Consider the following 144179-nt stretch of genomic DNA (forward strand, 5'->3'; position numbering starts at 1 on the left):
TCTTTGGGGAAAACATAAATTCCTAAGAGGGCAAAAAACACAGTAACAAAACTGAATAGTCAAAAATTGCCAAAATCCTAACATTTCCTTCGGGTTCTCACCAACAATGCAGAATTTGTGTGGGTACTGGGATATGCCAAGATCTGATTTCAGAATTAAGATAGAAGGCTGTGCTTTGATGCATGTCTGTTTCAAAACATCTGTCTTTTTGGTTTTTCTTTTTATTTCCTGGTGGAAGTTTTAAATTTTTTAGAAAGCCCAGTTTTGTCTTAGCTAAATAAAGTAGAGAGAGATTCAGGGAGTTTTGTGCCTATCACCTCGCAACACTTTGGATCACATGATTCAGAAAAAGGGGTAGCACTACTACTATTAAAATGTTGGGGCCAAAATATCCAACTGAATCCCTGTGAGAGAGAATAAAGGCAAGAAAGTGCAAAAGAGAGAACAGCTCCTGTGGAGGTGGATTCTTCCTGCCTCTATAATTCCATCGTAGGTCTGCTGTCAGTCAAGGGCCTTAAAAATGAAGCACAAGTATGTTATGTGCCTGTTTAGATCCTGAATGGAGCATAATATCAACCATCGCTATATACTCTTACTGAACTGATATATTTTTGGTGGCAGCCAGTGTCATACTCCATCGTCCCCTAGACCTTCAGATTAGATGGTACACACAAGAAAAATCCATGATTAAATTTAGTTTTAAAATAGTGTTTGTTGTTTTTTGTCTAATTACAAAATTAATATATGTTCAACTCATGAAATTGGGATGCTATAAAAAAGCATAAAAGAAGAAATTAAAAATTGCCATGATCTCACCATACAGAGATAAGTATTGCTAACATTTTGAGTATATCTAATTGTTTCTTCACCTCTGTATGTGTGTGTGTCTTTTTTTTTTTTTAATTTATTTTTAATTTATTTATTTTTGGCTGTGTTGGGTCTTTGTTTCTGTGCGAGGGCTTTCACTAGTTGCGGCAAGTGGGGGCCACTCTTCATTGCAGTGCGCGGGTCTCTCACTATCGTGGCCTCTCTTGTTTCGGAGCACAGGCTCCAGACGCGCAGGCTTCAGTAGTTGTGGCACACGGGCCTAGTTGCTCCGCGGCATGTGGGATCCTCCCAGACCAGGGCTCGAACCCGTGTCCCCTGCATTAGCAGGCAGATTCTCAACCACTGCGCCACCAGGGAAGCCCGTGTGTGTGTGTGTGTGTGTGTGTGTGTGTGTGTGTGTGTGTGTGTGTGTGTGTGTCTTAAATAATGGTTTGGCTCATATTACTAACCAAAGCAAGGTCCTCTTTGCCTGGGCTGCAAATTCAAACCTCATTTTCCAACTAAAATGGTTTTCTTTGTTTAGAGCTAGACTGCAGAGTTTACTGGATTCTGTTAAAGAACTAAACTCTCCCTTCCAAGATACGCAGATTCCTCTCAGTCAACTCCCAGAAAAATCTCCTGCTTTATACTTTCAGTGGCCATTTCTAAATCTCTCTCTTAGTAGTCTAGAGTTTCCTTGAGCTTGTTGACTCAAAATTTCTCTAAGATAGTCTTTATGTTCCTGTAACTCATATCCCAGCTCTCTTTTCTCTACTCATCGATGAGTACAAGTGTGCACACATTCACACACCCCTACACACACACCATATACATTCACATCCCACATGCACATCCATAGGGTGAAACATTCCTCCAGACATGAAACTTCCCTCTTGTGGACTCAACTCTCAATATTAAAAAACTGGCATGGGAACTTAAATATTTAAAAATCGAATTCCATTTGAGTATCTGAGTAATAGCAAGATGGGCTGATTTTCAATATACTTGCCTCTTTGTAGGTTTCAAGCTCATTCTCATGTTGGAATCTTCTCATTAAGTCTGTGTTCTTTAGAAAATTAAACACTGCCATTGAAATAAAACAACCAACTCCCAAGAATTATTTACTTGTAGACTACCTAAATTATGTATGACTTAAAAATGGTTTCCATTTTTAAGCAGATAGAAAGTAAATTATCAGTAGGGTCTTTACATCTGTCTAATTGCAGTGTCGTATATCCCAAGTCTTATCATTTGTCTAGGATACCCTCATTCCATCCTATTTTCATCATATTCCAAGTGCTTCCTCATTTCATTTTATTTTCATCATATTTCAAGCACTTTAAATAATGGATGTACATTTTTGCCTCCTTTTCCATATTTTCTTCCCCTTGGCATTGCCTGCTTTATCTAGTTTCAGATAATTTAAAACTTAAAAAGAACCTTTATAGCTCATTATGGATTCTTGTCCCAATGATAGGAAATATACAATCTGGATACAAAATTGAGCTATTAAGACTGCTACTGCGGGCTTCCCTGGTGGCGCAGTGGTTAAGAATCCGCCTGCCAGTGCAGGGGACACAGGTTCGAGCCCTGGTCCGGGAAGATCCCACATGCTGCGGAGCAACAAAGCCCGTGCACCGCAACTACTGAGCCTTTGCTCTAGAGCCTGCGAGCCACAACTACTGAAGCCCATGCTCCTAGACCCCGTGCTCCGCAACAAGAGAAGCCACTGCAATGAGAAGCCGGTGCACCGCAACTAAGAGAAGCCCCCGCTCACGGCAACTAGAGAAAGCCCACTGCAGCAACGAAGACCCAACACAGCCAAAAATAAATAAATAAAACAAATAAATTTATAAAAAAATTAAAAAAAAAAGACTGCTACTGGCCTTGGATACTAAGCGTAATTGATTCCATGCTTGAGTAAATGTTATTTCCCTGGTTTGGGCTGTTAACTAGAGACTTGGGGCTCAACATTACTTTAAGTCACTTAAAACCAATGAGGTTATCAAGCAGAATAAAATGTTTTCTTGTTATAGAGTGCAGACATAACCATCAACTTTTTAAACTATCTTCCATGAAAACTAAATAAGAAAGTGTCAATGAATCAAAATAATCCATTCAAACACATTACTAATGATAATAGTAATGATAATGATTATAATTGTAAAGTTATAGTAATATCCCTTAGAGTTTTTAAAGTGTCTTCCTATATGTGATGTCTTTTCACTGCAGCAGCCCTAAGAAAAATCTGTTATTGCTTACACTTTACAGAAGAGAGAACAGAGAGAAACGTATAGGCCTTGCTCAGGATCACATAAACTAATGAAGGTTGGAGATAAGACTTGAATTCAGACCATTTGAATACAAACTGTGGATTCTTTTCATTCAGGTGTCAGCAGCAACATCTCCCTATGCAAAAGACAGCACAATTTCTCTTTCACATATCATTTATACTGATCAAGTGCTTGACGATAATTGTTATCATTACATTATTCTGTGAGAAGGAAAAATTGTCATCTTCCTACAGACCAATTTTAAATCCTGTTTTAGGTGTTAATTTTAGTGTCCTTTCCTACTAAACCTTTTATCCAAGTTTTCAAAAAATGGCAAAATTAACTGCTCTCCCTCTTTCTCTCTTGGCTCACCATGTGTCAGAGGTGCTAATGAACAATGAATTGGCCACAAATCAGGCAGAAATATCAGGAAGAACAGCAAGCAGTTTAGATAATCCACGAACTTGAAAATTAGTTCCTAAGAAATGAGTGTTGGTTTTTAGATCTTGAGGTGAAACTGAAAAAAATTTGAAATTAGAAGTTTGCTTCTTAAGACATAGAAAAGCTAGAGGTTGATTATATAAGGAATAGAATTGAGGATAACTAGTTCCTCCATATTTGAAAATTTACCAAACATAAACTTCCTGGGAAAGCAATAAAAAAATAATGTGATTTTTGAAAGATTTTCAAAGTAATATTCCAAGAAGACAATAACCAAAGGTCAGTTCAAGATGTGGGCTACGAAGTAGACAAAACAAAACAAAAGCCCCACACATACACAAAAAACAAACAAATAACAAAACCACATAGGACTAAAAAATTATTATCATCTCCCTTTCTTTTATCAAATTTCTCAACTTTTTTCAAAGCTTAAAAAAGGTAGCAAGAAAGCTTTTTGAAGGCTTATTTTGCAAAAGTGGCGAGGTTATAGGCTGGGAGTAAGGAATGAACTGGGTTGAGGCTGCGGAGGACAAGTGTAGTTTCTAAATGCTGAGCAGTCTGTCTGTCCCAGATGACTTCAGGGGAAGACATTCTGTCTGGTGTGTTTTGCTCAAGAATGGACAGACCAGTGAAAGAGGCTTCTAAATGGCTCTTGTGGGGAAAAGTTCCAGTGAGATAGAAATTGAAGCACCAAGGCTGCCACCCAAGACACCAATGCATTTTCAAGGAAGAAAGATGCTTTTGGATGAACATCAGATGAGCCCATTCTAAAGTCTTCTTAATCAAACTTGGAGAAAAGGATTCCAAGTTCCTAAAGCAAAGGGATTTCAAATACAAACAGACAAAAGACAGAAAATGAGACCACCCTTCGGGGAGCCCAATAAAATAATTTTAAGATCCACTTAGAGAAAGCCTCTCCCATCTGGGCTGGGGGCTGAGGGCGCTCAGCATCTGTGGAAGCAATCAGCAGCAACAGCATGATCAAACCCAGCCATGCCTTCCAGGTCCAATGCTGGGCAGCCTAGAGCTACCAGGCAAGAGAGTGGAGAGTAGCAGGATAATATCAGTAACTCCCAAGGAGAGGACATGAGGGGTTCCATACGCTGTGAGGGGTAGGTGGGAGGCTCAGGGGGATGAGGATTTCCATTGATCCTGCTGAGTAGAGACTCAAAACCTAAAGTCTAAAGCCTAGGCTTCAACCAGTATGTAAACATTCACTACCAATGTAAATTTTACCCATATCCCCACCTAAGTCCCTTTAAACTGCTGTGGATACTCAAGTACTCACACAAAGAATCAGAAGTGCAGTGTAGTTAAGCCCAATACTGGTAATTTTATGAAGAAAAATAATATTGGGAGAAATGAGCAAATTCAAGGAAGTACCGAGTTGCTATGTACATGAGTGGTTCCTTTATATGGTTGAAAGCCTTAAACGCCTCCCAAATGCGAGGCCTGTACAGAACGCAAAGTCAATTCAGATATTTCTGGCTTCCTGAAGTTCACATACAGTCACTGAGAATGAGTGAACTAAGAAGGTTTAGAGTAAATTTTCCCTTTTCCTCGTAGGTAATGCAGAAACGATGCTCTCACATAGACATTTATTCTTGGCTCAGATCAAGCATGTGAAAGTTGCTGGCATCGTCTTTACAGGCAAACAAAAGGCTTACTCTTCCTATGGTAATGTTATATCATTATTTTAGACAGATGCTAGCCTCCACTTTAACCAGTCTGTAAAGACATCTTGACATACTTTATATTTTTGCTCATTTGTTCTTTAAATCCTCAATGCATTGCTGTATAGAAGACAATGAATGTAATTGTCTAGGTACTTACCAGGCGGGTTTTTCTTAGCATGCATTGCACAGAATTTCTAGTTTTGAATTGACAATAATAGAAAAAACACTCACTATTTACACATAAATGACAGAAATTTAGCGACAGTATCAAATTTAGTGACAGTATCAAATCCTTGAAAATCAGTTTACAAACATTAAAATATTTTCTGGCTTGAACACTACACGAGGAAAGCCTGAAACAACAACAAATTCCTTTTATCTTAATTGTTAGCTTTAATCACTTATCAAATTCTAAAGTGATATACATTTGGGTTGAAGTTTCCCACACTTCTTTAAACCAAAACTTGACAAAATTTAGAGAAATGTAATCTGTAGGATGAAAAGTGTTTCAAAAGTTACATTTTTTCCCCTTGTCTCTCTTTTCCTTTCAGAGGATCACTGTAAAAATGTCCATTTCTTTAGGCCTTTTATAAAATTAATATTATAAAACAAACGTTTAAGATTAAGCTACTTGCCATGTGTAAAATGACTTATTAATTCCTCATGATGTGCCATTGGGTTTTAAAAAATAGAAACAAATGGTTATTTTAAATAATTCATACATTTTTCACACAAAGATTATATTAATCTAAAATTTTCTAGACTAAGGATTTATGTTAATATTTCAATGAAAAGAAGATTATAGCAATGCTGATCTTTAATTTTATTAATGAAAAAGGCAACTTAGAACTAAAATGTGTGTCTAAGCTTAGACATTTCTACATACAGTTCCTTTTAATAGACTATCACATTCACAGTTTATTTTGCAAGAAAAATAATTTCTAAACGTAAAGTCCAATAGGCCAAAAATTCAGTACTCTTTTGTGGATATGGTATTAATTGACCCAGGTTATACCCGTGTTAACTTTTTAATTATTGCTTATGTTTCTGAAATACTATATAATTTTGTATAATATATGGGATAAACCTATTAATAATAAAAACTTTGCGTTTGCACTTTATCGAGGTAAGACTAGGGACCTTATGATTGCATTTTTATTTAATAGCTGCAGGAATCCCCCCGGAAAATTGCTGTTTATGGGGAGAGGCACACGGTGCTCAAATGTAAATAGTCCAAGAACACACAGCTTTGTAATAACCTAGGACACCATGACAAATTTATGTGATAAATAATAATAATAATTGTAATAAATAATAATAAATATAATAAAAACAGCTAATGAGCTTTAAGAAGTCAACTTATGCATATTTATCACTAATCTGTGTGGTTTTTGAGCAGTCATGAGGCTTTAAAATTTTTAAATGAAGTATTTACTTAAAAGGCTGAAATAAGAAGATTAATAAGTTATCTACATTGAGTGATGTTTACTAGCATAATTGGTCATTCTTGAGCACAATAAAGTTAAGATTTATTTACCTATATAAAGAGCCTTTTAATTATTCATTACATAAAGTCTCAATATTCACAGAATTAGGGACAAAGAATAAATATCCAGCTTCATTCTTCCTTTAGCTAATATTTTGTTCCAATTACAAATACAAATATATAAAATAGAGCTTTGTGATAAGTTAAAAGAAAATCATTCTCATAGAAAGAGCAAGTAGATGCCAGATGCGTTGATATCTATGTAGTAACCCACTCTCCTTTTTCCCAACTTTCTGCTCAGATTGACATCCCAAGGAGAAGCTACAGAAACATGGGGGCCTATCTTGTTTTATTCCAGACTTCCAATACCAATGGCCCTATCCTGAGGAGAGAAGGAAAGGGAAGGGCAAAAATACAGCAGCTTTGTCTGAGAACTAAAACATCATAGGCTCAAACAAAAATTCACTAATATTTCTTCTTTGTATGTAGAAGTTGTGACTAATAAAATGTGAATTACTGCTGAAATCATAGAGCTTTGTGTCATTATTCCTTTCATTAATCAATAGGATACTAAAAATACAACTACATTTATGTAAGGAGACTTTTAAATATTTTGGTGTTTATAGAGTCCCCAGTTGTTGAGAAAAGACTGGGGACCTTTGCCTTACAATGTCCCCTCTTTTTTAGTGTTACCATTGTTCTTTGAAGGTGGAAGAGTTGTGCAGAGAGGGATAATGTACATTGATGGTAACTACTCTTCTCAAATACCATGCACAGCATTAATTCATTACACAATCACTACAGAACAGGCAGGGCCACAGGTGTATCTAGAGTCCACAGTCTTAATATCCTGCTACTACAATTTTACCAACAGGGACGTGAGAGAAATGTACACAATAGATTCCTTATGAAAATTATTGATCTGGTTTCAAAATAGCTTAATTATTATTGCTACCTTTAATGGAACTCATTAAAATGGCTGTCATGAGTCTATCGAGATGGTTCCACTATAATTCAATTTTAATTAACTTGATCATTATTTTTAACAATGTAAATAAACAAGCTATGCTACAACCTTATCTTAACCTTGGATCTTTCAGCATAGAATTTAGAGATTTAAACCTTTTTCTTTCTTTTTTTTAAATTGCTATAGTGATACTGAACAAATTTCATTATTAAAATTGACTAATTCCTGTTACCATCAATTAGTCTTACATTAGGAAATTTCAATATATTTATGTTCGAAGAAGATTTAAACTGCGCTCCTACTTGACAACTAGTTTTACATCACAGGACACAAGGGCTCTGGCATGAACAGTGCATATACTGATGTTTGCATATTATAAGTACAGAAGTTCAAACACTTTATAATATGCTTATGGACCTGTCAGGCATTTAAGATCCTTTGGAGGTAATGAACATTGTTGAAAAATGAAAGTGCTCAAATCTCATAATTCAAGGTACAATGCCACCTAGACTACTATTAATAACATGAGTCTATGAGATCTGGAAAACTATGCATACCAGAATCCGCATGGGTGTTTTACCCAATGGAATTGTAAAGGGCAGAGCCAAGAGCCTGGAATAAGATACCGCAAAAAAGTCATCAATGCTAAGTGACTTCCTAGAAACTCCCAACAGGAAGCTGACCCACCTATTCTACAAGAACCATGGATTTTCCCTGGAGATCCTTATTTTTTGTTAGTCTTTGGCACCAGTTTCTTCAGTCTATTCGTCACTTGCTGGCTGACCTCCTGCCACTATATATATAATGTTCTAGTAATGGATTCACGTCTTGTTTGGTCCTTGTTAATTGGCATTCTCCCAGAGATTTACTTGTGAGATGTCATCTCCTGTCCCCCCATTCATCCCATAGGTGTGTCCTCTTCAGCTGGAAATCATTAGTGCCATGATGGTACCTCACAGAACATAAAATGTGAACATAAAATGAATTATTACATATGAATCAAAAAGCACAGTGCCGGACGCAGGGAACACATTTAACAAATAAGGGCTCTTATTATTCCTACCCTTCAGACTTGGTCATCTTCCAGTGAGCCTCTGCTATCTTAACCCACAGAAAACATCCATCTCATTCATTCCCCCAAAGCTCTCTGAGACCTTGACCTTCATGACTTCTGAAGATGTGACATTACAGAACCAAGGCAGCCACTACATTCAGTATGAGCATTTGTGGCAAATGCTGGAAAAGACAGAGACTTCAGACACAAAAATCAGGAAGATGTTCTTTGGAAAGCTGACAAATTGAGTTAGGTATCATTTATATCTAATCTAAAAAAAAAACATGATGCTGTCCAACTTTCCAATTAGGTAGTTCCTTATATATATATACAACCAACTTATGCAGAACTTTTTAATTTAAATAGCTGTCTAGCCAAATGGCTAATTGAATTTCCCGTTCTATCCTTGGAATTCCTTTACTTTCTTTTTTTATCTTTTCTCCACCACTTATCTCTGTTTTACACACCAGTCCAAAATAACCCAGAGTAGGTTTACAGAGCCAGGGGAAGGATTGCTGAGGATAAAGAGGAAACAAGATGGTAGTTCTGTGTCCTATCTCTTCTCCTTCTTGAGCATCTCTCAAAGCCTTCCCAGCTTCACTTTGGAATGCCCATCCTAACTTCCGAGATAAAACGTTTAGGATGGCTTTCCTCATAAAAACTGATTCTATCTTCTCTCTTAAGTGAAGGTAAGTCTTAATTCAGCCTGTCATGTGCCTAAATGTTGGTGTGAGTGATGAGAGAGGATACAATCCCAAACCAATTGTCTAACTTCAGAGGTGGGTCCCACTGATGTAGGACTTGAGCACAGGTTCTTTCCTGAGAGCAAGAGTGAGAGGGCCAGAACTAGACCTGAAAAGGTGATTTTTCCTTGCCTTTTTTCCATTTTTGCTCAAAAACAGAAACAACAACTTATCTACTAACTTCAGAGACAGAGGATAAAGGCTAACGTTGCAGAGACTTTGTTGTGTCACAGTCCACAGGGAAGAAGAGAAATCCTTGCTGAAAGGAAAGTCTTCTGGTAGCTACAGAGAAAAAGAAAAGATCAAGAGAGTGCAGGAAAGAAGGTAGGAAGCAAGCCCGAAATGGAGCAGTATCCTGGGTGATTTTGACATGGCTCCAAGTTGCTCCAAATCCTCCTCTGCCCAGCTCACAGCTGGAAGAGGCCTCAGTTCAACTACTTAATAGTGAGAGGAATAGGATTATGGCAAGCAATCTACCCTGGTGCCCTCTTACAGCAGCAGGTAATGCATTCCTAATAACTTTGATTGAACTTATGCTATATTTTTTCTTATAAATATTATTCACATGATGGATAGGTCCTAGAACACTTCTGTGGGTTGGAATTACACTTATATGATGATATACTACCTCTGAAATACTAACCAATGCATTTTTATTTCTAGTATTCCCTTCTTCCCTTTGCCTTCAATCTATCCGTTCATTTGTCTCAGGCAAGGGATAGCACAGGGAAAGCAAATGAAAACAGCAGTAACCAAAAAAATAGATTAAAATCCTATGACTTAGGGTCACGGTAAGACTAGTATAAATAGGCAGCAGACCTGGTGAGAATACATTTTGATTTAGAGATCGCTTATTAAGTCTTGTCTAGAAGTAGTTCTGATGAGAGGGTGAGAGACAAAGGAATGAGACATAGAGCAACCCACAGACTTGGGCAAAGACATTCTCCTACTCCCATCTGGGAGTTGCATGGGAACTGAGGCCATAGATGGTCCAGTTTCCACCCCAGTGAACAAAGTATATTGTGCATTCAGAGAAGCTATGTTAATCTCTCCCTTTGATAGCCCATCAGCCTCTATCCTTTCAGCAGAAAAACTGACCACCTGTTCATGATTTTGCTCAGTTCTTATATAGCCTTATGTTACTTTCCACAAGGATAACCTCCTTTCAACCCTACACTTGTCAATAGGCAATAAGGGCAACACTAAAAGGCAAAAGTGTTCTGGAAAACTAAAGAGGGGTGGTGGGTAAGAGGGAATGCCCTCCCAAACACGTGCACCATTATGTTTAGGTAACTTAATGGGTAAAGTCAGATACTGTGGCCATGTTAATAAGTTTTATCTTCATTCTATGAGCTATTACTTCGTCCTAAGATATTGAAGCTTCTAAGCAAGAAATCAACATGATCAAATTTGTGTACAGAGCAGCGGCCATGTAAAGAACGGAAGGTCTGATGAGAGAGGATGTGGGTTACTAAAGTTTATTAAGGACCTATTTCAGTCTAAGAATTATGCTAGACCTTTTGTGTGTATTGTCTCACTTGATTCTTTAACCAAAGGTATGCAATTGAGAGATGTAAGTGACATGTCTAAAGTTACCTAGGGAATAAACAAACAGTTCTGGACTGAGAACCTAAGTCTGTCTAACAACATCTAGCGTTTTTTCCTTTAGTCCGTGTTCCCTTCCAACTTCCTCAAACTTGATTTAGAAACAGGTGTTCACATCACAAAATTGGGATTTGGCTGTCATGTATACCAACCATACCATGCTTTCTTTCCAGTTCCGCATGAAACCCCTTAAACCCTATTCCTTGTTACCTACAATGACCCAATCAATAGTGAGTTCTTAAATGGTAATGTCTTCTTATATGTACATCCAGCAGTCATTTCAAGATTTTGAAACAGATACACGAAATACTAAAATTCACGTGATGAAGCTCCATAGAGAAAACTGAAGCAAGGCAGCTATAACCACAAGGAAAGACCGGGTTTTACAACGATCCTCTTGGAGAGAATACAAAAATTGCAGACAGACAGTTCTGACATTTAATTGCCTGAAAAGCAACTTGCTCTCTATATTCATGAGTGGCAACAGATCAAGGATGAAGGCTTCGAGACCAGGAAGCAGTCTCCGTGTGAACTGTGAACAAGAAAAGCAGGCAGCAGGTGAGTCCAAATTCAGGTAGGCAAACATCCAAGAGCAGAAGGTGGTAAGAAGCTCAAAGTGCACGCAAACAATAAGCACCCAGGAGATCCTTACGAGCTGACTGAGCAGCTAGATGCACGAAGTCAAAGGGCCAGGAAAGGAAAGGGTATGTGGCACATTGTTGGAGGCAGGAATGAGCAGGTGGAAAAGATGCCCCGCTCCTGACACGGGGAAAATGCTTCGAGAGAGGGACGGGTGGCCCTCTCCCCTTCACGCTGAAATTCTCCACGTAAGCCGAGAAACAGGCGTCGGCAGATGGAGTCCTTGAGCGTAGAAGGCCACTGTGGCCGAGATATTTTCACATCGGGAAGGAGACAGCAATCACACAGCATACAAGGGAAGACGGTTTAGTAGCCACTGATCTTGGAATGGCCAATAAAACGTCAGTGAAGGCTAGACTACCTGTCACAATATTCCAGGATTATTATCTGCATATGAAAAGTTCAATAAACAGACATTAACACTGTATATTGCATTTTTTTGTGGCTGATTCTAGACCCATCCCTGACCCTTCTCTTTTTTCTAAGTTATTTGGAGAGGCAGGACTGGAAACCTAATCCAGGAAAAGATAAAGTGTAATTTCATGCTCACTGCCTATAAATCAGTTGTGAAGTAGGCAAGAGCTTCTGAGGAGAAATTTGAAGTGAATTTCCCTTTGTGTCTGGGACATACTGGGGGGCTTAAAATAAGAAGAGGCTTGATTTTATCAGTGGTTGTCTGTTCTTCAATGGAGGATGTTGTTCACGTTGATAGGTTCCAGAGTGCCGGGAAAAAAAGATGATCTCCAATAACCACATGGCCAAAAGACAGCTAAGGAGTGAGAGGGAGAGAACAGTACAGGTGTCTGCACACGTGTTCCAGCCTAAAGAAGGTTCTGTGGTCAATGCTGCTCTAAGCTATGGAAGATTTTAACTTAGGTTATGTCTTCTTTCCTTTTGCTGGTATCCTTAGAACCGGAAAACTTTACTTTCCTGCTGGACCCCTAAGAGCAAAGGGAGGAATTGGCCTTGAACTATAATGTGTTATTCATGACTTACAACACCCTTGACATGCACTTATTCTGCAAAACTCTCCGCCCTCTCCTCCTATCACAGACAGCACCACCACTGGTAAACCATTCAACAAGATGTTAGGATTTATTGTTGTTGTTTATTAACATTTTATTTTACCTGCTATTTAATAATACATTTTGAGAGTGAAAATCTATGTATTCCCAACTGTGCTAAATAAAGTGGACATGAGAAGGGATTTTTGTTGTATGAGTGGCCTAGAGAAAGTGGGGGCGTGACACAGAATAAAGTGGTAGAAGTGGCAATACACAAGAAGACAACAACATCAACTAGGAAAATGCCAGAATCTGACAGAACTGTAGTCCCCTCTGTCAGAGCTTCTCCTCCGGGGAGCTTTTCTCTATCCCTGTGCTGGAGTGGAGGAATATATGTTTTGTACAAAAGGCTCAGTCCATTCACACAAACTTAACATTTGTCTTAAGACTAAAATAAGCTCCTTAAAGGCAACAACATTAACATATTGGTCCTGTTAAGCCCCCACCTGCCTATCACAATTATGAGTACATAGTTGGATCCCTAATGTAAATTTGTTAGGTGATGGATGTCACGCATGAGTGTACTAAAACCTGGGAATGGCAGAGAGGGGTATAAAATTCTTTCGACCTTCCATGAAATTTATGGGACCTTAAAAGTTAATGCATGCCATAGTGGGCAGTGTGACCAAAGAATGGCAGCACAGAAATGCAGGTAAGAGTAAATCACTGAGTTAAGCTGGTGACACTTAGGAGGGAAGAAACCAGGAAGGGAGGATCAGAGCTGATCACTTATTTTCTTCTGGGGAATTAAGAGGGTTCTATTTCTCTTAGGGAGGGAGGCCATTTGGAATAGCACAAGGTTCCAAGTTCAAGAGCACTGGGTCAAGAAGTTAGATGGTGGGCAAGTCAGGGGTGAACCAACATCCCAGAATCACACAGGAGAGCCAGGGCCAACCTGTGATCACACTGGACCATGTCAGGCTGCCGGAAATTTGACAAAGCCAGAACACCAAGTGGAGCAATGAAAAGCAAGGACAGCACAGGAAGCCAATAGTGAGTAACAACACCAATGTGGCTGACGGAAATCATTGTTTTTGTGAGATCTTAGCTATGAATACAAAGTTGTTGGGGACTAATATGTTTTGAAACAACAATCTAGACATTTTCCTATTTTCTAAAGTGGCCATAGTTTCCCAGAGACTAGCCCCAGGTTAGGTTTTGACAGTTCCCTAAGAACTTTTCTAGTTAACAATAGAAAAACTTTTATTTGCCTCCTAACCAGCCCCCCACCCCTACCCCGCCTCCCTTGTGTTTCTTCCCAAGGCGCCTCAGCTCTTACTTCTAAGAACAATGCTACTCTCAGTGAGCCCAGCCTTAGGGGGAAAGCGTGCAGAGCATACAACTCTTTTGGATTCTTTGTCAGAAACATAGAATCTGAATCTCTTGAAGGTTTTAAGGTCATTTTTTCCTAAAATGATATCCTAAAATGAAATTCTGTTATTAGTTTATTCCATGGCTGGGGATCCAAATAACTGGAAGACTTAAAAGATCATTATTTGAAATGCACAGTATGTGTTTTAAATCTTTAAAATTTTTAATTACAAGGTTGATTATCATGAAAAATACAGAACCTTAGTTTCATCTCTTATTACAGTTCAAACCATAGTTATTTACTTTCCCTTTGTCTATTTCTTCTTTTTATATGTCACTTTCTGTTCAAGTATTTTTCCTTTATTTTGAGAAACATACACTACTCTCTCTCTCTCTTTCTCTCTTATACTATTTGCATACTCTGAACAAAGAATGTTGATGAATAAGGGGAAAAAAGATGAAAAACATTTATTAAAACATTTAAAAACCTGGATAGAAAAGGTCATTCTCATTCTAAAATAAAATCTATGGGGAAACAAAAAATAATACACAAAGTAGGATGATAAAAGATCATGGTTTATAATATATTCTTAAATAATCAAGCAGCAGATACTATTTATAATATAGGAAGAAAATATCACATGAACTCACTCTCTTCCCTATCAGTAATACTGATAATCATGTAAAGCTATGAAGAGCAGTGTCTAAATGCAGGTTCTAGGTCCAGCTTTTCAGGGCCTCAAAGACCAAAATTTATCACATTAAAACAAATCAGAACCACATTTCTAAGTATATTATTGACAAAATATACCAGAGCAGATAAACAAGATCTAATAAATTCAATGCTAAACAGATAAAAATACCACATAAATTAATCAAAAGAGGAATTCTAGGTAAGCCTGAACTTCATAAAATTCAGTGTCAGTTGACAACATAAAAACATAAAACATAAATATTGCTATATAAGGAAGAAAGAATATTAAAAACAATGATTCTCTTTTAGAAAAGCTAATATCAAAACAATATGACACTCTACTTTGAAATTATTGTTTTAGTATCTGCGTATACAGAGGAGTGGAACACACTGACTGATAGACAGAAATTAGAGGTTTCCTAGAATCAATTCTCTGTGATGGTTAGAATTCACGGAGTCAGCATGGCTCTGACTCTGAAATTGAGTTAGGATTATTGCCGTTTATTTCCACTCACCCCTGTTAATAAGAAAAAATAGTGAGACAGCACAGTTGCTATTTTGAACTTTTGGAATTGCTGATACTAGTAGTCAATCACGCCTGGATCCACTGCAGTTCACATCTTCCTCCTTTTGACTTTGCTTTACAATCACTATCTGGAAATGTGAGTATATATATAGTGAGAAGCCAGTATGTGAAAGAGATCACTGAAAGCATTTGCTCTGATGGAGTACCCTGACATTTAGAAAGAATAGTGCTTCATTACTCACAAAGAAAGATCTGCCTAGTGGCGTTCCTGTTCTGTCAACCATTCTCTAACATTTTCATTTACCTGCTCAGCAAAAGGAAAGCCTGGGAAGCCAGCATTCCTGACAAAGGGCTTCTTTCATCTCTTAGATCAAGGGCACAGGACTTCAGAACACATCTCACACTATGGCTCTTAAACGAGTGTACCCTGTTCATTTCCTTCTAAATGGAGCAGTTTATTGGTCTAAGGAAAATCGTAGAACATAAGAAGCAATCCAGAATTATAAATTAAAATATGTTTGAAAGAGTCGAATTTTAGTTTTCTCTCAGGCTTGTAAGTTGGAACACTAGCATTTGGGGGATTTATTCAAAATGCATGGATAGGAAACCCTCTTCAACAACGTGTTACGGGTGAATACTCATGCCCTCTCAGTAGGTTTGGGTGAGAGAAATGCCCTCTTCTCCACTTCTGTGGAGATTCCAAGATCATCACCCAGATTTCAGAAATAAACAGAAAAGTGGCGACTCCAGCATGAAAGCCTATCTTATGTCCATGATCACTCATTGAGAGGCTCAGTAAATATTACTTAACATATAATATTGACCTGAATGTTTCTCAACCTACAGGAGATTAGAAGTGGCAAGCTAGAAGGTGCAATCAAAGCAGAAGGAAGGAGGGATAAGTGCATTCAGGAAAGGTTAAGAAAAGTTATTTGAGGAAGACAGAAAAAGAAACAACAACTCTGGGTCTTATTTTATTGCTATAATTAGACAAATAAAATTATACTAAGCAGTATTACCGCACCAGATTATAATTTATGTTTGTGATGTTACAAACATAGACATCAAAAAAATCCAGTATTTTCCTTTAAGAAGTCAGAAAGCTTTCTTCGTAATGCATAAAATGGGCAAGGAGTGGGAGAGAAATAAGCCCCAAGTATTTGGAACATGATCTGATGTTAAGTATCTGAACACTGGATGAATGTCACTAAATCTCACAGGGCACTATTCCCTCTGCTACGCCCTGCTTGCTATTTGTAAGCCTGGACAAGCAACCCCTCTGCACCTTGGCTTCCTCACCCTAAAATTAGGGAGTTAGAATACTCAGGTTCCTCTTAGTTCTAAAACTTTTCAGTGGCATGATTTTATTTCTGATAAGCAATTGAGTTATAGAATTACTTCTTAATGCATTGCCAGTTTGAGTAGAACAGATCAGACACAGTCTAGAAAAAAAACCCCATCTGAGCCCTGGTCTAACACCACAGCTCTATGGAAGAATCCTGACTAATAGTTTCAGCTGAAGTCTCTGGTCAAATAGTTCTTTATCTGCCACGAAATATATGTAAACCGCCTAAAAACAGCTCACAGGACAGATGTAACATTATCAATGAAAAGGAAAATTAAAAGACAGCTTTTATACAAGCCTGGAAAACATTGAAATGGTGAGCTAGCAGAAAGCAAAAGCCATTTAAAGAGGGAAAGAGAGAGATGAAGACTTACAGTGGTAAGTTATTTCTTGGAATCCCATTGGTTCTTCTTTCTCAGGGGAAGGGAGAAGGACTGGCTTTATTTTTCTGATAAATAAAGTTGATGTGGGTAGTTATGTAGTTCTTAGCAAAAATAAAGTTCTGTGGCAGAGCCGGCTGCCCTTGCATGTTACTGTGACCCGGAAATATTAGTAAAGATTCTTCTTAAGAATGAGGGTTTGCCCCCATCTAGCAGGCTAGGGCTCAGAACTTTAAAACAGTGAGGAAAAAACTGCCCAAGAAAAATGCCAGTAGAGAAATTAAAAACAAGGTGAGTAAACTGAGACCAGTTCAGTGAAGTAAGAATAACTTTACAAACATGAATGACGAGCAAATATTTTCTCTAAAAGTCAGTGAAGAGTTGGAACTTGTATAATAAAGGGAACTTTACTTGACAAGGAAAATCGAAACAAAGCCAAGGAATTTTAAAACACATTCAAATGATGAGGTTATGTAGACAGGCAAGAAAGTAGAAGGAAAGTTACACAATTGAGGGGACCCAGAAACCCAATGTACCATTGGAGAATTGATGCAGGTATCAAGTATTAACAAAGATATTTTGGATAGGTGAATCTGAAGACAGAAGAGATATAAGAAGAAAATGTGATCTGAGAATCTAAAATTATCATAAATGGAAGAGCAGGGCCGATATAGGAAAATTTGAGTCAAGACAATTGATAGAGAGAGCTCACTTTCAAAAATATTAAGATGGGGCTCTTGCTTGAGAAGCCAAGTATGAAGAGATATTATTAAAAGAAGTCAGGCTCTAAAGGGGAACTGGAAAACAGGAGAAAAGCCCTCTGTCTGAATATAATACTGAGTGTCTGTTATGATTGCCTGAATAACAAAAAGTTGGTCTGGAAGATATTATGGTTTTACAGCTCTGTTCCCAACTCCTTCTGAAAACAATTTTCTGTCTATACAGCTATTAACCCATCTCCTCTCTTTAGGAATAGAAATGAGACGGAATACAGCTATACAAGGTATTAGGTCCTTCCAAGAACGTGTGGGAGAGGAAGACTGGGATCTCTTCTCTAACAGAGGACGATCAGAGCATCACAAGATCACCCACCTGGAGGTGTGTGATTTCCTATAAAACCAAGATACACACCCCTGTGATGTTTATGGCAAAAATCTGTTCCTACTGAGACCAGGAAAACCCTCACAATTGACTGCCATTGCACTGTGTTTGTTATATGTCCCTTTTCTGAATGCTGACCGTCACAGCCCCCAGCCTACTGCAGCTTAGAATTTTACTCAATGGGATAGGTGTGTTACCATAAGAAATACTAATCCAAAGATAGTAAACAGTCAAGATCCAGGTTATGCCAGTTTTTATCATGATGGATGATGAAATAAAAACAGTCATCTTGAGAAATAGAAATATATTTGAGAAGGAGAAAAACTGCAACCTGGGGTGATTTTCACTGTGGGAATAAACATTTCAGGCATGATAAAAATTTAATATGATAATGTTGACAGATAAAAGAATGTTAGAGAACTCAAGATAATCAAGTTTTAAGAATTTCATCTGCTCCGTATTTCAGAATTCCCAGGCCCTTTGCTCAGCTCTCTGCAGCCACCGTCCAAAGGGCAGTTGTTCAACTATCTGTCAGGGCTCATCCTAAAAAGCCACTGGGAAAAATGAAAACATGAGCAGAGGGTTTTGTGTAGCACTTTTTTTTTTTTTTTTTTTTAGGTAGATTAGTGAGGGAAAGGGTTTGCTGATTTAGCATTCTCTAGGATTCTAAGGATATCCCCTCGATTCTGGAGACCACATTAGCTGGTTTTGGAATTTACCTAACAAGAAGGCAAATTTTCTTTTCTAAAAGAGGCCCAACCAGCAGGCCCGTATAGTCATCGATCCATGAACATTGTCACTCCAGGGAACCTCCTTAGATCCTTGTTAAATTTCCATATATGACTCCCTGTTCTTCTCTAAAGCCAGCTCTGACCACCCCTCCTTGAATCTTGGTCAGTAGGACATTCCACTTATTTGTCCAAAGTATAATAAACACATCTCAAAATCAACTTTCTCCTGTAAACCTGCCTGTTGTTTTTTATTCAGACTGGACTGTCTGCACTTTATTCCCTTAGGTGTTTTCTCAGAAGAACCCTCAGTCCCTCGGGCAAATAGATGCATCAGAGGTAGCCTTTACTAGTCTCTTGGACATGCTGAGACATAACCTAAATCCCAGGGCAAACAACACAGTTTAGTCTCCAGCTGGAGCTTCTGCTGCACTTGCATTTTAGTAACTTTTATGTTTTAATTACATAGCATCAAGTACATCACTACTTGAAGTCTTGGCCTCAATAAAAATAGGCTATAGTCCAGCTTTGATTGGGCTATATCTCCCAGTGACTACAATTATCTTCCGGAATGATGGTAATCTTGCAAAAAAATTAAAAGTTAATTTTAGCTTAATTGACTTTTAAAATAAATTATACGGGGCCTCCCTGGTAGTACAGTGGTTGAGAATCCGCCTGCCAATGCAGGGGACACGGGTTCGAGCCCTGGTCTGGGAAGATCCCACATGCCGCGGAGCAACTGGGCCCGTGAGCCACAACTACTGAGCCTGCGCATCTGGAGCCTGTGCTCCGCAACAAGAGAGGCCGCCATAGTGAGAGGCCCGCGCACCGCGATGAAGAGTGGCCCTCGCTCGCCGCAACTAAAGAAAGCCCTCGCACAGAAACGAAGACCCAACACAGCCAAAAATAAATAAATAAATTTATAAATTTATAAATAAATAAATAAACTATATGTTAGACACCAATTTAAGAAAAAACAGAACTCATTTTAAAACAAAGTTTTCTTTTTCTCTCAGTGACTAACAAATATTTAGTGCATACAATGGGCCAGGCGCTAGCTTGAGCATTTTACAAGATTTTGTCATATGACCCAGACAATAACCCCTATGAGACAAGTACCATGATTATCCCCATTTTGCAGTTGAGCAAACTGAGGCTCAACATAGTTAAGCAACAAGGTCATGTTTATTCATTGTAGAAAATTTAGAAACTCTCACAGGGAAAAAGAAAAACTAGAATTCACCCCAAATTCTACCTCCCAAACTCAACTTCTATGAACATTTTGATGTATTTATATATCTAAAAAATACATTTATAGGATCAACTTGTTACATTATGTCTTTCCCTCAACAATATATTTGAATGGGTCACGTCATTTTTACTTACTGGCATTGCATTCTGTAGCTATGCTATAATGTATTTACAGTATCCTCTTGTTGGACATTTAGGATAGTCATAGAATTTTAAAAGCCCCAAAGAGGAGGAGACAGTATTTTAGTTCTAGATGTAGCAAAACCTGTGGTATACTTGAAAATACATGGCTTCAACAGAAGGGTTCTCTGTATAACTTGACGCGATAGCTTGGTCAAGTCTTTTAACCATTAGAAATCTGTCTCCTCACCTGTAAAAGGAGATTATTACTTACTGTTCTTAATTACTGAAAAGATTAGAGATAATGCCTGACCAAGTGTATGATGGAGCCTGTGTTCACCATGCTGCCCTCATCACTAACACTATGTGCGTTTCCACTGACCTCACCTCTCCAGGTCTACAAGAGGGTTTTATTAACTGATCTCTAGGGACTAATTACCTGATTTTTGGAGAAATAAGGCTCTCTGATTTTAAGTTTCTGTTCAGAGACTTTAGAAATCATCTAATCCAGTCCTATAACATTGAAGTAAAACTTGGAAAGATTTATCCACGGTGCACAGGTAATCAGGTCTTCTAACCCCTCCCTACTCGTGCCCCTGCTGCTATCACCCTGCCCCTAGTGGCTGTACGTAGCAATCAGGGGTGAACTGTTGACCTCTTTTGTGAGTGGCCTGTTGATGTACTGGTTTGAGCATCTGCAGTGCGGTAATGCATTGCTGTATATGTCACAGGTCATGTGGTACTCATAATAGTTAAAGGAACAACATTTTCAAAGGAATCATGAATAGTAAGTAATACAGTGGATTCAAAGTATCCATCTTATTATGATTTCCAATCTTCTTCTATTCCATTGCGATATGCTACTTTCAGGAGAAAGAGGTGGAGTTAAACTGGGCCCTGGAATTATAGCTGCTCTGCCAGGACTCTGCTTCACCTAGATATCCCACCTGTGGGATTCTCTTTGGCATATTAAATCCTTCACTCACATGGGTCAGGGAAGAGAAAAGGTAGAGAATTAGGAGGTGAGAGTACTGGATGGAGGCAAACCTTGTGTTTAATACCAAATAGCTTTATTTTGTTCCCTGACCAGAGGCCGGGCTAATCCAAGCAGTTCTGGCTCTGTCAGGAGAGCACCACAGTGATTATGGAGAGGCTATAAACAAATTAGTGTAAATCTATTACCCATAAAAGAGGAATTCCAAGGAGCCTATGGCTTATCACAGTACTTTGTTCTTAGATGAAGGCCAGCATATTTATATCTGTATTTCTGACCCTAAAATATCTTTAGCTGGTTGCCATTTTACTAATTTTAAATAAAACACTTGCTTATATGTTGATGTTTTGAATGGAAAATACTGCAAACTTCAAATGGTTGGGTAGGCCCACAGGAGAAGATCATGGTTTTCAGACAGCTGCAAGATGATAGAAATGAGGAAGTGAATACATGACTGCTTATTTTTGCAAATTTTGATCTTTCTGGTACTGACGTTTAAGGATAAAAAATGATCAAAAACCTGTATTCTCAGGATACAAATCAGCCATTTTTATTGGTAAAGGGACTTGTTGATGACAGGAAAAAGGTGAATCTTCTGAAGCCTCCTTTGATTAGACAGCAGACTGGAGTTTATAAGGATGGCAGTACAGTGTAGGGGAGTGAAAAAAAAAACCCAACCCACACCTGCAGTTTGTTTCGTGTAACCCCGGAAGAAAGTTCCAGCACAATTTAATGAAAACATGTTCCATACCAGAAGAATGTGTTTGCAAAGTTGATGAAAATCTGATGGGCATTCTGCCTGGAAGATTGTAAGGAAATGAACAAATGTTTTCCACTGTGATTATCAAATCAACAAAGCTCTAACCATGGTTCACAAAGGAGGAATCTACAGAATATTGACACAATTGGTAATTTGTAGGGTATTGCATTAAATCAAGCATCTTTTAGGATAAATACCTCAGAATAATACTAGACTTTCAATTTAAAAAAATCATGGAAGAGAAATTCTGTCTTTATGCAGCACCAGTGCCATTTTCATATAGGTTTCTGTGTTTTGTTAAGTCTAAATCTAATCCCTATCTTTTGGGTTTCTTTTTTTCCCCTAACTCTGGGGAAAATTGTGAGCAGACAAAATTCTGCTAGTAGATTTTCTCCGTCATCATTCTGTTTCCTAGTGCCATTTATTTATTGATGTGTTTAGCATAGATTTCCTGAATAATTTTTATGTTGCACTGGAAATACACAAAGATACTAACATTTGGTGCATGTCCTCAAAGAGTTTAGTCTTATCTCCCTTGAAATTACTCCTTTTCTTTAAATATCTTTCTTAGGCATCTTTTGATCTCAGACCATCAAGCACTTCTCACTGAAGTATCCCTTAAATTATGTAAGAAAATATTTGTGAATGATGATAGCATGTCACAGTGACTAAAAACCTAGTAGATGCTCAATAAATATCTGTCTCTTCTCCCTTGACAGCTAAGGTATCAACCTAAGGTATGACCAATACAAAGGATATTTTCATCTTACCAAAGACTCTTAAATACTCAAGAGAATAAAACTATTAACATGAAATGGCACATGGGAGGATAATATTTGGAGCAGGGGATAAAATGCTGTGGGTATTCTTTCCAGGCCTCATTTATCAGCCAATATACACATTCCAGCTGTAGTGAGTCTGACTGCTTTGGTGCACAGCTGCCTCTCTTCTCCAGAGAATTGTCTTCATCCAAAATCTGTCACTGGGGTACAAAAGGCTGTCCCCCTTGCCCCAGGTGGGACAAATTCTGTGGTGCTATGGATGCTCTCGAGCTCCCTATGGAGCTGACTGAAGTCAGAGTTCTCCTGAGAGCACATCATTGTTTAGCTGCTTCTTTTGCCCAAGCTGACTTACCTCACTCCCTTTCTCCTGGGAGCACTCCCTCACTGAATCATACGTAACCAAATCCCTAGCTCAGGCTCTGCTGCTGGGGAACCTGACCCAAAGCACCTCCTCAAATGATCCTATGTAGCCAGTAACCTACAGGGTATATTCTTCTTGTTCTAATATCAACAAAAACAATAATCAAAAATAATAATGCATGAGTCTTGAGCAAGATTATCAAATTGCTTAAGAAATCCAAGTCATTCATTATAAAAATGTTTACATGATGACCAAAATGTCAACCTCCTAATAATGTTAAAGTTGTTTCTGACTTTTTAAATGGTCTAATAAATAATAAAAATAATCTTTCTTATGTTAGCAATATTATAAAATTATGCTCATCATTTATTCTATGAGAAATCATAAATAAGCTGGGAATTTACGAACAGGTAAAGGAACAAAACCGTAATACTGATAACAGTAAACCTTTGCTCTATAATGATAACAATAAACATTTGCTCTTTAGATATTTTGAAGTGGCTTTCCTCATTGAAACACAGGCAATGCTGACCAAGGGGTACAGAAATCTTCTGTCATGTTGCCTCATCATCATTAATTTTATAGTGTTTTATGTTTTAAATGTTAAAATACATTATTTCCATCGATTTTCATAATAACCTCAGGATATAAAATATTTAAGTACTTTTCTGTTTAACCACATGGAGGTATTGAAACCCAAATAATCTATCAACTCTGATAGCCCACTAGAATCATCAAAGGGAGCTTTCAAAACATATGGAGGCCTACAAGACATGGAAGCAATTGAAATGTCCACCAACAGATAAATGGATAAAGAAGATGCAGTATATATATGTGTGTGTGTGTGTGTGTGTGTGTGTGTGTACACAATGGAATATTACTCAGCCCTAAAAAAAGAAATGTTGTCATTTGCGGTGGCATAGATGGACCTAGAAATCATCATACAAGTGAAGTCAGACAGAGCAAGACAAATATTATATGATATCACTTATATGTGAAATCTAAAAAAGTAATACAAATAAACATATTTACAAAACAGAAACAGACTCACAGACATAGAAGACAAACTTGTGGTTACCAAAGCGGGAAGGGGAGAGGGAGGGATAAATTAGGAGTAATGGATTAACAGATACACACCACTATATGTAAAATATGTGGACAACAAGGATTTACTGTATAGCACAGGGAACTATATTCAGTATGTTGTAATAACCTATAATGGAAAGGAATCTGAAGCTATATACCTGAAACTAACACATTATAAATCAACTATAGCTAAATAATTTTTCAAAGACATAAAAAATATGGAGGCCTAGACTCCATGCCAAACTATTTAAACCCAAATCTGGGGTAATGATATTTTATGGGGACCTGGGTAATCATATTTTAAAGCTTTTGGGTGTTTATAATTTGTCTCCAAGTTGAGAAACACCAGGTGAAGGAAGGTAGCCAAATCTCTCCAATACACAGCTGGTGAGTTCTAGAATTGTATCTGAACCCAGGTTTCCTCAGCCCCATAGGACTTCCTTCTGGTGATTCCACTTCACTGGAAATTCTGAATTTTACTGGAATTAAAGAATGTGAAGTAGGACTGTTTTCAATCTACTGGAAGGCAAAAGATATAAAAAAAAAAATCAAAACAGCCTTGACTTTGAATGGATTTTTACTAACCAGTCTTAGATGGGTAAACCATTTAGAGATGTATAAATTAAATTTCCTTTTCAAACATAAATGGATTTATAAATGACAGAAACTGCTCAGCAAAGCATAAACAAAGTTTGGTTGTTCCCCAAGTGTTTATAAAACACAGTAGTTGAGTTTCTTTTGCCTAAAATATGTCCCCATCAACACAATCCATGACGATAGTATTAAATTCTCAGAAGACAACAGGACAGTCGAGAAGAATGTCGAAAACTGACAAAGAACTATCTCACTGGTAGCATCACCAATTAGACATTTGACCATTTTTCCTATAAAATAATGTTGAATCTGTATTTATATCAAGCTTAGCTTATAGAGACATTATGTTGACCACTTAGCAGTCAATGGTGAGAAATTCAGTGTGTAAAACAAGGTTTTTAAAGCTGTTTGTGGAGTTGAGTGTATTCAACTAGCCACAGTGAATGTGCATGTTGATCTGGGAGACAGGGAATGAAAGGGTGTTAAATTGAACTCTGGGGACCTGAGAACATACTGAATTCCAGGGTCCTATTTGACTCTTACAGGGCTGGTTTCCTGATAGACGTAGAATCCAGCTCTCATCTCAAGCCTGGTTGAACGGAGTGCTGAGCCCCAGCCAATACCTACTAGTCCCCAACACTCTAGATCAGGGTTTCTCAGACATTTTGTGCTCTGGATTCCTTGGCAGTCTGGTAAAGCCTGTGGACTCCTCAGATCTCTAAGGATTGTAAAGGAAACCAATTATATTGAAAAACTTTCCAACGCAAGGTTCACACCATGAAAAATCACCTCTAAAAATATAACCATGGTGTTCATTTGGCCTTGAAAACCACTACATTCTAGAAGTCCTTTCTTTGATGTATGATGCTTTGAACTCTTAATTTGAACTGCTGGAGCTACAAAGACGGAAGGCAGCCTTCTGTTCGGCTCAGATATTTCCTGCTCCCAGCCTCCAGAGAACTGCAAATTCTGAGCATATTCCCAGAGCTGAGGCCACGGAGATTATGATGCAGCTGACCATCAGAGGCTGGGTTGGGTCATACTGTGATCTGCACTACAAAAAATTGATCAAGTTAGAGATTTGTTTACTTCGAAGGTGCTGCCTATGTGATGAAGAGGAATTAATTTAATTAAGTTTTTAATTTTTTAATTTTTTAAAATTACATTTAAGAACTTGATATTTCATATTTCTTTTCTCTTATGGATATAGATATCACTGTTTTAGTGGCTTCCATCACCATGAAAAAAAATCACACAACTGATTTTGGTCCCCATTATTTAAATCTATATTTGGGATCATTAATTTATATTAATAGACTATGTACTATTTTTTTCATTATGTACCTTCCCCAGAAGTTACTCTAAACTAGTGTTGCAAACTGTGAAGCAGATTTCTTAAATCATTTTGGGAAAGAGTGGCAAAAGAGAAAGCGTTTTTAAATTTTTTTAGTGTAGAAAGTATGATTTTTCTCTTCTCACTGATATTCACTGAATATTTAACAATCATCTATTGCATTGATAACATTTCTTCATCATTTATTCAAACACTCTTTTGTAAAACATTTATTGAGCAAACACTTTTTGGCCAGGAGCAGAAATAGCCATAATTTTATAGAAAGAGAAGGTACAAGTCTGTAAAAAATTTAAGGAAGCAACTTCTCAAATTACTTGCCTATTAGTCACTGCCTGTAAGTTCTCCCCAGCCAACACAAGGCCGAAATCACCAGAATTATGCTGCGAAAACCCACCTTGGACCAACTGAGATAAGATAAAGATAACATTTTCAATAATGGAAAGGCTATGTGCTTTGGAACCACAGTTTATTGTTTATGGCATGTTTTAGATCTTCAAGTTTTGGGGAAGAAAATTTAGTCTGTCAAATAATTCAATAAGAACCTTCATTTCACCTTTGTTAACTGTAAATTAACCTTAACCTTAATGCTTTTTTCCATTATAATTGCTACTGCTTTGTAAGTTTCTCTTGGATAGGAGTCATGCCTCTCAGAGAAAGACAAAGAACAAGAGAAAGCCTGGTCATCCATGTTCTGACTTTAATTATGTACTAGTTATGGCAAAGTTGGAGTTCCTATAACAAATAGACCCCAGTTCCAAGCCTTAAATCAGAGTGATGTTAAGTCTCTTCCATGAAACAGTCCAGGAATGTGGGGCAGCTCCACTCCAGAAGGCTTTCCAGAAACCCAAAATGAAGAAGCAACCTTGCTATCTTAACACGTAGCTTCCAGATATGGTTCTGTGGTCACCATGCTTCAGAGGGAAGGGGGAGGGAGCCAGAAGGAGTGCAGGTGTGGTGCTTTGAGTACAAGACTTGAAAGGGGCACACTCACTTCTGCTCATATTCCATTGGTAGGAACATTGTCATATGGCCATGCCAAGCTACAAGGGACAATGGGGAATGAAAATTCTAGCTGGGCAGCTGAGTATCCAGCCCAAACTCTGTAAATAAGGCAAACGGAGAGAATGAATTTGTGAAACATTGTCAGTCTACCACCAGCTGGATCTACATTTCTGCTTATATTTTCTGTTTTCAATTTACAAAAAAATGCACAATTAGTCTTTATCAAATATGGTAACTCATCCTGGCAATAGGTTGCACAACCTTTCCATTTGCAGGGTTTAAGTGAAGTGGGCATTGTATATAAATTATTTATTTAAGTGTTTAGACCCTTTGAAAAATCTAATATGACAATTTATATACAAAATATAGGGAGAATTTTAGATTTAGATTTTTGCCATGTGTTCAGAAATGTCTCACATTTTCAAATTTACATTTTCAATAATTACAGAGTTATGGGTAGATTGAGCCCCCTAGAACATGTATAAAATGTTTTAAATTATAAAAAAATATATTAACCACAACCATCTATGAAGGTCTAGTGTTTGAGTTAGGTTCATTACATACATTATTACACCTCAAAAACTATACCTTAAAAAGCAGTCACAATTCACCCAATTTTTGCTGATCAGAACACTTAGGTGCAGAGAGTGGAGATAACTAGGCCAAGTTCCTAAGCAGTAAAGCAGGGATTTGAAAACAGAGCTGTCTGATTCTGATGTATTTTCTACTCATCATCTCACTGAATCCTCATAACAATTCTTTGAAGTAGTCAGTTGGTCTTTGCCTCATTTAATACAGTAGAAAGTAAAGATCAAAAAGGTTAAATGATTTGCCAAATAGACAGAGTTAGTAACTAACAAGCTGAAAGTTTTTGAATCAAGAAATCTATGCTCTTTGAATAACTGTTGTTGAATTAGTCGCACTGTATTTACAATCAACAAGCCCATTCAATCAACAGGTATCATCTTCTATTTGGGTGATGTTGGGCAAGCTACTTAATTTCCCAGTATTCCAAGAATAATAATAGGTATCTCAAAGTGCCATCATAGGAGTTAAATACATTTCTATAAAGTGCATACAAGGAACTTGATGACAGTATGTGCTCACTCTATAATTTTCAGAACTTTCTCTCTGAATCTGAATTAGGTGTGGCTTTAGAGAGACTGTATAGCCACATTTAGAAACAGAAATATGTAATACAAAATGGAGCTCTCCAAAGTAATATTAACTGATAGACCTTAGGATTCTGTTAAGTATAAAGATTAAGAGTATTGAAAGGGTCTATTTGAAGCCAATACAGGAAAGCATCTTTTTTACACACTTTTAGTAGGTACAAAATAAAACTGTCATTTACTTGTACCTCAAGAAAATTGGGGACAAATTAAGTGTTCTTGTCTTTCCCAATGAGTCACATACCATCATTTTCTCACCTAATTGATCTTTTGACCCCTTTATGATTAAACCTTATATTTAATAAAACTCAGAGATTTAGGAAATTTCCTCTCTACATCCTCCTTATTCAGTAGTGTTCTTAATATACTAGATTTCCTTCTGTTTGTTTCTGAATTTATTTTCTTTATGCTGTTGAGTCTTTATGCTGTTGAGATTTCAGGGGAAGAGTCACTCTTATGTCATACAACATGAGTGATAAAGCTAATAATAATGATTAGTAGTCACAGTAGTAACTATTACTTATTTAATAGTTTTCTAGGTGCATTTTGTCTAATAACTATTTTAATGTATAAGAACCCTATTAGGTATGTACCATTGTTATCTCTGTTTTGCATCGGAAAAAATGAAGCACAGAGAGATTAAGAAGCTTATCCATGGTCCTATGACTGGTAAGAAACGAGGTGAGGTTTTAGACCCTGAAATCCAGCACCAATCTATCCCGCTAACCGCCACACAATCCTGCCTCTCCATGAGCTAAAGTGGTCTTGTTTGTTAAGGAGAAATAAACTTCAATGGCTTCTAGTACTCTTTTTAAAGTATCCCCTTCTGGTAGAGAATTAATATCACTATATTCTTTTTAAAAATTCTTTTATTGAAGAGTCAAATTAATTTATTTGTAAACTTCTTCAAGATGTAAAAAATTCTGATATAACTATTTTCAAGACTGTGTACATTTAACTCTCTTTTTTTATAATGCAACACAGTTAAAATAAAACTTCATTTTTCTTTGCTATTGCCAAATTATGACCATTAAGAATGGGATCTCCCATTTGTTATAATAAGTGGGCCTGGCCTGACAATGCCGAGTCTATGAATTCTGACAGTTTTAGAAAGCAAACGCTAATTACTATACAAATAGTTCCCTGTAACTGATCCACTACAGAATAATTTCATTTTAATAATGCGTAAACACAGAGAGTGAAAACACAAAGAAAAGAAAACTTCAACTCAAAGTGTTGTTCTTACTCCACCTCCTGTTCTATCAAAGACTTGATGGTAGAAACCATCTCAGAATCACTCATTTAGTTGTTGGTTGACTTGCCTCAGTCCTTATGGCCATCCCATCATGTCTCAGCTGGGCAGCACATCTAAATCTCAGCCCATAAGTGATGGGAAAGACTAATGTAGGATCGTGCTTGGTATACTGAGATGGCCTTCCAGGCTGGACTTGGCTCCCCAGTGGAGATGAAAGTGCCCTTTCTCTCCCCGCTAGTCTGCCAAGCTTGGTAACTACCACTTTCTCTCTTGTAACCCAAGACCTTTAAAAGCCCCTGCAGCTTAGCTCCTAAATCCAGATAAACAACTCTGCTCTGAGTTGCGCCCAAGTTGTTTCATCCAAAGTCATTTTCACTTTTATATAAAAGATAATGGGAAGACTAGATTAAAAAACTTCACCTGGGGCTTTCCTGGTGGCGCAGTGGTTGAGAATCTGCCTGCCAATGCAGGGGACACGGGTTCGAGCCCTGGTCTGGGAAGATCCCACATGCTGCGGAGCAACTGGGCCCGTGAGCCACAACTACTGAGCCTGCGCGTGTGGAGCCTGCGCGTGTGGAGCCTGCGCGTGTGGAGCCTGCGCGTGTGGAGCCTGTGCTCTGCAACAAGAGAGGCCGCGATAATGAGAGGCCCGCGCACCGCGATGAAGAGTGTCTCCCGCTTGCCACAATTAGAGAAAGCCCTCGCACAGAAACGAAGACCCAACACACCAAAAATAAATAAATAAATAATTCTTTTAAAAAAAAAAAAAAAAAAAAAAAAAAAAACTTCACCTGTACTCTAACACATTTTTGGTCCTTCTGTCACTTGGATTTCGAAAATGGTATCTTAGAAAATATGATTACATGTTTTCCCATAATTTCTCAAATGTTGGTCTGAGGCAAGTTTTAAAGTTTTTTCTTGCTATGAGACTATACCTTGTCAGGGTCTAATGCCTTCACTGATTGCAGCTGCATAAGAAGTTTCTTTAATTAATACTATAGAGTTTGATATATATATTGGTGTGAGAGTCAAGAGAAGGCCAAAATAGTTGTTTTAGGGTACCAATGTACTTATCTCCCACCTTAGTTTGCTTTATTTTTCTTCACAGCACGATCACCTGAAATTATGGCAAGTAGTAAGTTATTTGTATTATTGTCTACCTCACCTACTGGAAGGTAAGTTCCATGAGGGCAAGGACTTCATCTGCTTTGCTCACTTCTGTGTTCCCAGGGCCTATGTTTATGCTTGGTAGATTCCTGGTTAAAATAAATGAATGCACGTGTTATGCATTTGTGAGTGTGCACAGAATCTGCCACAGAAACGGTTATTCAAAACTCAGGCTTAATAGGCATGAGTTGCAAAAACAAAGCAAGAGTAGTTAAAAGAGGTAGAGTCCATAAAGCCACCTGGGACATTGAAAGTTGCAACAGCAACAGTGAATGGTGAGAGCTTTGGTTGTGATGGCAGCACCTTCAGTGTCCTCAATATTAAACATCAGGGAATTAGGTAGAAATGTTGGCTTCCTTGACCTCGGGCATTGGCAGCTCCAGAAGAACAGTAATGCCTTCAGTCAGCATCAATGTTATACCTGCCACTTTTGGCATCAGTAGTAAGTGGGCATTACCATAAAGACCCAGAGCAAGTGAAGTGGAAAAGGAAAGGCATTGATTCTAGACTCCCAACTCTGACTATCCTAAATTTCTCCTAGGCCAATCTGGAAGGAATATGAGAGAACACAGAATTCCTTCAGAATGTGGGGACCAGAGTTATAGAAATACTATTTGCTTTTTTATAATTATAATTGTAACTCTATTCTTATAAACAGATTACCTGAGATCACAATAATAGTATGTTTTTTAAGTGGGGTGAAGAGAGAGATATTAAAGGGCCGAGTAGGCAGAAATTACTCTGGGGGAAAAAGGACCACATGGGACCAAGGAATAATTTTTCTTTGGAGAGACAGGCAGTGCAACCCAACAAAAGTGAGAAAGATAAGAGGGAAGATGGGAACCTTCAGGAAATTGGCACCAGGAGACACAGCCTGGGCGTCTGTGAGGTTGAGCACAACTCATGGGAATGGGAATGACCTGTGATATATTCTCAGGAGGGCATCCAAGTGCAAAATCTAGCTGCTGCCTCAGAGACCACCAAAATCAGGAGGAGAAGGAGTTTCCTGCTAGAATAAAGAAAATAGAAAATAGTAGATGAGATCAGAGAGAGGTTTGAGTTAGGGATGCAGATCACATAAGGCCAGGGATCTGAGGGCAATAATAAAAATCGGGGATTTTATTGTGTGTGAGTGGGAAGCTCTGGGGAATTTCAAAGAGAGGAGTGACTGTTAAAAGAATCACTAACATTTTAAAAGAATCACTCAGGGGGCTTCCCTGGTGGCACAGTGGTTGAGAGTCTGCCTGCCGGTTGGGGGGACACGGGTTCGAGCCCTGGTCTGGGAGGATCCCACATGCCGCGGAGCGGCTGGGCCCGTGAGCCACAACTGCTGAGCCTGCGCATCTGGAGCCTGTGCTCTGCAGAAGGAGAGGCCACGACAGTGAGAGGTCCGCGCACCACCATGAAGAGTGGCCCCCGCTCACCGCAACTGGAGAAAGCCCTCGCACAGAAACGAAGACCCAACACAGCCAAAAAAATAATAATAATAATAAATCAATTAAAAAAAAATCACTCAGACTGCCAAGGAGGGGCAAGGGTGTAAGCAGAGAGCCTGCAATAATTAGGCAAGCAATAATCTTTGACTAGAGTACTGTAGTAGCAGTCAGGAGTGAAAAGGAATTAGATTTCTGGAAGCCTTTTGAAGACAGAGAAAACAAAACTTGCTGATGGTTTAGATGCATAGTGAAAAAGAAATAGTAGAGAGGATGACACCAAAGTGGGTTTTTTTTGGCCTGAGTAACTGAAAGGATGGAGCTGCCATTTGCTGTGATGGGAAAGGGACAATAAGAGAAAATTGGGGCATAAAAATGATCAGTTCCCTTTTGGCATGCCTACTTGACATCCAAGCAGAAATGCCAACCAGTACTGGGATATATGTGTCTGAAATTCAAGGTGGTTTAACCTAGAGTAATCACTGTATAGGTGGGATTTAAAGCCATGAGACGAGATGAAACCACCATGGAAGTGAGCATAGATGAAGATGTCTGATGACTGAGTCAGGAGAACACTAATATCTAGAGTCAAAAAGATGAGGAAGATCCAGAAGAGAAGACTAAAAAGAAACAGGCAGAGTGTAAATATGTGCAAATAAGAAGATAGAAGATGTAAGAGAGGAAGGAAGGAAGAAGGAAAGAAAGAGAAGGGAAGGAAAGAAGGCAGGCAAAGGAGGAAAGAAGAAGAAATGAAGAAAATTAAGAAGGCAACAGCAGTTCTCTAGGTAGTAGGACTGTAGGCATTTCATTTTCTTCTCTGTGCTCTTCTGATTTAATTTTCTTTTTGTTTTGTTTTTCAAACTTCCCATGGAGAGTGTTTTTTGGAAATAAGAATTTGTATTATTATTTAAAATGCTATAACAGATGAAAATTGGGACTTCTGATGACTAGATGGTGACTGTCTTAAACATGTTGAAGTATATATTACATTCCTGAAAAGAACATAAGTGAAGATACTGTGGGCCCCGCTACTGGGGGCGGGACCCTTAAACTGGGCTGTAAGAGCTGAGAAGGCTATGAAGAGCTTCACCAGCATCTTAGAAAGAAAGGCAGGTGGGAAGCCAGAAAGAAAAAATAAAAAGAGAGAGAATATAAAGTGATCTGTAGAGTAGAAGACGCTGAGAGAAACGCCATTAAAAGGATTTAGACTCAAAGAGAATAGGGAGGGTTTACAGAGTGAAAAAGGAAGAGGTAAGGGTAACAATACTGATTGAGCACCTACTGCATTGCCACTACATTTGAGACAAGAAATAAGAGCCTGAAACCCCCAGGGAGCTTAGAAGAAAGCCTACACAGCACAATACAAATTCCCAAGAAAAAACACATTCTGACAGCATCATTAGAGCTCCAGGATCAAGCCATGACTGAGGTTGTCCCTGGATTTTTCAGCTATCAGCTAATAAGCTTCCTTTTTGAGTTTAGAAAGTCTGAATTGGGTTTTCTATCATTTGCTAACACAAAAATCCTGACTGACAGAATAATGACATTAAAATCTAAGCTGATATCTTCTAGCAATAAACTTAAAGAAACCTTAAGTTTTGAAGTAAGACACAAAGGTGAAGTTATAATGTAGATAAAGCTAATTTACATTTATTTGACACTATATGACAGACTTGGTTCCAAGTACTTTACAGATTTTATCTCATTTAATCTTCCTAACAATCCCATAAGGAAGGTGCTATTATTATTATTAATTTCACTCCGCAAGTGAGAAACTTGAGAGAGGTGAAGAAACTTGCTCAGCTCCACACCAAGTAAATGACTGATGACCAACAACAGAAATTCTCTGCAAGTTCAAAGAAGAGTTTATTCTTGAGTGGCAGTTTTTAACTTCTCGGTCTTTGGTTTATCCTCAGGATAATAATGCCTCTAGGTCATGTGACATTATATTTGAGACAATAAATATTAATCTCCAGGCAACTTAGCTGTCTTCCTAAAACATTACATTTTATTTAGATTTTAGTAAAATGGGAAGAAAAAAGAACCTCTCACGTTTCATCCATTCCAGCCAGGCCCTGCAGTAAAAGTTCAAATTATGACATAAAGGAATTTTCCTTTTTGATTTCTCAAAACCATTTGCTTTGAAGCTGACACCAAAAATGGGATGTTTTCTTCGAGTTTATAATGGGAAATTCATAGAAGCCATGACTCTTTCTTTCACAAATGGTTTTGTGAAAGCAGGAAGGCAGAAATCATTCTCTGTGGAAGCACCAAAAGAACTTTCCAAATGGACAAGGTGTGATTTTCACTCCTTCCATTTAAATCCATTTTCTCTTCTCAGCTTTCTTATAAACCTGAACTAAACTTCAGCTTTCAACAAAATTGTGGTAAAACTTTGCTTGGCTCTTACTTTATGTTTCACCAGAGACTCTACAAGGTCAACATGATGAGGTGCCAGCCTGAACTATGGATCAGAGTTAATTAAAGTCTGTGTGTTTTTATTAGCCTGGCTGAAAATGGCTTTTGTGTTTATGAATTTATTTGCAAAGGCTCGGAAACTGTGCCCTTTGCTGTAAGTTGCCTCAGGGCAGAGATACACATAAAACTTCAGTAATTAAAATAGTAAACCACCAAGGTCACAAATAAAGAGCTGGTAGTTATACTGATTATTAAATATAGGCAGCTAAGAAATCAGGGTCTCCAAGCTGAGTTGGTCAGGAGGGAAGTACAAATTTTTTTAATGTTTTACTGTAGCTTCCCAAAGAAAATGTTGGAAATGTTTGAAAAGGTAGAGAGAGATAGGATTGTATTGTATATAACCAGAGTTTCAAGCCATTTCCAGACTGAAACCTGTAGATTAACATGGACTCTGTAGACGACAGATGCAGTCAGGGTTTTTCTGAGGCTGCAAATCTCTGAATTGCTGCAGCCTCTGGATAATATGGGATATAAGTCTGGGGTTTGGTTGAGCATGTGGACTGTACATAGAAATTTGAGAGTTATTAGCATATAGATAGCATGTGGAACTGGATATTACCTATAAAGTCAGTAAGAGAGAAAAGGAGCCTAGAAGAGAGGAGAGGGGAAGGGAAAAGTTAGGAGAGAAGAGTGGAGAGGGCAAAGGGAAAAACCTTGGAGTTAGACAACCAATGGAATTATCACAGCAGAGATTCAGATCCTGTCTGTTCATATTAAATGGACTCCAAAAAAAATTATTCAGATTCTCTAAAGCAACCTCTTTATTTCCAAAATGGTGGTACTGAGTATAATGGTTTTTAAAAATAATTTGCAGCTTAACTAAATTTCACTATTCTTTAAATCAGTTTTAATGCATTGATGACCAAGCTAATGTTCACAGCAGGCAAAAGCTTTGAAACGTTCAAGAAATATCTTCTGTTCAATTCCGAGTAAACAACACTAATTGCTGAATTTATTTGCCTCACAAACTGGTCCTGGAATACAGCAGAGTTGGTGTTAATTATATATATTTTTTCCATTTAGCAAATAAGCTTGAATCCCATCAGCCCTATTTTTCACACCAGAGATCCAAACTCAGTCACTGTTCCCATCTGAGGTTAATAACTGACATTTAATCCTTTGAATTAAAGCACAAAGAGGAGAATGAGAAATAAATTCTTAATGTTTTTCATTTTTACTATTTCATAAGTCATCAGTCAAAACTTTGTGTCTTAGTTTTACAGTGTTGATAAAACTGAAATCTGCATCTAATAAACCATACTGGTTGATTTTGTTTTCTTAATGCTATTTGGAAATTTATTTCCATGTCTATTTCTCTCTCTTTTTTCTTCCACTGTCATTCAATGGCTTACAAATTATTGTCAATTTTAGATTCAAAATAGCTCTTGATCCTTTGCCTTTTTATTCCCACTACTACTTCTATATTTTTCAATATACTTTAATCTTAATTGATGTATAATTCATAAACAATAAAATATTCAGCTCCTAAGTGTACAGTTTGGTGAATTGATCTATGTAAACTGAGTAATCTCCACCCCCAATCAAGGTACAGAATATTCCCATCATCCAGATGTGGGGGGTGATGGGATGAATTGGGAGATTGGGATTGACATATACACACTAATTTGTATAAAATATATAACTAATAAGAACCTGCTGTATAAAAAATTAAATTAAGTTAAATTAACAAAAAATTTTAAAAAAGAATATTCCCATCATCCCATGTAGTTCCTTCATACCCATTTCCAGATAATCTCATTCTTGGCGTCATTCTTGAGGCAACCACTGTTCTGATCTTCCTCACCATAGATTAGCTTCCAAATTATTCTAGAACTTCAAACAAGTCAAATCATATAGTATTATTTCTTTCTGTCTGATTTCTTTCATTTGGCGTATTGTTTTGAAATTCATTCATGCTCCGCTAGTATTATAACTTTGTTCCTTTGTATTGCTAAACAGTGCTCCGTTATGAATATACCACAGATTGTTTATCCAACCTCCTATTGGTGGACACTTAGATTGTTTTTAGTTTAGAGCTGATAAATAAGCTGCCAAAAGTACTTTCGTAGACGTGTGTTTTTACTTCTCTTGGGTGAATATCTAGGAGTGAGGTTGCTTGGTCATGACCTCATTTTAAGTCCTCATCATCACTAACCTGGATTAGAGAAACAGTCACCTAAATGATGTTTCTATTTCATTCTTCTCCTCCCACCCTGGGATAGACAATAAGGCCCCTTAAATATGTCCATGCCCAAATCTCGGGAACCTATGAATGTGTTACCTTATATAGCAAAAAGGACTTTGCAGATTTAATATAGTGAAGGCTCTTGAAATGGGGAGATTATCCTGGAGTATCCAGGTGGACTCAATGTGCTCACAAGGGTCCTTAAAAAAAGGGAAGGGTGCGTGTGGGGGGGGGGGGGAGAGAGAGAGAGATTGAGATTTGACGACACTATGAAGATGCTACACTGCTGGCTTTGAACAAAGATGGAGGAAGGGGCCACGAGTCAAGGAATGCAGGCAGCCTCTAGAAGCTGGCAAAGTCAAAGAAACCAATTCTCCCATTAAGCCTCCAGAAGGAGCACAGTCCAGCTAACATTTTGATTTTAGGGCCTCTGACCTTCAGAACTGTAAGGCAATGTGTTTGTGATGTTTTAAACCACAAAAGTTTGTGGCAATCTCTTACAGCAGCAATAGGAAATAGGAAATTCATACTCCCCAGACCCTTCCTATTCATTCTCTCTGCCAGCAGAAAGATCATTTTGATTTGAAAATTGGATTTTCTTATTATCTTGCTTAATTTTTTTCTCCAGGATTAAATAAAAACACTGGCATATTACATAAAGTTCCATAATCTCAGCCCCTACCTGTCTATCCAGACTTATCAGCCACCACTCTGCCTAAGAGGATTCTACTCCTTATTTGGCATGCCTTTCTTGATTCCCCGACATTCCATACTCTTTCTAAAATCTGTGACTTCTGCCTCAAGGGTTCTTCCCCTAATTATTTAGCAAGCAAATGTCTATTCATTTTTAATGCTTAAAATGTTCTGCAAAGCCCTTCCTTACTTTTTCAGCCAGGGTACAGACCCTCTCTCTTTGAAGATCATAAAACCTGTATTGTGACATTTGTCATATTACAATTGCTCCTTTGTTCCTTTGTAGTTGGATCTGCCTGCCACTAGTGTATGAGCTTCTTGAAGGCAAGGATCATATCTTTCCATGACTCCCACTACCTAGTATAGTAGGTATATGCTCAGAGTTATTGAATGAATGAGTATATATAACATTTGTATAATCATAATGCAAATAGAATTTTCTAGGTAACACATATACATTTTTATATCTTAAATCTTGTCAATATTCTCATTTATCATTTTGTGCTTCTTTAATGTATCCTTACATGTTTAAAAGCAATTATTATTGTTTTAATAATCAATAAATGCCAACAAAAGAGATTTCTCTCTTTATGAAAAAAGTATGCTTTGCAACATAAGTCTAAAAGCAAAAGAGCTCTCTTAAATGAAAACTACACCAATATATAATTGTTTTCATAGTACTCTTACACACATTTTGTGCCATGGTGTACAAGCTTCTGAAGTTTGCTCTATAATCATGAATATTCATTTAACATCTTTTGGGAGGTTGCATTGGGTGAAAGGGACTCTAACAATAATTTTGATTCCATGAATGATTCTTTGCTTGGTCAGTAAAATCCATACAGTTCCAAATTTGACATAATGCAACTCTTCTGTCTCGGAAGAAGTTCAGAGCCAAGCCCCCTCCTGGAGGTTGGATTAAGTGCCATCTCTGAGGGGTGGGGCCCTGTATCTCTTGTTGATTGTACACACAGCAGCAAAACACAGTGCCTGAAACTCAAATATTTGTCGATTTAATAAGTGAAAGAATTCTATATGATGCCTTGGAGCTAGGTTGGGGAGAGAGAATTCTAAGGTTATTATCTGAACTAAAATTCACAGTGGGTACAATAACTAAAATGATCACTTTTAGGTCTTTACTACCTCATAAACCTTCCTAAGCGGGGTTTTCTCTCTGGCAGTCACCACCAACTTTCTATTATTTCTCTATTTCCTTCACTATACGAAAATCCCAAGGAAGTTCATTATTTTCATCCACAGTGGGTAGCCTCTTTCCATTTTTGCCTGCAAGCACTACAGAGCTGGTAACTTTCTGCTTATTTTAAAGTAAGGATTACAGAAAAATATTGAAAGAAAGGAAAATGGATCGAGGAGAGTAAAAAAGGAAAATAGGTGTTCATCTTTTGCCAATCCCAGTTCCGTGCCATTTGAGCCAGAAAAAGGCTTATTCTATCTCTAGTTGCATGCTCTCATCTCCCATGGACCGAGGCAGCATAAAGAGGCTCCAGTTGTTCCTAAGTTCTCTCCCCTCCATCCGCAGATCCCAATTGTGTGCTACATAAATGCTCTCTACAATTTCTCCCAGAGTAATTCCTACTCACTACTGTGGGCATCGCCTGCTGATGCCAATGGTTTTCTCTCTCCCTCGTGGCAGTCCTGATATTTCTCTATCCACAGTTGGGCTTCCTCCAAGAATGCTGAGTGACTGGAGAGAAGCTGGGAGGACACCAGGAAATTAGACCCCATAACTCCTCTGTCACAGAAAGCAGAATCCTCCCAGTGGCACTTGAAGACAGAGACCTACAGAGAGTGTGTAGAACTACAGGCTCCTACACTGGCATGCCATTTGACCCTCTCAACACCAAATATCTGAAATGCCCACACATGGAGTTTGTTTGTTTGTTTTTTAATAATCCCATGCTAAATATCTCAATGCAGATTTCCTTATATTCTGCTCTCTTTTTGGCACATACAAAACAATACATTCCTTTTAAAACAGTAAATTCTTTTAAAATAGTTTTAATTGGTTATTAAGTGATACACTTGGAAGGTATTTAAGAAATAACTTACCAAAGTGTGTAACCAAAAAAAATACACGGTTTATAAATTTTAATTAGCATCCAAATGAACATCTGCTTGCGGCTGAGACTCTGCCAAGTCACCGGTTCCAGGCCACGCCTGGCCTGCTAAGCAGGTTCAGATATCTTAATAGCAGAAGGTACTGGTGGTATCAGTTTACCCTCAGTTTCCGCAGTGCAGTAATACCTGAATATCACAACACAGTGCAGAGTACCATGTGTACTCCCTCACTGGTAAACTGCTTTACCTGCAGGCATTTTAATAAACCATACAGGATGAAGATGGTGATGATTAAAGCTTATTAAACAAATACAGATGCCATCCAGAGCTCCAGCATTGACTGAATATCCCCACGGGCCTGGGGCTGCACTGGGCACCTCAGAACACACAGGAGATACCACTCCCAGTCCTCCAAGATTGCTGCCTAGAATGAGGAAACATAAAGCGTTCTCTATACCTTTTTCATGGGGCCAGGGTTTTGTGGATATTAACAAAGCAAGACAAAATGTGCTTCCTCCTTTCTGTGTTACAAAAAATAGTTCTTAAAATAAATTTCCTAGGCCCACTTTCTTATTTAAACTCTCCCAGTCCATAAAACTTTTGAGTAAGAGACTCCAAAAATTATGTGCCTCCTCATTTGGCTACCTCTAGGTGGCCACAAGTTTATCAGCTGCTCAGATCCTGGAATCTTCTTCACTTGCATGACCCAATTCCTCATTTACCCTCTTTGGAATTTAGGCCAAAATCAGACACAGAGCCAGATCTTGCTATAAAGACTTACCTTGTCTAAAAATCTGGAAAAGACTCACCAGTGAAGAACATGTTCACAGAGAAAACAACTGCCCCCTGCTCAGGCCCCTTCCATCCCCCCACCTGCCCACCTCACTCCAAGCCTTCTCTCCTGACCAAGTCTGCAACCAACCAGGGGGAATGAGCCCCAGACCACCCCAAGCAGATTCCTCAGCCCCCAAGTCCATAACCTACCCAGCTGGCCTCCCTCATAAATCCAACCATCACACTTCTAGCTTTCTGAAGTTAAAAAATACATGCTTTTTGGGGATGGATCCATCCCTTTTCTTACAACTTCTCCCAGAAATGACCCTCTTAAAATATAAATCAGATCTTTTTTTTTTTTTTTTTTGCTTAAAACCAATAGCTTTTAAGTGTACCTAGAATAAAATTCAAATTCTTTCTCAAAGACTGTATGAAAAGGCTCTCTCCCCTCTCTACCTCTCCAGCCTCTGCCTCCCTACTAGCTTATGTGCATATAGACAGACAGACAGACAGACAGACACACACACACACACACACACCCCTTACATGCCTGACTTCTTTCATCTTCCAGGTCTTAGTTCCTCAACATCACTACTCAGAGAAAACTGTGGTAGACAGAATAATGACCCTCCAAAGATGCCTACATCTTAGTCCCTGGAACCTGTAAGCATGTTAGGTTACATGGCAAAGGAGAATTGTGACTGCAGATGGATTAAGGTTGTTAATCAGCTGACTTAAAATAAGGAGATTTTCCTGGATTATCCTGGTGTTCCCAACGTAATCACAAGAGTCTGTAAAAGTGGAAAATGAAGATAGGACTATGGAAGAGAGAACCCAAGAGATGGAATGTGAGAAGGGCTCAGCATCTTTGAAGATGGAAGAAAAGGGCTGTGAGCCAGTGAATGGAGTTTCCTGGAAGCTAAAAAAGGGCAAGGAAACTGATTCTCCCCTGAAGTCTCCAGAAGGGATGCAGCCTCCTGACACCTTGATTTTAGCTGAGTGAGACCCATTTTGTACTTCTGAACAATCAAACTGTAAGATAATAAGTTTGTGTTTTTAATTAAGCCATTAGATTTATAGTAGTTTGTTACAGCAGCAATAAGAAACTGATGCATGCATCTTCTCTGATTACCCCACTAATACAACCCCCTCCTGTTATTTGCCAGATTTATTCAACCAAGATTTTATTGTTGTAGGCTCTGGGTGTCAAATGCTGTTTTTGTTCCTGAAGGTAGTGAACAAAATAGATGGGAATCCCTTCCCTCATTTTGCTTACAATCTAATACATGAGCCCCATATTTGTTTGTTTGTTTGTTTTTCATCACAACCTGGGCTTTTTAAAAATGTACTATTTTGCATTCTGTTTGGGTTTTTGTTTGGGGATTTTTTTTTTACTCGACTCTCCCATGAGAGATACTATTTCTACCTAGTTTATCACTATGCAAACCCAATAGTGTCTGACACGTAACATGTTCAATAAGTATTTAATTAATCAATGACTCAGATAATGAAAAATCTTCTGATAATGCATATTCCCCAGAAATTCCTCTTCTCATTATTTATTTTCTTGGGTTCCTTTTGCTCCTGTACGTTATTAATCAAATACCCATGGATCAGCTACATGTAAGGGACCTATGGTCCAAAGGAATACTAGCAGTAAGGCTGTTTTAGACAGTTAGGGCTGCTATATCAAGAATATCATAGACTGGGTGACTTAAACAATAGAAGTTTATTTCTCACAGTTCTGCAGGTAAGAAAGTCCAAGATCAAGACACCAGCAGATTCAGTATCTGGCGAGAGCCCTCTTTCTGGTTTGCAGATGGCCATTTTCTCACTGCATTCTCATATAGTAGAGAAAGAGAGAGATGATTTCTGCCCTGTCTCTTCTTATAAGGGCACTATGCCATTCATGAGGGCTTCACCCTCATGACTCAATTAACTGCCCAAACTCCCCACCTCCAAATACCATCACATGGGGGATTTAGGCTTCAGAATATGAATTGTGAAGGAGATATACACATTCAGTCCAAAGTTCATAAGCAATTTGGTGTGTTTAATCCCAAATGGCTGTGATAGATGCTATTTCTTTCCTTGATCAAGTCTGTTGTTTCCCCAGACTAATGTCTCCCAGATGGAAGAAACCATATCTTATTGCTTAATTGTCTTATAATCCCACCACTTGTTGTTGTACCTGGAACACTCAATGTCTGATTGTTGAATTAAGCAATAAACAATGCAATACATTGGTACTTCAGTTTGAGATAGGCTGGGATCTGGGACCCGGGACCCTTTGCTGCAGTGCTTGCACCTGGACAAACGTCTCCTCAAGCAACAAAATACAAAGAAACTATAAAGGACTAAAAATAACTGCATGCTTGCGCAGTTGGAGCAAATTATGGACAACAAGATACAAAAAGACCAAAAAAAAAAACCCAACTGCCAATTCTGAAAAGCCAGGAACAAAAACAGGCTGTCAGGAGCAAGAGCAGGGTACTGCACATGCCCCCTGCACTCAACACCACCAAAGGGTGGGCAAACCACCTAAGCCAGCGGTCCCCAACCTTTTTGGCACCAGGGACTGGTTTTGTGGAAGACAATTTTTCCATGGACCGGGGAGAGAGGATGTTTTCGGGATGATTCAAGTGCATTACATTTATTGTGCACTTTATTTCTATTATTCATAATAGAAATATAATAATATTTATAATGTAATATATTATAAGTATACAACTCACCATAATGCAGAATCAGTGGGAGCCCTGAGCTTGTTTTCACTTGCCACTCACTGATAGGGTTTTGATATGAGTCTGCAAGCAATTGATTTATTATGGTCTCTGTGCAGTCAAACCTCTCTGCTAATGATAATCTGTATTTGCAGCCGCTCCCCAGCACTGACATCACCGCCTCACCTCCACCTCAGATCATCAGGCATTAGATTCTCATAAGGAGCGCGCAACCTAGATCCCTCACATGTGCAGTTCACAGTAGGGTTCGCGCTCTCATGAGAATCTAATGCCGCCGCTGATCTGACAGGAGGCGGAGCTCAGGCGGTAATGCGAGCGATGGGGAGCAGCTATAAATACAGATGAAGCTTCCCTCGCTCGCCCTCCACTCACTTCCTGCTCTGCAGCCCGGTTGGGGACCCCTGACTTAAGCCATCCCTCCGGCCTGACCCCTACACACACCCCTACTCTCACCCATATAAGGAACCAGCTCGCCCCGCCTTGGGGAGCAAGCAAGAGAATCTGTTACCCTTTTACTTGTTTTCACTCCCCCTAGCTGCAGGGTTCTTGGTCTTCCCCAATAAAGCCTTGCCTGAATTTCTTGTCTGGCCTCTAGTCAATTTCTATTGATTGGGGAAGGCCAGGAAGCCTGGTCACTATCAAGATTACAAATGTTTATAAATTGGGACTTCATATGAAAATCATTTTGGTTTCTCTCCACTCAGAGGATGAACAGCAAAATATTGACTTGCTACTATGAGCAGCATTATCCAAGAAAGTAAATCGACTCTTGCCCAGTGGTGTTTGGCTTTTATTTGGGAGACAGGAGGTGGTGAGTGCATGGAGAGCCTTTCCATCTTTATGTAAGGGAACAGTAATTTGAATCAAGTATTAACTGAGCAGTTAATTAATGTCTCACCATCTTCAGGTGGAAATATCCTGCTGTCTATGGAAATGCTCTTTATTAAGTTGATATCCTAGGAAAATTTTCAATCTGGCCTATAGAATATCCCAACCCCGGTGCCAAGGACACTTAGGTAGAAACAGGGACTGAAGGACAGTCATGGTGGAAGATGGGGGTAGGGGATCATGATCAAAGGCATAGAGAAGACATTAACAAAAGAAAGAGATGAGACAAAGATTATAATGTCTCTTAGTTTAAAAATCCCCCAAAGTGATCAAAAATGGATTCCTTCTTATAAATGCATGTCATATAAGGATATATTCAAGAATGATTTCTTTAAAATGAAAATCAGTTGTTTTCACATATAGGAAATATATTTTTAGTCTTTCCAAACCTATAAAATATTTACTTTTCATTTTAAAGACTGGAATAATATAAACATAATTGTAAAGGAAACAGTATTTAGTGGGCTATTGTTTCCTTTTATGAAACTTCCTCAGTTCATTCCTATTTTTAGAATACTATTCTTTTAACTTCTCCATTCATCTGGGTTCAAGAAAACCTTCAATTTTTAATAATTTTTCTGTTCTCTTTTAGAAAATAAACTGTCTCAAACATTAACACAGGCATACTAATTATAATAAAAATCTCAAATTTGAAAGTTTTTCAGACTCACCCTAGAACTTGAATTTTCATACTACAATCTGATGATTACATTAGAATTGCAATGTCTCTGTTAGGTTAAAGGTACACTTCAAAATCCTTAACCAAAGCAAATAAAAATTAAGATGCAAAGGAAATTTAATTTACTAAGAATCAAGATTATTCTTAATCTTGTGAGATCATGAATTATATACTGGATTCAAGAAGCATGGCTTTTATTTAGCAGAATTAGTGGTGCTTTGTGTCAATGCTGTTTAAGAGATACTGCTTAATGTCTAAAGACACTTATTTCCCAAGATGCTGAACCATAAGAACACCCATTTTTCTCTTACATCGTACCACCTCATTGGAGCTCTTGATTTTCAACACACTTTGAGCAATAGTTTGGGGATAAATGTAGCTTCAGGATTCTCTATTAAGAAAAATGTCAGGGCTTCCCTGGTGGTGCAGTGGCAGAGAATCTGCCTGCCAATGCAGGGCACACGGGTTCGAGCCCTGGTCTGGGAGGATCCCACATGCCACGGAGCAACTAAGCCCGTGAGCGACAGCTACTGAGCCTGTGCGTCTGGAGCCTGTGCTCCGCAACGACAGAGGCCGCGATAGTGAGAGGCCCGCGCACCGCGATGAAGAGTGGCCCCCACTTGCCGCAACTAGAGAAAGCCCTCGCACAGTAACGAAGACCAAAGCACAGCGAAAAATAAATAATAAATAAATAATAAAAATTAAAAAAAAAAAAAAAGAAAAATGTCATTGCTAAATAGTGTGGCAGTGAATAGTGGTGATTGCAGAGAACAAAGGGAATGACTACTCAGTACAACGGGTCCTGTCAGTGCTCACATCTTTGAGTGGTAAAGAAGTATTTTGACAAAGGAGAATGATAAAGATCCTGTGTAATCTGGTCATGAATGCCTCAGGTTCATGCTTCCTATAGAATGAATTGATCCAAAGCCCTTCCTGTGTAAGAAAGCCCCTCTCCTCAGCTGCAAGATACATTTCTAAATTATTATTGCTTTTCTAACTAGATGTGCTTTTACAGGAGCATATGCTATTAAAATATTACATTTACATATGTGTAAAAATATTAAATATACAGCTTTAATACTTATTTTAAGAATATTAAAGCTATATGATTTTTGGTATTTGGGTTTTCAGAGTCTAATTATTAGTAGGAAGGAATACTAGAATCTGGAAGCTGATGACTGTACAAATCAAAGAGATAATGTGGGAAATAATGAGTTTATAGTGTACTAGAGCTCAGTTGACTAAAGCTTGGCATTACTGATGCCAGGGTCACTGGCCCTACCCCCAAACAGGAAGAGGTTGCTAATTAAGGACCCATTGGCCCTTATATTGAAATGTCTGCTGTTGGTCACAAATGGGACAGTGTGAACATTTTAATGAGCCCCATAATCCCACTGGAAAAACAATTCAAGCACATTATTGAAAATAAATAGCATTATTTTTTCCAATAGTATACAAAGGAAAGGGAGCTGCTTTAAACAGAAAATATAAACAGGCTAACCAAGCTCACCATACGAGCCAGTAATGGATTTAAACACAAAATTCTTAAGACTGTGGCTTTGAATCTGTTATGACACTTATTAGCTAGGTATCATTGGACAAGGTATTTAAATGTTCTGTCTTAATTTTAACCATATAGTACCCTCTCCCCACAACACACACACACACACACACACACACACAGAGGTGTTGTTAGGTCTAAAGATGCTCTGTGTGAAAGTACTTAGCATATAGCAGTACTCAATTAAAAGGAGCATGTTGCCTTCATGTGTTGTTTACTTTCCACTGGGCAGAGGTCCATGAGCGCAGGGACCTTTTAATCACTCTTATCTGCAACCCAATTCAGTTTAAATCATCACATGTTTATTGTGTCCTTACTCTAAGGCAAGTGTAGTATTATATGCTAAGGATACAAAGGCATACAAAAAAAAACAGGGGTCAGGCCTCAGGGAGTTCAAACTACTAAAAGATTCACAGACAATTCACAGTAAACACTCTGTAAACACTGGCTGAATTAATAGATGAATAATGGTAAATGGACAATGAATGACTGCTGTTACATCATTTCTGCCTGTCTAACGTTTCTACCTTTCTATATTGAAACACAAAGCCACAACATATTTACGTTCTTTGTCATGGATACTGCTAGCCATTACTGCTAAATTAATCAGCTGGTGAATGCTACTAGTGATTTAAGATGCATATAAGTTATTTTCATGTGTTTCAGTCACTCCAAAATGACTGTAATGACAAATTTGTAAACTTGGTTTTTGCAGGAAAACCAAGGCAGGTATTTACAATGAAGGGAGTTAAATTTGCCCAAAGAATATTGAATAGTCTTTCTTACCCTCTGTTCCCAGCAGCAAGCTAAAGAAAGAGTCAACATGTACTCTAAATTATTGATCTCAAAAACACACTGAGTAAAGTTATTTTCTGCGATAGATACTATTTTAATACCTGGATGTGGATCTAATTTTTAATACATCGCTTCATGATAAAAATAAACAGCAAAAGAGTTTTGTAAAATCTAGAAAAGTAAAAATAAAACATAATCACTGAAATATTTTGTTAATTTTTATCTTTGTACGTTTTTCCATTCAGATATATTTTCTATAGTTTAAATACTGTTGTATTTAAAACATGGATTCTGCTTTTTTTAAACTTCACAATTGTTTTAGATGCACTGCTTTCTTCTGACCACATACTATATGTGATCAATCCTACCCCAATTAACCCTTCCACATGGTCATTGCAAAAACAGTGGTCTTCTCTTGACCCTGCTTCAAAGGCATGATTGATTGATCCAGAAGAGGGCACCAGAGTTGGAGCAATGAGGGTCTTCATAGGAATCTGAATTTGATACCAAAAGTGAAAATCAGACTAGCTTCTTTCCATTGGCTAGAGCTATACACTGTTAAAAACCAATCTGGAAAGAATTGTGTGTGTGTGTGTGTGTGTGTGTGTGTGTGTGTGTGTGTATAGATTGATATATACACACATGTATAATCTGCTTTCACAATCAAGATGAGGTATCCTCAGACAAGTTTCACTTGTTTCCCAGGCTCATTCTTGTTCCTGTCTTTGGGCTCCATGTATTATCACTGTACCCTTAAGGTAAATTAAGTTACTTGCTTAAATTGATTCAGTTTGGGTTTCTGTCACTTCCAATCAAACAAATTCTAATACAACATTATATAAGTGCTTTTCCAGTTAAAACATAGACAGATCAAATTTAAGTTAAAAAATATAAAGATTCAGTCTTAGAACAGAAGAAAGACTAAATTAAAAAATAAATGTCAAAGCAATGAAGATGTCCTTCAACAGGTGAATGGATAAACAAAATGTGTTACATCCATACAATAGAATATTATTCAGCAATAAAAAGAAATGAGCTATCAAACCATGAAAAGACTTGGAGAAAACTTAAATGCATATTACTAAGTGAAAGAAGCTAATTTGAAAAGTCTATACATTGTATGATTCCAACTATATGACTTTGTAGAAAAGGCAAAACTATGGAGACAGTAAAAAGATCAGTGGTTGCCAGGGGATGGGGGAAGGAGAGATGAATAGGCAGAGCACAGAGAATTTTTAGGGCAGGGAAACTACTCTGTATGATAGTATAATGGTGGATACTTGCCATTATACATTTGTCAAAACCCATAGAATGTGTCAAACATAAAGTGAACCTTAAGGGACTCTATAGTTCATTATAATGTAACAACACTGGCTCATCAATTGTAACAAATACACCGCACTAATGCAAGAAGTTAATAATAGGAGAGGGACTTCCCTGGTGGCGCAGTGGTTAAGAATTCTCCTGCCAATGCAGGGGACACAGGTTCGAGCCCTGGTCCGGGAGGATCTCACATGCCGTGGAGCAACTAAGCCCGTGCGCCTAGAGCCCATGCTCCGCAACAAGAGAAGCCCCCCGCTCGCCGCAACTAGAGAAAGCCCACGGGCAGCAATGAAGATCTAACGCAGCCAAAACTAAAATTTAAAATAATAATAATAAATAAATAATTCTTTTAAAAAATAATAATAGGGGAAATTGGGGGATTAAGTGAGGGGATTTATGGGAACTCTAGGTACTTTCACTCAATTTTTCTGTAAATTGCTCAAAAAATAATTTTCTCTTTCTAATCTATCTCTGCCCCTCTGGAAGCAAATTCTCAAAGACCACTTAATATGTTTCCAATAACAAAAAATTTTATATTTATATTTTTCTATTATACATTGTCAGCCACTTGAGGACAGGATTAGTGTCTTGCAAAGCTTCATAATTTGCTTGTAATTTAAGGCAGAGTGATTATGTGTGGGAGGTACACAGTAAATATTTGATAAATAGCAGAAGTACAAATATTCTGTCAACAAGCTGATGTGTAACCTTCAATGATTAAATATCGAAATAACATTTTTGATTAACTCTTGGTTTCTTTTTTCTTCATCTATAAACCATACATGTGGCAAGTATAATATTTCTCATGTGTCTAAAAATATAACTCAGTTTAAATTGACTTTCAAGTTACAATTTTGTTTAAGAATAAAAAAGCAAACAAACATAATGTTTCCAATTTGAGAGAACTCCGTTTCCCTTTAATTTAGAATTCAGTCTCCTAGGGCAAATACTCACTAAATTCAGAGTTCCCCTTTTATTCCCTTGTTTCTTAAGATAATTTAAATTACTAAAAGGCTTACATGTCATCCTCTGAAGAAAACCGTGGTCTGGGCGCTGACCTTTCCCTTCCCTGGACCACAATGAGGCTTAGCTACCCTCACCTCCAACCATGGCTGCAAGACTCTGTCCCCTCTGACTCTGCACCACTATCCTCGGCAGGACCTCTAATTGGTAGGCATATACCTCTATGGTCTCTTATTTTCAACCTCTAGCTCTCTTCTGGCCCACCAGCCCACTGCCAGCTTACCTTGCCTTTTGGGGATATGTGGGCACTTCAGATGATTTTCTGTGATACTTGCAGGTGCCCTGGACCCTGTGATGCTGTCTGTAGTTTTATTTTCCAACCACTGAAAGCCTTAGACCTAAGACATTTGCACTGGCTCTTCTCTCTGTCTGGAGTACACCCCTCCAAGATATCCATGTGGCTCACCTGGTCCTTTGTTAAAATGTTGCCTTCTTAATGAGCCAATTCCAATCACCTTTTATATTTTAACATACTCCTGCACTCTTGATTCCCCTTGTTATTTTTTCATACTAATTTTCCCATAGTAATTATCACCTTTTAAGCTGTTTTCACTTTTTTATTATGTTAATTGTTTATGGTCTGTTCCCATCCCCCATCCCCAATGTAAACTTTTTAATAACACACACTTTTTACCTCTTTTTTTGCTGAAAAATCCCAAGTGCATAGAACAGAGCCTGGAATATAGTAAATGCTTAATAAATATATTTTGAATCAATATATCTCTGGCCTTTTAAATAAAACTTGTCCTCCATGCAATACAGAACAAGTTTACCCATACAAACCATATGGAACAATGTTTATCCCTGTTGTTCACACACATTCTACACCCTTCCACCCCATCCTACTTCCCTGCTTGCCTGTTCTCTCCCTTCTTATTTATCCCTACCTCTCTGATCTCAGGCTCTATTCTCATATGTTCAAGATATTTCTTTGGTCTTCCTCTTTCACTGGGTGACCCTTTTAGCTTATCCACCTTGCTTCCCCCTTAAATTATGGCTCTGTAAACTGTCTTAGGTAAGGCATAATTTTTCGACCAGTCCTCATAATGCAACTAGAACTTGTACTCTACCCCACTCTGCTTCGGACAGTACAGCTGGCAACTAACACCATGGGAGTGAACACAACTGTTTAGAGAGAGGATGGAATGAGACAAGTTCTGAGTATAGACTCCTCGGAAGAACTAGTATGTAAGGGATGAGAAAAGTAGAAAAAGTGAGAGGAAACTAAAAAAAAATAAAAATTAAAGAAGTAAAGAACTCTTGGAAGCCAATGGGGAAGAAATTATTTCACAAAGACAGTGGCCATCATTAGTACCAATGCTGAAGGACAGTCAAGTAAGATTAGACCTGAAATCCTCCATCGGTTTGAGTAATTAAGCAGGTCGTTATGTTCTTAGTAGGATCAGTTTCTGTGGAACTGGGGAAAGGTGGAGCCCAGACACCAGACAATAGTGAGTTGAGCCTTAAGTGATGTCGTTTCCCCAGCCCATCACCAGGCAGGGAGCTCATCTAAGACCAGAGAACTGCTCAGCCAAACCCAACCTAGATCACCTACCTACAGGCTCATGTGCTAAATAAATGGTGCTGTTTTTAAGTCACTGAATTATGTGTGGGTTTTTTTGTGTAGCGAAATTGATATATGAGCAAACCAGCATCATGTAAAAAAATGGATGAGAAGTTGCTTAGGAAGAGAAAGAGTCTGAGAATTTGGAAAAGAGATAATAAAGCAAATCACATAAGGGGGTGCGAAAGAGTGGAATTCCAGGCAAATGTGGAGGAAGAGTTGTAGATAGAATGAGCTTATAGGTGAGGAGATAGGAGACTGAGGGAGAGAACTCACAGCCTGAAGACTCAGATTCACCATGTAGAGATGAGTCGGAGGCTTGAGGAGAGTGGCAAAACTCTCTCACACCTCTTTCACCACTACACTCTTCCCTCTCCAGCCATTTCTGAATCACCTAGCAATAAATATCACACATAATTTACATCACTGGTTCCTCGGTAATTTTGCTATGCAATGATAATCCAGTTGTAATAATTCTGGAAATTCTTCAAAATAAGTAAGCAGGAGACTACATCCATCATTGAAAATTCAAATGATTAGCATCTCCTTATCAGTATCCTGAAGAATTAAAGATAAAACTATGTCACATGACCATTATTTGAAGTTGAAGCAAAACGCTTCAAAATAAACCTGATTTAACCAAATACCAAAAAATAAAAATTATTTTTATTTGGAAAATGGGTGTATGGGCTGAATTGTGCTTCTCACAATTCATATGTTGAAGCCCTAACCCCTGTACCTCAGAATGTGACTGTTTGGTGATAGGACCTTTAAAGAGGCAATTAAGTTAAAACAAAGTCAATAGGGTAGGTCCTAATTTAATATGAGTATAAGTGTCCTTATAAGAATGGGAAATGAGAACACAGACAACACAGATAGAGGGACAAATGTGTGAGGACACAGCAAGAAGGGGGCCATCTGCAAACAAGGAAGAGAGACCTCAGAAGAAACCAACCATACCAACACCTTGATCTTGAACTTCTAACCTCCAGAACTGTGAGAAAATAAGTTTCTACTGTTTAAGTCTCTCCATTTGTGTTATTTTGTTATGGTAGTCCTAGCAAAGTAATACATGAGGGGATTTTTTTATTAAAAGTAGATCAAGGAAACTAAAGTCATATTTTATAAACATGCATCAAGAGGAATGCCAGCAATATGCATTGGTGAGTGAGAGGATGAAGCTGGAACCTAGAGGAAACAGACTAGGTGTGGTACTAGTAATAACCAAGCCTGGTGAAGGACTGACATCTCACCATAGCAATCAGTAATCCACATAGGATATCTAATGTGTGACCAAGAGACTCGCTTCAAGAATGAAGAGGTCCAGTCTGAAATGCAGGGAACCTCAGCATACGCACAGGCACAATCACAGGGTGCCGCTAAGAGTCAGGCGCGTGGGATCCTATTTATGTTGCTAGATCCAGAGTGGACTTTGTCGATCTGTAGGTATGGAGAAAAGTCCAGTTCCCAGGCAGAAGAGGATTTGAAAAGCCAGGGAGGATAACAAAGTTCCAACCAAGCTGACCAGTGTCACAGTAGGTGGTCAAATCCCATACGGAAACCATATGGGATTTGCCACACAAACAGCTTGAGCACTGTGCCAGCAGAGTTGAGCCAGCTGAATGGTGGTTGTGGGAAAACAGTCATTTGGTAGCAAATGCAGGCTGATTGACCTTGCTGGGACAGGACTAACTCTATAGCCCCGCCTGCTGGTCAAAGCATGAGGTTGTAAACGTATGGCCTGTATTGCCAGGGCTGTCCCAGGAGCTGCAATGAGCCAAGTCGGCCAGCGGCGGGAAGTGTCAATGTCCTTGGCTAAAGAGATTAGCAGTGTCTATTGGAGGGATACAGACATGGCATAGAAGCAGCAAGGTATTCTAAAATGAGAAATCTCATTATACTGTTCAAATTGTCCTTTTTACATCCTGAAAAAGAATTTAAAATGTTAATGCCACATTTCTGCATTTTTTAGTGCTCCCGTATCTAAAGTAACAAATCTTAGACTGGATTTCTAAGTCAATATATCAGGCACTACCTTGATACTGAAAATACTATTAAAAAATGTTGCATGTGTGAGGACGAAGAAAAATCGTTCAAATAAGCTCTCTTGCTTTTTCTGTAAAGTACATCTCAATACAGGGACACTTCCAAGAAAGCACAAACCCTACCTCCAAAAACCTTTATTAAGATCTTGCATGGGCTTCCCTGGTGGTGCAGTGGTTGAGAATCTGCCTGCTAATGCATGGGACACGGGTTCGAGCCCTGGTCTGGGAAAATCCCACGTGCCGCGGAGCAACTAGGCGCGTGAGCCACAACTACTGAGCCTGCGCGTCTGGAGCCTGTGCTCCGCAACAAGAGAGGCCACGATAGTGAGAGGCCGGCGCACTGCGATGAAGAGTGGCCCCCGCTTGCCGCAACTAGAGAAAGCCCTAGCACAGAAACGAAGACCCAACATAGCAATCAATCAATCAATAAAAAAAAAAGAAGACTCCTCATTTCCTCCTCTTCCCCTTTAAAAAAAAAAAAAAAAAAGATCTTGCAGAGGTAATCTCACCACATATCTTTAGATATGTCCATTATTATTTATAAACCTCATAGAAAAATTAGTTCAGAAAGGAAAATGATGTTCTAGATATATTAGCCATGGTTCTGCTATGAAAATGTTAACTGTTCAGCAGTACAGTCAGTACTGTACTGCTGAACTGAATGAATAAGCATTTTCAGAACTCTAATGAAAAACTGATGAACTCATAAAAGTGCTAACAAAAGATCAAGATGAAAAAAAAATTAATTACATGGGACTGAGTGAACTGATGAGGATGATTATAATTTTTGTGACTTTCTGTTTGAATTTAAAAAAAAAAAGTCCCACAAGGACTCAGAGGCAAAGAATATACAAATCAATTTTCACTGCAAAGTAAAGGAGCTGTTACAGAGGAGGATTACTGGACTGAATGTCAATATTATGACATAGTATGAGTGTTTCATGTTTGGTAATTGCAATCATTGTTGCTTTTGTTGTGGTCATCCATGTACAATGCTTGGTGTCAGTCTATTTACCTCTTGTAAAAATAAAATACAGCGTGTGTGTGTGAAAAAAAAATAATAAAATGCACCTCATTTTTCAAAAAAAAAAAAAAGAAAATGTTAACTAAATCATAACCCCAAAAACCTCAGTGGCTAACAACAAAGGACATTTATTTCTCTCTTGTTCGTCGTCAAATTGGCCAGGATGGGTCTGCTTCAAGCTGTGGTTCAAGTTCAGTTTCAGGTCTGCTCCACATGCCTCTCGTCCTGGGACCATCTAGATGGCAGAAGGACAAGACACCACACCTAACCATGCAAACACATTTGGAACTTCAGTTCATGTAACATCTGCTAACATTTCATCAGCCAAAAAGTCACATCACCAAACCTGAAGTCAGTGGGGTGGGGATGTGCACCCCTCCTACTCTAAGGGGAGGTACTGCAAAGGCTGTGAATAATCCGATCCATCAGAATAGTTTGTCAGTAGTTGTAGCTACAGAATCTTCAAGAGTACTGGAGATTAGTGGTGAATTTCCTGCCTTGTCGCTCCAGTTTCTAGGAACATGCAGCAATACGTGACTTCTACAAATATGGATTTGTACCTGCTGGCCAATTCTGTCTTTGTAACAAGGAGTATGAGTCATCAAAGGCAACATGTCTACATCCTTTGTCTTTTAGGGGGTTGAACTATAATATAAAATGATTCCTTTGACTTTTATTCAGAGTTTTTATTGAGTTAATAAAAATAATCACGTATGTCAGCAGGACAGTTAAAATATGACCAACTGGCCAATGTAACGTAACAGAAATTCACAAAACTATCTTTGGGGGCCATTACCATGTATTAGGTCACAGTTTAATTTGCTTTGACCAGTGATCTGTAAGAAAGAGGCCTCAGATATAGAATTAATGGCATAGCAAAGAATCTAAGGCTTAGACAGGAAAAACAAGCCTTCAAGTACTGATACAGTGTTGTGCCCTGCTTAGTTTTTAAACCAGGCTCTGAGCTCCATCAAAATGAACATGTCCCACTAGTTTAAGCAGAAGTGACCACTGAAACTTGCAGTCTTTTGTGAAGAAGTAGAAGACAGAACACTGTGTCTCCTCACTTATCTTCTCTGGTCGATATTCTTTGCTTAACTAGTCGCCTAGTCTAGTGGTTTTCTGATGTGTTAGCAACCTTGACCCATCTCTGGACTCAGTCATTTTCACTGTCAGTCTTCACACCTGGACCAATTCCCTAACCCATGTCATTTGAAAGAAGGAGGGCTTTCATCAAGAGATTAATGAAAATTAATGTATCAGAATATATTAGAAAACATAAGAAAAATAAAAACTAAAAACTACCAGAAGCTACTTAAGACTCTAGAAATTGGGAGTTTGCAATTTGCACACTTGGATTATGAACATCAGTATCAGTAACGGGGCAAGAATAGAGACACCTGCACATTACAGGAACATGGGTTCTTCAGTAACTCACTTTCTGATATTGTATAAATGTCAGCTCAGTATTACTGATCTTATTTCTTCTGAGAACCTGTTACCATTTTTATTTCTTTGTAGTTCTTACAGTTGTATAATGCAGAGACTCTGATTGGGATATTCCGTGGAGTTTTGGGACAATAAAATCCTTGCCTCATTGAAGGCCCCTTAATTAACAGACTTGTCCTTCACCATGCACATTCAGACAAAAATAAGGAATTCGAAATACTTGTCTTTCCTATGATCCCTGAGAGTCCTGACTTAAAAACAGCCTAGGCAAATGGGAGTTGAAATGTGAACATCGTTAGGATGCCTGGAGAGTGACTTCTGGGAATACCAGACTCCATCATGATGGATAAAATTCTGTAGACTTACTACATTTACAGAGTCAGAGACAGAGAAAAGAACCTCCGTTTTTCACTCTGTATAAATACAGCAGGAACCACCTAGCAGAAGGAGGGAACTCTTGGCACAGAGGGGCCCCAGTGCAGGGTCTGGGTGAGCCAATGGTGCGGGACAAGGGAACGCCTCTTCCTCCCCTTTGATTATTTTCTCCTTTCCCTTGGTATCACTCCCTCCACCCTCAACTTCCCTCTGTCCTTCCTTAAGCAATCTCCAATTATCTACTTAAACCTTCTTGTTTCTTCCGCTTTTCCTCTAACAGCAAGTGTCTGACTTGCTAACTGAGATTGTGCAAAATGAAGGAATGTAATCCACCATGAGATTCTTTCCTCCTCAGATCGACACCTCCACTGACCAATAGAAGAGCTACAGTGCTTATTCACCACCTCTCCTCCCACTGTTGGCTTGTTTTATCTTGTATTTTCCTTCCTCTCATTGATCTGCTCTTGCCTTTGCTTTCTTTCTTCTCTCTCTGATCTCCATACTTCCCTTTGCTTTCAGATTCTCTCATTCCCTTTCTTTTCTTTATTTCCATTCTACTTTCCCATGTGCCTGGATAGGATTACTTCTATTCAAATCATCAAATTATGGTTGTGAAGGAACCTTAGAGACCACGCAGTTGGAAGCATTCATTCTACACATGAGGAAGCTGAGGTCCAGAAGACTGCAACCCTCTCAACATCACCTTGCTTGTATCTGAACTCAGTTTAGGAAGGCAGAAGCACTGACACCAGCTCATATTCTTTTCCCGCAATGGCTAGCAGAATTGTCAGCACCTGAGTGACAGCTTTCGTCCATTATTCTCACAACAGCACCTATTTATTGACAGCCAACAATGTGATATTGGTCATCTTTGAACATGATGCAAGTCCAGATTTCTGCCGGCTCCAAATCAGAATCAAACAACATCTTAAGTCACCAAAAATTCATCTCACTGATGCCCTTCTCCCACCAGTCCCATATGTTTCAGTGTCTAATCTCAGAGACATTGTTCATTTTCTTTCCTAGGTGACAGGACTACCCCTTCCCACGCTCTGAATACAGGGAATAGAATCATGGTGTGAAAACGGGCAAGGCAGACATAGTGACAAACCTCGAACCATATATTTCAGAAGTACAGGATGTCCTGCAGTGGGCAAAGCCTTCCACTATTAGAGATCCTAGCTCCCAGGGGGATGGGCTGTGGTCTGCCTAGCCTTTAAGCTTTTAAATAACCTGTTGTTTCTGCTGCTGCTTTTTGTTTGTTTGCTTACTTGCCTGCTTGCTTACTTGGTCGTTTCTTTAATCTCAGAGACTGATGAGGGCAAATTTTCTAAAATAAAATTAGAACTAAAAATATTTCCCAAGTTTCCTTCCATTGCATGAGCTGCACTTTCATATTTTCTAATTCTAATAATTAAAAGCAAGAACAGTGATGACTAACATTTACTGAGGGCTTATTCTGAGGCACTGTGCTTATTCTTTACATGGGCTACCTCATCCCATCCTCACAGAAGTTCCATAAATCAGATGCTATTATTAGTCTGCACTGCAGATAAGTTAGCAATTAGAGGTAGCCAGCATTGGAATCCAGGCAGCAGACTTGGGAGCTGGCACTCTGGAGGTATTTCCATAAGGAAGGGGCTACAGCCACTGCAGCTGTTTCCGGTTCAACTCACCCTTTGCCACAAGGAATTCGTCTGCTGAAGCACTTTGAGTCTGAGTCCTTGGGCTGCAGCAAAGCAGTGGATCTCTTTTCTGACATCCAGCACCGACTACCAAGCTACACTTGAACCCTAGTAATGCCTTATAAATTATGATTAACAACAACAAAGGACAACAAAGGATTGTCCTTTCTGCCATTAGCATTATTAATCTGATCCTGAATTGGCCCAGCAAGTGAACTCAAAATCTGCTTAGCCATTTCTTCTACTGGCAAAGAACAGAGGACTTACCCCTGCACTCATCATGTCCTCATTTGCATTTCATCTCATACAGATGATCTATTAAACAAGTCATTTGTAACTTATCCTTGTCAAACAGATTAAATGTAGCTGGTCTCACACAAATGCATAAATTGCTTTCAAAATTTTCCGAATTTCAACAACCAACAAAGAGCTAACGTTTTGGCAATGCAGCATGTCCTCATCTAATACAGAAACCAGGAGCCTTTCCATAGAGGTTTTATTGTCATGCACAGAATTTAAAAACTGAAACATAAATTCACAAGCCAGATTTTGTTTTGTAGATGGTACAGCATCTCCTTCTGCAGATTAGGGCTGTGTCCTTTCTAAAAGGAAATCTGTAATTTAGAAATAGAACCTTTGAAAATAGTGCCAGCCTAAAAACCAAAGACAAATAGCAGGTGTTGATGGCTGATGCTGAATTGTCCCTAATTGCAAGTGGCACGTGCAGGAGAATGAATCAATTTAACTCAAGCCATTCCAAGCTTAAAACACATAAATAAAATGGAGGAATTTACGCACTACACTTCTGCTAGAATTTTCATTTACTTTCAAAAGACTTTGCTTTCTCCCATTGATAATTTTTATTCAGAAAAGGAAAGGAAAAGGTCACCTCAAAAATTCCTTTGCAAAGATAATCCTCCTAACTGGGAACTTTATCACGTTCCTCTGAGACCGGACTCCTTCAAGTAAGTATTTCATTATCTTCTATAATATCTCTCTCTCTACTAGCTCCCATTTTTTTCAACTAATTTGAACATATCCAGATTTCCTCTTTTGTGTAAAAAAATAAAACCACTTTTAACAATGCTTTCTTTCATATTTATTAGAAAAACAGTCTATTCTTGGGACCTTCACTTCTCCTATTCATTCTTTAATCTATTCATGCATTCATCCATCTGTTCATTAATTCAACAAATTCTTATTAAGCATCTACTATACATAAAGCATTGTATTAAGTGCTGTTGGGAAAAATACATAAATAATCATGTTCTGTGTTTATCCCATCATCTATTTGCCACAAAGGTATATACATTAAAACGAAATCATTAAAATTTTCAGTAATCAATAGCATGCATTTTGTTTCCAGAAATTTTCATGTTTAAAGTTTGCTCAAAGCTATGCTTTAACTTCTAATGGTGGAATTTTAGGCACCAGGAAAGAATGTGTTTTGAAAGGGACTCCCGCTTCTGTCTGTGTTAGGGGTTAAATGGGAGGCTAGCTGAGAGGCTAAACAATAGGAGGAAATTAGATGGAGGTGATTGAAAAGGGGGAGACAGAAAGAGATATAACAGATTAAAGCAGGATTTCAACCAGGGGTGATTTCGCTTCTCAGGAGACATTTGGCAATGTCTGGAGACATTTCTGGTTATCAAACAGAGTGGCATCTAGCAGGTAGAGGGCAAGGATGTTGTTAAACATTCTTCGATGCATGGGATGGTCTGCATAACAAAGAATTATCCAGCTTCATATGTCAATACTGCCAAGATTGAGAAACCGATACCACAGCAGTGATGACCAGATAGCAACTTGTAATTGACTGGGGTGGGCCAACTTAAGTGTATAAGACAAGTCTTGAAAACATTTTGTTAATGTTCAGGAAACAGTGCAATTATTTCCATACAAGGGAGGTGGCATTAGAACTAGCAGGAAGGGGACCAAACAGCTGTGCTGCTAGGGAAAGAGCCCTGGGCTGCTCCTCAGAATTCCTACATTTGAATCCAGGCTCATGTATACAAGAGTCTGTGACTTGGCCAAGTCACTAAAACATCACTAAGTTAGTTTCCTCGTCTGTGAAAACAATGTGACAGGGTGGTTAAAGGACTAGAAGAGATAATGCCCAAGAATGTACTTAACACATACTAACAATTACTCAGCTTATATTTCAGGAGCTCTTATTATCTGTCTGGTGTTCTAAGCACTTTTTGTATTAACTCAGTTAATCCTCATAGCCAAATTCCAGGTAGGTAGTAGTGTCATCTCTATTTTATCAGATAAGGATTTTTAGTCTAAGAAAGGTTAAGCAACTTGCTCAAGGTTGAACAACTGGTAAATGGTGGAAGCAGACAGCCTCCAGAACCTACATGCTGTCGCACTAAGCTTTTCTGAAATGTTGATGAGTCAGTTGCCTCAGACATTGGAGATAATGAAGTATGAGGTAGGATATTCAGTTAACAAATAATTCTTGTGTCTATAGTGCCATTTAATAGAGATGGACTGGTGAGTAAAACAGAAATCACGCCTGCCAACATGGAACTCATATCAGCCAGTGTGCGCAAAAGAAAAGCCTGTCAAAGATATGGATTCCCAGGTTCATCCCTGAGAGTCCAGCTTGGTTGATCTGAGGCAGGGTTCAGAATTCTGCATTTCCAATAAACATACCAAGTACCTGATACTAATGGTCTGGCGACAACCCTTTGCAGAATACTTGGTCAGCCATTGGTTTTATAATGTGTGCCACTGGGTTGAAATGGGAGCACATGAGTTCATTACAATTCAATACCACCTATTGCGAAAGCAATTCAAAATGTATGCCACATGCTAGATACAAAGTCAACTCACTGAGGGCAGAAAGAGTGTCAGGGCAGCATTTAAGGAAGAGAGGTTGTCTGATGGGCACTAACTCTTAACAAGAGACCAGTTAGAAGTCAAGAATGTTCAAAGCCTCTTTCCAAAGGGCAGGCCTTTTGCTATTCACAAAAAAGGTATCCTCTAGTTAATTCCTCTCAAGGCCATGCAAGGCAGTGACTCACTGTAAAGTAGGCTGAGAATCAAGGAAGTCTGACTACAGTGATAAACAAAGAAGCCAAAATTCTAGTTCTCAAGAGCAGCTCCCCAACTCATTCCTCTTATTGAGCCTCTGCCTGTTCCTTCTTTGCATGCATACTAAGAGTGAATGATTTTCCATATATAATTATCTAAACAATGCAATTTTAATATATTCAAAACTGTTATATAGTTACAGTTATAATCCTTAAGCAGCCCAACATGTAACTGTCTAACAGAAACATTAAAAATTAATGCCCTACACTACTAATTATATACTGGTTTTGAGAATAGATCACATCCGGAAGAATCAAAAGACCTGGATTCTAGACCTAGACCTACCTAGCCATAGAGATTGTGAGATCCACTTAGTAGCTAGGGCTATCTAATTCTTCTATAAAATGAAAGGCAGGTCAAGATGATCTATAATAATACTTTACAATTTCTGTTCATAACCACATATGGAATATAAAACTAATTTAGTGAGTCAAAGATAGAATAGGAAATAAGTGTTTCCCTATGGTAAATGTAACTATTATTATTTCTCTGTCTGTGTATGTGTAGGTGCATGAAATTTTTGTTTCAGACATACCTATGTAGATACTGAGTCATGATGTAAAATGTATTTCTTATTGCAGGTTTTAGTCAACACAGCTGGAAAGCCACTGATTTAAAAAAATCCCTTCTAGCTCCAAAGTTCTCTAAGATTTCACCTCACCTGTTATTGACCTTGAAAATTACCACATGATGCTAACTAATTCAAATTTGTTCCTGCTTTACTAAAGCTTCAAGCACAAAATGTGTTCATTATCAGCATATTCTGAAGAATATTTATGCTTCTAGAAGGTCACTGCCTAATCTCCTGTGGCCTCTTCTTTTGTGAGATGATTCTGGTATTTTCCACCGACCAGTTTAGCTAAGGTAACACTGGATTACATATATAGCTACAGCTATATTCTCTAAAATATTAGAAGAAAAATTTAAGAGGTTAAAAAATCATCACACCAACTACTCCTACAGAGTGAGAAAAATATAAAAGCCCACCTGAGACATGATCTCAGAAAATTGACAGGTGTATAATTAAAGCATGATGTTTGGAGGGGTCAGAATAGAGAACACAATAAAACTAGGATAAACTAAAACCCTGGAGAAACTATAAGCAGAGGTTTCCCAGCCTCTTACTTCTCAAATCTCTCACACCCATTCTGAGAATTCCATTGTACCAACTCTAACCCCAGTCTGAGTAATTAAGTTAGGCACATTACTTCATAAATTACTTTAAACTTGAGATTTATAATATATCCTTTTAGTGACAGTGATTTTTTTGGCATAGATACAGGGGAGACACGCTTCCCCCAAAACCCACACATCCCCTTTATTTCCACTCTCTCTGACTTCACAGAAAAGTGTATCAGAATCACATGAGGAATCTTTTCAATTATACCTGTCCACCCACAGATTCGAACAATCAAAGAGTATAAATGCTCACTTTTTCACATATAAAGGCCATTCCAGCTGAATTGTGTAAACTGGAATTTTTGAGTTATATGACACCTTTGCATCATTTCTCCCCGACCCCATATCTAGTTGTGTCAGCTGATTTACACAAATGCTGAGGAGCCCCCAAACTATGATTGTATATAAACATATCTAGAAAACTGAGGATTAGGCAAACAGAAGTCAAATTTCAAGCAGGGTCAGTAGGGGTTTGAGAGAGAATTTATCACAAAGAAAAGATATGAAAAGGTTGAGGAGAATTTGCACAGAGTTTGAGGGTCAGAGAGGAGGTTTGGTTTCAGATACACAGCTAATACTGGAACCTCTCCCCAACAGATTCTGGGTTGGTTTGTATACACCTGGAAGAGAAATGGGCCAATTTTGCTAACTAAAGGAAGTTTTTCACTAAACTCTTAACATCTTGAGGTCCTTACTAAGGAATCTCTACTATCAATTATATTCTAGAGGAAGGATGCCATTCCCATGTTCACTCTGTGGAGGAAGAACTGGGACTGGAACGGATGAGAGCACTGGTGATCTGAGCCATTAGCCTGGCTGCTCACACTGGCAATGGGTTCTGTTCAGTGGAGATGAGGGTTACAGCACTGCCCAGCAACCTCAGCAGTGGATGTACACCTCCAGTTCAGATAGTACCAGTGATTGCAGATCCCTGGCCTTGGCAATAGAAGCAAGGGCTTTATTTATTAAATCCTAAATCAGTGGCATGGACGGCGTGTGTCTGTGTCTACAGACCAGCCACAGAAAGCCGTCAGCAGCAAGCCATCAACAAGCGGGACTAATTTTGGTGGACATGGAAAAGGTCTTTGAAAAGTCTTGGGTATATTTGGGAAGAACTTGGCAGGCTTGGAGTGCCTGGTACACAGTGTAAACTTTTAGTCAGTAAAATTTGAATTCAACTGCTATCAAGACATTATCACAAACTAGTGATGGTTATAGGTGTTTGCATTGAGTATGAAAGGGAGTAACTTCATCTTAAACAACCCTGAAAGGAAACACAAGAGCATTAAACATTTATGGTCTTCTTTGTAGGCAGAATAATTACAAAGAAACATTACCCTTAGTTACAGGACCAATAATTAAGAATGATAACAATGGGGTGCCCCACCAGTTAGGTGATATTTATCCATCACTTACAGGGTACACTGCACCATGCGAAGTATGGGAGGGGAGCAGAAATTCATCCATTAGGCTTTATGTGCTCATTAATATCTCCTGGTCTATCTGACTTAAATTCCTCTATGAGTAAAAAGCATAGTTGTTCATAGTGAATTCAGTAAGGATCAGAATTTTCTCTAAACTTAAGAGAGGTGCAAATAATCAATTATCTCAACAAGCTTTTCGAAGTGCTTTTTAAAATAAGTACAATTAGCATTGATTAATCTTGAAACACATTTACTCTGTGAACCTCAAAATGAATTTAATTTCTCAGTTTTTGTAAAATATCAACTCCAGACTTAGTCCTTCATTTAATGAGAATATATTGAATCTGGTACTGCCTCAGGCTTTGGGGCACTGCATTAAGCATTGCTCTGGATAATACAGGGCTGAAAAGGCACCACCTAGTTCTTTGAGAATCTCAAGTCTTGCTGAGAAGGTAAATTATACAAAAATGAAACAAATCAATATTATAATTTCCAGAATATTCCTTTGCTTTTTCTGTGGAAGCTCTATGAAATCCCATAAATACTTCATTCCCACACAATATTATGTGAGTGTTCTTGAAAGAATTATTTGATATACCCAGGAACATAGAAAAGATGAATAGATGATTGATATAAACAGTGTCTCTGATTGAGGGAGACTACTTTTTGGATAAATAACTTCAGAGTTGGTTGATTTTTGTAGTTCAAAATCAATAATCTGCTCATGATCTTGTTGAAGACCGCATATGATAAAAAAATAAAGATAGTAAAACTTATTCATAGAAAAGACAGTTAGAGAAAGGAAGTGGGAAATTAGGTAACAATTATTAAAATAAGCCCAAACAAGTCTGTTATCTTTTGGGTAACAAAGAACTGGTGAATAACATCAGCTTTATATAGAGAGTTATAGGCAAGATATTATAAAACACAATCAGTTGTTAAATTTAAAAAATAAAACTCCTTTTTCCAAGTAATTAGTTTGCATCTCAAGAAATCATAAATTAATAAAACCTCTGGATTAGGAGAACAATCTATCTGATAAAGAGTTCAAAGTGATGGTAATAAAGATGCTCACTAAACATGGGAGAATGAATGACACAGTGAGAGATTTCACAAAGAGATAGAAAATATAAGAAAATACAAAACAGAAGTTATAATTGAACTGAAAAATACACTGGCTTGGGTGAACAGACTGAGTGAGATAGAAAAATTAATCAGCAGGATGGAAGATAAAGGAAGGGAACTCAGAGAGAAAAGCAAAATGAAAAAAAAAATTTTTTTAATTGAAGATAGCTTAAGGAACTTTTAAGAATCATCAAGCAGAATAACATTCACATAATAAGGGTCCCAGAAGGAGAAGAGAGAGGGAAATGGCCAGAAAAATTACGTGAAGAAATAGTGACTGAAAACATCTCTAATCTGGGGAAAGAAACAGATATCCAGGTCCAGAAAGTCCAGAGAGTTCCAAGTAAGAAGAACTCAAAGGGACACACTTGAAGACATTATAATTAACATGGTAAAGGTTAAGGATAAAGAGAGAATTCTAAAGGCAGCAATAGAAAAACAATTTGTTACGTACAAGGGAAACTTCATAAGGCATCAGCAGATTTTCAGCAGAAACTTTATCAGTCAAAAGGGAGTGGTATGACATATTTAAAATGCTGAAAGAAAAAACCTTCCAAACAAGAATTCTTTAACCAGTAAGGTTATCATTCAGATTGTAGAAAAGATAAAGAGTTTCCTAGATAAGCAAAAGCTAAACGAGTTAATCACCACTAAACCAACCTGACAAGAAATGTTAAAGTGACTTCTTTAACTGAAATGGTTGAATTAATAATAAGAAAACATATGAAAGTAAAAATTACACTGGAAAAGGTAAATATATAATAAAGGTAGTGCATCAATCACATAAAGCAAGCATGAAGGTTAAAAGACAAAAGTAGTAAAATTACCTAAAATTGCAATAATTAGTTAAGGGATGCATAAAATAAAAAGATGCAACATGTATCATCAAAAGTATAAAACATGTATGGGGTAGGATTAAAAAGTTAAAGATTTAAAATGTGTTCAAGTTTAAATTGCTTCTAACTTAAAACAGGCTACTCTTTACATAGGATGTTATATGTGAACCTCATGGTAACCACAAGGAAAAAACTTATAGTGAACACACAAAAGAAAATAAGAAAGGAATCTAAACATCACACTAAAGAAAACCACCAAAATACAAGAAGAAAGAAAAGAAGAAAGGAACAGAGAGGAACTGCAAAAACAGCCTGAAACTTTAAAAATGGCAATGTGTATATACCTATCAATAATTTCTTTAAATGTAAATGGACTAAATTTGCCAATCAAAAGACATAGAGTGACTAGATGGATATAAAAACAAGACCCATCTATATGCTGCTTATAAGAAAGTCACTTCAGAAGAAAGGACACACACAGACTAAAAGTGAAAGGATGGAAAAGATATTCCATGAAAATGGAAATAAGAAAGCTGAAGTAGCTATACTCATATCAGACAAAATAGACTTTAAAACAAAGATTATAATAAAAGACAAAAAGGGCATTACATACTGATAAAGGGGTCAAGCCAGCAGGAAAATATAACATTTATAAATGTATATGCACCCAACATAGCTGCAACAAGATATATAAAGCACGTATTAATTTGCTTTATAAATGGAGAAATTGACAGGAATACAATAATAGTAAGGGACTTTAATACCCCATTTACATCAGCGGATAGATAATCCAGACAGAAGATCAATAAGGAAATAGTGGACTTAAATGACACATTAGACCAGATGGATTAATGGATATATAAGAACATTCCTCCAAAAGCAGCAGAATACACATTCTTCTCAAGTGCATATGGAACATTCTCTAGGATAACTCATATATTAGATCACAAAACAAATCTAAATAAGTTCAAGAAGATAAAAATTGTATCAAACATCTTCTCTAACCACAATGGTATGAAACTAGAAGTCAATCACAAAAGGGGGGGAAAAACACAAAAACATGGAGGTTAAACAACATGTGACTGAACAACCAATGGATCATGTAAGAATTTAAAGGAGAAATCAAAAAATGCCTACAGACAAATGAAAATAGAAACACCACATACCAAAATCTATGGGATGCAGCAAAAGTATTTGTAAGAGCAATACAGGCGAACTTCAAGAAACAAGAAAAATCCCAAATAAACAATCTAACTACAAAAAGAAGAACAAACAAACCCAAAATTAATAGAAGGAAGGAATTAAAGATCAGAGTGGAAATAAATGAAAGAGACTAAAAAAAGTTTTTAGAGACTAAGAAACAATAGAAAAGATCAATGAAACTAAGAGCTGGTTCTTTGAAAAGAAAAACAAAACTGGCAAACCTTTAACTAGACTAACCAAGAAAAAGAGAGAACTCAAATAAATAAAATAAGAAATGAAAGAAGAGAAATTACAAATGATACCACAGAAATACAAAGGATCATAGGATGCTACTATGAGCAATTATACACCAACAGATTGGACAACCTAGAAGAAATGGATAAATTCCTAGATTTTACATACAATCTTCCAAGACTGAATCATGAAGAAATAGAAATAAAACTCACCAACAAAAAAACAAACAGCTTGATTGAAAAATGGGCAAATAAACTAAATAGACAGTTTCCCAACAGAGACATATAGGTGGCCAACAGGCACATGAAAAGATGTTTAACATCACTAATTTATTAGGGAAATGTAAATCAAAACCACAATGAGAAATTACCTTATATTTGTTAGAATGGTTAATATCAAAAAGGCAAGAAATAACAAATGTTGGTGAGAACAGGGAGAAAAGTGAATCTTTGTACACTGTTGGTGGGACTCTAAGTTGGCACAGCTATTATGGAAAACAATATGGAGATTCTCAAAATATTAAGACCAGAACTACCATATGATCTATGAAGCTATTCCACTTCTTGGTGTGTATCCAAAGAACACAAAAACACTAATTTGAAAAGATATATTCACCCCTGTGTTCCTTGCAGCATTATTTACAATAGCCAAGATATGGAAACAACCTAAGTGTCCATCTATGGATGAATGGACAAAGAAGATGTGGTGTATATATATATATATATATATATATATATATATATATATACACACACATACACAATGGAATACTACCTGGTATTCCATTGAAAATAATGAAATCCTGCCGTTTGAGACATGTATGGATGTTGCAGGTATTACACTAGGTGAAATAAGTCAGAGAGAGAAAGACAAATATCATACGGTTCATTCATATGTTGAATCTAAAAAAACAAAACCAACCAACAAACAAAATAAAACAAAAACAAACTCATAGATACAGAGAACAGATTAATGGGGAAAGAGGGTTGGAGTGAGCAAAACAGGTGAAGGAGGTCAACTGTATGGTGATGAATGGTAACTAGCCTAGAGGTGGTGATCACTTTGTAGTTTATAAAGATGTCAAATTATAATACTGTACACCTGAAACTTATATAATAAAAAATATTTTTAAAAAATAAGTATTGCCCATTATTCCAGTGACATTTAATTTATGATAGTGTTTACTATCATTAAAGCCTATATTCCTCTTCATCCAACAGCATCACTAAAAGATACTCCTTATAAACATAGACAGGCTGGTTTTTCCCTATGTCATCCTTAATATTTGACTTTTAAAAGATTTCTAGGCATAAAGAATATTGTTTAAAATTCAAACTAAGTACTACTGTGAAATTAAAAGTATTACAACATTTTTAGATTTGACCAGGGTCTCAGACCCCAGGTACAGTAGGGGACAGCAGAGTTACTTCAGGGACTCATGTCCAGATGAGCTAGAGTAGCACAAGGGCACCAATCTCTGGGATACAGGATTGCAGCCAGATGCTGGGAACCCAGAAACATTGGCCCATGACTTACTGCTTTGATAGAAGAACAAACTAGTATCAGGATGGCTGAGGTCAGCCTGAGGAGTAGAAAGCTAGAATGAAAGCACAGATTGGGTATGTAAGCAGAAATAAAAGCCCTGTTTTAAACAGAGCGTAAGATAAGAAGAAAGCTCCTCCAGCTGTAATGTAAGCTCCATGAGTGCAAGGACTATGCCTATATATACATAATCATTAGCATCCATCAGAGTGGTTATTCAATTAGTGCTTGACAAAGAATGAATGATTTGCACTAATGGTATACTTGAGAAAGCATACCTCAACCTCCAGTGTTCTTCCACTTGATTTTATTTTTACTCTATTTTAATTTTACATTTTTAAATTGAGACATACTTCACATATAGATCTTAAGGGTTCAGTTCAATGACTTGACAAATGCATACACCTGTATAACTAGAGCCAGACTCTTAGGTGTGTGACCTGTGCAGTCACACAGGGACCCGTGATAGAAGAGCTCTGTGCTTAGCTTAATGCTCTGCTTTGTCCAAAAGTATTAATAACTTTTCAACAAGGAGCCCCATGTTTTCTTTTTGCACTGGGCCCTGCAAATTATGTAGCAAACCTGTGTGTAACCCACACCTCTATTTAGACAGAGATCATTTTAATCACCCCAGAAGGCTCCCTCATGCCCTTTCACCATAGATTACTTTCACCTACTCTAGAACTTCTAGAACAAATCCTGCATTCTCTTTTTTTAAGGGGCTTCACCTACAAAGAATCCAGCAGCAAAGGAAGTCTTAACATATGGTTTCTATATAATAGATCAATGACCAATCTTTGGTAACATATTATCATAATCTCTGGTCTCCCTGGCATATAATGGGAGCTTAGTAACTTTGTGTGACTAAGTAAATGAATAAATGATCTTTAGTGTTTTTCCAGACTCTAAACCTACATCTTCAAGGTCAGTGTTTTTTTCTGGAATCTGGTTGGTTCTGAAACATTCCTCTTTTAAGGATATAAACTCTAGGGAACAAATCAGAAAAATATATATAACTTGTCCCTTCATGTATTAAATTACTCTAAATAAGTAAATGTGTGACATCTTTGAAAATTTCAGAATAATTACAGTTTTAAAAGAACAATTACCATACGTTTTACTTTAATGGGGGCCTGTAATATCATCACATATATAAAATCAAATTAGCCACATTTGCTGTATTCCAAAGGCACTTTATTTGCCTGTTATTCTTAGGGTAAAAGTTAACAAGTAATATTAACAATAATACTAATAACAAATACTTTCAGCATCTAGCATTTATCAAGCACTTATTATCAAGCAGTATACCTAGGGTTTACATGTGTTAGTGTAACCTTGAGCAATTGATTCAACTTCTGTATTTGAAAATTAGAATAATAAATGTATCTTCCCTAGGTTTATTATAAGAATTATTGAGATAATGCACAATCTAATGCCTGGCATAAAATTAGCTTCAATTTATAATTTAACTAAAATAATGCCTACAAAGACTGATGAATTTGCCAGGCAGGTACGCCATGTAAGTGAGGAAAACAGGACTCTAACACAAGTTTCTCTGACTCTAAATTCTCAAGCTTATTCGGAAATACTGCTTACCCGCCCGGAATAGCAAATAAGTATTTTACTGTTCGAAACAGAAACTCCATGCATAATACCTCTAAATAGATGAATGAATTGTTCTTTACCAAAATATTTGCCTGCAACTTCAAGCTTGCTCATTGTATTTTGTCTTCTAATGCCGTGATTTACTCTGAAGTCTAGTCAAGCAGCTTTTTTCATACTTTTCAGCAATCACTGAACCAAAGATAGCAATATTTTCTGATCTTTTTGCTGAGAAGTACTCGCGTGAAACAGAACTTGACACTAATTTTGCTGCATGCATTAGCCAAGTTGGTCAACAGCTTTATTTGATTCAAAATCTACCAGAAGCCATCCTTACTATATTACATGGCAATGCAGAGCTGTATTACATGGCTATACAGAGCTGTATTACATGGCAATAAAGAGCTGTATTACATGGCTATACAGAGCTGTATTACGTGGCAATAAAGAGCTGTATTACATGGCTATACAGAGCTGTATTATGTGGCAATACAGAGCTGTATTACATGGCAAGGATGAGCAACACTGCACTGATCCATCCAAATATTTCTGTTCTTTAAGTTCTGGAGAGATCTCTTTGCTTGTCTACTTATTACACAAATTTCACAGATTATTTGCCTTTAACTTAGGAAGTTTCTACTTGATAGTAGGGAAGGTGATGTTGAGAGTCTTCTCTTTTCCTTCACAGCCATCCCCCCTCCCCTTCTCCATCCTGGGCCACTGACCTGCACATTTTGCCCTGGGAGCTATCTTGCCCTCCAGCTTACAGTGAGGCAGCCACTGGCATACAGAAGAGGCGACAGCAGATGCAAAGGAAGGGAAGATAGGAAGGTCAGGTGTTTACGTCTCAGGTTGGCTGCATATTTCTCCCAGAGGCCACCTCTTGCCTTACAGCTGTCTGTCTCTACAGTTTCAGCATCCGGGGAACAGTAATGGCTCTCTGCTGTCACTGCCCAGGTTCCAGGTTTATTAAACTCTCCTTATATTACCTAATTCTGATTGATACAGGTGACTCCAGAATGCACCTGTGTCTGGTCTAGAGTGACTATAGCAGCATTTCCCAAAGGTTGTTCTTGAAACAGAAATAAAAAGGTTTCAATGTTAAATTAGTTTGACAGACTGGATTTATCAAAATTAAATGGCATTCTTACTTTAGACTCTCACATGTTTTGGGGGTGTAAATAAATGTTCACTCAGAATCACTAAGAGGGGAAAATTATGATCAGCATTTCCTACATTTCCTTTCCCCCCTGGAGCAGCTTCTAAGACTACAAGGACAGAATCAAGACAAGGCTGTAGTAGAGTAATAAAGGAGGTGGTGATGCAGAAGGCTTTGCTGGGCATTGAAGCAGTTTAGGTGATCACAGGCTCCTGTCCTGTGCCTGGAATGGAATACTGTGACAGTGCCAGGAGAGGCTGAGCTATGCTCGCCAGCACAGTGAGTGATCTCTGGCTACTGGATTCAGCAAATTGGTATTTCTTCTGCCTCCCCTAGTGAGGATTTCTGATACTGGCTGTCACTTCTCATCACAGTTCCTCACGACTGTTCATTGTTTTCTTCTCTCTTCTGGCCACATGGCATTTGCAAAGAGACTAGCCAGTTGTCTCTCTGAGACAACTTGTATGTGGATATTTCCAAATCCTCTTTCATCAGCCTTTTCACTGTTTACTCTGTTATTTCTCCAGGGCTTCTGGGCTTTGGTGCCAATGAGAAATGAGTTTTATTCTAATTATTAGTCGAAGAAATAATGCTTTTCCTTTTAGCCATTCAATGTTCTGAAATATGTTATGGGCTATTTTTATTGTTTCGGATTATTAGCCTTTTTGCTTATTTTCATGTTCATGGTTGTTTTGGAAAGTTAATAGTGCCAGACATCTGAAAGTCAGATGGTCACTCAACTGTACATGCTGTTTTTATTTTATTCATTCTGTTTGACTAAGTTCAATTCATTTTATTAATATATAGCTCTCTTTTGAAATATTTTGACATTCAAGTTGGTTTTGAATGGCACTAACTGCTGTCTGCATTCAGTAGTATATTTTATCAATACCATTTTTACATGGATATATCTATTTACAAAGGACATAGATCTTTACAGCTTGAAACCTAGACATGGCAATGACCCCCCGCCCCCGTCCTTGACTTCTTGTCCCTATAGCCCTTCATCCCTCCCACAGCTAGGGAGTCTTAACCTCAAAACACTGGATTCGGTCTAGGCCTATGATGCAGGACCAGTCCTAGACTAAAGCACCAGTTATTCAGCAGCAGGACAGCTTGCTCCTGATCCCACACTAATCCTGAAAAACAGTTGTTATCATTTTACTCTTGCTTTATGCCTCCTTAGAGGTCACCTGCCTCCTCCTCAGATTATGATGACTAAGCCTCTGCCCTGGAGAGGAGCATATGGCAGTGTCTGACCTTGGCCATGTGACTTGTAGTGTGTAGTGTTACCAGTGAGGGCTTTAGAGTCCAACTGCTTGGGTTTAAGTCTCTGTTCCCCCAATTGCTAGATTTCTGTGCCCCAGTTTCTTTATTTGTCTAGTGGAGCTACTAATAGTTTCCACCTCCTAGGTTTGCTGTGAGGTTTAAACCAATGCACAGAAATGGCTTAATAAATGCTGATTATTATCTTAGGTCTTTTGAGACTAGGGTCCCATTTTTTTTCTCTAGTTTTACCAGTCAGAGTCTCAGTAGGAAACAGAAACCAACTCAAAATATTTAAGAGACCTGAATGAAGTTCAACTTACAGAGGGGTGGGCACAAGTTAAGAGAATTGCTAAGGGATTTTGAGGTACCTTAAGACAAACAGCAGTGGGAAGCCAATGGGAAGCCTAGTCCTGAAACACTGGAATCCAGTGAGAACCGGAGCTGTGGAAGAAGGGCTGCCTGAAAGGAGCTGGAGCTGTACTTATGGGAGGTCTGAGTCACTTCTAGAAACATGGCCCAAGAAGGGCCTAGGGAAAAAAATCCCCTACCTTTCCCTCTTCCCCACCTTCAGTCACACTACTGGTGCCTCCCAGTGGAAGCCAGTTGGCAAGGGATTCTGGGTAATGCAGTGCCTAGGCACAGGCCTCTTACAGCAGACAGAATGGTCACAAGGATGGAAAATGGGTGAAGGAGCAAAGCCAAGCAGAAGATAACTAGGAAGCCAGTTCTTAAGACATTTTTCTTCTAATCCAGTTCCCTAGATTAGTTATAGCTGCCACACTTGCCAATCCTCAGCTAACTCTTTTGACTCAGTGTTTGTTCTAGAACTAGGCCCTGAGGTCTCAGATCCTGACTATCCTAGTCAGGCTTTACCCTAGTGAGGTTTTACTCTTCACCCTCAAGCCTTGGTTCTGAGGGAAAACACTTTCTAGTAGAAGTTTCTTATGACAGTTATTTTTGACCAATGTCTGTACAAATGATCAGATCAGCTATAAAATGGATTCAAATTGACTATTCAACTAACACATTGAACATTTACCTCTCTGTTGGTTTTGGTCATAAATTCAAGGTGATAGTATGGCATGGGTATTGGAAAGGAAAAAAATAGATACCAAGAAAAGGAAAGCAGAGAAATAAACTGTTGAGAGATAATCCTGCATGAGTCTCTTGCATTTCTGCATGTCTTAAAAGCAAAGGCACTGATTGTCCTTTGTGGCAGACTATATTTTCAAGGATAATTGTATATTAAGCAACCTTGGAAGATAGAGATAGTGTTTTCCTCCAAAGCAGAGGACAGGTTTGCTTTCTGCTCATTATAAGTGGTTCCTGGTTCCTAAATTCTGCATTCTTCTTCTGTAACTCACCGCACTGTGTGTGTGGGTATTGGTGGCCTCTCTACATCATCTTGTGGGAATTGGAGCTCAGGAAACAGCACAAAAATGCTGATTATCTGGCTGCAGGTATTGGTTGTGAGTTATAAACTGTGCTATGTCTCTAACCCAGGATGCTTGTACCCCTACCATCTATGAAACTGGGGGGATTAATGTGTTATTTTGCAACTAAGGTAAAGTCTCAAACCTTTCACAGTTTTTGACAAGCCCTTATACTTAGGTTAACAATATAGACTCTTTTAGATAATGACTTGTGTGGGTACCATGCCAAGTGAGGGTTCTGTCTCTTTTAGAAATTTTGTTGGCTATTTCCAAATTTTTGTCAGTTCTCACTCTAAGACATAAATTCAAACTTTTAAAAAGATACAAAATATTTCTACTTAAATGGTATAGAAGCCCATAGAAAGTCTAGAGATTGTTTCACCATTGAGAAATAATACGTCAGTTTTACACACTGCAACATTTCTGTTAAGCTAAGGAAGAGTCATGCCCATTCCTGAAACACACACACACATGCACATAGGTGCATATACACAGACATATACTCAGATGTATGCACCACATAAACACATGTAGTCTATAGGACTAGAATACGTTCTGGGTTTAGTTATCCAAAGATATACAATCTGTTTAAAAAACAAGGTAGCCTCAAATGGTAGCAACAGATGTGGCATATCACAGCAAAATTCCCCCACTGTAAGAAATCATAATAGGAAACACAAGCCAAAAGTCATATTCATGCAAAAAATGGTCCCATTGCATCCAGAAGACTTAATTCTTACTCTGTTATAACTCTTATTTTTCTAACTCACATCACCATTACAGAAGCACTTGCAGCATAAACTAATGCTGCAACTATGAAGGGAATATTCACAAGCACAGGGCTTTCTGGATCTTGAACCACAGTGGGATTCAGCAAAGCTTCATCCTGACCTGGGGGCAGTGGGTTGTGCGGGTGTGGCAAGGAAGGAGACCTGCCTAGCTTCAACTTTCCAAATAAGCCCATTCCTCCACAGTCAACCTTGTGTGGAGGAAATTAGACAAAAGACAACACTTAGAGGGTTTCAGGAAAGTCCCCAGTTCTCCTAAAACCTGAACCAACAGTGGAAATTCTGTAATTTATGATTCATTCATTTATAGTAAGTATTGCCTGCTGCCTATATACTTTTTATAAAATTGTCATAAATGTTTCCATCTCCAAGAAAAACAGCCAAATAACTTTAAACATGGGAAGGTCTAGAGCAGCATGAGAGAACTGGATACCTGTGGTAGAAGGGAGGGAGATTAAAAAGATATAAATGTAAAATGAAGAAAAGAAACCACAGTGTACTGAAGACATTATCTATGAAATCAAAATGGTTCATGCCTCCCCATTGTTCCTAGGGAGATCCTAGTCAAGAGAGCAGCATGATGTAATGAAAACAGCAAAGGCTTTGGATCTGGAGTTAGGCAACACAGGCTTCCAATCCTAGTTTCCTTCTATTATCTATGTGACCTTAAGAAAGATACTTAATCTATCTAGGCTCTAGTTTCCCAATCCATAAAAAAATAGTTGTTAAAAAATATGTGCTATACCACCAAATCAGCTTTACAACAAATGCTAAAGGAACTTCTCTAGGGAGGAAAGACAAGAGAAGGAAAAGACCTACAATAACAAACCAAAAACAATTAAGAAAATGGTAATAGGAACATACATATCCATAATTATCTTAAATGTAAATGGATTAAATGCTCCAACCAAAAGACATAGACTGGCCGAATGGATACAAAAACAAGACCCATATATATGCGGTCTGCAAGAGACCCACTTCAGACCTAGGGACACATACAGACTGAAAGTGAGGGGATGGAAAAAGATATTCCATGCAAATGGAAATCAAAAGAAAGCTGGAGTAGCAATACTCATACCAGATAAAATAGACTTTAAAATAAAGAATGTTACAAGAGACAAGGAAGGACACTACATAATGATCAAGGGATCAATCCAAGAAGAAGATATAACAATTGTAAATATTTATGCACCCAACATAGGAGCACCTCAATACATAAGGCAAATACTAACAGCTATAAAAGAGGAAATCGACAGTAACTCAATAATATTGCGGGACTTTAACACCCCACTTTCACCAATGGACAGATCATCCAAACAGAAAATTAATAAGGAAACAGAAACTTTAAATGACACAATAGACCAGATAGATTTAATTGATATTTATAGGACATTCCATCCAAAAACAGCAGATTACACTTTCTTCTCAAGTGCGCATGGGACATTGTCCAGGAGAGATCACATCTTGGGTCACAAATCAAGCCTCAGGAAACTTAAGAAAATTGAAATCATATCAAACATCTTTTCTGACCACAACATTATGAGATTAGAAATCAATTACAGGGAAAAAAATGTAAAAAATACAAACACATGGAGACTAAACAATACGTTACTAAATAACCAAGAGATCACTGAAGAAATCAAAGAGGAAATCAAAAAATACCTATAGACAAATGACAACGAAAAAATGATGATCCAAAACCTATGGGATGCAGCAAAAGCAGTTCTAAGAGGGAAATTTAAAGCAATACAAGCCTATTTCAAGAAACAAGAAAAATCTCAAATAAACAATTTAACCTTACACCTAAAGGAACTAGAGGAAGAAGAACAAACACAACCCAAAGTTAGCAGAAGGAAAGAAATCATAAATATCAGTGCAGAAATAAATGAAATAGAAAAAAGTAAACAATAGCAAAGATCAAGAAAACTAAAAGCTGGTTCTTTGAGAAGATAAACAAAACTGATAAACCATTGGTCAGACTCATCAAGAAAAAAAGGGAGAAGACTCAAATCAGTAGAATTAGAAGTGAAAAAGGAGAAGTTACAACAGACACGGCGGAAATACAAAGCATCCTAAGAGACTACTACAAGCAACTCTATGCCAATAAAAAGGACAACCTGGAAGAAATGGACAAATTCTTAGAAAGGTATAACCTTCAAAGACTGAACCAGGAAGAAATAGAAAATATGAACAGACCAATCACAAGTAATGAAACTGAAACTGTGATTAAAAATTTTCCAACAAACCAAAGCCCAGGACCAGATGGCTTCACTGGCGAATTCTATCAAACATTTAGAGAACAGCTAACACCTAACCTTCTCAAACTCTTCCAAAAAATAGCAGAGGGAGGGACACTCCCAAACTCATTCTACGAGGCCACCATCACCCTGATACCATAGCCAGACAAAGATGTCACAAAGAAAGAAAACTACAGGCCATTATCAATGATGAACATAGATGCAAGAATCCTCAAAAAAATACTAGCAAACAGAATCCAACAGCACATTAAAAGGGTCATACACCATGATTAAGTGGGGTTTATCCCAGGAATGCAAGGATTATTCAATGTATGCAACTCAATCAATGTGATAAACCATATTAACAAACAGAAGAATAAAAACCATATGATCACCTCAATACATGTAGAAAAAGCTTTCAACAAAATTCAACACCCATTTATGATAAAAACCCTCCAGAACATAGGCATAGAGGGAACTTACCTCAACATAATAAAGACCATATATGACAAACCCACAGCCAACATCATCCTCAATAGTGAAAAACTGAAACCATTTCCACTAAGATCAGGAACAAGACAAGGTTGCCCACTCTCACGACTATTATTCAACATAGTTTTGGAAGTGTTAGCCACAGCAATCAGAGAAGAAAAAGAAATAAAAGGAATCCAAATCGGAAAAGAAGAAGTAAAGGTGTCACTCTTTGCAGATGACATGATACTATACATAGAGAATCCTAAAGATGCTACCAGAAAACTCCTAGAGCTAATCAATGAATTTGGTAAAGTTGCAGGATACAAAATTAATGCACAGAAATCTCTTGCATTCCTATATACTAATGATGAAAAATCTGAAAGTGAAATTAAGGAAACACTCCCATTTACCATTGCAACAAAAAGAATAAAATACCTAGGAATAAACCTACCTAGGGAGACAAAAGACCTGTATGCAGAAAACTATAAGACACTGATGAAAGAAATTAAAGATGATACAAATAGATGGAGAGATATACAATGTTCTTGGATTGGAAGAATCAACATTGTGAAAATGACTCTACTACCCAAAGCAATCTACAGATTCAAGGCAATCCCTATCAAATTACCACTGGCATTTTTCACAGAACTAGAACAAAAAATTTCACAATTTGTATGGAAACACAAAAGACCCCGAATAGCCAAAGCAATCTTGAGAAAGAAAAACGAAGCTGGAGGAATCAGGCTCCCTGATTTCAGACTATACTACAAAGCTACAGTAATCAAGACAGTATGGTACTGGCAGAAAAACAGAAATATAGATCAATGGAATAGGATAGACAGCCCAGAGATAAACCCACGCACATATGGTCACCTTAGTTTGGAGAAAGGAGGCAAGAATATACAATGGAGAAAAGACAGACTCTTCAATAAGTGGTGCTGGGAAAACTGGGTAGCTACGTGTAAAAGAATGAAATTAGAACACTCCCTAACACCAAACACAAAAATAAACTCAAAATGGATTAGAGACCTAAATGTAAGACCGGACACTATAAAACGCTTAGAGGAAAACAGAGGCAAAACATAGGCAGAACACTCTATGACATAAATTACAGCAATATCCTTTTTGACTTACCTCCTAGAGAAATGGAAATAAAAACAAAAATAAACAAATGGGACGTAATGAAACTTAAAAGCTTTTTCACAGCAAAGGAAACCATAAACAAGACGAAAAGACAGCCCTCAGAATGGGAGAAAATATTTGCAAATGAAGCAACTGACAAAGGATTAATATCCAAAATATACAAGAAGCTCATGCAGTTCAATAACAAAAAAACAAACAACCCAATCCAAAAATGGGCATAAGACCTAAGTAGACATTTCTCCAAAGAAGATACACAGGTTGCCAACAAACACATGAAAGGATGCTCAACATCACTAATCATTAGAGAAATGCAAATCAAAACTACATTGAGGTATCACCTCACACCAGTCAGAATGGCCATCACCAAAAAAGCTACAAACAATAAATGCTGGAGAGGGTGTGGAGAAAAGGGAACCCGCTTGCACTGTTGGTGGGAATGTAAATTGATACAGCTACTATGGAAAACAGTATAAAGGTTCCTTGAAACACTAAAAATAGAACTACCATATGACCCAGCATTCCCACTACTGTGCGTACCCTGAGAAATCCATAATTCAAAAAGTGTCATGTACCACAATGTTCATTGCAGCTCTATTTACAATAGCCAGGACATGGAAGCAACTTAAGTGTCCATCGACAATGAATAGATAAAGAAGATGTGGCACATATATACAATGGAATATTACTCAGCCATAAAAAGAAACGAAACTGAGTTATTTGTAGTGAGGTGGATGGACCTAGAGGCTGTCACACAGAGTGAAGTAAGTCAGAAAGAGAAAAAGAAATACCGTATGCTAACATATATATATGCAATCTAAAAAAAAAAAAAGAAAGAAATGGTTCTGAAGAAGCTAGGGGCAGGACAGGAATAAAGACGCAGACGTAGAGAATGGACATGAGGACACAGGGAGGGGGGAAGGGTAAGCTGGGACAAAGTGAGAGAGTAGCACTGACATTGACACTACCAAATGTAAAATAGATAGCTAGTGGGAAGCAGCCACATAGCACAGGGAGATCAGCTCGGTGCTTTGTGTCCCTCTAGAGGGGTGGGATTGGGAGGGTGGGAGGGAGACGCAAGAGGGAGGAGTTATGGGGATATATGTATGTGTATAGCTGATTTACTTTGTTATACAGCAGAAACTGACACCATTGTAAAGCAATTATACTCCAATAAAGATGTTAAAAAAAAAATGTGCTATAAGAGATTACTGAAAACATAGAATGACAGAATACATCAGCAACTGGAACTTGTTAGCATTCTCTAAATGTCAGCTGATATCGTTATTATTTTTTAATTATTATCACTAATCATTATACTATGTTGTCCAGAACACAATTAATAGGTGTCAGTTTACCCAAATTAAATCAGATTTAAGTGATGTGTTTGACTACATAAACAGGCAGATCCTTTACACTTGGAGGTTGATTCTCAAATAATCAGAGTGAAGCAATAGTGAAGGAAGTTCCTCAGTGTGTACATAAATATCAGAGAGGAAAGGAACATGTATGTTTTTACAAAAATATGATTACCTACTCTATTTACAACACAAACAATAGAAATTAAAATATAACAAAATTATCTTGCAGGTTGACAGTCTGAAGAAGATAAAGGCAATATAGGAATAGCATGGGCTAAAAATGGTGGCTTAGAGGACAAATACGAGCCTTACTAATAAAGATGCAATTCCCTTCTTTTTTCCTGTGCTAAATTTCCTTCTTTAACCCAAACAACTAGTTCAGGTTATCCACTCATCGAACTTAAAGGAACATACACATTTCTTAGGTCCAAGATCACGTACAATTTCCCCATGAAGAGGTCACCTCCAGGCCCAGCCCCACCAGAAAATTTTGTCTCATGTCCTCCCACATGGATCCATTCCCAGCCTACTTCACGTACATTGTCTGGACCTGACCAAAGGACTGCAATTTCTTTCTTGCCACTAATAAACTTGAGAGACTCTACAAGTTAATGAAAGACCATTGCTATAGATGTGAGAAATGGTGGTTGATTTCTAAGTCAGGCTCTTCTAGCTGATTCACAGGTTGTACGCCATTAAGTATCTCAGCAAGGGGTTTCTTGGGAGAGAAGTTTCTGTTTGCTCTTCTTTATATAGTCTAAATGTTAGTATTCATAAAACAGATGTCTTCAAAGCAGTGCCAGTTAGCTTAAACACAAATATGAAATTAGTCATTTGTAAAGCAGATTCACATATTTCTATAATGGGCTGCAAGACCCTGATTTTGAATACTAATTTATGTTTTAATACACTACTAGTTGCTCTTGAATTAGCTTTTCAGCCAAGCATCAGGGACTATTTTAGGCTCATTGGACTATTAATTCTAAGTACAAAACAAAACCCTATGGGAGACTGAATGAAAAAATTTGTCCTTTAAGTTACACAAAGAAGCAAAAATTCCCTCCAGGAAATTAATACTCTAATTATAAACTTTCTGGTTGAGAAAGTCTTGAAAAGCTTTGTCTCTTTTATGAAGTCAGAAGTCTTTGGTTTGGCTTCATTTAACTTTTCCCATTCAGAACATATGGGAATATTCCCAAAACATCAGAGCAGCTGGTCCTTTTGAAACCAGAAAAATTTTTCTTTCTAATGCTACTTACATTATAGAAAAAGGAATCCACACTGCTGGCAAAACAGCTGTTCTTATTTCTGAAGGATATAGCAATGGCTAAGGCAACATGTTTTCCTGCTTAAATTACAGTTTTGGAAAAGAGAAGGATCAATCATTGTTTAGAAATTGAGTTGTAATAATATCAGTTCCCTTCTTTCAACTTATCCCATTTAGAATGGTTCCAAATATGCGGAGAATTATCACACAGCCCAAATGTTTGCATTTTTGACTGACTTTCTCAGTTTACATTGAATAGTTGACATCTTATACTAAATACAGCTTTTCTGAAAGTTACAACACTGAACTGCATTTTCTCCTAATATTTACAGTGGTGCCTGCAAAACATCAAGAAATTAGATAAAGGAAAAAGAGGCAATCTAATAAATCAAAAACGTATGTTTAGAGTTTAAACAATAGCCTAAGTCATATATGCCCTCAGTAACAAAATATAATTTAATAATCTGGTCTGTGCTCTCTTGGTCCAGTGGACACAAGATTATATCAAACCTAAAATGTTGTCTTAATAACTCTCAGCTTTCTTGCACAAAAGAGAAAAACTTACTGTGTAAATTGTTCACAATTCAAAACTGAATCTACAGAAGTATTTGCCCACCCTTTTTTGGATAGAAATTTATACTTCTTAGCAGAAATGAGTAAAGATTGAAAGAAAAATTGTTTTCCTGGATTTAAAAAGGTGTATTAGAACAGAAGCTTGACAAATGTTTGATTAAAAAAAATTTAAATATCCAAGACCAGAGCAATCCCTTAATTGATATGATGTGTAGGGTAAAAAAATGTTTGCTACTGATCAGTAAATTCCTAGATCAGATTTCCTACTTATTGGTTTAGCAACAAAATGGAGGCTATTTTCCTTGTAGAACAACTTAATTCATGTCATCTTTCAGGGAAAATAACCAACTACTTTTAAGTTCCAAGTATATGCCAGAAATGAAGCTCAGTGCTTTACTGACATGATTTACTTTAATCCTTGCATTATGAATATGATGTTGGTAAAATTAATCTATTTTACAGAAGGGCAAGTCAACTTAGGGAGTTTTATATTATGTCTCATTTATCTTAAAATTCTTTGGATTGGACAATGTGACATATAGCTTTGATATATAGTTTTATTTTATTCCCTACAGTCATTAGTAAACATCTGAAGTACCTAACTGGGAAAACACTGCAGGGTTACTCAGCACTTTGCAAGACTGATCAAAAGCCATAATCTAAAGGCTGATACTCTCAATTCTTCATCTATCTTTGAAAAAATTAAACAGAGCTTTTGTTAATTTGCTTTATGGAGGATATAAATACATACCAAAGAATTGCAAGTAACCAAATTGGTTTAATTCAGTTCACAAGACTGATTACATAACTTGCTCAAAATGGTATAGCTAGGATTTGAACACAAGTTCTACTGACTCAAAGACCCTTGCTTTGAACCATAATGTGTAATGCCCTCTGATCTTATCTTTCCTCAACATAGAACAGTATATTAGTTTGGATGAACCCTTGATTTGTAAGTGAACAATATACAAGAAAAGTAAGGACAGAAGGGGAAAGGCAAGAGTCCTCCTCCCAAGACTCACACAAGTGACCCTACCACATAACTCTTATCTTGGTGAATCAAGGTCCTAGTCGCTTCTTCACCCTCCTATATTGGGCATCTGTTTTAGACTGATAGGGTTCCATAACAAAATATCACAGAATGGGTGGATTAAACAACAGAAATTTATTTTCTCACAGTTCTGGAAACTGAAAGTCTAAGATCAAGGGGTCAGCAGAGTTTGCTTCTCCTGAGGCACCCTCCTTGGTTTGCAGATGGCTGCCTTCTCTCTGTGTGCTCACGTGGCATTTTCTCTGTGTGCTTGCATCTTTGGTGTCTCTCATGTGTCCTAATCTCCTTTTCTTATTGGGACACCAGTCAGATTGGATTAGGACCCATCATAATTGCCCCCATTTTAACTTATCTCTTTAAAGATCCTATCTCCGTATAGAGTCACATTCTGAGGTACTGGGGGTTAGGGCTTCAACATATAAATTTTGAGAGGAACACAATTCAGTCCATAATAGTGTCTTTTTTTAATTAATTAATTTATTTATTATTGGCTATGTTGGGTACTCTTTGCTGCTCACGGTCTTTCTCTAGTTGCGGCAAGCAGGGGCTACTCTTCCTTGTGGTGCGCAGGCTTTTCACTGCAGTAGCTTCTCTTGTTGCGGAGCACGGGCTGTAGGCATGTGGGCTTCAGTAGTTGTGGCATGCGGGCTCAGTAGTTGTGGCTTGTGGGCTCTAGAGCGCAGGCTCAGTAGTTGTGGTGCATGGGCTTAGCTCCTCCACGTCATGTGGGATCTTCCCAGACCTGGGGTTGAACCCGTGTCCCCTGCATTGGCAGGTGGATTCTTAACCACTGGGCCACCAGGGAAGTCCCCATAATAATGTCAATCTCCCAGTCCAGGATATTCTGCTGTCCCTTCCTCTCCACTGGCAATTTTGCTCCCTTGGTTTAGGTCCTCAACACATTTCACCCACCCCATATAATAGTCTCCCCACATCCTGTCAAACACATCCAAGGTGTTCTTTATACCAGTGTCGTGCTAACATTTGATCAAGCCTCTCTTCTGAAAATCTATCCTTGATATATAGATATATTTATATACCTATAAAATATTTTTAGGATCTTAATCTATGTCCTAAATATTTCTACATCATAATTTAATTCTTGGTTTAACAGGGATAATAAGTGTAATTCTCTTTATTTATTCTCAGCTCCAAATGTTAAGAACCACTGCAAAAGGAAACCCATACCTAAATCACACAGAAAGTTGATAAATCACATATAAGAATGTGATGAGATAATAAAACCTATTCTTCAAGAATTAGAGATCACTCACCTCCAGCTACAGAAAGGCTGGAATTCATTTGGAGTTTGGAGAGTGTTGTGAGCTCCCCCTACCTTTCAAGGAGGTTTTTCTCTCTCTCCCAAGCAAATCAAGGGATGCTTTAAGGATATCAATCAGATAGCTAAGCAGGTATTTAGGAATTTAGAAAGATTAAGAACTACGATTATATACTGAAGTCATATCAACCCAAGACAGAAGAAGAGAGATGGAGAAAGAATGTGTGTGTGTGTGTGTGTGTGTGTGTGTGTGTGTGTGTGTGTGTGTGTGTGTGAAAGAGAGAGACAGAGACACAGAGAGATAGAGAGAAAGAGTGAGCTGGAGAGAGAGGATTGCCCTAGGGGTGACCTGCATTTTCACTTATGATGGGAATGAAAGTGAACAGACATATGAACCAGATGGGAGAAAGCTGGCCTGGAAATACCTTGAAATGGTCTCTGTCCTAAAGAGGAAAGTAACCCTGAAAAAGTGTGAATTTCTAGGAATCTGAAGGACTAAGTAAGGGTGTAGCAAGTGGCCTGCTGAAGGAAGAGACAGAAGTATTCTCATGTGGCAGGAATTGCAGACAAAGGTTCTGAGAGGATGAATCCCCAAGAAAACCTCAAGAGCACCTCATGACTTGAGTCCACATGGCCCCGGAGGGTCCCAAAGCCAGATCACAAGCATACTCGTCACACCGCCATCTTGGTCCACCCCAACCCTGGTGTATGGAGAGGCAGAGAAGAAGAAAATGAAGAACAAGGACAGAATAGAAAAGAAGCTTCTGCCCACCAGCCTCCTATCCCAAAGAAGACCCAACGTACAGGAGAAGAAAGCTTTAATTTCACATGAAGGTATCATTTTGATTATTTCAGTGACTTTTGGCATTTTACCTCCTAAAATGATACTCTACTTGTCCCTAAAAGTGATCAGAAAAGCAATGAGATTTCATCCAGTGGCAGGAAAGGAGCCAGAGTGGCTTAAAAGTTAGAGGAACTGTAAAGTTTCTTCCTAGTGCATTCCATCAAACTGAGCACAATCTAATAGTTTTATTATTTTTAAGATACATAGTAAGCGAAAACAAAAGCTTTAGTACTTCCTTCTCAATGGACCCTTCCTCCATCAGAGACCACTCTTCCACTACTAAGAGGTTGATTTTCTAGGCTGCACTGATCAAGTTACTGCCCAACTTAAAATCCTGGATGCGTTCCCGTTGCCTGTGCTTGAAATTTAACTTTACGGTAGGCACATGCAAGCTCTGCATGCTTTTCTGGCCTCCTTTGCCTATCCACTTACACTTGGGATTTACCCAGTGCGTGCAGTTCCCTGCACATGACATGAAAGACACCCTTCTAACATCTCTGCTCATGTCATTCCACTGAACATCTCTTCCTTTTCCCATTCCACACTCAGTTTTTATTTCTATTTAAAACTTTGCTCAGATGTTTCTTTCTCCAGCCTCTTGGCTTGCCCTTTGCCCATCTACCTCATTTCAACAGATTGGGATTTGCTCCCGTTACTCTCATGGTTCTCCATCATTCTTCTTTAATAGCAGTTGTCTTATAGTTATGACTCTTCATTTATCTACCTTTCCCACCAGATTGTGAGTTCCTGGCAGCAGGATTTATTCTTGTTCATTGCCATGTCCCCAGCATCATTACAGAACCCGGCTCTAGTAGGACCTTAATAGATAACTATTAACTGAATGAAAGTTACAAGGATAAAATGAGGACTATAATCATTTCTCCTTATATTACAGCTTCTACAAAATTCTTCAGCTTCTACCACAAAGATAAGTAGTATGGATTTGGGACTTGTCTGTTTGTTTTTTGTCATTTTATCACATTTTCAAGAGACTGAATAAAGTATTAATTTATTTTTGGAACTCAGTACATGCATGATGATTGCCCTGAGTCTGGGCTGACAGAATTTGATGCCTGAAATATACCAAAGAATATTTCGTATGATCTAAAAGATCCAATAAAGCTGTTCCTGAACTCCTAAATCTAGGCACGTTACGCATAAGTAACTAAAATTCACAAGGGGTTTCTTCTTTGGTCTTTGTTTTAGTTATTTTTTTAAACTCCTGAGTTAAAAAAAAATAAGGCTCCCTTTGGCACTGAATTGTCAGCACCTTTTAAGACAAATTTTTACCCAGCAAGATTGTCTTGAGAACAAAGGCTTGTTTTGAGACATACTGCCTGTGAGATTGTTTATTTTAAGCCATGATATTATGATATTAGCAGATTTTTATTCATAGAGGCATTGATTAATATGCTTTTGCTCCTGACAGCAACAAAGCACCAGCCCATTCATTTCTCCCCACCTCCTAACTCAGCCTCATTTCACATATGAGTCCTTGCCACATCGCATATTATAAAGACCTAATGTAGTGTTCTTTCAGTCTCTGTAAGGTTGTACTCAGCACAAGCCTTTTTTATTCAGTGAATGGATGACATGTCACTTTAAAATATTTGTAGATTGTTTTAGCAATTTATCTAGAATGAGGAGAAGCTCTGCAGGCTATCAGTGATAAAAATGAATTTTATTAGCAAAGAGTTGATGAAGTCCAATGTCTCATAGGGGATAAGAGCAGGTTGAAGTGAATGACTTCGAGATGCTCGACTTTTCCTCTCTAAAGAGATAGGCTCTAGTGTATTTCCCATAAGAACCACATTTCTTTTTCATCAACCAAATACTCATCACTCAACTGTTAGCATTCAAAAATTAATAAATTTTATTCAATCTTACTACCATACAAGTAACAAAAAGAAAGCAAATACAATAATTTTATGAAATGACCAATATTTTTAGTTAACTGTAATGCCTAATGGTAATCAAGATACAATGAGGGGATTCCTTTAAAACACAGCTGTTCAAAGTAGGAATTTTTAAACATATAGTATCCAGAAACTTAAGACTAACATTCTCTGACCAAGGTTTGCACATATAGTGTCTGGCCTAATGGAAAAAAATATTTATTTATAACTGTCTTCATTGCAGTTGTATTTATAATATTTTAAAGAATAGAGAATGATTAGATAAGTTAAGGTACATACGTAGAATATAATATCCAGTTACTAATCTTTTGAAGAGTAATAAATGAGAACTAAATGACTACTATATGCTGAATACCACTTTAAGGGCTTTGTATCTATGGACCTAGTCAATCCTTATAACAAACCTATTAGGTCTGAAGCATCATCGTTCCCCATATTATAGGCTAGTAAACTGAGACACTGAAAGGTTAGCATGTACAATGGCACAGCTTGTCAGAGGTAGAGCTGAGTTTAAGATCCAGACCTCCTAGCTCTATTGTCCATGTACTTCACCACCACACCATATGTATTAGTTTGCTAGAGCTGCCATAACAAACCACCACAAACTGGATGGCTTAATAGAAATTTATGGTCTCAGAGTGCTTGAGGCTACAAGTGCAAAATCATAGTGGTGGCAGAATTGGTTCCTTCTGAGGGCTGTGAGGGAGAATCTGTTCCATGCCTCTCCCCTAGTTTCTGGTGGTTTGCTGGCAATCTTTGGTGTTCCTTGTATTGTAGAAGCTTAAGCCCAAACTCTGTCTTCATCTTCCATGGAATTTTCCCTGTGTAAATATCTGTGTCTAATTTCCCTTTTTTTTTTTTATAAGGACACCAGTCATATTGGACTAAGGACCCATCCTACTCCAGTATGACTTCATCTTAACCATATACCTGAAAGGACCCTATTTCCAAATAAGGTCACATTCCGAGGTACTGGGGGTTAGGACTTAAACGTATCAATTTTGGTGGGACATTATTCATCCTATAACACCATAGTTTCCAATCATATTATTATTCACACAATAAAATGTTAAGTGAACCAAAGCAGGAAATAAAAATCTATACTGTGATTCCAATTTAAAAATATATACACTGGGTGGTGGGAGTGGGGGGGTGGGAGAAATATACCAAGTAATAGCATCATAGGTCTTACATTTTTGTTTATCCTTGTATTCTACAATAAGCACTTGATATTATTTTAATCATTTTTAAATGCAATAATGACATAATTGTATCCAAAAAGAAGTAGAAATATTTTTCCAAATTTATTAAGTTTATTCATATTTTGTGACCCTAAAGAGCTATGTTAGCACTTTATGTGCTCAGGCCAGGGCTACATCCTGGACCAGAATTCTAACTTCACTGTCCATCCTCCCTACTCTACATCCTCCAAATACTATGTTTTGGTCCCATGTCCTTTCTCTTACTCTATTTCCTCAGCTCTTCAAAGAATAAAAACTTGCTGCTCTGTGGCCTTGAATATTGTCTGATGAGACTCTTAAGATACAGCTCAAACAATTAAACAGATACATCTTGAAATATAAAAATTCTCTCCCCAGTGGTCTTCAAAGTGGGGTGAATGTTCTTCAGGTGTTGTATAAGATGATGCATCTACTTAGGGTGTGAGAACAATACAAAGGCTTCTCTTAATATTGAGATATTGATATTTAATTCATGGGTTTGTACTCTTACCTCACTCAGTTTACTGTCAGGTGTGTGTGCATGAGTCAGGTATAGTATTTAAGTTTCCTCTGGAAAGAGCGAGACAGTCGCAGGGCAGAAGAGTGGACAATGGAACCTATATTTGTTTCCTAGGGGTGTCATAACAAATTGCCACAAAGTTAGCAGTTTAAAACAACTGAAATTTATTCTTTCACAGTTCTGGAGTCCAAAATCAAGATGTCAATGTGTCTGTAGGCGAGGATCCTTCATTGCTTCTTCCACCTTCTGGAGGCTACTGGCAATTTTTGACATACCTTGGCTTGTAGAAAAGTCACTCCAATCTTTGCTTCTGACTTCCCATGGCCTTCTTCCCTGTGTCTTCTCCTTTTCAGTCTCTTACAAGATACCCGTTATTGGATTTAGGGCCCACCTAATCCAAGATGATCTCATCTCTAGATCCTTATCTCAATAACATCTACAAAGACCCAATTATGAAGTCCTGGGTTGACATACATTTTGGGAGCCACGATTTAACCCACTATATGGCCCTAAAGTGTTATTTTGTTTTCAGAGTAATGAAGCACATTTCAGAATGCATGTGGTTAGGTGGATTTATAGATCATATTATCTAGTTTTAAACAAGTTAATCTTCACAAATTGACCAGTGGATCAAACTTTTTCAGGTAAAGTAAACCAACAGATTGAGTGTGATAAGAATCGTGCAAGCCCACGAAAAACATCAAGAAAATAGAAAGGCTGACACTTCTTCTATCCTTTGTATGCAGCCTTAGAAAACTGCAATAACATAATCATACCTAACACGACCAAAGTAGACCAAAAATTTTAAAAGTATCAGGAAGTTAATGGATTGACACCTGTTACCATTAACAACAAATCTTTGAGATTTTCTTCAGTGATGGTATGAAGTCATCACAATTAGTAACTCATATTAAAATTACATACTCAGAACATGAAGACACAGCTCCATAAACATCCATGTTTAAAGTCATTTTAATTTTACAACATTACTAAATTGCATGGTAGACATAATATCACCTCTAGAAGTTTCTCACTATGAGAAAAAATTTTAAAAGCCACATATTATCTAGGAAACCCTTGTTCTTTTTCTTAGTAAAAATTAGCAGAAGACACACACACACATACACACACACACACACACACACACAATACAGAGACAAAATAATATGCCTTTTTATGAGTAAATCATTTTGAAAGATGTATAGAACATGTAACAGAAGACTGGAAGAAACAAGAACTGGAACAACAATCTACACATGGTGATATGTTTTCTCTAAATTGGAGGAAAATACCAATATTTCTGATATAACTTAGTATACTAGTATATAACAGCTAAATTCTGTTTCAAAAATAAGATACATCAAAACTAACTTTTTGTGTACCATGAAATTAAAGATGTATCATAAAAGACATATTGTTGACAGAAAGTGAGCTCTTTAATTTTTAAAAAATAGTGTTTTTTCCTGACAAAATTTACATTACAACATTAATGGAGTAACTATTTTGGCCAGACTAAAGAAAAGATTATAAGGAAAAATTACAGGGATAGGGCCACACATTTAATCCATTCACTTCATCATTCACAGGCAAGCTATTGCAGCAAAATAAAAGATAGAAGTACACAGAGTACTGCAGGAAATCATTGATGCAATTCACCTTTAAAAGACCTTTAAGATACAAGAGAGTTCAGTAGAAACTAACACAAATTGTAAAGCAACTATACTCCAATCAAAATTAATTTTAAAAATGCAATAGAGTTCTTACAAAACCTCAGTAATGAGGTGGGGAGTGAGCAAGAGAATCTGCTGCACAGCCCAGACATGTATTTGTTATCTTGCATCAAAATCTTTAAAAAGTTGTTGAACTGAAGATGAGTGGTGCATTTTTCTGTTAAAAGAAGACAAGTTGTTCTAAATCTGCTGACCTGTTCTATGGAAAATGTAGCACTTGGTAGTTTACCCCTAGCAGAAAATTTCAAGAAATAGTGATAACTGTGTATAATCTGCCCACTCAATATAAAAGTGAGGTTTTAATAATGAAAAATAAAAAGGTGCTTTTTAAGAGTGATGAGTTGTTTAAAATGACTGTTTTTAAATGTTTCTACATCTATATGCATTTGTTACAAAAAGCAATATGATTTGTACCATCTATAAAAGCTCATATCTGCACACTTAAAAATTTGGGAATGTTCTGTAACTGACCAGTACTCCTCAAATCTGTCAAGGTCACCAAAAACAAGGAAAGTCTGAGAAAACAGGGAAAGTTAACTGTCACAGTCCGGAGAGCCTAAGGAGCCATGTCCTATCCTGGAACAGAAAAGGGACATTAGGTAAAGACAAAGGAAATCTGAAAGAAGTATGGACTATAGTTAATAGTAATATATTAACATTGGTTCATTAGTTGTGACTAATGTACTGTACTAGTGTAAGATGATAGCAGTAGGGAAACTAGGGGTGGGCCTCATGGGAACTCAGTGTACTCTCTGCAACATTTCTGTAATTCAAAACTATTCTAAAATTAAAGTTTATTTTAAAAAAACTTGTAATCAGAATTTTCTAACCTGTTTATAAGTCTTCCAAACAAAAGATTGCAGTGAGTTTTGGACTCATATACTAAATATATAAAAATGCAACATCCTTCAAGTAATTTGAAAGCAAATTTAATAATAAATATCGGGAAATTTACTAGCCATACTTTAATAAAAACATTTGCATGATTAATATCTGGGATGAAAATGAAAGTCATGGTTTAGTAAGTATAACTACACTGTACTCCCTCCAATTGTATCTGGTTATCTTGGTAAGGTTTCTCTAACCTATGATAGAAATTAAAAACAAATATTCAAATAAAAGGAACCAGATCTTCAAATCTCTGTATGAAAAATTGTAAGCCGAAAGTTTTTAAATACTGGGATATTCAATCACATTGCTCACACTAAATTATTATTATATTAGTGAGAGTAAGGAGATCTTTATAATCACTCCATTAATAAATTACAAATAAAAACTTGTTTATAGTCATTATATTTGACTTTATCACATCCATTTTCATTTCTATTTTTATATATGTTTTAGAATACATATACAATTACTTGAATTTATTGGTGGCTTATGCTAAAAAATTTTTAAAGATAGAGTATTCAACCACAAGATTTGGAGACCACTGTAGCTTATGGACGGCTAGCTGAGACATCATCCTTTGCTACAGTGGTGTCTTCATCATCAGGACCATGTTCATCTCTAGTCCTTACCTTGGCTCCTTATTCGCTTTGAGCTCCTCCAAAAACATACATTTAAAAAGCAGAAAGTTTAGTTATGTGCACAGATTATATATTCAGTCTTAATTATATTTTTTAATAAAAACTAAAATTATTTAATTCTAAGAAAGGCAAAGCACAGGTGAAAAGGTATGTTTACTCTAAAAGGACCCACTTTAGAACACAACACAAACAGTTGTTTGATGGTGTGCTAGACTCTGTGCTCTAGCCTTTCCCAGAGTTCCTTCTACACATCCACAGCCATCTCCTCCTGTGTGACCTATGAGAAGGGCAACTTGAGTTTTCATCCAAACCGAAACACTTCAGGGAGTGAAAGTGAACTCTATTAATAATTACACCCGGACAACAAGTGTAAACTGGGATTGTCTCATGCAAACACTGAATTTATAAGTATGAAATTCATAAGAGGGGTCCAAGCTTAAATTATAAATGTGAGAGAAAGCTGCAAATATAATGTGCCTAAAATCATACAACTGGATGAGCTTACCAAGGGGGGAGAGCATAGACAAAGAAAAGAAAACCCATTACTGCTTCGTAAAGTACCCCAACATGGCGGAGTGAGGGAAATGGGGAGGAAATCACAAAAAGCCTGAGAAGTTGTGGTCAAAAAGGTAGAATGAAAACCAGATATGTGTAGTGTTCTGAATGGCAAGTGGATAAATTATTTCCAGGATGTTGATAGGTCAAGGAAGATGAGAACTGAGAATTGACTATTGGCTTAACAAAAATGAGGTCGTTGAGACCTTGATACGGTTCAGGAGGAACGAGAAGAGAGAATATAGTGATAGCATGCATAAGCGGCTCTTTCAAAGATGAGAAATGTAAATAGAAGAATATCATGAGGGTTAATGAGTACAAGGGGGGTTTGTGTTGTGTTTTATTTTGTTTTGTTTTTTAAGATAGGAAAAATAACATATTGGCATGCCTGTGGGAATAATCTAGTACAGAGTAGAAACTGACAATGTAGAAGTGAGTTAAGAGTTGCTGGGGCAATAAATTTGAGTAGGTGTAAGCAATACTATCTAGTAGACAAATGGAGGGGTCAGCCCCAAGTGGGATTATGGAAAGTTAATACAAAGGAAGGTGGCATATATGGCTACAAATGCAGATAGGTGGGTAGGTAGGAATTTATCTTCTGATTGTCTTGAGTTTTTCAGTGAAATGGGAAGCATGATCATCAACAGAGAGTAAGGATATGAGAAGAGGTATTGGAGGCTTAAGGGAGTAGAGAAAGCATTAAATACTCACTTGTGGGAATGGAAAAGTAATTGAATGAGAAATTGTAGCACTGGATAGTTGTTGGACAGGTGATATTAATGTAAAAACATTCATTGCCCCTTCCAACTAGTTCCTCCTTACCATGCTTAGCCCTGCAGGAGGATTATAATTCTCACCCCACTGATATTAAGCTTAGCCAGATGACTTCCTTTGACCAATGAAATAGAAGTGGAAGTAGCAGGTACCACTTCAGAAGAGAAGCTTTAAGAAACATCATATGCTTCTACTATCTCTTCTTTCCTTCTGCCATGAGTACAGCAGCACCCCCAGGAAGGAGCAGTTCCATTAGCCTAGTTCCCAGAGTCAAGAGTCAAAGGTGACTCACAGTGTACATTTAAATGAGAAACAAAGCTTTATTGCATTCCCTTTGAGACTCTGAGATTATTTGGTATCACAGCACAACTAGACAAAATTGGCTGTCATGGGCAGAATTAAGGGCCTACTTGAAGTTACCATCATGAATATACAGTAAGAAGTATTGGCATGGCTACGGGTTTATTCCCAGCCACATTCATCTGCAGGGAGGCAGGCACGGCATGTGTGTAGAGTTGGATTTAAACAGGGTTGTGAGTCATTAACTTGTGTATAAAGAAGTGAGAAATTGGCAAGGGGTTTCGAGTGTTGCAAAGAAGTACTTATCATAATTAAACATGAAATTTAAGGGAGAAATAAGGAATTGAGGGCACTGAGGAAGAGTGAAAAGGTGTTAGGGAAACAGATTGAAAGTCTTGGTTGGGAGTCAAAGGATTTTTGGAGTTGAATTACTGGAGAGAATAAAGCGAAAAGATAAGATGTTGTGATCAGAGCATGGGATGTTACCTCTGCGGAAGAATGGCTGTCTGTGGTGACAAGATCTAGAGCGGTGCTGCTCAAAGCAGTATCAAAGCCAATCCTTGAGCCTCATATGGGTCGACAATGAGATAAATTGCAGAAATTGGGAATAAAAAGAAAATTTAACAACAACTTGACAGTGTCATGACACCCAAGCATTTGATCATGGGTTTGCATCTTTTGCATCTACATTTTTTTAAACCAATTTATTTTAATTTCATTTTCCAAAAGCATTTTTTATTTATGATGAATTAGATGTTACAAAACAACAACAATATAGAAAGGGGGTTTCATCTTCCTAGACAGTTTGAGAAATTTGGTCAGCACAGTACTTGTCAATTTTTTTATTTCTGGACCGCTTTACATTCTTAAAAATTATTGATGGCAAAAAATATTTTATATAGATTACATCTATTAATATTTACTATATTAGAAATTAAAACAGGAGTTTTAAAAATATTGATTTAATTCAATTAAAATATAATAAACCCATTAAATGTTAACATGACTATTTTTTTTTTAAAAATATGTTTTCCAAAACAAAAAAAATTAATGAGTGGCATTATTTTACATTTATGCAAATCTCTCTAATGTCTGCCTGAATAGAAGACAGCTGGATTTTGAATCTGCTTCTGTATTCAACCTATTTTGATATTACAGGTCATGTAGTCTCTGGAAGACATTGTATATTCATGAGAAAATGAGAGTGAAAAAGGTAAGTAACATCTTAGCAATATGATGAAAATCATTCTTAACCCATTGGCCCCCAGAAAGTGTCTTGGGAACCTCAGGGTACATTGGACCACACTTTGAGAACTGCTGACCTAGAGTAAAGACAATGGAATGTGTCTAAGGCAGGATGTAAGGCAAAATCATTGGAGGACAGAAGTTGAAAAGACTGAGAGACCAGAGTATTGGGAATGACCAAATCATAGCAGGAATTGTGTTAAAGAGAACGGCAGTGTGTAGAAGAGCTAAAAATATACAAGGCACAAGTGGGAGTAAAGCAGAGAAGGGGCAAGATTTCTTGGATGACAGCACACATGAGCAATGACTTGGAGAGTCTTCCTTTGGAAGTTACAAAATATGAAGAAAACTGTTAAGAGGAAGTGTTCAGCTTAATAAAAATCAGGAAAACTAGTTAATTCAACTCTTTGCAGAGCATTAAATATGATAACACCAGAAGAGATCTAGGGATTAAAATGCTTTTGTTTCTCTCCTTGGTGTGATTTCTGCTCATTTATATTTGATAGTTATTAATTGCAATGACTTTATTACCAGCAGATCTGGATGATGCTAGCTAGCCATGGTTTTTATTTTTTGGCACTCTATAAATCTCCTCCTATGGTACAACAGGCCAATAAAATAAGCATTACAATCCTTCAAGAAACAGTCAGTAGTTTATAAAATCTAGACAGTGACTGACATGTCTGGATTTATTCTCTGCCAGCTATTAGTAGCAAAGGTCAAAAAAGAACAATAAGTCAACTGAAACTTCAAATGAGCTTACATCTCTCTTTTTCAGACAAATGAGATCCATACTCCCAGGAATGTGCAGCTCAGAAATCAAAATGACATCTTTGGCTGAGCTACAGGAGTAGAGAATTGGGAATTTCAAGTAGACTTAAATGCCACATTTGGGAAGGTTTTAAAATAAATCACATCTAAATACCAGACCTAAATTAAAAGGCTATTACTCTTGTTGAGTTTTAGCATTTCTAAAAAGATTTTAGGGCAGAGGAAGGGGGAATGAACAGGGGACTAGGACAAGAGAACAGAGTTCAGGGACCTCCTAGGCTCACCAATGAAAACGTTATTGAACAGAATAGGAATGATTTGCCAAGGAGACATTCACATTCCCAGTGTAATTAATTTTCATTCCCATCATTGAGCATGAAAAATTAGGAAGTACATGAAGCAGAGAATTATAAATGTTCCCAGGTGAAAAATAAGAAGCACTTGACAATATTGGTATTATTTAACACTCACTGAGCACCAGATATGGGCCAGGCATCGTCCTGAACAAGGCAGTAACATACCATAAAGTCCTGTGAATGGCTGTGATGAACCGAAGCCCTTTTGTTTCATCAGTAGTACTATCTATCAATCTGCATTAAGTAGCAATTTAGATTCTGGCCATTGTTTAGTAATGCTTTGTTTTACTTCTTCTAGAACTACACCACTGTCATAAAGCAAATTCAGCAATTGCTTGATTGACTATGTACCTGTTCAGGATATCTTCACTTCGATTCATGATACCTGCACCCTGTGTACCGGAAGAAGTAGAAGAGCTCAAGTCACAGTTTACAAATTTACAAGCCAGTTTACCACCTCTTCCCATCTGCCCAACCTGCAGTATTTTGAAGGAGTGTAAAAAAGGTGTTTCTTTTATTAAAAGAAGTGGCAGAAAAGAAAGCAGATGCATAAATGTTTGTGAGTGAAGAACTCAAAAGACATTAACCCTTTTTTGTGTATATATACCTCAGATGTTACTATCCTTACTTTTTATTTTTTTATTGAAGTACAGTTGATTTACAATGTTGTGTTAATTTCAGGTGTACAGCAAAGTGATTCAGATTTTTTTTTTGAGATTCTTTTCCATTATAGGTTATTATAAGATAGTGAATATAGTTCCCTGTGCTATATAATAGATCCTTGTTGTTTATCTAGTTAATATATAGTAGTGTGTATCTGTTAATCCCAAACTCTTAATTTATCCTACCCCTGCCCTTTCCCCTTTTGTAACTGTTTGTTATCTATGAAAAGACATTTACCTTTATTCGATTCCCATTCCTTACATACTCATCTGTACTCCAAATATGCCATGCAATGTTGACTCTTCTTTCCCTGGCAAAATCAAGAGGGCATTTAAAGCATCTGAGGTTCTTTCTTTCTCTATACATCAGAATTCAGCCAATGTGAGAATGGCAAGACACAATTTAGAGAGCTTAGCACAAGGAGGATCAAATAATAGAATACTAAAACCTTAAAGGAAATCATGGATTTAAGCATAACCATAGCTAGTATCACAGTCTTAATGAAGGAAAAAAAAGAGAGTAATGATACATGCTTAAGATTCCTTTCTAGAAATCCAGAGAAACACAAAGAATGTCAGATGTGTCATTTCTGTGTGATCATGGAATGATCAAAAAGGAGTTGGGGAGTTTTCTTTCACTTGTGCTACCTCTTCCCCCAAAACTAACATGTTTCTTCTACAACATAGCTATATGACACCTTGACATGATCTAAACAGGCATGTCCCTTTTAAACCGTGTTTCAAAAGGAGCAAACTAAAAGCTTTCTATCCAATATGTTCTTCTCAGTCTGTAATACATTATTTTTTAAATGTATAATCCTAATAGCTTTTTCCAGTTTATCCCTCTCAACTCTTAAGATGAAGTTTTGCAACTGGATTGCTGACTAAAGATTCACTCTAAAAAGGTATCATGCTGTTTTGGTAAATGGTCAACTGTTGATAATAAGTTTACATTAAGCCCCATTCACATTACTTTTAGCACTTCTTTGGTAGGGGTCCAACTATGGAAACATTTTCATATGTACATAGATTTTTTATAATGTTTCATTCCATTTAATGTGTTTATATCTGTTAATGATTGTGCATGCCCAAGGTCAACATGTTTATTTCACTTATGTCACGTTCAAAATGATACAGATTTAGTTCAGACTCTGATCATAAATTTTAGGTGATGCTACTAATTTAGGTATTTTAATAATTCAAAAACTAGCCCAACTTTAAATTATTTTTTTCAGGAATGTAGATAATATATACGCAACTTGGACCCCCAAGAAAAGTGATGACAAAGGAACTAATAGAGTATAAGAACAAATGAATACCAAAGACAATCACTTCAAGCAAATTCTCTCATCTAGATAACCTATCCATGTTTAAACAAGTGGCATATTTTTTAAATGAACTGCAAGGGGATAAAGCAGAGTAATTCAGCCCTATAGTCAGCAGAATGCTTTTGTGCTTAGAAAGCTCTCAATGTGGCAGAAATAATGAGTTTTGTGGCTTTTGAAAGTTTTTCAAAGAACATTCATATCTATTATTTCATTCTCATTACCATCTTAGAAAGTTAGTACAACAGATACTTTTATCACATTTGATAGAAGAAATTGAAGCAAAGATTTGTCCAGAGTCAAAGTTAAGTGAAGAATCAAAAGTAAGAACTTAGTTCTCCTGATCCCTTGATGTGAGAAGTTGAGATAAGGTCATTTCCTGACCCCTAGCAATGTGGGGAACAAGATGCTTGGCAGTGTTCCAGGGCAGGGTCTGTCAGCCTCAACAATACTGACATCTTGGACAGGATTATTCTTTGCTGTGGGCGGGGCAGAGGGGACTGTAGGATGAACACCCGGTGCATTGTAGGATGTTTAGCAGGTATCCATGTCCTCTACCCACTAGATAGGAGCAACTCCTCCCTCCTAGTTGTGACAACCAAAAGTGATTCCAGACATTGCCAAATGTCCCCTGAGGGGCAAAATTTCCCCAGCTTAGAACCACTCATCTAGAGATGACTTCAAAGAAGTCACATAACTCCCCTGCTCTCAGTAGCCAAGGAAGATAACTGGTTTGGAGAGTTTTACCATCTAGAGCTATAAGAGAGGGTCTGCAAGAGATTGCTTTCAGCATAACGCAGAGTTTTTGGAGCAGTAATATTTCTTCCACTCTTTTTCCCTCATGTCAGAAGCAAGGAATTCAACATCACTTACTATAAGGTTGTTGGTACACTAACAGTCCTCACCCAATGTGACCTTGTTGGTGAGAGAAATCAGCTTGTATCTTGAGAGTGCTGAGCCACAGGGCTAGCAAAATGAGCACCAAAACTCAGGACTTCCCTATGTGAGCATAAAGGCCATGCCCTGCACAAGAACACCTAGATGAGATTACAAACAAGGACTGAAATAAGGACTGAAATACAAACCATGCTCCAAAGTCAAGCTGTGAGATCTGGCACAGTGATACATCTCTGTATACATAGATGAAAGAGATACATAGTTTTATTTTTTCCAATTCAATTGGAAAAATTTTTTTCCAATTCATTTGGAAAACTTTTTTTTTTCTAATTCAACTGGAAATTTTTTTTTTCCAATTCACTTAAAGGCACCATTTGGGCTAATAGTTCTACTGGGACATGGTCAAAGGATGAGGAAAGAGAGGGAGTGAGAAATGAGGAATCCAGGAAGATGTCAACACTATCCTCAGTTGGCATGAATAATGCTGTGGATTCAATGGTCTCTTGGCAAAGTCAACTTCAGGTACAACTGGTATATGGGTCAATTGCTAGGCACTGGGACTCCTGCAGCAAGAGGCTATGTGGTGAACTGACTGGGATAAAGGGGTATAAATGAAAGGGGTCTAGTATACATTGAAGAGAATTATGAGTAAACTCCCCACCTTGACCTACTTGAAGAACTAACAAATGTTAGACAGAGATGCATCATTAGCAGACAAAAATGAGGTAGCAACTTTACCATCACTGACAGCCAACCTACCATACAGTCTTTTAGGAAATGTCTTCTTCTATCTCCTCCCTGCCCCCAAACTAAAGATTACACATACAGAGAATAAGAAGAGGGGTGTGAGAAGGCCCCTCTACTCCAATGCTAGATGCAGAAGTCTACCTGTGCTTGGGCCAAAAAGCATTTTGAATTAAATATAAGATAGGAATTTGTAAATAAGCAGGATTACACTTCAAAACGAGGATAAGACTGGTTCAATAGTTAAGTGTAACCCAAAATGGTAGAGTTAGAATAAGATGCCACTGGGGAGACTGCCACCCAGACGAAAAGAGGGTTTGATAGAACACTGTTCTTAAGTCTTTTGGGAAAAATAAAATCTTTTCGTGTGAGTCTCTGAAAACAACCAGTTGCAATGATGAACTAATTCTTAAACACATAAGCATTTATTTCTTCTAAAAAACTAATCTTTCTACTCCCACTTTTATCCTGAAGGACAGTTAGTCAGAATCACCTAAATAGGCACAGGGCTTTTAATTGTCACTGTGTGTTCTCATAGAGATTTTCAGTAGTTAACATTTATTATTATTTCAGAATTTGGCGAAGGGGGGTAACACTTCATTATTAGGATAAGATACCCAACAGTTTAAAAAATAAATATTACTAAAATTAAAACTATATTCAAGCTTAATTTAAGGATAATGACAATTACATGTTCCTTAAAAATCACCTTCATGTTTTAGATCTATGCATTGTATTCTGTACTCTAGGTAGAAACCCAGATATTTTTATACATGGGCAATCAAGCCAGATTTAAAGTTTTCTTTCCAAAGGGATCCTCCATAGCCCACAAACAAGATATGAGCTCACATAAGATGCATAGTTCCTATTTTTTAACAAGGCAAGGCCTTAGCAACCACCGACAGAGAAATTCATTCCTTAAGCACCTCTAGCCTCTCTTCGATTCCCTGTAATACTATCCCATAAAGTAACCTCTAACAACCAGCATTGCAAGTCTCAGGATTTTACTCACCCTGCCTTTCCCTGTCATCCCCACCATGGAAGGTATTTGCCATACAGACGTAAAGGTTCTTCCAATTTCAAGAAAAATTTTGACATATTCCTAAAAATTTTAAGATAGAATTTAAGAATTTTTATGTTCTTCTACCTCTCAGCTTACTTACTTATGTGTAGATGTCCAGAGACAAAGGTATTTACTAACCTGAATGAAAGAAAACAGACAGGAGGAGCTTAGGGGTCCAATCAAAGACTTTGAGGATATAAATAAAACAGTGGTCTCTGTATTGGCCCCAGAAACACAATCAGTCTGCAAATTTCTCCCTTCTCATCCAGGACTCCCAAATGCAAGTTTCTCTATAATCCATCCTCCTTCCACTGTTCTTTTCTTTGCAAAATCCCAGCTCTGGACAAATCTAAACATTCAACTTCTCTCTTTCATATCCATGTTCTTAAGCACTAGTGAGACCAAAATTCTATGATGATAAAAAAATGATGAACCAATCTTCGAAGCAGTTGTTCTTGCCTAGTTGCCTTCTTCCAGTGGCAGTAAAACAGATTTTATTAACTCTTGCATTCCAATTCTAATCATTATTAAGTTTATTTGACATCACTACTGAGATTGCCCTTGCATATTTAATCTTCATCTAATCTTCTAGGCTTTAGGAGTCAGTGTAGTCCCCTCACCTCCAAGAAGTTTCGCTTGACTTCTTCAGCCATGTTAGGTTACTTGCCTCTGGGTTCGCATGCAGACTTTGAATACATTTATCACAACACTTTCCCTACTGTTCTATAATTGATGATTTACATTTCTGACTTCCACAATAGAAAGTAAAACACTTAAAGGGAATGATTTTGTATTACTAATACCTAGCACCATGTCTAGCAAATACATATTCAACAAACAGCATTAAAAAAGAGATGGAAAGATGAAAGGAAGGAATAAGGGAAGGAGGGAAGGGAGGGAGGGAGGAATGAATGAAGGAAGGAGGGAAGGAAGGAAGGAAGGAAGGAAGGAAGAAGGAAGGAAAGAACAGAGAAAAACATTATGAAGGCACCTAAAATTTTTCTCAGAAGATAGATTCAGGCATCCATTTTTTAAGCTTTCCCAAACACAATCCTCTACTTCTCAATTTGCTACTGACCTTTTATCCATACAAGCTCCTCCTGTCACATTGCTTTAGTACCAGTTTCTCCTTTGCTATGCTCTAAAGAACAATTGCAGAAGGATGTGAATGTGTATGAAATATATAAAACCTAAAGCCTAGAAGCCTTATGTTCTCTGTTTCTAACATGCTGTTAATGATACACCACTTTCATTTGACTCTTTAGTGTGCCTCACCATGCCTTTCTCTAGGATTCTGTCACTGATTCCCTGGGACAGAGCCAGAGGTTCATTTTAGTGATGCCTCATTGCTATGTCTAAAATTATCTCTCCTCATTGATCCCCAACCAGAATAGCCCCAAAAGCTCGAGTGAGCTAACTCTTTACGTCCAGATAAACATAACACTGTTAGAGATAATAAGGGGCAGTTCTTGTGATCTGATCACTTAAGAGTCTTAGTGTAGGGTCACCAGAGGCAACAACTGTCAGGCTCCAATGTGTCCAGTCTTCCTCTTTCACACAATCTTCTGAACACAGTCAAATAGAACTCCAGATAACTAGGTCATCAGCTCCTCCAATAAGCTAGGACATGGGTGTTTTCAAGTTTAGACCCTTGCCTTGTACCTCATTCTATCAAGAACCTGGAAGAGGCTGAAGTTGATAAACACTTTTATAAAGGTTTCCCTGGTGAAGAGGTGCTTGAAGTTTGTATGTCAGAATAAAAGGTAAAGGTTAACAAACGTAAAATAGATAGCTAGTGGGAAGCAGCCGCATAGCAGAGGGAGATCAGCTCGGTGCTTTATGATCACCTAGAGGGGTGGGAGGGAGGGAGACGCAAGAGGGAAGAGATATGGAGATATATGTATATGTATAACTGATTCACTTTGTTATAAAGCAGAAACTAACACACCATGGTAAAGCAATTATACTCCAATAAGGATGTTAAAAAAAAAAAGTAAAGGTTAAAAACCTTCAAACTGCTGTAGCTACAACTCTTCTCAGAGTTTATAGTTCATTGTTAATTTATTTATGTGAAAGAGACACAAAAACAAATTCATTTTGACTCAAACACAGTTGGCATGCATTTTGCATGTTCTTTTAGGAAAAAAAATTATTGATAGAAACAATATAAGTTAATGATGAGAACTAGATTGGTGGTTGTTAAATTAATAGTTATCTTACTATAGAAAACTTAACTTTAATCATAATTTAAACTTCTTTTTGTTATTCTCTTAACCATAACTTTATATTGCCTCCTAGTTGAGTTTAAAATGATGTGGACATCCAAGTGAAAATGTCCTATAAATAATTGGAATAAAAAACTAGAATATAGTTAAGAGGCCATGAACAGAGAAATGGATTTAGAAATTATTCATAGAGGTGATAATTGAGTAAAAGTATTGATTATAGAGAATAAGAGGACAAGGCCTTGAAAAGATTGCTGTTGATAAACAAGAAAAAAAGAATGAAAAGCCATGAAAAGAGAAATTCATCATGAGGAAGATTTCTGGAGAACAAGATAGCTCACTGTCATTGAGGCAGGAAAGTCTCTGTCTTCTTTTCCAAGAAGTGGAAACTTAGTGCCTGACACTGAGTTCTCTGTAAATATGGTGTGTGTGTGTGTGTGTGTGTGTGTGTGTGTGTGTGTGTAATAAGTTCTCTGTAAATATTTGATGTCTGAATAAGTAACAGGATGATAAATCAGATACTAAAGTTGAAGTATATTCCAAATTTAGGTGTTAACTACAGATAAAATTAAGTTAAAAGTTATAATGTTCAGGGCGGGCCGCGGCCAGGCGAGAGACCGTTAGCGGTGCAGCCGCGCCGGGCCGAGCCCCCAGGCCCGCCCGGAGGAGGGGCGGACCGGGCAGCGGCGGCTGGGACAGCGGCACCTGTACCCCTCGGAGGGCGGATGCAGTGGAGCTGGTGAAGCTTCTCGCAGGGGCACCTGATGGGACAGCACTCTCCATCCCCTTGAGGTTGGGCATAGATGTGTGACATGCTTTGGTCAAAGCATTGTGAAGGTCTTCAGCTAGATCTTTCACCAATGGATTATTTTGAAGAAAATCTTAGACATCATATCATTTCATCTCCGTGTGGACGAAAGGCTCTTGGTGCTCCAGCCAGGCATCAGGGCCGTGCCTCTGAGGTGGGAGAGCCAACTTAGGAACACTGGTCCACAAGAGACCTCCCAGCTCCACGTTATACCAAACGGCAAAAATCTCCCAGGGATCTCCATCTCCACATCAAGACCCAGCTTCACTCAACGACCAGCAAGCTACAGTGCTGGACACCCTATGCCAAACAACTAGCTAGACAGGAACACAACCCCATCCATTAGCAGAGAGGCTGCCTAAAATCATAATAAGGCCACAGACACCCCAAAATACACCACCAGACGTGGACGTGCCCACCAGAAAGACAAGATCTAGCCTCATCCACCAGAACTCAGGCACTAGTTCCCTCCACCAGGAAGCCTACACAACCCACTGAACCAACCTTAGCCGCTGGGGACAGATACCAAAAACAACGGGAACTACGAACCTGCAGCCTGTGAAAAGGAGACCCCAAACACAGTAAGATAGGCAAAATGAGACGACAGAAAAACACACAGCAGATGAAGGAGCAGGCTCAAAACACACTGGACTTAACAAATGAAGAGGAAATAGGTAGTCTACCTGAAAAAGAATTCAGAATAATGATAGTAAGGATGATCCAAAATCTTGGAAATAGAATAGACAAAATGCAAGAAACATTTAACAAGGATGTAGAAGAACTAAAGAGGAACCAAGCAATGATGAAAAACACAATAAATGAAATTAAAAATACTCTAGATGGGATCAATAGTAGAATAACTGAGGCAGAAGAAAGGATAAGTGACCTGGAAGATAAAATGGTGGAAATAACTACTACAGAGCAGGATAAAGAAAAAAGAATGAAAAGAACTGAGGACAGTCTCAGGGACCTCTGGGACAACATTAAACGCACCAACATTCGAATTATAGGGATACCAGAAGAAGAAGAGAAAAAGAAAGGGACTGAGAAAATTTTTGAAGAGATTATAGTTGAAAACTTCCCTAATATGGGAAAGGAAATAGTTAATCAAGTCCTGGAAGCACAGAGAGTCCCATACAGGATAAACCCAAGGAGGAACACGCCAAGACACATATTAATCAAACTGTCAAAAATTAAATATAAGGAAAACATATTAAAGGCAGCAAGGGAAAAAAAACAAATAACACACAAGGGAATCCCCATAAGGTTAACATCTGATCTATCAGCAGAAACTCTGCAAGCCAGAAGGGAGTGGCAGGATATACTTAAAGTGATGAAGGAGAAAAACCTACAACCAAGATTACTCTACCCAGCAAGGATCTCATTCAGATTCGATGGAGAAATTAAAACCTTTACAGACAAGCAAAAGCTGAGAGAGTTCAGCACCACCAAACCAGCTTTACAACAAATGCTAAAGGAACTTCTCTAGGCAAGAAACACAAGAGAAGGAAAACACCTACAATAACAAACCCAATACATTTAAGAAAATGGGAATAGGAACATACATATCGATAACTACCTTGAATGTAAATGGATTAAATGCTCCCACCAAAAGACACAGGCTGGCTGAATGGATACAAAAACAAGACCCATATATATGCTGTCTACAAGAGACCCACTTCAGACCTAGAGACACATACAGACTGAAAGTGAGGGGATGGAAAAAGATATTCCATGCAAATGGAAATCAAAAGAAAGCTGGAGTAGCAATTCTCATATCAGACAAAATAGACTTTAAAATAAAGACTATTACAAGAGACAAAGAAGGACACTATATAATGATCAAGGGATCGATCCAAGAGGAAGGCATAACAATTGTAAATATTTATGCACCCAACATAGGAGCACCTCAATACATAAAGCAAATACTAACAGCCATAAAAGGGGAAATCAACAGTAACACAATCATAGTAGGGGACTTTAACACCCCACTTTCACCAATGGACAGATCATCCAAAATGAAAATAAATAAGGAAACACAAGCTTTAAATGATACATTAAACAATATGGACTTAATTGATATTTATAGGACATTCCACCCAAAAACAACAGAATACACATTTTTCTCAAGTGCTCATGGAATATTCTCCAGGATAGATCATATCTTGGGTCACAAATCAAGCCTTGGTAAATTTAAGAAAATTGAAATCGTATCAAGTATCTTTTCCGACCACAACGCTATGAGACTAGATATCAATTACAGGAAAAGATCTGTAAAAAATACAAACACATGGAGGCTACACAATACATTACTTAATAACGAAGTGATTACTGAAGAAATCAAAGGGGAAATCAAAAAATACCTAGAAACAAATGACAATGGAGACACGACGACCCAAAACCTATGGGACACAGCAAAAGCAGTGCTAAGAGGGAAGTTTATAGCAATACAAGCCTACCTCAAGAAACAGGAAACATCTCGAATAAACAACCTAACATTGCACCTAAAGCAATTAGAGAAAGAAGAACAAAAAAACCCCAAAGCCAGCAGAAGGAAAGAAATTATAAAGATCAGGTCAGAAATAAATGAAAAAGAAATGAAGGAAACAATAGCAAAAATCAATGAAACTAAAAGCTGGTTCTTTGAGAAGATAAACAAAATTGATAAACCATTAGCCAGACTCATCAAGAGAAAAAGGGAGAAGACTCAGATCAATAGAATTAGAAATGAAAAAGGAGAAATAACCACTGACACTGCAGAAATACAAAAGATCATGAGAGATTACTACAAGCAACTCTATGACAATAAAATGGACAACCTGGAAGAAATGGACAGATTCTTAGAAATGCACAAACTGCCGAGACTGAACCAGGAAGAAATAGAAAATATGAACAGACCAATCACAAGCACTGAAATCGAAACCGTGATTAAAAATCTTCCAACAAACAAAAGCCCAGGACCAGATGGCTTCACAGGCGAATTCTATCAAACATTTAGAGAAGAGCTAACACCTATCCTTCTCAAACTCTTCCAAAATATTGCAGAGGGAGGAACACTCCCAAACTCATTCTACGAGGCCACCATCACCCTGATACCAAAACCAGACAAAGATGTCACAAAGAAAGAAAACTACAGGCCAATATCACTGATGAATATAGATGCAAAAATCCTCAACAAAATACTAGCAAACAGAATCCAACAGCACATTAAAAGGATCATACACCATGATCAAGTGGGGTTTCTTCCAGGAATGCAAGGATTCTTCAATATACGCAAATCAATCAATGTGATACACCATATTAACAAATTGAAGGAGAAAAACCATATGATCATCTCAATAGATGCAGAGAAAGCTTTCGACAAAATTCAACACCCATTTATGATAAAAGCCCTGCAGAAAGTAGGCATAGAGGGAACTTTCCTCAACATAATAAAGACCATATATGACAAACCCACAGCCAACATCGTCCTCAATGGTGAAAAACTGAAACCATTTCCACTAAGATCAGGAACAAGACAAGGTTGCCCACTCTCACCACTATTATTCAACATAGCTTTGGAAGTTTTAGCCACAGCAATCAGAGAAGAAAAAGAAATAAAAGGAATCCAAATCGGAAAAGAAGAGGTAAAGGTGTCACTCTTTGCAGATGACATGATACTATACATAGAGAATCCTAAAGATGCTACCAGAAAACTACTAGAGCTAATCAATGAATTTGGTAAAGTAGCAGGATACAAAATTAATGCACAGAAATCTCATGCATTCCTATACACTAATGATGAAAAATCTGAAAGTTAAATTAAGAAAACACTCCCTTTTACCATTGCAACAAAAAGAATAAAATATCTAGGAATAAACCTACCTAAGGAGACAAAAGACCTGTATGCAGAAAATTATAAGACACTGATGAAAGAATTTAAAGATGATACAAATAGATGGAGAGATATACCATGTTCTTGGATTGGAAGAATCAACATTGTGAAAATGACTCTACTACCCAGAGCAATGTACAGATTCAATGCAATTCCTATCAAACTACCACTGGCATTTTTCACAGAACTAGAACAAAAAATTTCACAATTTGTATGGAAACACAAAAGACCCCGAATAGCCAAAACAATCTTGAGAACGAAAAATGGAGCTAAAGGACAGGCTCCCTGACTTCAGACTATACTACAAAGGTACAGTAATCAAGACAGTTTGGTACTAGCACAAAAACAGAAACATAGATCAATGGAACAGGATAGAAACCTGGAGATAAACCCACACACATATGGTCACCTTATCTTTGATAAAGGAGGCAAGCATATACAGTGGAAAAAAAACCAGCCTCTTCAATAAGTGGTGCTGGGAAAACTGGACAGGTACGTGTAAATGTATGAAATCAGAACACTCCCTAACACCATACACAAAAATAAACTCAAAATGGATTAAAGACCTAAATTTAAAGCCAGACACTATCAAACTCTTAGAGGAAAACATAGGCAGAACACTCTACGACATAAATCACAGCAAGATCCTTTTGACCCAGCTCCTAGAGAAATGGAAATAAAAACAAAAATAAACAAATGGGATTTAATGAAACTTAAAAGCTTTTGCACAGCAAAGGAAACCATAAACAAGACCAAAAGACAACCCTCAGAATGGGAGAAAATATTTGCAAATGAAGCACCTGACAAAGGATTAATCTCCAAGATTTACAAGCAGTTCATGCAGCTCAATAACAGAAAAACAAACAACTCAATCCAAAGATGGGCAGAAGACCTAAATAGACATTTCTCCAAAGAAGGTATACAGATTGCCAACAAACACATGAAAGAATGCTCAACATCATTAATCATTAGAGAAATGCAAATCAAAACTACAATGAGATATCATCTCACACCGGTCAGAATGGGCATCATCAAAAAATCTAGAAACAATAAATGCTGGAGAGGGTGCGTGGAGAAAAGGGAACCCTCTTGCACTGTTGGTAGGAATGTAAATTGATAGAGCCACTACGGAGAACAGTATGGAGGTTCCTTAAAAAACTAAAAATAGAACTACCATACGACCCAGCAATCCCACTACTGGGCATATACCCTGAGAAAACCATAATTCAGAAAGAGTCATGTCCCACAATGTTCATTGCAGCTCTATTTACAATAGCCAGGACATGGAAGCAACCTAAATGCCTATCATCGGATGAATGGATAAAGAAGATGTGGCACATATATACAATGGAACATTACTCAGCCATAAAAAGAAACGAAATGGAGTTATTTGTAGTGAGGTGGATGGAGTTAGAGTCTGCATACAGAGTGAAGTAAGTCAGAAAGAGAAAAACAAATACAGTATGCTAACACATATATATGGAATCTAAGGGGAAAAAAAAAAGGTCATGAAGAACCTAGTGGCAAGATGAGAATAAAGACACAGACCTACTAGAGAATGGACTTGAAGATATGGGGATGGGGAAGGGTAAGATGTGACAAAGTGAGAGAGTGGCATGGACATATATACACTACCAAACATAAAATAGATAGGCAGTGGGAAGCAGCCGCATAGCACAGGGAGATCAGCTCTGTGCTTTGTGACCACATAGATGGGTGGGATAGAGAGGGTGGGAGGGAGGGAGATGCAAGAGGGAAGAGATATGGGAACATATGTATATGTATAACTGATTCACTTTGTTATAAAGCAGAAACTATCACACCATTGTAAAGCAATTATACTCCAATAAAGATGTTAAAAAAAAATAAAAATTAAAAAAAATAAGTGGTGCTGGGAAAACTGGACAGCTACATGTAAAAGTATGAAATCAGAACACTTCCTAACACCATACACAAAAATAAACTCAAAACTGATTAAAGACCTAAATGTAAGGCCAGACACTATCAAACTCTTAGAGGAAAACATAGGCAGAATACTGTATGACATAAATCACAGCAAGATCCTTTTTGACCCCGCTCCTAGAGAAATGGAAATAAAAACAAAAATAAACAAATGGGACCTAATGAAACTTAAAAGCTTTTTCACAGCAAAGGAAACCATAAACAAGACCAAAAGACAAACCTCAGAATGGGAGAAAATATTTGCAAATGAAGCAACTGACAAAGGATTAATCTCCAAGATTTTCAAGCAGTTCATGCAGCTCAATAACAGAAAAACATACAATCCAGTCCAAAAATGGGCAAAAACCTAAATAGACATTTCTCCAAAGAAGATATACAGATTGCCAACAAACACATGAAAGAATGCTCAACATCATTAATCATTAGAGAAATGCAAATCAAAACTACAATGAGGGGCTTCCCTGGTGGCACAGTGGTTGAGAATCTGCCTGCCAATGCAGGGGACACGGGTTCGAGCACTGGTCTGAGAAGATCCCATATGCCATGGAGCAACTAGACCCGTGAGCCACAACTGCTGAGCCTGCGCGTCTGGAGCCTGTGCTCTGCAACAAGAGAGGCCACGACAGTGAGAGGCCCGCGCACCGCGATGAAGAGTGGCCCCCGCTTGCCGCAACTAGAGAAAGCCCTCGCACAGAAACGAAGACCCAACACAGCCAAAAATAAATAAATTAATAAATTAAATAAATTAAAAAAAAAAATACTACAATGCGATATCATCTCACACTGGTCAGAATGGCCATCATCAAAAAATCTAGAAACAATAAATGCTGGAGAGGGTGTGGAGAAAAGGGAACCCTCTTGCACTGTTGGTGGGAAGGTATATTGATACAGCCACTATGGAGAACAGTATGGAGGTTCCTTAGAAAACTAAAAATAGAACTACCATACCACCCAGCAATCCCACTACTGGGCATATACCCTGAGAAAACCATAATTCAAAAAGAGTCATGTCCCACAATGTTCATTGTAGCTCTATTTACAATAGCCAGGACTTGGAAGCAACCTAAGTGTCCATCATCGGATGAATGGATAAAGAAGATGTGGCACATATATACAATGGAACATTACTCAGTCATAAAAAGAAACGAAATTGAGTTATTTGTAGTGAGGTGATGGACCTAGAGTCTGTCATACAGAGTGAAGTAAGTCAGAAAGAGAAAAACAAATACAGTATGCTAACACATATATATGGAATCTAAGGAAGAAAAAAAAAAAGGTCATGAAGAACCTAGTTGCAAGACGGGAATAAAGACACAGACCTACTAGAGAATGGACTTGAGGATATGGGGAGGGGGAAGGGTAAAATGTGACAACGTGAGAGAGTGGCATGGACATATATACACTCCCAAACGTAAAATAGATAGCCAGTGGGAAGCAGCCGCATAGCACAGGGAGATCAGCTCTGTGCTTTGTGACCACCTAGAGGGGTGGGATAGGGAGGGTGGGAGGGAGGGAGATGCAAGAGGGAAGAGATATGGGAACATATGTATATGTATAACTGATTCACATCGTTATAAAGCAGAAACTAACACACCATTGTAAAGCAATCATACTCCAATAAAGATGTTTAAAAAAAAAAAAAAAAAAAGAGCTAGGCTGCCCACACACGGAAAGTTGCCCTTTCAGAAAACCCTGTGAAACCTAGATAAGTGACTGTCTGAGTGACCCTGCCTCCACTCTCTTGTACCCAATAGCAAGTAATGAATGACCCTGCAAAACCCTAGACGCCCCACCCTCACACCCTGATAAAGGCAGAGCCCCAAGTCCTCTCTCTGTCTCTATACCTGTGACCTTATTGCATGGCACCTGAGTGTGCCTTGTACCCTCCAGGACATGAGTATTTAATCTTGTTCCTCAAAGTTCTCTGATGGTTCTTTGCTGAAGTGTACCCTGAGATCATAATTAGAAACTATTTTTAAATTTTTTCTAATAATAAAGTAAACCTTATATAACATGAACAAATAAAAGTTCATTATTTTTTTCTGTTCGGATTAAATTTTGCTATAACATCCATCAGAGATTACTGATCAATCTAAAAAAAATTCAATACTTAGATATTAATAAGTCTTTTGTCCCAAAATCAAGGGAGAAAAAAAACCTCTGGAACATAAAGTACTGTGTTCTAGGGGCCAATAAGATAAACTAAGAAAAAAAAGCCAATTATTCAACTAAATACAACAGAGAGAGAATTATATTTGGATTTTTTTAAATAAATGAGAAGCAAGATAGCAGAAGTTTTTTTTTTTTAGTTTTAATGATGTTATTGAAATTTAGTGAAAAATTTTAAATAAAATTTAGAAATTTTAGAAATTTAGAAATTAAATTTAGAAAAATTAAATGAAATTTAGAGTTAAATGCTCCTTTCATCCTATGCTGGGAAACAAATTTCCATTTAAAAGAAAATTTGGTGGAACAGTATATGTAGGAAGATGGAAGTAGTCTTTAATGAATAATACAATGTTTACTCTAGGGAGAAAATTCTCCACTTGGTCATCAAAACTGTGGGATGATGATGGTGATGGCAGGGATGATGAAATACTAGGGGAGGAACGACACACATGCATGGTCAGAAACTCATTTCTGTAGTACAGCAGTTTTGTATCTTTCAGTCTACTGTTTTCCTCTCTTCAAATTAGGTCCTTCCTAATACTGAGATTGTCATACTGAGTAAAGGAAGTCAGACAGAGAAAGACAAATATCATATGATATCACTCATATGTGGAATCTAAAAATAAAATGGTGCAAATGAACTTATTTACAAAACAAAATAGAGTCACAGATGCAGAAAACAAACTTATGATTACCAGGGGGGTAAGGGGGCAGGGATAAATTGGGAGATTGGGATTGATATATTCATACTACTATGTATAAAATAAATAACTAATAAGGACCTGCTGTATAGCACAGGGAACTCTACTCAATATTCTGTAAAGACCTATATGGGAAAAGAAGCTAAAATTTAGTGAAAATTTAAAAACTTTTTTAAATTTAAAAATCAATTGAAAGAACAAGCAAATCAATAATAAATAAAATTTGTACCCTTTGTTTTATTGTATCTTAGAAAGGTAATAATGGCCACAAATCTGCCCTTCTATGTGATGGTTGCATGATTGCCATCAACAACCAACTCAACAGGTTCAGTATTTGCAGTCAGCAGTCAAAGAACTTGGCTCCACCACTCACTGCCATTCTGGACAAATTTAACGTCTTCTATGCCTCAGTTTACACATCTGTAAAATGGGGATAATAATAATAGTAGTAGCCATCTCACAGAGTCTTTAAAAGGTTTGCATGAACTGAAATATATAATGCACTTAGTGTCTTGCAAATACAGTAGTACAGAGTATACAGAGTATAGTTATTTGCCCCTACTGTTACATTCATTGAGATTTAGGCACTGTGGTTCATAAATCTCAAGCTACCTAAAAGCATCACCTGGTATTAGTCATTATAAGGACAAAAAATATAAAGCCAAATAATTAATTACTTAGCTCTGAGGAATATTTCCTGCCTGAGATGCAACTTGGTCTAAGATGATACCATTATTATACTCACCCAACTAAGGAGGCTTAACTGAACAATATATTGGTGAATGATTTATCAATAGTGAGTTGCTTTACTTGAGAAGGCCTTGAAACTAGGCACTAAGTAATTGTCACCTGGATATGTAGGATAACCTATAACAAACACAACAACAGAAAAACAAGTAAAGAGCTTTTACCTGGAACTTTGAAGTTCAGAATCACAGCCCTGTGCTAAATGGAGAACCATAGATTCTTTGGCTCTTGGTCATGTCCAGTGATCACATCCAGGTCTATCACACTAGGGAAATAAGCAGTCACCACACACAGGTTGATGTGTAACAGAGTAAGTGAATCAAAAGCAACATAGAGATGACAGAATTCTCAGTAAATGTTATGCCCTCAACACATGACACATGCTGACTGATGAGTCAATGATGACAGAGAAATACCTGAATCTATCAATTAATTACTCTGAGGACAGTGATGTCAGCGTCATGGTGGTTTGAGTCGTTCCTTTTTTCTCTCCTCTTTGCTTTACAACTAATCAGACAGCCACAAACGGAGGTGAGGGTTAAAGGGGGAAGAAACTGCACAACACACCAGGACACCCAAGAGATGGATATTCATCTGTCTGAAAGTGGGGGATTGGATGATGGAGGAAGTGGAGCCTGCAGCAACAGAGGCTGTGATAGCAGAGAAGGCAGTACAACCTTTCTGGCAGAGGAAGCAGAAGGTGAAGGTGGTGAGGGAGGGTTTGCCTGGCCACATGTGCTACAGATGGAGGGACCAGTTTCTCTCTCAAAAGGGAGACTGGAGTGACTGGGGGAAGGGAAAGAAGAGGGAAGTATGCAGACACAGAGAGCTGATAGAAAGTGTCTCCTGCTGTATGTCCCCTGGAGGCAACAAGAGTGCCCACAGTCCTCTGGGACCCCCTCACTTGAGGATTCCCCTACCAGGACATGGGTACATCCAAAGCCATAAGTGTTAAGTACACATCTCCTCACACCTCCTCCCCCCACTCTGCTGCCACCCTTAGTTTTGTTTTTTTTATGTTCAGGCTCCCAACCTTAGTCAGCACTTATAAGAGAAACCAAAAACTTGTGCTATATCACCACCTTCTGGAAAACAAAAGGCCTCTAACTATCAACCTAATGAATTACTAGAATCAAAGTAAACAAAGCCTTGCCTAAATAAGAAAGGTGTTCACTTCTTCAAATGTGGTGGCAGAGGCATTTTTCATCAAACACCATAAAAAAAATCACAATAAAAAGTTATCACAAAAAGAAAATGACAATTTCCTAGCAGTAGAATCCAAAGACATTGAATATTGTGATCTAACTGATAAGGAATTTTAAAGTGGCTGTTATGAAGAAATTCAATGAGCTACAAGAAAACTCAGAAAGGCAATCTTAGGAATAAAATTAATGAACAGAAGGAGTACTTAACCAAAGAAATTGGAATCCTAAAAAAGAACCAAACAGAAATTCTGCAGCTGAAGAACTCAAAAAATGAGATGAAGAATGCATTAGGATGCACTGGAAATAAAGCAGGTCATATGGAAGAGAGAATTAGTGAGCTCAAGGATAGACATATAGAAATAGTACAGGTGGAAGAGGAGAGAGAACTAAGATTTTTTTTTTTTTAAGTGAAGAAACCCTATGAAATCTATCTGATTCCATTAGGAAAGGCAACAAGAATAATCAGTATCCCAGAAGGAGAAGAGAGGAAGGAAGCTGAGAGCTTATTTAAAGACATAATAGCTGAGAACTTCCCAAAGCTGGGGAAGGAACCGGATATACAAGTCCATGAGGATAATAGAACACCATATTATCTCAAGGCAAAAAGACCTTCTCCAAGACATATTATATTAAAACTGTCAAAGGTCAGTAATAATTTTTAAAAAAAGAATTTTAAAGCAGCCAGGGGAAAAAAACAGTAACCTACAAAGATACTCCCATTAGGCTATCCGAGATTTCTCAGCAAAAACTCTACAAGCCAGGAGAGAATGAAATAACATACTCAAAATGTTGAAAGATAAAAACTGCCTACTAAGAATACTCTATCCAGCAGAGTTACCTTTCAGATATGAAGGAGAAATAAAGGCTTTCCCAGACAAACAAAAGCTGAGTGAGTTCACCAACACTAGACCAGCCTTATAAGAAAGGTTAAAAGGAGCTCTTCAACTACAACTACTATAGTTACTACAACTTGGTAATGAAATCAAAGTATAAAGAGAGATAATTTGTGACATCAAAAATATAAAAGGGGAAGAGCAAAAGGATAAAACCTGTATAGATGAATAAAAATATATTGCTATCAGCAGGAAAAGTGCTATTTTATCTATGAGATATTTTATGTAAACTTCATAGCAACCACAAAGCAAAAATCTAGAGCAGAGACACGAAACATAGAAAATGGAAGATGGTTTTTCCTCATAGAAAACCACCAACTTACAAAGGTAGACAGAAACAGAAGGAAAAAGAAAACAATGAAGAGACAAGATAACTAGAACACAAAAGATAAAATGACAGTAGTAAATCCTTATATATCAATAATCACCCTAAATATAAATAGATTGAACTCACCAATCACAGACACCATGACTGGACAGATTAAAAAACAAACAAATAAACAAACAAAGCCCAACTATATGCTGCCTACAGGAGACTCATTTCAGCTCTAAAGAAACATGCAGGCTCGAAGTGAAAAGATGAAAGAAGATATTCTCAGCAAACAGAAGTAAAAGGAAGGTGAGCATAGCCATGCTTATATCAGACAAAATAGACTTCAAGCCAAAAAAGCTAACAGGAGACAAAGAAGGTCATTACATAATGATAAAGGAGTCAATACATCAAGAAGGTATAACAATCATAAATATATATGCTCCCAAAACCCAGGCACTGAGATATATCAAGCAATTAGTAACAGATCTTAAGGGAGAAGTAGAAAACAATACAATAATTGTAAGGAACTTCAATACCCAACTATCAACAATGGACAGATAATCCAGACAGAAAAGCAACAAGGAAACATTGGAATTGAACTAAGTTTTAGAACAAATAAATATAATAGACAAATACAGAACACTCCATCCAACAGAAGCAGAACACACATTCTTCTCAAGTGAACTTGGGATGTTATCCAGGATAGATCATATGACAGGCCATGAAACAAATATTAGCAAGTTTAAGAAAACTGAAATCATACCAACTATCTTCTCTGACCACAATGGTATGAAACTAGAAATCAACAAGAGTAAAATGAGATGATTTACAAATATACAGAAACTAAACAACACACTTCTAAAGAACCATTGGTTCAAAGAAGAAATCAAAAGGGAAGTAAAAAATTATCTTGATACAAATGAAAATGAAAATACATCATGTCAAATATTGTGGAATGTAGCAGAAACAGTTCTGAGAGGAAAGTTTATAGCAATAATGCATATATTAAGAAATTAGAAAGATTTCAAATAACCTAACTTTACAACTCAAGGAACTAGATAAAGAAGACCTAATTAAGCCCAAAGTTGGTAAAAGGAAGGAAATAATAAGAATCAAAGCAGAAATAAATGAATGAGGCTGGAAAAACAATACAAAGGATCAAAAATCTAAGAGCTAGTTATTCAAAAAGAGAAGCAGAATTGATAAACCTTTAGCTAGATTAAGAAAAAAAGAAGAAAAAGCATTTGGCAACATACAACATTCTTTCATGATAAAAACCCTTAACAGACTGAGTATAGAAGTAACATACTTCAACATAATAAAAGCCATATATGACAAACTCCCAGCTAACATTATACTCAATGGAGAAAAATTGAAAATGTCTCCTCTAAGATCAGGAAAAGTCAAAGATGCCCACTCTCAACCACACCCATTCAAATAATATAGTACTAGCTAGAGCAGTTAGACAAGACAAAGAAATAAAGGCATCCAAATTGAAAACGAAGAACTAAAATTGTAATTTGCTGATGATATGATCCTATATATAGAAAAACCCAAACAATAAGTTTTTAAACTTTGGAAGTAGTCAACAATATCAGTAAAGTGGCATGTTACAAAACCAACAGGCAAAAATCAATTTCATTCCTTAACACTAATGATGAAGCATCTGACAAAGAAATAAAGAAAACAATCTAATTTATAATAGCACCAAAAACAAATATTTAGGAAAAAATTTAACCAAGGAAGTGAAATATGTGTACAATGAAAACCACTAATCTTTGCTGAAAGAAGTTGAAGAAGACACAAATAAATGTAAATGCATCCATGTTCATGGATAGGAAGAATTAACATTGTTAAATTGTCCATGCTACCCAAAGCAATCTACAGATTCAATGCAATCCCTATCAAAATACCAAAGGCATTCTTCATAGAAATAAGAGAAACGATCCTAAAATTTATGTGGAACCACAAGAGATCCTGAATAGTCAAAGAAATCTTGAGGAAAAAGAACAAAGCTGGAGGTATCACTAGTCAACTAATATTCAACAAGGGAGCCAAGAATATCTAGTTGGGAAAAGATAGTCTCTTTAACTCATAATGCTGGGGAAACTGGAGAAACACATGTAGAACAATTAAATTGGACCCCTATCTCATACCACTTACAAAAATTAACTTGAAATGGATCAAAGACTTAAACATAAAACCTGATCCCATAAAACTCCTAGAAGAAAATGTCAAGAAGAAGCTCATCAATATTGGTCTTGGCAATAATTTTGGGGGCATAACAACAAAAGCAGAAACAACAAAAGAAAAAAGAAATCAACAAATAAGATTACATCAAACTCATAAGCTTCTGCACAGCAAAAGAAACAATTAACAAAATGAAAAAACTTACATAATGGTAAAATTTTGCAAACCATATATCGGTAATTGATTGATATCCAAAATATAGAGAACTCAGTCAACTCAATAACAAAAAAACAAACAATTCAATTTAAAAAATGGGCATAAGAACTAAATAGACACTTTTCCAAAGAGGACATCAAAGTGGTCAACAGATACATGAAAAATACTCAACTTTAATTGTTAGCGAAATGTAAAACCACAATGAGAAATCACCTCACACCTGTTAGAATGGCTATTATCAAGATGACAAGAGACAACAGGTGCTGATAAGGATGTGGTAAATAGGGAAATTTTATACATTGTTGATGGGAATATAAATTGGTCCAACCACTATGGAAAAAAATATGGAGTTTCCTCAAAAAAGTTAAAAATAGGTGTACCATACAATCCAGCAATTCCACTTCTAAGTATATATCCAAAGCAAATGAAAATAGGATTCGAGGAGAATACACACTCCCATGTTAATGGCAGCATTATTCACAATAACCAAGATATGGAAACAACCCAAGTGCCCATCAACAGGTGAATGGACAAAAAAGATGTGATATATACACTCAGTGGAATATTATTCAGTCATGAGAAAGGAATATATCTTCCCATTTGTGACAATGTGGATGGACCTTGAGCACATTATGCTAAGTGAGATGAGTCAGACAGAGAAAGACAAGTACTATATAATATCATTTACATGTGGAATCTAAAAAAGTTAAATGTGTAAAAAACAGAGAGTAAAATGGTGGTTACCAGAGAATGGGATGGTGGGGGTAAGACTGATGGTGTTAAAGGTACACACGTAGCAAGTAGTAAATAAGCCATCGACATCTATGCACAGTACAATGAATATAGGAAATCACATTGTACTATAATTATATAATGTGATAAATATTGCTACCTCAGCCATTATATTACAATATATAAATGTATCAAATTAAAAAAAAAAACTACTGTCATAAATCCCTCCCCAGATTTCACCTCCCCTAGGTAAATTTCTCAGTCAATTTCTCTAAATAGAGTTATCCATGGCCACTTATCTCTATTTATATATAAACAAAATATAAAATATGATCTAATTTACCTTCTATCTTATTTTCTACCTGACAGTGACCAATGTTGCTGGCCAATATTTGACATTCTAATACTTATAGAATATCTTACTTGCTTACTCTGTGCTAAGGAAATAACAGAGTAGCTGCTGATTTTAGAATTTGCCCTAATTATTTTTTTCAGCTACTGTAATAGGTGAGTTAAAATGCTGTTGGATTCTTTTAATCTTTTTATTCATTTGTCCTAGTATAGAATAGGACAATAATTTCCTAATTATTTCATAGACCCCTAAAGATTTTCCCCATAAATTTGGGAAACCAACATTTTTTCCATTTTACTTTGGAACAGTGGAACCCTTGTTAAGACAGGCACTGTCTTTAGACCAGCACTTGGGAGCCACTGTTCCAGTGAATACTACTAAAACTACAACCATCCTGAGCATGTGATGAACTTGAAATCATTCCAGGAATAAGGTCTTGGTCTTACTGATACCAAAAGAAAAAAACCCAAACTGCATGTGAACCCAGAGACGAAAATGTCTATACCTTTCTGAGCATTTGATCTCAAAAGACAGCTAACATTAACCAATTGACAAACTACAAATTATTAGTGGTGCTCATAACTTGTACCATCCTCTCAGTAGGCCAGCCTCATCCTTCCATTCCTAGGAAGCCCCAGACATTGATAAAAGAGTCTAATATGGTTTGGGCAGACAGATATTCTGGGACATTTGGAAGTCACATGCAGAGATATTTTTAAGAGACATTCAGGCATTGACTCCATTTTCCACCTCTAGTTGCTAACTCTGAATTTGGTTAATGAACCAGAAGAACCTGATGTATTTAAACAATCCCTTAAACAGAAGCATATAGATTACTTTTGTCAATAATGAGATTTAAACTTAAGTAGAAAAGAGCAAGGAAGTAGCAAATTCAGCCTCTTTCCCAACCCTAGCAGGATCCCAAAAGTCCAAGAATGTCAAAAGCATAAAGAGTCCAGGGGCAAGAGGAAAATCTTACTAAAAATATTGTACTTGTTTTTGCTCTATGTAGCTACCTCATTTCCTTTAGGGTCCATATCCTTGGCAGGGATTAGAGACACAGAAGGAGACAGGGAGAGAGAGAGATAGAGAGATAGAGAAGTTCTTTCCTTATCGATCCATAACCCAATCTGAACATAATACCTATTTAGCTATAAACTGATAGTTACATTTCTTGGCAAGTCACCAAATCCTGTGACCATTCTTCAAAACACATAGTATACACGGTTTTATCATTTAAGGGTACAGGTATTCAGAATGCAGGTAGACCCTTATTTCCAGCAGAAAATTTGATAATGTGGAATTACATCATCCAATTAATAGTAATCTGATATCAACACATTTTACTAATTCCACATGTGCATAACTCCTCACCTCCACTTTAGCCTGAGGCCTAGGAAGAAGTAAAACAAACACCGGAACAGCTGAGCTCAGGTTTCTCTGCCCAGACAGTGTAATGATAAGAGCCATGTGGCTCTTATAAATTACCCTGTATCTAAATCTCCATACACTACACGGTGCATTTTGAACTGAAAATAGCCAACAAAATATAATGACCATATTCAAAGATGATAAGAAAATGTAATGTCCTTAACACAAAGTCTTAGTACACACAACCATTTTAACTATTCTACTCATGAGAAAGCTTATTGTACTTGGGGTTTAAGGTCGAGCTTGTGAAATGTGAATATTTAAATCTGTGGCAGTTAAATTAAAGACTCTTGGTTTTGGAGATTAACCAAGATGGCGGAGTAGAAGGACGTGCTCTCACTCCCTCTTGCGAGAGCACCAGAATCACAACTGGCTGCTGGACAATCATTGACAGGAAGACCCTGGACTTCACCAAGGAGGACACCCCACGTCCAAGGACAGAGGAGAAGCCACAGTGAGACGGTAGGAGGGGCGCAATCAGAGTAAAATCAAATCCCATAACTGCTGGGTGGGTGACTCACAGACTGGCGAACACTTATACCACAGAAGTCCACCCACTGGAGTGAAGGTTCTGAGCCCCACGTCAGGCTTCCCAACCTGGGGGTCTGCAACGGGAGGAGGAATTCCTAGAGAATCAGACTTTGAAGTCTAGTGGGAATTGATTGCAGGACTGTGACAGGACTGGGGGAAACAGAGACCCCACTCTTGGAGGGCACACACAAAGTAATGTGTGCATCGGGACCCAGGGGAAGGAGCAGTGACCCTGGGGGAGACTGAACCAGACGTACCTGCTGGTGTTGGGGGGGTCTCCTGCAGAGGCGAGTGGTGGCTCTGTTTCACCGTGGGGATAAGGACACTGGCAGCAGAGGTCCTGGGAAGTTCTCCTTGGCGTGAGCCCTCCCAGAGTCTGCCATTAACCCCACCAAAGAGCACGGGTAGGCTCCAGTGTTGGGTTGCCTCAGGCAAAACAACCAACAGGGAGGGAACCCAGCCCCACCCATCAACAGTCAAGTGGATTAAGGTTTTACTGGGCTCTGATCGCCACAGCAACAGGGAGGGAACCCAGCCCCACCCATCAACAGTCAAGTGGATTAAGGTTTTACTGAGCTCTGACCGCCACAGCAACAGTCAGCTCTACCCACCACCAGAGCCTCCCATCAAGCCTCTTAGATAGCCTCAACCACCAGAGGGCAGACAACAGAAGCAAGAAAAACTACAATCCTGCAGCCTGTGGACCAAAAACCACAGTTACAGAAAGACAGAGAAGATGAAAAGGCAGAGGGCTATGTACCAGATGAAGGAACAAGAAAAAACCCCAGAAAAACAACTAAATGAAGTGGAGATAGGCAACCTTCCAGAAAAAGAATTCAGAATAATGATAGTGAAGATGATCCAGGACCTCGGAATAAGAATGGAGGCAAAGATTCAGAAGATGCAAGAAATGATTAACAAAGACCTAGAAGAATTAAAGAACAAACAAACAGAGATGACCAATACAATAACTGAAATGAAAACTACACTAGAAGGAATCAATAGCAGAATAACTGAGGCAGAAGAACGGATAAGTGACCTGGAAGACAGAATGGTGGAATTCACTGCTGCGGAACAGACTAAAGAAAAAAGAATAAAAAGAAATGAAGACAGCCTAAGAGACCTCTGGGACAACATTAAACGCAACAACGTTCGCATTATAGGGGTCCCAGAAGGAGAAGAGAGAGAGAAAGGACCAGAGAAAATATTTGAAGAGATTATAATCGAAAACTTCCCTAACATGGGAAAGGAAATAGCCACCCAAGTCCAGGAAGCGCAGAGAGTCCCATACAGAATAAACCCAAGGAGAAACACGCCGAGACACATAGTAATCAAAGTGGCAAAAATTAAAGACAAAGAAAAATTATTGAAAGCAGCAAGGGAAAAACGACAAATAACATACAAGGGAACCCCCATAAGGTTAACAGCTGATTTCTCAGCAGAAACTCTGCAAGCCAGAAGGGAGTGGCATGATATACTTAAAGTGATGAAAGGGAAGAACCTACAACCAAGATTACTCTACCCAGCAAGGATCTCATTTAGATTTGATGGAGAAATCAAAAGCTTTACAGACAAGCAAAAGCTAAGAGAATTCAGCACCACCAAACCAGCTCTACAACAAATGCTAAAGGAACTTCTCTAAGTGGGAAACACAAGAGAAGAAAAGGACCTACAAAAACAAACCCAAAACAATTAAGAAAATGGTCATAGGAACATACATATCGATAATTACCTTAAACGTGAATGGATTAAATGCCCCAACCAAAAGACATAGACTGGCTGAATGGATACAAAAACAAGACCCATATATATGCTGTCTACAAGAGACCCACTTCAGACCTAGGGACACATACAGACTGAAAGTGAGGGGATGGAAAAAGATATTCCATGCAAATGGAAATCAAAAGAAAGCTGGAGTAGCTATACTCATATCAGATAAAATAGACTTTAAAATAAAGAATGTTACAAGAGACAAGGAAGGACACTACATAATGATCCAGGGATCAATCCAAGAAGAAGATATAACAATTATAAATATATATGCACCCAACATAGGAGCACCTCAATACATAAGGCAACTGCTAACAGCTATAAAAGAGGAAATCGACAGTAACACAATAATAGTGGGGGACTTTAACACCTCACTTACACCAATGGACAGATCATCCAAAATGAAAATAAATAAGGAAACAGAAGCTTTAAATGACACAATAGACCAGATAGATTTAATTGATATATATAGGACATTCCATCCAAAAACGGCAGATTACACGTTCTTCTCAAGTGCGCACGGAACATTCTCCAGGATAGATCACATCACGGGTCACAAATCAAGCCTCAGTAAATTTAAGAAAATTGAAATCATATCAAGCATCTTTTCTGACCACAACGCTATGAGATTAGAAATGAATTACAGGGAAAAAAACGTAAAAAAGACAAACACATGGAGGCTAAACAATACGTTACTAAATAACCAAGAGATCACTGAAGAAATCAAACAGGAAATAAAAAAATACCTAGAGACAAATGACAACGAAAACACGACGACCCAAAACCTATGGGATGCAGCAAAAGCGGTTCTAAGAGGGAAGTTTATAGCTATACAAGCCTACCTAAAGAAACAAGAAAAATCTCAAGTAAACAATCTAACTTTACACCTAAAGAAACTAGAGAAAGAAGAACAAACAAAACCCAAAGTTAGCAGAAGGAAAGAAATCATAAAGATCAGAGCAGAAATAAATGAAATAGAAACAAAGAAAACAATAGCAAAGATCAATAAAACTAAAAGTTGGTTCTTTGAGAAGATAAACAAAATTGATAAGCCATTAGCCAGACTCATCAAGAAAAAGAGGGAGAGGACTCAAATCAATAAAATCAGAAATGAAAAAGGAGAAGTTACAACAGACACCGCAGAAATACAAAACATCCTAAGAGACTACTACAAGCAACTTTATGCCAATAAAATGGACAACCTGGAAGAAATGGACAAATTCTTAGAAAGGTATAACCTTGCAAGACTGAACCAGGAAGAAACAGAAAATATCAACAGACCAATCACAAGTAATGAAATTGAAACTGTGATTAAAAATCTTCCAACAAACAAAAGTCCAGGACCAGATGGCTTCACAGGTGAATTCTATCAAACATTTAGAGAAGAGCTAACACCCATCCTTCTCAAACTCTTCCAAAAAATTGCAGAGGAAGGAACTCTCCCAAACTCATTCTATGAGGCCACCATCACCCTGATACCAAAACCAGACAAAGACACTACAAAAAAAGAAAAGTACAGACCAATATCACTGATGAATATAGATGCAAAAATCCTCAACAAAATACTAGCAAACAGAATCCAACAACACATTAAAAGGATCATACACCACGATCAAGTGGGATTTATCCCAGGGATGCAAGGATTCTTCAATATACGCAAATCAATCAATGTGATACACCATATTAACAAATTGAAGAATAAAAACCATATGATCATCTCAATAGATGCAGAAAAAGCTTTTGACAAAATTCAACACCCATTTATGATAAAAACTCTCCAGAAAGTGGGCATAGAGGGAACCTACCTCAACATAATAAAGGCCATATATGACAAACCCACAGCAAACATCATTCTCAATGGTGAAAAACTGAAAGCATTTCCTCTAAGATCAGGAACGAGACAAGGATGTCCACTCTCACCACTATTATTCAACATAGTTCTGGAAGTCCTAGCCACGGCAATCAGAGAAGAAAAAGAAATAAAAGGAATACAAATTGGAAAAGAAGAAGTAAAACTGTCACTGTTTGCGGATGACATGATACTATACATAGAGAATCCTAAAACTGCCACCAGAAAACTGCTAGAGCTAATTAATGAATATGGTAAAGTTGCAGGTTACAAAATTAATGCACAGAAATCTCTTGCATTCCTATACACTAATGATGAAAAATCTGAAAGAGAAATTATGGAAACACTCCCATTTACCATTGCAACAAAAAGAATAAAATACCTAGGAATAAACCTACCTAGGGAGACAAAAGACCTGTATGCAGAAAACTATAAGACACTGATGAAAGAAATTAAAGATGATACCAACAGATGGAGAGATATACCATGTTCTTGGATTGGAAGAATCAACATTGTGAAAATGAGTATACTACCCAAAGCAATCTACAGATTCAATGCAATCCCTATCAAATTACCAATGGCATTTTTTACGGAGCTAGAACAAATCATCTTAAAATTTGTATGGAGACACAAAAGACCCCGAATAGCCAAAGCAGTCTTGAGGCAAAAAAATGGAGCTGGAGGAATCAGACTCCCTGACTTCAGACTATACTACAAAGCTACAGTAATCAAGACAATATGGTACTGGCACAAAAACAGAAACATAGATCAATGGAACAAGATAGAAAGCCCAGAGATTAACCCACGCACCTATGGTCAACTAATCTATGACAAAGGAGGCAAAGATATACAATGGAGAAAAGACAGTCTCTTCAATAAGTGGTGCTGGGAAAACTGGACAGCCACATGTAAAAGAATGAAATTAGAATACTCCCTAACACCATACACAAAAATAAACTCAAAATGGATTAGAGACCTAAATATAAGACTGGACACTATAAAACTCTTAGAGGAAAACATAGGAAGAACACTCTTTGACATAAATCACAGCAAGATCTTTTTCGATCCACCTCCTAGAGTAATGGAAATAAAAACAAAAATAAACAAGTGGGACCTAATGAAACTTCAAAGCTTTTGCACAGCAAAGGAAACCATAAACAAGACGAAAAGACAACCCTCAGAATGGGAGAAAATATTTGCAAATGAATCAACGGACAAAGGATTAATCTCCAAAATATATAAACAGCTCATTCAGCTCAATATCAAAGAAACAAACACCCCAATCCAAAAATGGGCAGAAGACCTAAATAGACATTTCTCCAAAGAAGACATACAGACGGCCACGAAGCACATGAAAAGATGCTCAACATCACTAATTATTAGAGAAATGCAAATCAAAACTACAATGAGGTATCACCTCACTCCTGTTAGAATGGGCATCATCAGAAAATCTACAAACAACAAATGCTGGAGAGGGTGTGGAGAAAAGGGAACCCTCTTGCACTGTTGGTGGGAATGTAAATTGATACAGTCACTATGGAGAACAATATGGAGGTTCCTTAAAAAACTAAAAATAGAATTACCATATGACCCAGCAATCCCACTACTGGGCATATACCCAGAGAAAACCGTAATTCAAAAAGACACGTGCACCCGAATGTTCATTGCAGCACTATTTACAATAGCCAGGTCATGGAAGCAACCTAAATGCCCATCAACAGACGAATGGATAAAGAAGTTGTGGTACATATATACGATGGAATATTATTCAGCCATAAAAAGGAACGAAATTGAGTCATTTGTTGAGAAGTGGATGGATCTAGAGACTGTCATACAGAGTGAAGTAAGTCAGAAAGAGAAAAACAAATATCGTATGTTAATGCATGTATGTGGAACGTAGAAAAATGGTACAGATGAGCCAGTTTGCAGGGCAGAAGTTGAGACACAGATGTAGAGAATGGACATATGGACACCAAGGGGGGAAAACTGCGATGAGGTGGGGATGGTGATGTGCTGAATTGGGCGATTGGGATTGACATGTATACACTGATGTGTATAAAACTGATGCCTAATAAGAACCTGCAGTATAAAAAAACAAACAAAACAACTAATACTAAACTTTCATTGGGTTATTTGTATGGAAATATGTTAATATAAATGTTTCAGACATTACATGAAATTTCTAAAAATCTTATATTTGTATTTGTATGGAAATATGTATGGAAATATGTTAATATAAATGTTTCAGACAGTACATGAAATTTCTAAAAATCTTATATTTGTATTTGTATGGAAATATGTATGGAAATATGTTAATATAAATGTTTCAGACATTACATGAAATTTCTAAAAATCTTATATTTGTATTTGTATGGAAATATGTATGGAAATATGTTAATATAAATGTTTCAGACATTACATGAAATTTCTAAAAATCTTATATTTGTATTTGTATGGAAATATGTATGGAAATATGTTAATATAAATGTTTCAGACATTACATGAAATTTCTAAAAATCTTATATTTGTATTTGTATGGAAATATGTATGGAAATATGTTAATATAAATGTTTCAGACATTACAGGAAACGTCTAAAAATCTTATATGTTCTGGTATAATGTTATAAGTAATAATCCTAGTTATTACTTTAAAATGTATATCTCAGAAATAACTAATTTTCTTGTCAACTGCATTATTATGAACTTTCATCAAATCTTTAACCATGGTCATTTTTAAGTCTTTTGTCATTTACAGACAGTTCTGGGTGTACTCTGATGATTTTGCAAATATGTTCCTATAAAAGAGTTTCATCTTCAAGAAATTCATGGAAAAGACTCTGACAAGTACAGGTTTCTGGTAACTGACTGTACTGCTGAACTGAATGAATAAGCATTTTCAGAACTCTAATGAAAAACTGATGAACTCATAAAAGTGCTAACAAAAGATCAAGATGAAAAAAAAGAAATTAATTACATGGGACTGAGTGAACTGATGAGGATGAGTATAATTTTTGTGACTTTCTGTCTGAATTTAAAAAAAAAAAATCCCACAAGGACTCAGAGGAAAAGAATATACAAATCAATTTTCACTGCAAAGTAAAGGAGCTGTTACAGTGGAGGATTACTGGACTGAATGTCAATGTTATGACATAGTATAAGTGTGTTTCATGTTTGGTAATTGCAATCATTGTTGCTTTTGTTGTGGTCATCCATGTACAATGCTTGGTGTCAGTCTATCTATCTCTTGTAAAAATAAAATACAGTGTGTGCGTGTGGAAAAAAAAAAAAAAAAAGACTCTTGGTTTTGTGGTTCCTTTAGGAAGCATTTATTTTAAATGACCCTTTCTGAATTTTCAACATAATAGGAATTAGAAAGGTGTCATACAAAGAAATAATGGAATAGGAAGACTCTATGTGGAACAAAATCTTCCATAAGAGAAACTTGCTGAGTCAAAGGAGATGGAAGGCAATGATGAACAGGAAGGAAATAGAGTTAAATAACATTGTTGAGCTATGCACCAGGTACTTAACTCGGTGCCTTCTAAGTTATTTCATTTAATCCTCAAGAATACTAATATTTGGTTATTATCATCCACATTGTCACAGATGAGGAAACGGATTCAAAGAGCCGAGGTCACTCATCCAAGTTCACAAGTTGGTAAGTGGTAGAGTGAGGTTTTGAACCCAAACTTTTACATACTTTTTTATAATGCATACTTGGCTTATTCTAGTATACTTGGGAATTTGAGGGCTACTCACAATATCAGTAAATTCCCTCCTTTATTTTCTCCATCTCTCCAAATTGGTTTTATGGTGTACCTGAAGAACTACATTTCTTTTTTTTTTTTTTTAAAGATTTTTTTTAAACTTTTTTTTTTTTTTTTAATTTTTATTTATTTTTGGGTGTGTTGGGTCTTCGCTTCTGTGCGAGGGCTTTCTCTAGTTGCAGCGAGGGGGGGCCACTCTTCATCGCGGTGCGCGGGCCTCTCACTATCATGGCCTCTCTTGTTGCGGAGCACGGGCTCCAGACGCGCAGGCTCAGTAGTTGTGGCTCACGGGCCTAGTTGCTCCGCGGCATGTGGGATCTTCCCAGACCAGGGCTCGAACCCGTGTCCCCTGCATTGGCAGGCAGATTCTCAACCACTGAGCCACCAGGGAAGCCCAGAACTACATTTCTGATGAACATTTCTTCATGTTTTCTCTTCCCAACCTCCAGTTTTCTCTTCCTTGTGTGAAATTCTGTAGCATTCATTTACTCCACACTTATACATCCTACATCATATACTACCTAGTTTACTAGTCAACTTCTACACATGATTTACGTTCTTGATTATTCAATTGAAGGCAGAGACCATATCTTAAAGATCTTTGGGTTCCTCCTTGTACAGAGCTGCAAAATAAATTTATTCTATCCTACCAACTTTGAGCAATTAGTAGTTGCTGCCTAGAGTGCCATGTTGAAAAACTTGTACAGCCTGTTTCCTGTCTCAGTAAAAAAAAAAACAAGACAATTTTTTTTGACTAATTAGTGATGGTATGGTGGGTATGATTGGGGAATTAAAGGAACAGAGGGTAGAGGAGGGGCAGAAAATGATAGTACTCATGCATGTGTGTGCTGAACCTGCCATAGTACTTCAAATAGAACTTTGTACATTTTAGATTTCCATTTTCAATGAAACTAATTCAGATAAATGAAAATAATTTGTGTAAAATTTACATCAACATTACAAACCATTAATTAAAGCGATTTTTAAATTCAGGTTAAACATGCAGAGGAAATGAAGCTTTTTGATTTTGTTTTAACAAATTCCTATCCCCAAATAATCTCTGTGGTTGACCCCCTAGTGAGGGCAAAAAACGATTAACTCACCAATTCTGGTTAAAGCTACAGATTAAGGATTAAATTGTATTGGGTTCATTTTCTCTGGATAAAAATTCTCAGTGTCTCTAATATTCTATTCCTCCCCCTAACTTCTTCTCTAAGGAATCTGCATGAGTAGAGAAGGGTAGAGTGTCGAGCACAGGTGTCCTTGGGAGTATTGTGGTCCCCCTGGAATTGATAGAATTAACTACATGCTAATCCTCAGATATGTGCTCCCTGCTGTCCACTGTCCTAAAGGGCTATAACCTTTGTTCACCTTGCCACTATGAGCCCTGCTGGCCTCCTTTGTTGAAGTTTAGAGTCAGTAATTCATGATTCAGTGTTTCAGCTCTAGAAGCACTCATAGGGAGCATCAGCCATCTGTTACCAGCTCAATCTGTTTTCAGTCCTTGATGGCTGAAACTCCTGAGTCTAAAGCTCCACCTCCACCGGCCCCAGGCTCAGATGTCCACTCCATCCTGTGCTGTTGGGATCACCTTGCCTCCTGAAATAGTCCTGATGCTCAGCCCAGGATTTATAAACTTCAAAGTATCCATCCGATCAATAGTATTCCCCAAATTTAATGTGTGTAGCCTCATTTCAGAGACCCATACAAGTACTAGGTCAAGAGCCCTAACTTTCTTGAGCCCCCTAAACTTAGTGAGCCTGTGAGCTTAACCACAACCAAAGCTCCAAAAGGAAATTGGGACAAACACATCTAAATGCTTTGGTATCTTCTTTTCTTTCCAACCTTCATCATGCAAATACCTGGACCAGCCTTGAGGGGAAAGAGCTTTCTTCTATTTCCCTTATGTCACATCTTCCTTCTATCAGAGAAGGCCTGTCACGAAGGAAGGAGTGTATTCTTTACACTGTTAGAGAAAACTGTGAACAGAGTCCTTCAAACTTAGTCTACGGTAAGATCTGAAAGGCTAACATGTGGCATAATTTTATTTTGCATATCAGAAGGTGAATATTAACTAGGTCTTTCTCTTTGTATTCTACACCATCAGTTCCTAATATAGTCCCAGGCAATGTCTACCCTTGGGGAACTAGGGCAAAAGTCTTATATTCAAAAAGGTGAAAGAAGAAAGCACATTAATAATTTTCAAACTACATTCTCATTATACCTCAATGTCATTAATACATAAAATAACTAGTGGTTGGTATACTCTGTTGATCAGAGGCCAAAGTCAACTGTCTGACTCCCTAAAAGGCCAGGTTGCTTCAGGAGTCTAGGGTTAAGTGCTAAACTCGAACTTCAAGCTATCATTCTATAACTGCTTATTACTAGTCATGAAAGGGAACAGACAAACTGGCATGGATAAATAGTACAAATTTTCATCATAATTCAAAATCATGATTGAAAAATATATGCTCTCATGATGTTAATCTTTAGTTTCATCTTTTTAATATTTCATTGAATCAATTGAAATGTTGATACTCAGAGCCCATAAAATAATGTGGCAGTGTTTCTCTGTCAGAGCATACTGACCTCAGTTCTTCTCTCTACTCCTAACTTAAGCCTACTGTTAAAATTATATAAAATCGTGTTGCATAAGTCCAAATAGATTAAGGGTGTTCCTGGTTTTTATTCATGTACTATTTCTGAAGGTGGAAAAAAATGGTGTTCAAATAAAGCTAACTAGATTTTTTAAATATATATGAGCCAAAAACTCTTCCATTATTTTGTTAAAAAAAAAATCTGGATCTTTAAATAAATAGCCAGTTCTTAAGGGATCTCAGTCATGTTTCTAAGCCTTGTCATTTAACCAAACTGGTTTTGGATTCAGTGACTGTCCAGTTGATGAATGGATGCCTATTTATGGTCTCTTTCAAATAAGAAGGCACATATTGCGCCTCAATTTGAAAAAATACCCAGTGCTTTATTCATTCATGCAGTGTTTCATTCACTCCATCCAAAGAGTGCAGGATCAGACACTGTGCTTAACTCAATTGGTTTTAAACAACAACAAAAAGTAGGGCACTGGATTTCTGCCTCTGAGCATGATAGAGTAAAGGGAAATGGACTTACCCCCTCACAAGTAAACAACTAGAAAACTGGACAAAATACATTCAAAAGTGTGTTCAGACATTAGACGACAGGCAGTATAGGATGTTGATCCCTGAAGAAAGGGAAACAAATGGCATGGTCCCTACAACTTTCCCAGCTTTCCACCTGGAGACACTATCCAGGCCATGGTGCAGGGAGGGGCATCCTAAGCAAAACATAGACATGTCACTGCGTTAAGAAGACAGAGATCTGAGTGCAGTGAGATGGGTGCCTGGAATTTGAAGGGCAGAGTTTTAAGAGATGAAAGCACTACAGAGCTAGAGCTCCAGAAATACACACAGAGGGCTCCTCCACTCTTGCTGAATACAAAGTCATGATGCATAGTTTAGAAACCCACAAGTCAGGACAAAAAGCAACTTGGGGGCTGAGATCTGAACAAGAGCTCATATGGGCCTGGGAGATATTTGAGTTCATACTAGCTTACTTCTTAAATACCTGGGCATACCTGGGCATTCAACAGAAACTCTGGAAGGAAAATGTCTTAGTAGTAGGTCTAAACTAGGGATCGATTAAAAGCTGTTCTAAACTCAAAAGCCAGTATTACTACAATAACAAAATCAGAAGACATTATACGAAAAGAAAACTTCAGATTATTAGTTCTCATAAACATAGAAGAATATATCTTCTTAAAATATATGCAAATAAAATTATAATAATTAAAAAGGATAAAATCATAACTAAATGGGGTTAATCCCAGGAATGTACATGTGGGTTAATATTGGAAAATCAATGGATGTAGTTCAGTATATTAGCATGAAGACATATATATACACATATATATGTATATATATGTGTGTGTGTATATATATACATACATATATATATGTATATATATAAAGACAAACTACCTAACTGAAAAGCAGGCAAATATAAATGACCGGTAAGCATTTAAAAACATGCTCAATATTATTTGCCTTCAGAGAAATGCAAATTTAAAAATACAATATCACTACATATTAGAATAACTAACATTAAAAATATTGATAATGGCAAATATTGTGAAGGATGTGGAGCAACTGGAACTCTCACACATTTCTGGAAGCATAAAATGATACAACCACTTTAGAAAATAATTTGGTGGTTTTTCACAAAATTAAACAAACACCGGATGATACAGCAACCCCATTACTAGGTATTCACTCAAGACAAATGAAACCTTGTGCCCACACAAAGAATTTTACATGCATGTTCATAGAGGATTTATTTGTAATGGTAAACTTGAAGTAACCCAAATATCTATTAATAAGTGAATAGGTAAACATATTTTTGTATACCCATAAAATTGAATACTACCCAGCAATAAATAGGAAGAAGCTATTGATTCACACGTGGATGAATCTCAAAAATAGACCAAGTAAAAGAAGCTGGACTCAAAAGAGTATGCATCCTATGGTTCCATTTAAAGGGAATTCTAGAAAAGGTAAATTTAATCTACAGTGATTAGTTATAGTGGTTGACTAGAACTGAAAGTAGACATATAAGTGAAAAGACGTATGAAAGAATGCCTTGAGGTGAGGTAAATGTTCTCTAGGTTGATTTTGGTGGTGCTTATACAAGCATATGCATTTTTCAACTCATCTAACCATGAACTTAAAATTAGTGAATTTTATTGTGTCTGTAAATTATATCTTGAAAAAGTTGTTTAAAAATTTTTCAGGGGAAAAAGTAATTCACTAATTACTTTTTCTTTTGCATTTTTTTCTGAGTCATATTGTGCAATCATATCATGAGATATTTGCTCAACCTTGAATACAATACCCTGATAGTCTATAATTAACAGAAATCTACATATAGTACTACTGTTCCTTTAAATCATTGTCCTGTGAACTCTAGATAGTCAGGTGATATCTTCTAATAGGAACACCAGCTTCTAGATTGCTTTGAAACTGCCTTAAAATGATGACATAAGCATCATCAAATGAGAGCCACTGGCAGATCAGAAAAAGACTTGGACTTAGCTATGAGCTCAATTGCACAGCTATGGAGAATTACTTAGGATACAATAAGGGACTTATGATTTGCCATAAGTAAAACTCAGGAAAATGGAGACAGGATGAAAACATAAGTCTAACTCCCCACCTACTTACTCCTGAAATGAATCAAAACTTATAATTTCATCTTGGCAAAGAAGTTTGAAGGATTCTTATTAACCACGGATTGCTAAAACCAAATGACACAAGAAGAAATGTCAGGATGTTAGTACAACAGTCAGTAGGAAGGAGATGAATTATCATTTTTCTTGTCTTAGAGTTCTAAGAGATTTGACAAAGATAGATAAACAATATTTTCCTCTTCTAGAAAAAAAAGCAAATGTTTTAAAAAGTAGAGAAAAAGTTCCTTGAATATATCTGAACTTATTTATAATGTACCTTTTTAAATTAGAAAATTTTAGAAAACTACCAACATCATTTTTCTTAGTATTTTTTTAATAAATTTATTTATTTACTTATTTATTTATTTTTGGCTGCATTGGGTCTTCACCGCTGGGAGCTGGTTTTCTCCAGTTGCAGAGAGCAGGGGCTACTCTTGGTTGTGGTGCATGGGCTTCTTATTGCAGTGGCTTCTCTTGTTGCGGAGCACGGGCTCTAGGCGCACGGGCTTCAGTAGTTGTGGCACACAGGCGCAGTAGTTGTGGTGCATGGGCTTAGTTACTCTGCGGCATGTGGGATCTTCCTGAACCAGGGCTCGAACCCATGTCTCCTGCATTGGCAGGCAGATTCTTAACCACCGTGCTGCCAGGGAAGTCCCATTTTTCTTAGTATTGAGCAGAGAAAAAAAATCTATATTTACACATGTGTAAAATTATCTTAAATGATCTTTTCAAATGCAGCCTGCAAAAAATACCCTATTATGCTTTTTGGCAGTTTAAGTAGGAAAAACATTTTTTCAAACAAGCATGGCCACCTTAAAAATCTGAGAGGCATTATAGGGAAAATACCAGTTAATTCTCTACAACTTGAACTTTCTTTCTACCACATAATTATGTGATAAGAAACTTCTATGGCCTTCCCACTGCCTCTAGGATAAGTTTTAAATTTTTTAGTATGGCAATACATAACCGTTTATACTCTACCCCTATCCTACCTTACCAGCCACATATTCCGTTACCCTCCCAGCCTCTGCCTTCCTTAAAAACTGAGCCAATCCTCATTCACATATATCCAGCGCTCTTTGCATCTCTATCCTGAGTACATATCCTTCCCTTTTTCTACCTATTCCTGATATACGCCATCTTATAAGGTCCAGCACAAATACTTCCTCCCCTGTAAAGCCTAGCTCGGTTCACTGTGGTTATCCTGGTCCCTGTTATGTAGCTTTATTGCAGAAAGTATCACAAGGCACTCTTAATTTTGTATGCCAGCCTCCTTGACTACATTAGAAGATTTTTTTTTTCAGGGCCAGGACTATATTCTACTAATTCTTATTAGTTTGTTTCTTAATTATCACATATCCCATTCCTTGTATGGTCATTGTGAAGAGTAGAAACACAAAGTCTAATGAATCGAATTTTATTGGTCTCTTGTTTGTGTTTGTTTTGTTTTTGGTATAAGTGTAGTTATTTTGTTGTGTTTCTTTTTTCTTTTTTTTTACGCCCTCTCTGACCTCACTCATTTCTCTTGAGTGTAGTGTTTTTCAAGGCTGATGAAGCATGTTTAATTTAAAAAGTGAGGCTCTGTAGACCTTATGAGGAAGAAAAAATTCCTTACTTGCAAAGTAAAAAGAAGCTTAGATCATCACTACTATGGACCACTCCTCAAAGTACACGTACCTTTGAGAGAAGGTCAATATAATTTAAAGGCAATGTTTTATGTAGAAAATGCCAAGTATACAAGTTCTCCAATAGCTTTTCCTCATGCCTCAGACTTGCAGCACACATTTCCCCCCGCTTTCTATCCATATCTTTCTAAAAGGTTGTATTTATATTTTTATTGCAGATCTAAATAATTATAAATGACAAAACCTTGAAATGGAAACCACTACTCTAGATATTCAAGACAGAATTTGATTTTAATATTTCTTATATCTATTTCCAACCCTGCTGTTGGACTGGCTGATTATAACTCATTTTCTGAGATTAGTTATCTATATATCCCCCAAATAACCAAGTCAATTTAGTTACTTAGTTTATTCAGATAACCAGTTAAAAATAATCAGATTGGATATTGGCACCATAAAATCTCCTGCCCCCTCAAAAAATACTCAATATATATTAGTCTTTAATTTTCAAACACGTATACTGGTGTCTCTAAGCCAAACCTCAGCTCTCTTGAACACTGTCTGTTGAATCCCTTCTCTGTCAGTTTCTTCCTTGATGCAATAATGAGACCAAGAGAAGAACTTTTTCCCAGTGGCTATAAGTCAGTGGAAGAGATTTAAGTTATAATACAAAATTGCACTTGCCAACTTAAACACAAAACTAGAGAAAACGTCTTTCTGATAGCATATGAAAGCAATAGGTCATCACACTCATGGCTTTTTCAGACAAAAAGTTTCTCATTTTATTTTATTTTGTAAATGTCTATATAGCACTAACTACAGGCAATATTGTAAGTAATTTACAAATATCAACCCATCGACTTCTCATAACAAAACCCTGTGAGATAGGGACTATTGTTAGCACTATCTTTAAATGAATGTGAGGCTAAGTTAGGTGTCCAAAGACTTGCAACTAATGTGTAACTGAATCAGTATTTGAATCCAGTCTGGCTCCATGATCTGTGATCTTAACTTCTTTTCAACGCAGCCTCTCCCATGACTGCCAGACTTCTAGGAGCAGGACCAAGAAATCTTGAGGACTACCTTCACGGTTCCCATGAGTGAAGAGAATTAGCTTACCACTAAAAACCATACATCCAAGAGTCAGTAAGGAAGTTGCCATTGGTGCTACAAGGTTGCCATTGATACATCCTTACATAAGTGTCCTTTTTTTCTTTTAAGTTGGGATACATATTCAACCTTCTCAATATTTTGTACATAGAGTAACTTATAAGTTTACAGTACAGTGATAACTGCAATCACATAAAATTGACCCAAACACCTTGATTCTCTAAATTCCATTTCTCAAAATGTACATATGTCTTCTCTTGGTAATTTCTTAATAATTTTTAAATTCACTGGTGTTAGAGCTATCACCGACCTCTACTTCTGATGCATATGAGCTCTTCCTTTTGAATATTTCTACATAAATTATTCAAAAACAATCTCTGTGCCTTACATGTATTATTTAACTTCAAAAAGGTGTTAGGAGCTAAAATTTCCTTCAAAAACTACCTGTCTTAAAGATCCACACCAGTTGCTGTCTTATGAAATCCAGAGATGTCTGAAAATTGTGAATGAGTTTAGTACAAGAAAATGGGAGCAGTGGGTAGGGGAGAGGAGAGTTGATCCCTACTTGATAGGGCTGGGCCTCCCCAAAACGATAATTATTACCTGAGTCTCTGGGAACTGAATTGCCCACATATGTAGAAGGATTTACAAAGAAGAGTGTCTTGCATTATATCTCTATGCTGGGTATTCAGGCATTTCTAAAAATAGGTAAACCCAACAGAGGTGGTAATGGTGTTGGATCCTGCCAGTTCTCAAATACCAGAAGAGGACCTCATGAGTCAAGACGCCTGTCAGGACTGAGGAGGAGAGTTAACAGTTTGGTTTCCATGGGCCATCAGAGAAAAAGGGCCTTTAGGAGAATTTCTATTCCAGATTCCTATAACTACACCTTGACTCTCAGCAGTGGGTGGAAACATGTGAATACATCTATGTCCTCCTAATTACTGAGAAGGGCCAAAACAGAAAAGGGAAGATTTGACCAAGGCTTAAAAATTATTTCCAAGAATAATTACTTAAAAATGATATCATTTGGCTAAAAGCATGCAGTACTGAGAGTGTATACAAATATACACGACAAATTTTATATGTATGTGTACATGATATTGCAAGAAATATGTGAATGCAAATGTGAATGGACAACACTAGGCACTCTTGGAAATAATGATGGATGTTCTAATAGATGAAGGGCTATTATTGGGAGACGAATTAGACCAATTCCATGGAGCACCAAAAAGCAGATATAGGATCAAGAGTGAAAACTAAAGGGAAACTAATCTCATTCCTGTGAAGAGAAGAACCTTCTAAACTTTTGAGCATAATTCCCTTTCCTATGTTTTTTCGCTGAGAACTTTCCATCATCTCTACTATAGTTTTCCTTTTTATGGCACTTCTATTCACCTCCTTGTTATTCCCTGATGCCTGAGCTTCCTAGAAATTAATTTGCATTGCAAAAAAAATTTTTTTGAGGTTCTACAGCTAATGTAAATGTATCTTAAATAAGTAAGAAGTATGGCTGGTTAAAACAAAGATCTGATTAATTTTATGGTGTTTTTTATAATGAGTATAATATTAAATTATTTAGTGAATAGTCATCTTTTCCTTTGAGGAAGTATAAAACAATATGAGTCACAAGCATTCAATAGGTTTTCTCGGTAAATAATTATGTCCTTCATTTCTCGGCAGCCACCATGAATGTAAAATTTTCGTAAATAACCAAGAACAATGCCTCCAACTGGTCCCCTGAGGAAAGAAATAAGAAGATCATAGCTGCCAACAGCCACCTTTTCTAACCATTGAACTATAATAGAGACCTAAGTATGCTCACATCAAAATATGTACAACTGCATCATTTCAGAGAAACAAAAAGAGGTAAAAATATTAATAAATGACAAAATAACTTCTCTAATTAACAGACAGCACCCTTGATCTTCTCTCCTATCTGCATGGAATGAAAATCCCTTCTACTATGTGGGAAAACATAATTGTGAAACCACTGATTAATATCTGTTTTACTTTAGGTGGAGTTGTGTTTCTTTCCTGGTTAATACGTGAAAAGGAATATGAAGAAAACACCCTCAGAGTCTCTGTATCTCAACAAAAGCCCCAGGCCTTTGGAATTGGAGCCAGTTAATCTCAGTTGGCCACATTCCCTTCTGTGACATGAAAGGGTTACACGAGCCTTCAGACACATTTATCTTCATCCCATGTCTCTGTCCACACAAGATGAGGCAGAGAGCATTAAAACTTTTGTTTGCCATCAGACTTTCTATAGACTCTGAAAAAGATTCCGTATTTGAAAGGCAGAATTGCCAGGCCCGTGGCACAGTTGTTTGCCGGTACTAAACCAGAGAATCTGACTGTTTCAGTTCCATATAATTCACTGATGCTCATTTGGGGCTGGTATTAGCCATGGGTGAGTAGTTTGGTGGAGAAAATGTAAAGAGCAGTGAGAACAGTACTCATGCATTATTTGAGCATAAGCCATTTTTGCCCCTCAGCACATGCTTTAACACCTCACAGAACTAATGTTTCATGAAAAACAGTTTCACAAACACTGGCTCAGTCATTACATGTACACATACATCCACATTCAGGCACATGCACACACATATCTCTAAATAGTACCAATGAACTGCCTAATATATGGAAGTCTAATGACATTTTAGGGACATACAAATCTTTCTAATAATAAATGCTAAATCATAGGACAAGTGAGAAAGTTGAAATGAATGTCTGTCAAGCCTGAATAATAAATATTTGCCAGAATGGCTTAAAATATTTATACTCCTTGAACCAGTAAGTCCAAAATCTGCCTCCAGGAAAAAAATACAAAATTCAGGCAAGTATTTATGTCCCCCAATTTTTTATTGCAATATTATTTATAATAACAAAAAAACTTGAAGTAATATAAATATCCAACAATAAGGGAATCAAATACCTTTATGATATCTCCAGTTATTCAGAATATTACTCAGTGATTAAAAATTATGTTTCCTAAAAATACGTAATGTGGGAAGACATTTCTGATATAATGTTTGGTGGAAAAGCCAACAGAATTCAAAATTGTACAGAAAGTATAATCTCAATGTAAAAGACATATGCACATACAAAAAGGCTGAGCAGAAACATATCAAAATGATAAAGTATTTCTAAAGAATGAGATAATGCATAAGTGTTCTTTTCTTCTTACACATTCTGGTATTGACAAATTTTTCCACAATTGCCAAAATATTGTTTTTATTGGCAGGAAACAAAAATAAATTTGTCTTCCTTATAAAGCTGCCAATAACTGTTTCCTGGAGAAGTCACTCTCTAGGCTTTTTATCCAGCAATGCTGCTTCTCTAGTGACATTTTCCCAAAATTTAATTAGTAATTGTGGAAATGAGAGAAAAGAAAGTTAGACTGAAGAATATGATCTCCTCAAACAACTTCTTTTAAAGGGAGTTTTGATTGTCATGACAACTCAGGAGTAACTTGACCATTCAAGAGGAGAAATTTTCCTGCCAGAGCAGTGAAAGACAATCCCAGTCTTTACCTCTTGGGATCTGTGGCTTCCTCTCACTTCCTTCAAGATGTCAATCAAGTTCCTGATGGTCTCTGAATCTAAAGCAGACCATTATTAGTTTGTCTTGCCAGCTCTGAGAATGTTAGGCTCTCTGGGAATTAAGAGCAATGTGGTTGCTAGGCACTGCTGGTCTCAGATGTGTGACTTCATTAACTACAAGTTACACAAGACTAGAAATCAAGCCCTGGGAAGGGGGACTAGGCAACCAAGTCACAATCTCTCTTCAGTCAGTGTGAAAGGTTTTTTCCTAAACTGAATGGAGGAAAAGAAGCCTCTATGCAGCAACTTGGAGAAATATGCATCTATAAATGGTGTAACAATTAGAAAATACATTGACATCTCCCCCAACTGCCACTATTTCTTCCATCCAACCTTCCTGTGAGCCATGATACAATTGTTGTGTGATTGTGTGTGTATGTTTGAAATTAATGGTTAAGAGCAATGTAAGTAATATCTAACCTTCTTTGGTCTTATCAGTTTCCAAAAAAATGTTTATTTCATAAAGTATTTGAAGGTCTTTTATGTAGACAACACTGCACTGTAGGTGAAACCAAGGAGACAGAAAAGAGATCAGTGAGCCATGAGTCACACTCACAGAGTCAGGGAAACAACTTCCCCTTCTGGTCAAAGAACAGTACAACAAAAGGCTCACTTCTAAATGCATGTGTCTCTCCAGCAGCCTCTTCCTCCATAGCTTCCTTCATTATTTTTTCAGCAGATAACTGGTCTCATCAAAAATGAGTAATAAACAGAAATGAATTCTTCTAGGACTTATACACAAAAGCTACAAAAATGACTAAGAGAAAGAGAGAGATGAAAAATCCATATAGAGATGACAAGTTTAGACAAATCATTAAATAATTTTTTTTTTAATTCTAAAAATTCTAAAATAAAGCATGATATTTTAAGATGAAAAACTGAGCTGATGGGGCTCAAAAAATAGGGGGGGGGGAAGCTAGGGACAAAAAACTAAGCATAAAAATCACACAAAATAAAATAAAAAATTATAAAGAAGATGACAGATAGGAAAGGAGATAAAGTTCTCTGATATATACCTAGTGTTCATAATGCAGCGAACAGAACAAGTGGAACAGGGGAAAACATTCAAATATATCATAGAGGAAAACATTACTGAGATAAAAATTAAAACTGAAGGTTGAAATGGCTCACCATGTACCAAGGGAAAAAAGTAGATGGTTGTCAAAATTAGGATGAGTCCTTGGGAAATTTGACAAAAATATTTTATGCAAAATGAGCAACATCAAGATATATTTAGAGGAAGTTATACAGTTACAAGGATTACAAAACAAATCCTAAGGGATTCAGGAAGAAAAGGTAAGGTACATGTAAGCCAAGGAAGGAAGTAGGAGAAATTGTCTAAAGTGGAAACATGTAATTCAATATAAATAAACAAAGAAAGAAATGAGTGCTCTAACTTTTTTTCTTTAGCTTTAGGGAGATTTTTAAAGACCCAATCAATCTTTCTTGTGGTAGAAAAACATTTATCTGAAGTCTTTTGCTTCAGATAATTTCACAATTCCTTTTATTTCAGAGGATTGTACTTTTGTTAAATGTAATTAAAATTAAATTTAATGCTTAAAAATTGAATGTAGTCTACTGTCATCCATTTATTTTCCTAAAATTTACCTTTTAAAAAATCTCTCTATACATATGGATAGAAAGATGTTTGCAATGATGTTATCAAATTTGGTTATTTCTTGGCTGTGAAATTTGAGAATGTTTTTAACTTTACTTTCTTCTTTATACTTTTCTACATAGCTTAAATTTGTAAATAGAATATTTTTAGGAAAACAGTACTTATGCATTAACAAATACAATACTTTGAAATGCTTTCTCTAGGAAAAATAATTTGTTTAATGTGTCCATCAATGTCTGCTGATAGGTGTCATGATTGCAGGCAATAACTAAATTGAGGGCTCTATACAAAACACATCACTCTAAGAATCACATCAGATGAGACAACACAGGAAATTCATGTGTCAACTGTCTACACCTGTCAAAGCAAGGATTAAAAATATTTGCTACATCAATGCTTCTTAGTCACCCACTTATACAGTACTCTGAAGTACACTGGATCATTTTCTTTCTTTAGCTACTTTTATTCAGGGAACCGAAGCTGCCATAGAAATAGTCACGCTTTAATATTAATCTATACCTACAACAAAAGACTGAGAGCATAGGTTAAAAAATCACAATGAATTGTGTGAGTTGATTTTGATGAGTGCCATTATCCTATAGTTACATTGTGGATGCCCAAATAGGCATACTTTTCTTAATCTTTTAGCAATTTTATTGGTTGAGACCCTCACAATTCTAACATTGGGAGAACCCTCCTAAATGACTTTCCTGCTTTTCTTCTCTGTTCTCTTCCCCCAAACCCCATCCCCATTCATCCTCTATGGCGTATGCCATTCAGAATGATCTTTCTAAAAGTCAAATCTGTTTTTCTTACCTCCATACTTAAAAATTCTTTAATAAATACCCAATGCCTTTCCTATAAAATCAAACCCTGTTATGTCATAGAAGGTCTGTTATACCCTCCTTTTATAAATAAATTTTAGAAGAGAAGAATGTCTCCCCAACAGGATTTTTTTTTTTCTTTTCCATCATGGTTTATCACAGGACACTGAATATAGTTCCCTGTGCTATACAGTAGGAGTTTGTTGTTTATCCATCCTATATATAATAGATTGCATCTCCTAATTCCAAACGCCCAATCCTTCCCTCCCCCCACAGGAATTGACAAGCAGTTTACTTTGTGACACGCCTGTCACAAATGATGGCTCTACTTGAAGTATTCAACATTGTAAGAGCTGAGCATTGCATTTTCTGTGGTTTTAGTCATTACATGACCTAATTTCCATGGCATGAATTTTCAGTGAGGACAGATTGTTCTTTAGCACAGGCCTGGCCACTCTCTACCTTTGATTCAATCTACCCTGAGGAGATGGAGATAGATCTGTTTGGTAAATTTGGGTAAAACAAACTGGAGTATGCAACTGTGAGTGTTGTCCTTCTTCCTCTAGGAAGTAAGCTGCTCACGGGGAACATGATTTCTGCTCCTCTTCTGAGTCTCTGAGTCTCTGTCTGCCCTGGTCCTCTGATTGGGCAAAGAAATCTAATCCATCTGAAATTCAGAATTATTGAATTGATTTGGTTACCAAAACTAAAGTCACATGCTCAAGCTAGCCACTATCAGTAAAAAAAGAGATATTGAACTTCTTTGCTACTTTTCTTCCCTCAACTTTTTCAGAATCCTGGTGAGGGAGAAGGGTACTATTTACTGAATGCTTCCCCAGAGACCCCCGTAAAATCTCATTTAGGCATTGAATAAAAGTTCATTGAGGCATTACAATTTGCCAAATATTGTTGATGAGTGCTGTGATATAGGTTATGTCATTTGGTCATACAGCTCTCCACCTCTCCACAGCCGCCGTCACTCAGCCTTTGGCTCCTCAAACCCCTTCTCCACCCCACATCCTCAACCTCCATGTGACTCTACTGAGCTTGGTAAGGAAGGGAAGAGTCCCTGCTCCAATTTGTAAAATAATAATGAGATGGTAATTTCAGGATAATCAAAAGATAAAACTGGTAACGTGTTTTGCATATGCTGACTTTCTTATGAAATGGAGCATTCAAACAATATTGAGTTTTCACACATACACACTGTTTTGAATTTTCTGCCTAGACATGGGAAACATTAGTGATGCAAATGGTTCTGAGCCCTGAAGCTGATGCTTCTAACTTTATGATTAAGGATAGATGACAGAGGGGATTTCCTGACTATAGCTGAGCTACTCTGGGGAATTTTTAACCAATAGTTCCTGCTTAGGAACAAAAGAATAAGTTGAATCTTTTATTTTCCCTGGTATATGATTTAGGGTCCTTGTTTAAAATTAATTACATACTCCATCATGATAAAATCTCCCTAGAACTTGACCCATGGAAGACTAACATCACATTTTTCTTTTGAACTATTTTTGCAAAGGACCTACTCTCTCCCTAAACAAATTAGAGGAACATACTTATCAAAAGGGTAAACCAGTGGGATTATTTGAAAAGGAGCTTCATTATTTACAATTGCCAGGACATGGAAGCAACCTAAGTGTCCATCGACAGATGAATGGATAAAGAAGATGTGGCACATATATACAATGGAATATTACTCAGCCATAAAAAGAAACAAAATTGAGTTATTTGTAGTATGGTGTATGGACCTAGAGTCTGTCATACAGAGTGAAGTAAGTCAGAAAGAGAAAAACAAATACCATAAGCTACCACCTATATATGGAATATTTTTTTAAAAATGGTTCTGAAGAACCTAGGGGCAGGACAGGAATAAAGACGTAGACATAGAGAAGGGACTTGAGGACACGGGGAGGGTGAAGGGTAAGCTGGGACGAAGTGAGAAAGTGGCATGGACATATATACACTACCAAATGTAAAATAGATAGCTAGTGGGAAGCAGCCGCATAGCAGAGGGAGATCAGCTCAGTGCTTTGTGACCACCTATAGCGACAGGATAGGGAGGGTGGGGGGGAACACAAGAGGGAGGAGATATGGGGATATACGTATATGTATAGCTGATTCACTTTGTTATA

The sequence above is a fragment of the Balaenoptera acutorostrata genome, chromosome 5 (assembly GCF_949987535.1).
Source record: "Balaenoptera acutorostrata chromosome 5, mBalAcu1.1, whole genome shotgun sequence".
NCBI lineage: Eukaryota > Metazoa > Chordata > Mammalia > Artiodactyla > Balaenopteridae > Balaenoptera > Balaenoptera acutorostrata.